Genomic DNA, 125,097 nt, shown 5'->3' with positions numbered 1-125,097 from the left:
TTGTAGAAATTGGAGTATCCCCGTAAAATTTCCCAATATGATAGTATTGGATATAAAACCTCAGATCCCAAAATTTGAATCCGATAGGATAAATAGAACACAAGTTACATTCAATATAAATCGGCTCAAGCGCTGCCTACTACGTCATCATCAAATCAACAGAGCACATGCATACACACACAGACGCAACACCTGTATGTGTATGCGTGCCGTTGTTTGCTTAGGGAATGATGGAAGAAGAAGAAAAAATCGTAGTAAAAAGAGAAATAATGTTTTGTCTGTGGATTGATGAATTGAGTTGCAGGGAAACAAATTTCAAAATGTAAAAAAGTTATTGCCAAGGACTGCAAGGGTATAAAAACTTCGGCATTGCCGAAGTTAGCTTCTGTGATATTTCATTTTAAATTTAGGACACAAATTAACAATTTGTCCCAGTCACTTATTTCGTTTGAAAATATTTTGTTTGATTTTTTTCTAAGTTTAGTTGGTATAGATAGCAATGTAGTGTCCCACTTACTTATTTCGCGCACCTTATATAATATTGAGACTGATCGATATAACTTGCACAATTCAAAAAATTGGCGAAAAACCCCAACAAGTGCATTGCAAAACGGATTCAATATTGGAACCAACCACAAAAATCTGAAAAACATATATTCTCTACATAAAATACACGCATCCCACCTTCTAATAATTTTATTAATCGGTATGTTGCAGATATAGATCGCGGCCATGCAAAGGGTTAAAGTATTCAAAATATCCTCCCTATAGAGTTTTTCAAAATTCGAAATAGTTTAGGAGATATGATGTTTTTCGTGTGGCAAACTTCAAACTTTAAACATGTTTTTCTTAAGAACAATTTTTTTGAACTCGCGGCAATGATACAGAACGTAATTCTGAACTGAATTTAATAAACCAAAGTGCAATCGGCGAAGAATGATCACAATTCTGGTCCCGATCTCATTCAGAATTTTCTAATTTTTTACATTTTTTTTTTAACATGGAATAAAAAAAAGCAAAAACAGGTTTTTATTTCGGAACGGCTGCCATTTTGTCAAAAAAAAAAACCCCGAAATTCGGATTGAGGTGGGGACCAGAATTACATCTAATCTGAATCTAACCCCGGTTTAAATTAAAATTTCAGACGATCCAACAATCCTCGAGTTGCCACAGCATGATGCCTTTGTTTTGGGCTAACCTTGGAGGCCGAGAACTTTTAAACAGCCCTCGTACAAAACAAAATAAAAAAGACAATTTTTTAACTTCAATTTATTGTGAATTAAAAAAACAACAATTAATGATCATTAGTTTTAAAATGGTCCCAATCAAGGATACCCTATTAAAATTTAAGTCATAGTCAGATTAAAAGTGCCGCCGTAGTACACATGTTTTTTATGCAGTGCATGTGTTGTTTTTGGTACAAAATACAATTTATAACCATAATGATCGGGCGTGATGGTTAGTTGATTAGGGCGAAGGCGCCCAAGGGTATGCACATAAAAAAGGTGGAATCTGCAGCTGCAAGTTTTGTCGTTCTGTTTCCGCTTCATGCAGTTGGGATTCCCAACTGCCTTTAGCGTTGAAGATATGGTATAGCTATTAAAACTCTGGATTCGTTAGCAAAGTCTGCTGATGCTGAACTTGGTGGTTCTTGAAATCGTATAGAGACAGCCTGCTCACATTTTGAGCCGCCTATGATTTAAAAGCTTATTGACCTCAAGCTGCCTTAAGGCCAACTTTGATTATTTACCGAAAACTTGATCCGATTCCGAGAACTGTGTGTAGCTCGAGATTTCTCGAAAACTATTAAACCGATTGCCTTGATTTTTTTTTTAAACATTTCACACAACAATATTCAGTTTTCTTTATGGTCGCAAGAGTATTACTTTTTTGGCTCAAATACGAATTTTTAAATTCAAGCGTCCGCCATTTAATTAAAAATCAATATTTCCAATGTTTGTTGTATTTAGTTGCAAAATAATTTTATTATTTTCATTTCAGATAATTTTTGTGGCGTCGGTTTTTCATTCAAGGAGTCTCAAGTATCTAAAAATATCTTTTACAACTTGTATTATTTCTTGATAAATCAAATACTAACATATACTTAATTAAATGTACGCTCAGATAAGTAAACCTCCAATGATTAATATTGAACAGTGGGAAGATCCACGCAGAGGATGCAATAGAAGATGAATCCCAATGGCTAGAAATGTAAATGCATCCTATGATTATATGCACCTCGACACTAATTTGACATTTAATAAGTTTCACTTGTGGAAAATAGTTTTAGAACTCTGAAATTGAAACAATGGACAATGATATGCCGTTACGATTTCAATTGATGTGTATATAGTTTGGTCTGAACAACAAATGAAATGCAAATACAGCAGCCTATCTAAACAAAATTGCAATATGATCATGGTGACAGGAGATATTGAGGAAGGGGGGGCGGGTAGAATGGCAACTAGGGAAGCCGAACAAAAACCACAAATTTTGTATAATTCCGTAAAATGTTTTTGTGTTGTGTCTTTTTCTTTTTTTGTTGGTATAATAGTTGAAGATTCAAAGTAGTCAAAGCAAAAATAAATTGTGCAAATTGTGGCAACTGCACGAAACATTCAAATATATATAAAAATATGTATACATACATATATACATATATAAATATGTATATGCATACATACATATAATGCACAAAATTGGCAAATTATTTGCAATGCAATTTCAATTGAATTCTACTGACAAAGCCATCTCCTCTCTCTCTCTCCTTTTCCGTCTCGCTATGCCGCGCCGGTTCGCATTTCAAATAAATTCGTGGCCAACCATCAAAACTTTCTCTTCCACCCCTCTCATTTAATGGGCAAGCCAATTTATGAGCAAATGTTTTATTTTCCCCCCGCCTCTGGTTCACTTCATTTTTATTTGGTATGCATTGTTGGTTCAATTGGACAAGCTGAATCCTTGACTATTCTAAAATGCAATTAAAGTGCTCCAATTTCAGCTAATTACAAATTAGAAATTTCGTATTGGCAATAAAAAAAAGGGACGTGGAAGGGTGAAGGGGAGAGGGATAGTTGTTCTACTTCATAGGCCCAAACTTGATACGTTTGTATGGTCATCATCGTCATCATTCTTCCACATGTCGTCGGGTCTTTTAACTTGCCTTCATTTTGGTCTTTCCTTTGCTTTGCTTTGGTTTGCTTTGCTCTTCGTTGCATTTGCCCATGGAAAGGCATTAAAGGGGTCATATATATACAAGCTTATTACTTTTCATGCATCTTGCATTTGGAAATTAGTTTAGAATTTCACAAATTATTGTTAGTTGAAGTTTCATTATGGGCCAACTGGGGTATCCTCTCAATGCACACCGCCTATGGGGGGCTGGTTCCATCTATTGACCTTTTACTTGGATAACAATCTAGTTGCCTTAACCAAGAATCAACCATGATACGAACGCATTGGTCAAGCCATTAGATGCCAAAGAAGAGACAAAAAAATCCAGCTACCAAAATCCTATTGAGAGTCATACCTTTTGTGTCACACTCATATTTGTCAACATGCAGAAAGGACATGCTCGCAGACACAAAGATGCCCACACGAACACACCCAAAAGGCCAACACACTGGCGCAGCAGGATGTCAGTTCAATCAGATGTGGTTACAGCATTGATGGAGCACCCAAATCAGGTTTATGAAGTTATCAGACCTCACACTTTATTTCGGCTAAAGAAAACGCGTTGATCTCTGCCATTCACTAATTCAGGAACTGGCGTCAACAAACTCAATAGTGCATTCTCAATAGTTTCATTTAATTTTCAAATTTTTTAAGGTATGAAATAATGGCATGAAATGTTGCACAGGCGACACAACTCTCACAACATTCAAAACGACAATTTTAGCAACTAACAAGACCTAGACTAAGACTAATGTAGACATAATATTTATATGCTCTTACTACATCTACTATCAGTTATCTTTGAAATTCATCTGGTTCTTTGCTTACATTTCTTGGCATTATTTTGTCACCTTTCGTTTCTTTCTTCTTATTCTCAGCTTCCTAGATTCTTCTTCGCTTGCATGTTTTTGTTTGCCACTTGTTTTAAATTTCGACTGTTTGTCTCCATTCTTGTGGGGTGGGGGTGCCTCAACATACATTGCCTTCCCACCAACTCTTTCACATCCCACTAAACCAGCCAGACACAAAAATTATAGCATACTTATGTGGGCGGACTAAAAGTTATTAAAATCAACAGCAATAAATTAGCATGTTTTATGCTTCTATAAATGCGAAACCCAACACCAAAAATGTGCGGATGTGTGAAAATTGAGTCGCACCCCGTCCCCCCGATTGCCCTCACCATCATCAGCTTGCTGTCGCCGACTCCCTTCGGCCCATTCAGTTGATTTCAATTTCTGGCATTGCTACTTGCAGTTTTAGGCCACAAAATACACACAAAAGCACATAAATCAGGGCCAAACGCAAAGACAAGAGTTAGCCAAATACAGAAAAATCCCCCTACCCACCTACACATAAGGGAATTTGACATTTTAGTAGCTAACAACAAAAAGAAACGAAAAAATCTCAACACAAAAGGAGAAAAAAAAAACGCCATAAAGAAATGCAAGAGGAACTGAAATTATCTTTGACCCCTAGTGGAATTAGAAACGAAATGTGTGTGTGTGTGTGTGTGTATGTGTGTGTGTGTGTGTGTGTGTGTGTGTGTGTGTGTGTGTGTGTGTGTGTGTGTGTGTGTGTGTGTGTGTGTGTGTGTGTGTGTGTGTGTGTGTGTGTGTGTGTGTGTGTGTGACTTACCCCTCACACACCTTTGTTAACCGTGACCGGAAGTCCCTCATCCTTCTTTCGCTGTACAATGTGACATTATTTGTTTTAATTGCATAATAAAGCACTTTTAATTAGGTTTTTACATAAGAATCTGCCACACCCATGACTACCATCCATACCAAACTTTATCTCGCCATTCTCCTCTATACTCTAGCTAACTTAGCCACAACGCCCACGCATAAAAACCACAGAAAGTCGTAAAGAGGCAAGCAAGAAAACCCAGAGAAAAAAATCTCATTTAAAAACTGCTAGCACATTAAATAGTTCAAAGTGCAGCGAGGCACGAAAAAAAGGAGGGGAATGGGTATGGATTCTCAGGTTATGGATGAAGGGGGCGGATTCGGTGGTGTAAAACTGTCTATATGCTTGATACCGATGTTGGTCTGGTATTTCAATGGAGAGAAAAGGAACGTAGACGAAATAGAAAAAAAAAACCAAACTTAATCCAAGTCCAGCAAATAAACGCAATGTCAACTTGCGGCTTTTGGCAAAGAATTGGTGGCGAGAGGAGAGAAGAGCGGGGAGACATCGACGACAGGGATAAGCTGAAGACGGGGCAATGTCAGCTAAATGGGTGGAAGAAATATGGTGCTAGGGGTCTGGCCTTCAGCTACTGCTGTTTGTGCTTCAATTATGCCAAAAATGCGCACTGACACGTAAAAATAATGCATACTTCAAGGCGCTCACCAAACAGGGGGCAAAGAAGGAGAGCGACATAGAGAGAGAGAGAGAGAGATGCCATGCTGGATGCTGAAAAGCGAGTTGACAATGCCCACTCATGGGAGGGTATCGGAGGTTACTGAGCAAAACTGTGACGGGCCACCGCCAACCATCACCGCAGCAATGCATATAACATTTTAATTTCCTGCTTATTAGCTAGACCACGCGCCACCAACGGCAGCCGGTACTCCTTGCCAAAACCCTTGCCCCCATGCACACACACACACACACATACACATGTCGTCGCAAACACAAAGTGAACCAGAACCTCAAGAAAGGCCAACAGAGGCGTATATCCAATTTAAATATATCAACCTAAAGGGGACATCTCTTTCTGTTCCTCTCTAGAAAAGTACGTACCCACAATCTTCGTTCGGTTAAACGTAAAAAGTCCATAAGACTTCAAAAAAAATTAAGAAACTTCTTCAATTATGTATAAACTATATATTTCATAGACAGAGTTTGCAAATAATTAATACCAACGACGATTTGGGATCCCCTTTTAGTTAGTGCACTGTCAACTACATAGACTAAGGCACAAACATAACACATACCTAGGACATGTTCATGTCTCTAGTCGAGCCTCGAGATACCCTAGAATTTCGTATCGCTTACTATTTGTTAAGAACAAATACTAAAATTCCAATTAAAGCAAAAGTAACTGGCAGCTCTTCGATCATTCCCTCTTCGTGGTTCGCGCAGGTCTTGTAGGGTATCAAGAGCAAGATGCAATGATAAAGATACAAGAAGAGGCTCGTCCGCTTAGTCGCTCGCTCTCTGGCATTTGCTCCATGTGTATAGGCTGGCAGATGCGTGTGCCTAGCTTTATCCTCCTCCTTCTCTTCACCGTCGTTTCTTTTGGGGTTAGTGGGAACATGGCGCAGGCAGAGAGTTTTTCATTACTTTTTCTGTCCAATGCAGCAAAGGAAAATTGTTGGATGCAACTGCCACTGCAAGTGGAACTGCTTGAACACACAAACGTACACACGTACACACATACACACACACACACACACACACACACACATGGATAACATGGATGTGGTGACCAAGCGGCATTGAAAATTTTGATAATTGAATTTACACGTGAATGATCCCAAATCCTAAAGCCTTATCCCCTCCCACTGGCCACTTGCTTGCCACCGCTTTCCACTTCCCACAACACACTCTAACCACTGAGCAGATTGAAACTGTGCCAGAAGTCCAAAGGCAAAACCAAAATCAAGTAATTATGATCGTAAATTGATTAGGGCCACCAAAGGCAACGAAAGGCCAAAACGAAAGGAAATGGATACACCAGTGGAACAGCAGCAGGAGAAATATGTATGTTCGCGCAAGAGGAGTCGTCCAACAAAATGGACAATGAGGTCACAATGGGGCTAATGGAATTGCCATTATGTAACAACAAACTTGTCTAATGACCAAAATACAAACACTACTAACTGATACACTTTTGTATTAAGTAAAAGAATTGCAACTTTAACTTAAAAAACTTTCATTAGGCCAAGAACACTGTAAACAAAATGAAGTAAGTAAGTCGTCTCGCCGACTTAGGTATACCATACACCAGTAAAGCAAATATTTCAACTTTATTAAACAAATGCATTTTCACATGCTTTTTACAAGCATATCTTAGTATCTCGCTCACTCAATCATACGAGCCCCCTAGCGCCCCCACCAGCCAACGGCCAACTCCGGCCTTATGGAAAAACGTTTATATGCATAACTCGACTGTTTTTTGTCCGATTTTGATCAATGGAATTTTGGTATGGTTGTTTGCTAGATATTAGTATTAAATTTAAGTGTGCCAAATTTGATTGCATAAGGTAAAAAAATACGGGAGATAATCAAGTTTTTCAAATTACGGGGGCGGAAAAGGGCGTGGCAAAATTTGTATACATACAAAATGTGTGCATTTACTAAGCGAATATACATACCAAATATGGTGTCTCTAGCTGGAATAGTTTTTGAGATAAACGCTTTTATTAAATTGCGGGGGCGGAAAGGGGCGTGGCAAAAATTTGAAATAAACTTGATCACTCTACATACTACACGAATCTACATACAAAATTTGGTGGCTCTAGCTCTTATAGTCTCCGAGATCTAGGTGTTCATACGGACAGACGGACAGACAGACGGACAGACAGACGGACATGGCTAGATCGACTATGTTGTTGATCCTGATCAAGAATATATATACTTTGTGGGGTCGGAGATGCTTCTTTCTGCCTGTTACATACATTTTGGCGACTTTAATATACCATTTCACCCTATGGGTGTATGGTATAAAAATAGTAGAAGCCGAAAGATTCAGTCTACTCTGGCAGATACATAAAAGGGAAACTTAAAGAGGGAAATAATTTCCCCAAAAAAGAAACAAACTAGAACTTGTCCTAAGGATAGGCTTAAATCAGATTCAATTTATGGTGGAATAAGTTTTCTCTCTTTTTTTTATGTATAATGTCATTCTCTTTAAGTCCAATGACTAAAAATCTCAGTCGATGTCGACTTTTGAATATTGAAACAATTAGTTATAAGAGACAATAGTGAAAGAGGTTTCTTTAAGTTATACCCAAATCGTCCGAGTTTATGCTAATTTCAAATTGTCATGAATAATTTAGGTAAATTTTAGAAAGTTCCGCTTTATCGCTCTTTCATCACCGCCGGAAAATCAAAAAAAAAAAAGAGTGGGAGAACGGAATGGCTAGAAAATGAGAGATGCGGATGCAAGGGAATGTGGAGAAAAGCCACAAGAAAGATATTCCATTTATTTTGTATGACGACAACTAAAAAATAAAAAGAGAAAGGTAGAAAAAATAAAACGAGAGAACGCAAAAAAAAAAAAAAAAACAAAGCACAAACTTGGCCATTTTCCTTTACCGCAAAAGCGGAAAATCCCTTTTGCTACCGACTATAAAAGCGAAAGCCCCGCCAACATGGCTGGGAGTTAGGTGCATTGCAGACATATACTGCAGTACGCCGTATGCCGTCCCCGCTCCTGTCCTGCCACGGCCTTCTAAACAGAGCACTCTTCTCCGCCTGCCTGTCCTGGATGACTGACTGACTGACTATTCGTTGCTTTTGATGTTGTCAACGCTGAGTTGGCTTCGTCTTGGTTTCGTCAGCGAAATTAATAGTGAAATGAAATCCATCCACCAGCCAGCAGCCCATACCCACCACCTTATCATCCATTCCGTTGGCCTGTTTTATGCAGGCGCTACTGTACCTTTACCTGTTTGATTGTGTCATCAATCTCACATGTTGGCTTGCGGTTTTCATTTACCTCGTTCCTTTAGTTCTTCAAAGATTTTGTATCAAATTAATTTCAAATGATATGAGAACGAAATGGATAGCTCTCTCTCTTTCTAAGCCATGATCTACTTACACGAAATAAAAGAAGTTTTCATTCATTTCTAGAGAAAGATCTCAACATCTCCCTCTCTCTCTGTCTGAATTCAATTTAGTCGTTTTATACAGAATTTTCGAATAAGAAAAAGTTAGGAATCTTTGGTTCAAATTGAAGAAACTAAATTAGTTTCTTAACAAATTGATGCAACTTCAGTACTCTCTGTAAAGTAATTATGAAATAAAAAAGAAAGAGTGTTTGTATTTAAATTAATATGTTATTATAATTCCTTAACTTGGAGATAATGTTCAGCTTCAACCCTGTCGCAAACGTTTACGTTCCTGATAACGTGCCAAAGCCGCATCGAAGACTTCGTCCACCGTGCGTTTGCGCCAAATGAGAGACCGATCAACGACTGGCGGAGATGGTGGCCGAGGCGATGGCAGGGGCACATTTTGAGATGGAGGAGTTGTTTCTTCGTTGGACGATTTAATTGGTTCAATGTCCGTTTTTTCCGCTTTTTTTTCCCTTTCTTTGGGCTTGGGATTTTCCTTTTTATTGTGCCGCTTGGTTTCTTCTTTCTTAGGTTCGCCCTTTTGCTTATCATCTTCCTCATCGCTTGTATCATCTATGCTAAAATCAGAGTCAGCATCAATATTATTGGCCAAATGTGCTTTGCTGCTGGGTGGCTTGATGCCCTCCGTTTGATCTTTGCTAGTCTCCTTGGTAGGACTGTTTGTGGCCTTTGTGGTCTTTGTCGTTTCTTCATCTTCCGAGTTTTGTCTCTTTCTATAGGTACGCTGCTTGATGATAGGCTTATACCCGGCGGCAACTTCCTCTGTGGATGAAGGATCCGTTTTGGGTCCCAATTTCTGCTCATACAAATGACGATAGAAACCATCGAGATCCTTTTGTTTGGTCACATCGCCAATGGCCTCAAGATACTCGTCACGTTGCTCCTGCTCTTGAAGCTGGCGTATGGACTCAAGTTTTTGCCGATACGCTGCCGTCACATATGACTCTTTATCTTTGAACTTTTCGCCTTCCGCCTCTCGTTCTTTCTGCACTTGCCTCTCAATGCGCAGCTCGTTCTCTAGCTTCCGGCGCTCGGCATGCTCCATTAGACGGCCTATGTATTTGGGCTTACGAGGCTCTTGACTTTTGGTCTGTTTGGCCTCCTCACGTTTGTTCTCCATTTCATCGTAAAGTTCATCGTACTGAAATATTGTAGGATCCTCTGCCAAGGCTTTGGCTTGCAAATTGCGCGCCTTGCGACGCTCCATTACACTGGGACCACTCACCACACCGGTCTTGTGGCGCATCGATTTGGGCGCAGAAGCATCGTCCTCGCTGGTTGAATCGCTGCTTTCGTCAAATATAGAGGCCGGAGTGGGTTTAGCAAGAGGAATTGGCTTCTTTTTCTGCTGCCCAGGTATAATCAGGCCATATCTGTTAATGAAAGCAATTGATTGACCTTATTTATGTTTGTTTAATTTAATTTATTTAATCGGCTTACTGTTTGGACATAGTTTTGGTAATTGGGATTTAACAATTTTATAATTTATCAATTATTTCAATTCTGTTGTTAAATATTGTCAATAGAGATGACAATGACGAAATTAATCGATACAGAAAAATGTTTTTCAACACTTAACACATGAATGCGATGAAGCAACCCTGAAAATATCGAAAGCAACTCTGCATGCGGCTGTCAAATGTCAAATGCCGCAACTCTGACTTCCTCTTTCTCTTTTCCGATACGTTCGCGTTCGTGTAAATTTGTGTTTGCAAATCAATCCAAGGTAATCGTCATTTAAATTGAACGATTTCTATGTTAAATTAAAGGAAATAAATGCCTTAATCTATTAAGTTTCGTCAACTATAACGATTTTGTGACAAATCCTGAAAGTTGTGTGGGAAAACTGTATTTTTTTTTTCTGTTCCTTGGTTTTTTTTTCTGTGTGTTTACCAATAACAAAAAGAAATTCCGCAATTACTGGCAATGAGAAGTCATTGAATTTGGCTTAATAATGATAAAATGAAGAAATTTGCTTCTTGCACCCAACATTTTTTTTATGGTTTTTGGTGGCGGCGTCTGAAACAGTTGACGAGGCCCGAATGAGTGGTATCAGCTGTGGTGTTGTTGTCTCTGCTGCTGCGGTTTATGTGTATGTGTGTGTATGTAAAATTGTGGCAAAGAAAACTCGGATTCCCGAAAAAGAGAAGCTATTACCACTGATTAATACCAAAAGCCGGCTAAATTATCTCAGACAAATGCAGCTGCATCAAATCTCTTGCAGTCGTTGTAGTTGTTTACGTCTCACCCATACACACACGCACGTTCATACGCATACGCAGACGCAAACCTGAATAGCCGAATTGAAGTTCGCACGTGTTGATATATTTTTTGTCATTACTTTTCTTATACCTGTGTGTTTTTTTTTATTTCATTTGCAGCCATGGTGCGTATGAACGTATTGGCCGATGCCCTTAAATGCATCAACAATGCCGAAAAGCGCGGCAAGCGCCAAGTGCTGCTCCGCCCATGCTCTAAGGTCATCATCAAGTTCCTGACGGTGATGATGAAGCACGGCTACATTGGTGAATTCGAAATCGTCGATGATCATCGTTCTGGCAAGATCGTGGTTAACCTAACCGGTCGTCTGAACAAGTGCGGCGTCATCTCGCCTCGCTTCGATGTGCCCATTAACGACATTGAGAAGTGGACCAACAATCTGCTGCCCTCTCGTCAGTTTGGCTATGTCGTCCTCACCACATCCGGCGGCATTATGGATCATGAGGAGGCCAGGAGAAAGCATCTTGGTGGCAAAATCCTCGGTTTCTTCTTCTAAATAACAAAATACCGTCAAACCCCCCAGAAAATCCAATATAAAAAGGAAATTGTAGCAGAAGGAGAAGCGGACGTAAACTGTGTGTGGACAGGAACAAATGCGAAACAAAACTGAAGAAGAAACAAGGATGGAATTAAAAAGGAGAAGATGGGAATATGTAGAAAGTTGTTTTATTTCCACATACAGAATAACGTACAAAGATAAACGCGAAATAAAATGATTTAATACATAATAATTTTAAACCTTTTTGTTTTTTTTTTTTATGTAAGTGATAAAAGTTTCAATGAAATCAGTAAAGAAAAACTACCTATCTGAAAACCCCGTATCCACTGTGTGTGCTGTTTAAGTGTCTTCGAATGATAAAGGAACAGGATGAATTGGAAATAATCATGTGATTGTTTAAGTGACTGAGAAAAATACGAGGCTCACCTAAGATTGAAAATGTATTGGGGATAATTTAATTTCAGAGTTCTTGCCACTCGTGTGTCTTTGAACTGACAGTTTATATTCCTGCATACCGACGTGCACTGTATATAGAAACGAATCCAAAGTCCTTAAAATTGCCTTCCGACAAACGAGTGGTCTATGATAAATGGAAATTGGGTATATTGAAATCGAACTCTAGTTTCTGTTTCCCTTCTTCGAGCCTCATATAGCAGACGAATCATCTATTACTTGGAACCAGTCTACTGAATAATAGTCGGAGGATTTTTAGTAAATGTAACTTGTCCATGCTTTTAATAAAAATAATCCAAATCGGATATTATCTTTATGTGCAGTTCTCTGAACTTAGGATCTAATTAAATATTGTTTTTGGTTATCTCTAAAATTGATGGCGTTGTGGTCATCATATTGCGACTGGCCATAGGTGTGGGACCCAATTTGGATCGCTTAGGCAATGTGGCAGCACGTAGATATGGATTGTCTATGTTGGGGTTCTCTAAAATAGCTTTATTGGTTGTGGAGTTGGGTTTGATTTCTAGCTCGGGTTTTTCTTCTTTGGACTTATCACCTTCCAAATCCTCTTGATCGCTGTCACCATCCTCACCGTCTTCTAAAAGAGGAAATCAAATTTGTGAAACACGAAATTAATTCGGAGGAGTTTATTGTTACCTTTACTGGGCACATCCTCCGTACGATTGGCTACTAAATAATGATACTCCAGCTCCTCAAAGTCAAAGACCTGATCTGTTGGATTCAGTGCTGCGGCATAGGGTGGAAAGGAGGGTTTAGATGCAATTACTGGAAAAAGTACAAAAATAGATTAGACGGATTGCCGCGAATACATTGGGATTGTCATACAAGGAAACATATTGTCTTCGGTGGGAAAAAGATTGTTCGTTTCCGTGGTTTTGCATAAAAATTTAGTGAGAGCCTTCTCAATGTCCCGCTTCTGGCACGCTGCTTTCTCTCTAATGGCCTCGTATTCTGTTACCGGCTGCTTGTGGGTCGGAGTCCTTATATAGGCATGTGGATCGGGCATAGCTGGAAAGTAGCTGGGTACATAGTGTGGATGAGATGATTTACTACCCGCCTGCAGCAAGCTCAATTGTCGTTGTTGCATCTGTTGCGGCGGTAGGGGAATGGGAGTGTGCGTTTCACGGCGCAAATGAGGTTCAAGGCTGCTTATGTTGATGCCCATATTGATCAGGGCCAGGCTAACATCGCCTACAGTGGGCAAGGTACGACCACTGAGCTCGCAATAGTTGTGCGCCGAGTTGCCAATCTCAACAATTACTAAAATGGCAAAAAAAAAGGAGATTAATAATTGATTAGTTGAAATAGGATAGAATAGCCCACTTACGGGCCTGTAGCATTTGAGTTAGCGTCTCTAGGCATTGGAGGCTGGCTTGACTGGCTCCTTTATCCTGTAGCAACTGGGAAACGGCTTTGTTTATTATGCGTCGGTGAGCATCGACATTTGGTGTGGTAACCGTCTCTACTTTATCCATTCTTAACTTAAAAAATAAAATCTTTTAATTGTTGAAAACAGTCGGTCGTATATAAATACTAGAGTTGCCAACTGTCAAAATTTTTGTAACTCAAAAACGGTCTGTCAAATCTTTGGTGCTGCCAGATTGATTACATGTTTAGCGGTTTTTCTGTCAAATCACTTGTCAAATTTATCCGATTTGATTAATGAGTTGATTAAAAGCACAATAAGGATTCATTAAATAGAAATTTCTCTATTTTTAGTTCAGTTGTTACATTTTTTCGCCAACAAAATGTTATTTTATTTTTGTTGTTCAAATATCATTATCATTCGTTTTTTCTGGCAGCACTGCTCAAAACAAGAAACAGCTGTTTGCCTTAGCTAAGGCAATTGAGAAAGATTTTTAGCAACATTTCAATTGGTGGCAGTTGAAATAATAACGAGTATAACTATGGCTGCAGCTCGTCGAGATATAGCTCCTTTACTGCAACGCGTGCGTGCCTTTCTATTGGGAGTAAGTACGGGCCACGCTCATTCTGGACTTTAATTATTGTGGGAGTAGCATTATGTAAGCGATTTTAATTTTGGATTTGATATTACAGCGGGAACACACTCTGGCCCTGCGATTCGAGGATGGCGTAGCTGACCGCACACAACCGCAACCAGTGATTCCCGACGGACCATCTCATCTGTACTCGGCCAATTATTATTGCCAGCGGGATGCACGTCGTGAAGTTAATCCACCAATTGATTTGGTTCTGGAACAAAAGCAGCTAGAAGCGGAGGGCACAACTGTGCCCAAAACAAAACTGCCCACACCAGGCCAAGTCTACTCCTGGGATTAAGAGCTCAGACGCGGGAAATTTGTCTAAGTCGTTATCCTTGTAAATGTAAAATAGATTCAATATACCTGCACGAAAACAAAACCCAGATTTTATTTGGGACCCAATGACACTAGAAGGTCTTAGATAATGCTAATATAAAATTTATTTTAAATATTTTTGGTACCTAATAGCTGCCGCTGATATTACATATATATACGTATATTTACAAAAAAAAAAATCAGAAATTAGCCCATTAATAGACTCTCGGTTTAATGCCCACATTTATGCCTGTTGTCGACCGCAAAATGAGGTTCATTAGTGGTTGAACTTCAGGACCCAGGGGCAGTAGCTCAAAGTGCCTCAACATTTTGCTTATGGTGCTTTTCATTTCAAGCATGGCAAACTTTTGGCCAATACAATTACGTGGACCAGCTGAGAAGGGTGTGTAGGCAAAGGGATCGATGTCTCCTTTGTTCTCGATGGCAAAGCGATCGGGATTAAATTTATTCGGTTCCTCAAAGAACTCGGGATCCCGTTGGGCATGATAGGTAAGCAGGATGACGTTTGTATTGGCAGGTATCAGCTTTCCATCTGCAGCAAAATGTACATAAAATTAAATGACAAATCGTCTTCACCAAGTATTGAACCAGTTACTTACTCAACTCAGTATCCTCGGCAACATATCGTCCGATAAGAGGAACTGGCGGAAATAGACGTAAAGATTCTTTGATGGCACACTCCAAATATTTGAGTTGGCCCAAATCTTTCATATCCACAGGCCGGGTCTTGTCATCGCCAATCACTTCACGTATCTCCTGGAAGCAACGCGCCTGAGCCTCCGGGTTGCGCGACAGCAGATACAAAGTGTAGGAAATTCCACTTGTCGTAGTATCATGACCCTCAAACATGAATGTGTCAACCTCTTCTCTGATGTCCGCATTGCTCAATGGCTGGCCATCCACAGAGGCTTGGAGCAGCACATCCAGAAGGGCCATGCGACGTTTCTGGCCAACATCTTCGCCAACGTCGGTGGCCTTGGATTCACTTCGGTCGTATGAGCCGTCGGCAATCGATTTCTGTAATGCCGCACGTCGGTCAGCGATCACACTGTCGGTGAAGTCGTGCATGGTCTGAATGGTTTTGGTGAGAGTGTTATAGAGCTTGGGGTAAAATATTTTCATGGTGGTATCGAAACGTTGGGCGGGGCTCAAAAAACGTTCAGCCAGCATATTGGAGGCCCTGGAATCAACAAAACGCATTAAACTCCAAGAAACTTTATTCTTGAAAACTGCTGTTTACTTACGTTTTTACTGATTGCACATATGGAAAATCTGGCTTACGTTGTGCATGGACTTGGACACCCATCGCCGTTTCGGCTATAATATCCAAGGCACACAGACAGGCAACTGGAAACATATTGATCACTGTCTTGCCATCGGCCTTCTCGTATAGCTGTTCGGCCATTATGGCACTGTTCTGATCAAAAACCTCTACAAATTGCTCCAAAATCTTGAAATGGAATGTTGGCGTTATGATCTTGCGACGCCTGAACCACTTCTTTCCCGTGCTCAATAACAGTCCGGTGCCCAGCCAACTGTGCAACAGATCATAAAGATTGTTCTTTTGTATAACCTTCTGACTGCTCAATATGGCCTCGATCATCCGAGGATCGGCTGTCATAAAGCCCTTTTCGAACAGAATGGTCATACGAATGTTCCTGCCATATTGATTAATCAGTCGTTGTTGAAGATCGAACACAGCTGCGGGAATACGTTAAAGAAGAAGCACAATCACTGATTAGTTAACGGAACGAAAATTTTGAAATTCAAATTTTCTATTGCCTACTTGCAGGCGACTCTTTAAGCAAAGTCAATGCGTTGCCCAAGAAGGGAACTGTGGGTGGGCCAACTATTCCAGCCTTGTTCAACATTTTCGCGTGTCGCCTGTGGTGCAAATGGTCCCACAGCACCAGAAGCATAAGTATTCCAATAAACAAAGCGAAAAACATTTTCAAATTGTGCGTGGGAATCACAAAAAAACAAATTTTTTGACTAGCTGTTCGCTACGACAGCTTTTCACTTACTAATTGCAACTAAACGGTTGGCATCAGCTTTTGTAGGAACAGCAGATCGCTAGAATCGATAGATAAGGTAGAAAATGTTGCGCCAACGAACAGAGTTCAGAACTGAATTCGCATGATATACTAGTACAAAGGTGTCTTGGCCTCTTAGGTCGTGGTTCTAACTGCAGGATCTAATAGTAAACTTAACTAATGTTTCCCGAATTACGCTAAAGTATACTCTAATTTCATTTGGTTTTCAAAGGAAAAAACCCTGAATGACACATTGGCCAAAGTTTACTCTTGAAAAAATATCATGCCATATGGTGAAAAAGTTATAACGGAAGACTTTTCATAAAGCTCTGGATTTATAACAAACAATTTTGGTAAGTGAGTGAACTAAAATGTTTAATCCGTTTTAATGTTAAAGCATTTACAGAGCCCTAGCTTTCAAAGAGGGTTTTAGAGAGACAAAACCCAAAACATACAAACCCTTGGGAATCACTTCTCCAAAGTTATATTCAAATGCCCAGGGTGCTATTTTCGAGCTGAATCCGGAAAAAGGGCTAAGCTCGACCTTGCCATGTGTTGATGCTGTTAAGGAATATATCTTCAGCATTTAGAGGTAAATACATATGTAGAGATTTCAAGATTTTAGCAATGTAATCATGACAATGGAATTCCAAATTGAATTCTCATCATGGTTGGCACTTTTTGCTCCATTTTCCTCACATCAGCATGATAGGGCAAGATATAGCACAATGCTCGCAACGATTTGTTGTTTACAATCTTTATACTTCGGCAGGGGACGAAAAAAATGTTCGATCCATTATTAACGTGGTTAATGGGTCGGCTAAAAGAGTTCGGCGAGGGGGAAGGGTTGTCACAGGCGTACGAATGTCGTCGTAAGGGGACGGAACATTGCCCATTCAAAAAAAATTAACCACACACAAAATACGTTCCCATAGCTTATCAAATTGAGAGATTAGCGGTGGCAACTGTCTGTATATGTATAACCTGTCATATATATATGTATTTACAAATTCAATACAGTCATACATATACATACATATATGTATATATAAATACTTATACTGCTTATATGTATACATATATTAATACTTAGATTGTTAACTACACCATGTGACATAAAGTGAAGCCCAAAAAGTATTTGTCTGGTTAATAACTATAATTTACTAACAATTAGACTAGACCTAGGTCGCTGGGACACAAAAATGTATTTTCTATTCGAATTCATAATTCCTTCACTTTGTAATTACTCGGCATCTGATTTATATTTAAAACAGCTTTGCATCTCAAGACATAATCGCAGTGTAAATTAAAACGTGTAAAATATCGATTTAAGACATTTTGAGTCAAAGGAGCTGATATCAATCCGCTATCTAACATTGTAGATAAATAAACATAACACACACAAAACCGAAAACCAAATTGAAGTTCTTGAAATCGTATTGGTGCAATATTCGAATCATTCGAACGATATGCAATGTATTCACACAATTTTTGTAGAGTTTCAAAAATGTTCCTCATTGCGGAGTATTTTTCAATGAAGTGCTCCATTTTTTGGTTAAAGGAAACAAAAAACTTGATTTATTCAAATTATACCAATAAAATAGCTTATTATTTTAAAACAGATTACAAAAGAACTTTGTCCGCTTTAGTTGAATATTTAAATGTGTTAACAAATGAACATGCAGATTCTTATTTAAATAGTTTACCTTAGGCATGACGAACTGTTTCTCTCCGTTGCTATTGTTTATTTAAGATCTATCTTTATTTGGACAATTATTAAAATTAACAGCATCATCTATGGGAATAACATTGAATTGTACAAGTTGATATAATTTATGGCTTAGCTTAAAAGAAGAAAAATAAATAAGTAAAATTCATTTAATGAGAGATGCGAAAAGGAAGATCCAAATGAACGATTTGTAGCCAGTTTGTTTGAGTGAGCATTCAATAGGACGCAGTGTCTTCCCGCAATTCTTCAGGTGACTTCAGATCCTTCTGGGTATGCCAAAATTGATTTCTAGTAGTTTGTCATTTAGACAGTTTAAAATCCCGTAAATATTGCAATAATTATTTCCAATTTCAGTTGCTGTTTTTTTATAAACTTCTTATAACTTCTAATACATTTTGTTGCACATCGTAGGACTCAATATTCAAAAAGATCGTTAATATACAGGACGAAGGTTTCTCTATTACAAGATGCGTTAATTCTCGAACTAAACCTTCAATATGTGAAGTTTTGTCGCACAGTGTAATTATGCTTTTCATATAGTTTTTGATGTAGGTCAGTAAATATTCGACCATACAATAATTATCTCTCTTCCTCTCCGCTCGATTAATTATGTATGCTCTAGTAAATCATAAAAGTACTTTAACTTTGGTAAAAAGTTTACATTTATGTAATATAGATTTTCGGTTAGATCAATATTGGTTTAGACCTTTATAACACAAATAATAAAATTATGATCAGCAAATTGGATGAACTAATGTAATTTTGGTGACATGGGCTACCTTTTGTACTCTTGCAAAGAGAGTATATCAATTTCCGTCAATAATGTGCAACGCACTGAAGGAAACATCTCCGATCATATAAAGTATATATATTCTTGATCAGCACGACGATCGCTTTAAGCTTTGCATATCTCGGAAGAGATCACTATATTATGTATAAAACTCCCATAGGAAAGATCGGTCGAAAACAGTAACTTTTATCAATAACTTTGCGATTATCATAATAAATCTATATCTTCTAGCTATCTTAGCATCGATCGGTCGAAAAGACAATTTACGTTCCAAGACTTTTAAAGACGCACAAATTTCACTGTTGAATCGTCTAAAAATAGTTCAGTATATCTTGCACGTCCATGGACTGTAAGATGGGCGAAATTTGCTCCTTAAAGTATGCAATAGGCTCGAAAAGTATTCATTATTAATAACTTTTCGTATGCCTTAAAAATTGTGCAGATGCAAAGTTTGCTTTGAGGACTTCTTCTTTATACGAGCAGATGTTATTAAATCATAAAGGATCAAGGATTATGGAGTGCAAAGCATAAACAATTCTACAAAAGCAGAAACCATTATATCGAGTATGACTGAGGTTAGAGAGCGGTTTAAAACAGGACCAGATGAATTTTATGATTTTCGTAATATTCCATTCTGTTAGAAAGGGCAGAAAATGATAATTGGTCTAGTCCTGGCTAAGAACATTTAACATTCTCATTGCAGGGATGACGAAAGCGTATTACATTTTTGCAATAAAAACTTTTGTGGTCTTAAAACAATAGAAAAAGACTGCAAGTCGAGCTAAATGAAATTTATAATTTTTCACTCCATTTATATTTATGGTAGCATTTAGCAATTGGCTAACATTGAAAATTCGTACTGGTAACTGGTCAAACTGGATTTGTTTCAATTCTGTCGTGTCATACGGTCAAGGTGGAGGATGGAAAAATTATGTACTTTCCTAGCTATAAATGCACGTTGTCTGAAAACGCTACTTTAGTTAAGAGTGCATTATTTATTATCTACTTTTTTAAGTGTCTTGAATGAACTTTGCTTGAGGTCTCATTGTTGATATGATACAAGAATTACATAAGTACATTTGCGATTGCTTAAATGCTTCGACTTCAGTGGAATATGTATTAACAGTTAGCCTAGCCTAACGGCTAAGAGAACTCCCATCGATTTCAGTTTCAGTTAGTATTTATTTATAGGACTTGCCACAATACTCGAGATCAATTTTCCAAGTGGATTGAGCTGCTCTCTTTCCATTCTCATTCAGCTGCTTGGTCGGGGAGCAAGATCGAGGTCTCACCCTTGCATTGCTCTCGCATTAGGCGATCATACATATATAAGTATATATATGTAGGTATGTATACACATATATGTAATACTTGTATTAGTATAGTTTAGTAATCAGAGACCACAGCTGCGTTGTGTCTGGCTTTATCTCAGTTCGCTTGTGTCGCATTGTTTGAGTGGACGTAAACAAAAGAAAAGAAAGTAATACAAAATGTTGTCGCTGGCTCTTTTTCTGGTGGTTAGCGCCATCGCCACCCTCTTCCTTTGGGACTACTTGACGCGGAAACGACGTAATGACATGCTCCATTATATGCCGGGTCCACCGGCTCTGCCACTGCTCGGCAATGTCCTGATGTATCGCGGTCTGAAAGCTGAACGTAAGGAATACTTATACTATTATATTATACATTGAAGTCACTGTTTTATGCCCGTTGTAGAGCTCATGGATTTCATCCAGAAGAATCGGGATCTTTATGGGACAATGTATCGAGTTTGGGTACTCAAACAGTTGGCTGTATTCTCAACGGATCCGCGAGACATTGAGATCATATTGAGCAGTCCACAGCATATTACCAAGAACAATCTGTACGAGCTACTGCATTGTTGGCTCGGCACCGGCCTCTTGATGAGCACGGGCAAGAAATGGCACACTCGTCGCAAGATCATTACGCCCGCATTCCATTTCAAGATATTGGAGCAATTTGTGGAGATATTCGATCAACAGAGTTCGATATTGGTCGAACAGTTGAGGAAACATGCCGATGGCGAAACGCCAATCAATGTCTTCCCATTCATTTGTCTCGAGGCCCTGGACATAATAGCGGGTGAGTGAAAGAGATACGAGATTACAATTTGGATTACATTTTTGGTTGGTCGCAGAAACGTCAATGGGTACCCGCATCAATGCCCAAATGAATCCTAATTTGCCCTATGTCCAAGCGGTGACTGAGTGAGTGTGATGAAAAATGTTTGATTATCCCTCCATCTAACTATAGAGTCCATGCATATAGTGTCACCAATATAATGATAACCCGATTTATAAACGCTTGGCAGCGCATCGAATGGTTATATCGTCTTGTCAAGCCGTCGATGGCCAAGAAACAGGATTTGGCCATCCAGACGTTGCACAAATTCACCGACGATATCATTCAAAAGCGTCGTCAGGCGTTAATCAATGGACCCGAAACCAAAACCCAGGAAACCAATGCCGATGATGTTGGTCAGAAGCAGCGGATGGCCCTGCTGGACGTACTGCTCCAGGCCACCGTCAATGGCCAGCCATTGTCCAATGAGGACATTAGAGAAGAGGTCGATACATTTATGTTTGAGGGTCATGATACAACCACCAGTGCCATTTCATTTTGTCTCTATGAGATTTCTCGGGACGCCAGGGTTCAGAAATTGCTACTCGAAGAGATCCAGGATAAACTTTCGCCCGGCAAACCCACAACTCAACGAGATTTGGGTGAACTAAAGTACTTGGAATGCGTGATCAAGGAATCACTGCGCATGCATCCGCCAGTGCCAATGATAGGCCGTTGGTTCCACGAAGATGTGGAAATACGTGAGTGTGGTCTCCAATCTTTTCTCTCTCCTAACTCAATTTTACTCATTGTTCCCTTAGGCGGTAAGCGTATTCCAGCTGGCACCAATTTCACCGTTGGCATCTATTTCTTGATGCGGGATCCCTTATACTTTGATTCGCCAAATGAATTCCGGCCGGAGCGGTTTCTCAATGATCAAACCACAAATCCCTATGCCTATATACCATTCTCGGCGGGTCCCCGCAACTGCATTGGCCAAAAGTTTGCCGTTTTAGAGATGAAGAGCACCATAAGCAAACTCTTGCAGCACTACGAGCTGTTGCCCCTGGGTCCAGATCCACTTCCCTTAATGAATATTGTATTGCGCTCAGTGAATGGTGTACATTTGGGCCTCCGACCGAGAAAGATCGCGATGTAGGAAAACAAAGTCATATAAAGCCATTGCAATAAATCGAAATGCTCTTTGTGTTTGAATGACACGAGATAACGTTGAATCAGCTGCTGTTTGTAATACTCAGCTGCTCCCATTACTCTCTATCCCTCTTTCACTCTCACCCAGCCATTAATTGTTAGTTTGTGGTGTGTGTCGAGAGTTCTAACTGTTTCCCCCAGTGACATTTGAGTGGGGCCAGGGTAAAGTGCTACAGCTGGTCAGCAGACAAATCGATAACAACAACAAACAAACGTTTATGGTATTTTTGAATTAACAAATTCCGCTGACCGTTATATAAGTGGCAATACGAACAACAAAACACACATTTATCAGTTTAATCAACAATATGTACTATATTATAAATACATTTAGCGCATATTGTTTAGTTGATGTACTACAACGATTAGTGAAGGCCCAAACGACAATTTGAACAAAACACAATAAAATTAATACAAGATAATACATACTTATGTGGGTAAGTCCGAAATAGTCTATAGAATGTAGGTTTAATTGTGGAATATGGTGAAATACTAGAAAAATAACTACATACTTTATAATTTAAGATGGAATTCAATATTATATTAGCAGAGAAGCGACTTAATTAGTATCTATTAGTCTAAGGTGTTTTTGAAAAAACTATCTAGCAAATATCATTGAGACTCGATTTATAAAATACATTCTTAATTTGTTTCGAAATTTTTTGGAACATCATTGATCGATTTTTCAGGAGTTATTTCTCTATTCTCTCCAGATCGATCCATTATGATAGCTTTACTGCTGTTTGGCATCTGTGCCATCTGGTTAACTAGATTCCTGCTACGCTTGGTAAGACTGGAGCAACGGCTTCAACGGGACTTAATTGGAAAAGTGCCTTCGGTTTCGCGTGTTCCGCTGATAGGATCCGCCTGGCAATTGCGTAACTTTCAGCCATACAGTGAGTTTCCGCTTCCCGCAGGGCATTTTCAATATTTCAGCCATTTTTTTCCATTTCTTCCGAAATGAAGATCTTCATGAGAAGTTTACGGAGTATGTAAAACGATTTGGGCCCACTTTTATGGCCACGGTTTTTGGCCACTTGATTGTGATAACCGCAAATCGTAGCCACGTAGAGGCATTGCTATTCAGTCAACATCATCTCAGGAAAGGTTCTATCTATGGAGCTTTACGCAAGTGGCTGGGCAATGGCCTTCTCGTGAGTCGTGGCCAGAATTGGCGGGCCATGCGCAAGATAATCACTCCGACCTTGCATTTTGCCATCTTGGAGCAGTTTGTGGACGTGTTCGATAGACAGGCCTTGGTGATGGTGAACAAGCTGCGACCTCTGGCCAATGGCAGAGAGGTGATAAACATATATCCTTACATGGGCCTGGCCGCTCTGGACATCATCACAGAGACGGCGATGGGAGTTCATATCAATGCCCAATTGGATGAGGAATCCGCGGTCGTGCAGGCAGTCAAGGAGTATGCCCCATTGTACAGTAGAGTATGAATAGTCATATATTTTCTCTTCCGGCTAGTGTGACCAACATCCTGGCAACGCGATTCATGCGTCCACACCTGCTGCCACCTTCCCTGTTTCGTTTATGCTGGCCTAGTGGCTATCGGAGACAAGAATCCGGCATCCAGTGTCTGCATAAGTTCACCAATAGTATCATCGAACAGCGCCGACAGCTGTTGCAGGAGAAGACCGTGAATGAGCCCAATGATCGGCGGAGTGTTTTGCTGGACACCCTTTTAAGGGCCACCATGTCGGGCGAATCCCTGACAGACGCTCAAATTCGCGATGAGGTCAACACATTTATATTTGAGGGTCATGACACGACCACCTCGGCTGCCTCCTTTTGCTTATATCTCATCTCCCGCCATGGGGACGTGCAACAGCTTCTCTTCGATGAAATCAAGTCATACTATGGCTCCGATGTGCAACGTCCAATCGTTTATGGAGATTTCCAAAATTTTCCTTATCTGAACTGTGTGGTAAAAGAATCGTTGCGTCTGTATCCACCTATTCCAGCGGTATCTCGCTGCTTGGAACAAGATTTGCCAATCGGTGAGTATCAGTATTATTTTTAAGACTTACACTAAATTGTCGACTTACCAGATAATGGCTGTCGCATTCCGGCTAACACCAATGTGATTGTCCTGCTCTGGCAATTGTTACGCGACGAAAATATCTATCCAGATGCACTTAGCTTCCGCCCCGAGCGTCATTTGTATCAGTCTGAGAATACGTCTTCCGCCTCCTTTATATCCTATATACCATTTAGTGCTGGACCTCGCAACTGCATTGGCCAGCGGTTCGCCTTGTTTGAGGTCAAAACAATTGTAATTCGTATGCTAAGGCATTTTCAGCTGCTGCCGCTGGGTGAGGATGTTAAGCCAACTATTAAAATTGTCCTTCGCTCGCGATTGGGAGTCAATTTTGCACTCAAACCAAGGACGTATTAATAGATTAAATATTGTTTTTTCCCCCCATTTATTATAATGTACGAAATCTGGTGCTTTCTATAGAAGATAGTGCATGTTTTATATTTGGTTTCGGAACAATAAATACATTTGTACAAATATAGGTCACTGCATTAGCTGTTTAAATCAGTCTTTTAGCTATGCAAACTATTCTGAATCTGACTCGGCCCCCTCATTGGACTCAGTTGTCAGACGTTCTTTGACCCTTTCACACAACTCGTTATCTACAATTAGATGGCTTGGTGTTATAAAGTCTCTATTGTTACAGCCTAGTATGGGGCATCGAGTGGATAAATTATCTTTAATAACCGAATTAACTGATTCGCTGTCATAGATATGACCGCAAATGCTATTTTTTACTGGATTGCGCAGCAAACACTTTGACCAAGGATCGTACAGCGAGAAGATATCACCATCAGTGGCCACCATCTCGAGGTCATCGTTGTCTCGTGCACCAGATTCTTCAGGTATGTCATTCATGTTCTCCAACATCTTCTTTGCCTCCTTATAATCGACCATGTTTTTGACTTTGACACGCTTTTTTTCCGCTTCTGTGCGTAATTCAGAGAATTTCTCCTCGAATTCTTCAAGAGTTGCACACGAATTTCTCACCGAATGTAAAGCCTGGTTTTGGGCTTTATTAGTAACCTTTAGTTCTATCAGTTCGGCAACGTTGTTCAAGCGAGTTTTCACACTCTCAGTTAACAATTCATTTAGTTCATGGTCTTCATCTGTCGCGTCAAAAATTTCTAAAAATGTAAACATTGTTTAAACAAAACCGCACAAACTTAATGTTCCATATTTACCATTGTAAACTTCTCTATAAAACTTAGCATTTTCTATTATTGTATGCTTAAGCTGATCAATCTCTATTTCATCGTTCATGGTGGAAACTATTTCGTTTCTAGTTAACAAAACTCACAAATAAATGGCAGCGCCAAAAATTGTACAGGGTTGCGAGGCTACGTTATTAAGAGATAGTGATGGGCAATTATTGGCACACACGAATCTTGCATCTCTAAAATAATGGCAAAAACGATAAATGTTTGATTTTTGTTTTTTTTTTGCTTTTTACCCTATCTAACAAATTTTAAAGGCTTCGGTGTAAATATTAAAATGGGGTTTCTTCGATTCGTCCAGCAAACCCGCTCAACACTTGGTCGAGTAAGTAGGGCATGCTAGATTCTATAAATGCAGGACATTCAAACAATTTCAATCTTCAAAAAATAGTATCTGAGTAGTCCAGCTCCTACTGTGGAAAGGACTTTGAATCTCGTTTTGGGCAACGAATCGTGCGATCTTGATTCGGCTATCTCGGCCTTGACTCTAGCCTTTATCTATAGTCAGCGCCAGCAGCAGAATGACTATGTTCCCGTTTTGAATATACCTAGGATGGAGTATCCCCTCAAGACGGAGGTTGGCTATTTGCTTGATAAATGTGGTATTAATCAGTCCATGTTAGTTTTCCGTGATGATTTGCCTGAGCAACTCGATCAACGGGTCAGAGTTATTCTAGTTGATCATCATATAAGTGAGCTAGCATCCCTTGTAAAGGAGATATACGATCATCGACCGCTGGACAAAGATAATCCGGCATTAAAATCGTTACCAAAAGACGCAATCGTTCACTTGGAGCCTGAATTGGGATCTTGTGCCACGCTCATAGGTGAATGTTACCTGGCAGAAGAGCAGCCTCAGTCCGCGGATGTCTCTCGTTTGCTGCATGCCACCATAGTCCTAGACACAATTAATTTTTCCCCAGCAGCTAAACGTTTCTCCCACAGGGACTTGGTCATGGTACAAAATCTGGAACAAAAATTAAATCAACAAATTGATCGTCAGCTACTTTTTGACGAGCTTAGAGCTGCCCGAGCCGATATTAGTCAACTCAGCTTAGTTCAGGTTCTGCGTAAGGACATGAAAATCGTTCACACTGCACGGCAACAGGTGCCCATGGCTGGCTTACCTTTACTTGCTCGGGACTTTGTGGCTCGAGATGGGGCTGAGGAGGCAGTGCGGGAATTCGGCCGGGGCTCCGATCTCGTGTGTATTTTAGGCATGTATGTGTTACCCGATGATGGTCAGGTGCAGCGCGATGTGGCCCTCATTTCGTTGACACCAGAATCTCAGCTTATCAAAAGGCTGCAACAGACTCTAGTCGAACACGCAAATCCAAAATTAGGTTTGTTTCCGTATGACAACGATATAAAGTTTATGAATGGATGTTTCCTTAGCCAACGGAATGTTCAGGCCACCCGCAAGCATATTCTGCCTGTCGTCCGGCAAGTTCTGCTGGACTGGGAGGAGACTTGCAACTGCTAGATTGCTATACCTATGGATTGGGAAAGGATCTAAATATGTATGAATATATCCGTTGCCAATAGTTAGCATTGGCATTAACAATTAAAAAATTGTCTTTTTTATTTTTCTCACTACTGTACATATAAAAAAAAGAGAAAAATAAAAAAACTTATAACTGTGGTTCCTCCTCCTCCTGGCCATCACCCATTTCATCATCTGCACACTCTAACGTGAGGTCTTCCAGCATCTCGGCTAAATTAATCTGGGGCAAATCATCTGTGGCTTCAGGAGCGGTTTTGTTACTGTCTCTGTAGATATTGACCTGTCCTCTCAGATCCTCATGTTCTTCCAGATCGTCGAGGAACTCATTATAATCATATTTGCTACGCTCATCAGTGGCCTCCGCCGCCAAATGCTTGATCTTCCACACACGCTGGCTAAGACGTGATTGTCTGTCATAATGTTTACGGACTAGAATCACATCCGGAATTATATCAGATGAAAGTTTTTCAAACTCAGGATCATTGATATTGGCCTCGCCGGTATTGTAGCCCATCACAGAGTCGCCAACTTTCAGCAGATGCCCCAGATGGGAGCGCGTATGTATGGTATTCTCGGTGAGACCCAATTCGGAGGCACGGACAACCCAAATATCGCAGAGAGCATGTTTAAATGACACTTGACCTTGGCCCGGATAGGATTTGCGGTCTTTGTCCATGATCACATCGATGTCCATAACAATATACTCCACCAGCTGCTTTGGATTGCAGATGGCCTCAAAAGCCGAGCGGAAATATACCTGAGATGTGATTTCGGCTATTTGGGCGGTGAGTGGGTCAATTAGATGGATGCTGCTCGAGACTCGATTGACTAAGCACAAAGGCGATAGATTCCCCAATTGATGACGAAGTTTCTTGGTCAAGCAAACGGCGCTGTCCTTGGATATGGGAGCTATTTCCACAGACCATGAGTACTTATAGTTATAGTTGTTGCTGTGTATATCATGGGAAATGAGACGCTTTGATGTGGTTACTCTGGCCGGAACCATTGTCTGAAGGAAGTCCACCATACGGCGAGCATGATTCTCATTGGCATAGTAAAAGTCCAGACCACCATGCTCTGGCTTAATGCCTAGTGTATTCTCATGGGCCTTGTGCTTCAGGATTAGCTGTTCCAAGTAGTAAAAGGTCTTTTTGTTTTCTGCACGCTGACGTACTTGCACTAGACACCTCCAGAAATCCTTGGCTTCAGTGCGATGACAATCGTTGCACATTTGATTTTGCACTGTAAACTCCACCACAAAGACCTGTTGCAGCACTGTTCCTCCAGAAATTTGGCCATGAACTGTCAGTTTAACCTTGATACGTTTGGAATGCTGCTCAGTCCAGATAAAGCCGGCGTCTACTAGTTTCACATCCTTAAGCCCTTTAAGTTTTTTTAGGCAAATGGCCAGCAACTCGCGAGACTCGAGCGACGCCTGTATCCATTCGGTGGGCGGCTGTAGATAGCGCTCACAGTTGCGACAGAAGTGGAGGACCGCCTGTTTGGGTATGTTCTCGGTGATATCCACATGGTTGCGCAGACAGGTCACGCACATATTGGCCGGATTCGGTTGGATAGCCACACCGCATTCGCAACAAAGAACTATTGCAGTGCTGGCGGCGGCTGCTGTGGCGCCCAGAGGCGCATAGTCGGCGTGCTCCATTAAGGCGTTTTTGATCTTTGTTAATAAATATGTATGTATTCAACTATTTCACAAGACGCAATTGCAATGATGGTAAACACGTGCAGTGAGTGGTTTAATCAGTGATGATAAAAATGGAGCTATCGAAAATTTCTGACTTATCTAGCAAGGCTGTAAATTTAAGAATTGTTCAAGCCAATTTTCAGTTCCACGTGAAGTATTGATATTTGAAAAATTTTGGTATAATGACTGAAATCAAACGATTTTTTAATTAATTTTTTTTATTTAAAATGATACCAACATTAAAACTCAGTTAAATTGAATAAGAAAACCCTTGCTGTTTTTTGGGTTTTATTCACATTAGCGTTATTTTGGGTAACACAGCTAAAAGAAAGTGTGTACATTATTTATTTAATCGTAATGTTTCGTATTTTCTATCGACTAAATGCTCATCTCTAATAGCTGAACTGTCATATTGGTTGGGCAACAACAAATTGATATTTCTAAATTATTTTTTTCTCGGAGTCGATAAAAATAAGTTGAGAAAGATGCAAAAGAAACCTTTAAATGCTAACACGCTACTGGACAAACTGCATCGTGGAGCTGTATACGCTTGCATTGGTGTCACTCTGTATGGAACTTATATACTAGGAATGCGGTATTACCATTATTACACCGTAATAAGACCGGAGAAGCAGCAAGCGGAACTGAAGCTACTCGATGAGGGTGCCCACGATAAGGCCAAGGAGCTAAAGTACTAAGGATTTACTCAATTCCCTTTTTTTGTGTAATGTTTGTTAAGAGTATAAATAAATAGTTAATTGCAAAATGCTAAGTAGGTGTTGTTGTTGTTGTGTAATAAGCAAATCAAAACAGCTGATTGAGCCGACAGAACAGAGTTAGAGTGGTTGTGAGCGAGACAGTTGAGAAAAAGAGGGAGAAGTTGATGGCGGGAACATTTTGAAATTTGAGATCCTTCAGGGTGATGGCCTTGTAACTTTACCATTCAAATTATTGACCATTAATCAATTTCAGCGGCAACCCAGCGACAATAGCCAATCAATCAATGGAAACGGAAAAAAGGTTACCAAGAATTTGTAATTGTGTATTTGCGATCTCAAATCCAAGATGTTGTCATCGTCATCTTTGATCGGCATCGTGACTGGGTCCCGGTTCAAGGAGAGTTCGGGGGTTGTTGGAACTTTTGCAGGGACTAGGTGGGTTCCGCTTGCTCAACGATACCCAGCTGTCGCGTGCATTAACCTCATCGACGTTGGACTGCATCTGCATTAACATTAATATTTAATGGACTACAACAATGGCAATAACAATGGCGTTACCACCCACTTTTGAGCCCATTCAACAACGATGTTGCCACACTCAGAGCTTAGAGCCATGTCTGCGACTCCGACTCGAGTCTGCCGCCTGGTCCCGTCAACTATGCTAATCAACATAAGAAAAACAAAACAAAAATTTAATGTAATCATATTTGCCACTGCCATTTGGTCAAGGTCGCTTCTTATTGTGGATGTGATTGCTTCAATATCCTGTACTTAATTTGTATATGTACCTAATTGAAGAAGCAATGAAATGTATTCTATTTGTAGAATATATTTACACGTATTTAATAAGTTATTAAAATTAATGTATGTATAATGTTAAATAGTCATAAAAATAAACATAATCAATGTAATATTTCATTTCATTTGCTGTTTAAAAGTTTTTTTATTATTGTTTATTTTGTTTTTGGTCCAATATACCCTTTAATTCTAGAGCATAGCGAAAAATCGTGCAGTTTTTCTTGATATTATTTTGATAAACATGCTGGCAGCTTAATTAAAAATGCCAAAATGCGCTAAATATTCAATTGTTTCTTGGCCCAATGAATTGCTGATCTTTTCCCACGAAATGCCAATATATGTGTATTATGTTATGAATGTTTGTATGTGCATACATATGTATGTACATACGTGAGTATTAGCTAATGTGCAGGACAGACTGTAATCGTATATTCCATAGATGGTATCTCATATCAACAGGTGAAAGTGTTATACTTATGAAACGGTTACTTTGAGTGATTGTGGAACGCATGAGGGAAGTTGTGGATTGCATTGCACATTGCAACCGAAAAAGGGTGAAACCAAAAACAAATTTAAATTTCGTTTTGAAATAATGGGAAAGAATCAAAAGCTACTGGGACAACAGAACGAAGAAGGAATAGAATTAGAAAAACAAATCGTTAGTTGCAACGCCCACACGGCGGATGGATGACCTTTTTGCCTTGCCAACTGCTGAAGCTGTTGCCCTCTTGCTCCAACATAAGCAATATTCGATTTCATACAGGGCCGGATCTAATGGTGTAAATGAAACTAACAAATGATATTTATTCATATAATCAAAACTGACTTACAAAATTATATGTTTGAAGAAATTTTATAAAATTGGATTGGAGTTATTAAAATACCTTCGCGATTTATCAGTTATGATATTATAACAAATGTATCTAATAAAGTTTCTTACCAGATCTTTGAAATATTTTGCAGGCAGATATTTGGGGTTATTTAGGTACTTTATTTAATCTTCAAAGAGCGGCCCTGTATGAGGTTAGTCTGTCCCTGGAATTGCAGTCATCAAGTCGTCATGCATTCAATATCCATTGTTGCTGTTGTTGCTTTGCATAATTGCAAACTGTAGCAAGCCAAGTCCATGTCGAAGTCGTCGTCCGACTGACTATAAAAACTCAGCTCCCGCATAGAGAAGACAACAAATCAAGTTTGTCTCTTAACAGTGTTGAGTTAAAACCAAGTAACGTAGCTTAATATCCTCATTATGAAGTGCCTGGTAAGAGAAGAAGCAGCTGCCAAAGGATAATACCAATTATGAGGAATTTTTGTTTTGTTTTTTTGCAGTGCGTTTTTGTTATTGTGGCCATTTGCTTATTCCACATTTGCTTAGCTGCCGTTGGTGAGCCGTCGCCGGCTGAGGATCAACCTCAATCGCTGTCCTCCGGCGGTGTTATTGGTGATGAAAAGAAGACCGAGAAACGTGGAATTTATGGATTCGGCTATGGTCATCATCATGGAGGTTATGGCTATGGCGGCTATGGTCATGGAGGCTATGGCGATTTCGGTTATGGAAGTCCCTATTATGGCGGTTATGGCTATGTGGCCCATGCCTCACCCTACTATGGTCACCACGGTTTCTATCCGTATCATCATCACGGTCATTATGGCATCTATTAAAATTAGATCAGCCACATCTGTCAAACATTAACATATGTATATACATATTCATTGCCACAATCATGCATATACAAATATATATATATATTTTTTTTTTTTAAATAAATGTCATTTCAATAGCTTCAAAATTGTCCAATTGATAACAGTTCTTTGGAGTTTTCCGATATTTCGATAATTCGATAACCATTAGAAGGAAGGCAAGGTTTAAATTTTTTTATTGAGCCGGCAGCATCGCAAAAGAACAGTTAGACTGAAAGTCAAAAAATAATTCGCCAAAAGTCGAAAAAATGTTAAAACGCGATTTACAATGTATCACGCTTAAACTGGCCGATCTGGAGGAATATGAAGCTGTTCGGCGTCGTAATAAGGCCAAGGTAGCAGAGGCAGCTAATGCTTCCGCCGCCGCTTCTACCTCAACAGGTGCTAAGCCGAAAATCCGGGTATTTCAGTTCAGTGGCAATAGTGAAACTGGTGGAGCATCGACGTCTTCAACAACCGCTGGGACTCCTTCGTCCACCACAGAGACCGAGACTTCGGCTATTCCCGTGACTCAAGAGGATCTGCAACAACGTCTCGCTAGACAAAGCGCCACCAGCGGCGGCGCCATTGGATCCGGCTCCCAATCTGCATCACGTTCTGGCACAGGATCTGGTTCTGGCTCTGGGTATACAGATACCGATTTCAGTGTGGCAGCTGTGGCCGATGATAATGACACGATCGATGAACTAAGCGATGACAATTGGGTTGATGCTGACCAAGAGGATCAAGAGCTTGATCTAGAAACTCAGACAAATACAGATTTTGATGAAGACGAGGGCGCCGTTGGCGGAGCAGAAGCCTAAGAAAATGTTGTCGTTTTCCCTTAATTTTTTTTAGTTTTGGATTAAATGTACATTTTTGTGGCCATAGTTCAGAACATTCAAAAAATCAAAATCAAAATTTCGTTGGGTGTTTTTAATGTAGGTACAACAACAAAATGTCCAGCAGGAAGCATTCCAAAGGGCCTAACAAATTGCAATTGGTCTTCATGTATGATCCAAAGTTGAACTTTCTCAATGAAGCAAGACCTATGTGGGTTGTAGATCAGTGTCCAATATGGGATCGACCAATCGATCATCACAATCGCCACCACCAACCTAATCTCTGAGTCGAACTAGGGTATTACGGACCACCGATGGCAGCTTGATCCAAATAGATGGGCCATCTCAAAGTACTTGTTCCATAGAATCACGCTTGTCACGGGCACAGATTAGTTTGCTGGATCTTCAGCCTAAAAGTCAACCAAAACATACGGTTGTTAAGGAGTTTCAACGTCTTATAAAGGTGAGAAAGACCTTCGCTGGTGAATCTCAAGTGACCCAAGCTGTCAATTGTAGCAATCGCCTTAAAAGATAATAAAAAGGGTATTCAATTGTGTTTGGCCAAACGGCCCATGATGAATGAGTTCACTAACCCACTTTTTCATTGAAAAGTTAATTTTCCTTTTACTGACTTGTTCATTCCGTACTGATCAGTTCCTATGCTCTTGTATAAAGGATATGCTGACGGAAATCGAAAATTTGCAACGATTAAAGCATCCAAAGCATTCAATTATTAAATAAACAAATCAATCGACTTGGTTTTTTCAAAAATCATTGTTTGCTTTAGAACTTTTTTTTGGATAGTAACATTGTTTGAAGTGAGGGACAAAATGAACGATTGAGTCGGTGAACAAGTGAGCACTAAAGGGAGTTGTTCAATTTTGTTCACTCTCTCACAGGCGACCCAACTTTACTGTATACAAAAGGTAATCTAATAAAGTTTGTTTCCTGTTATTCTAGGCTCGAGTTCCAAGGACCTGAGGTGAAAAATTGTGCAGCGGTAAAACTTTCAAAGGTTTCAAAGCTTTCGTAAAAGCTTGGCACATTGCATTGTGGAAGAACAAGAAGGAAGAGGAAAGCTTTGCCCAATCAATCCTCAGGTGGCCGTTGCGCCAATGCGGCGCTGACAGTCGCTGTGTGCGCGCCTGCCTCCTGTTTTATTTATTTTTTTTCGTTTTTTGGTTTTGTACGATTCGAAACCGGAAACAAATACGGCAGAACGACATCCAGCCGGCCTCCACGTGCAGAGTGCGTGCGTGACGCTGTGATGAGCGGGGCTAATTGTCAACATTGTCAGATAGTTTGTTGTTGTTGGTTATCATCGTTACACAAACACCAAATTAGTACAAATTAAAAATACTATTAAATATTAACGTAATTCGGCACTCGGTCGCTTTTTGTGTGGCGTCCGTGACCTCTAGTTTGGCTGACCTAATGATCAACTTATTGCACATTGGGTCAGATCTGCAAAAAACACTTGAAGTAAATCTCAGAGGATTATCAAGCATTGTTAACTCTGAGTTCGGAATTGAGAGATTTCATTTCGAACCACATATATGGGTATTAAAGTAACAAACAATATTGAAAACTACAGCTATGTGAAATTAAGGAAAAGAACAAAGGAAATGTAAGTATACACAATTTTTTACAGTAAATGTGAATCTAGAAATTTAACGGCATTTCCTTTTTGAAATGTGCCCCAGTGTGGCACGTGGTCGTTGCACATCACGTGCCACGTGCCAAAAATAATAAAGGAAAAGTGCAAGGGTAAATTTGATGTGATGCCAAGATAGTTATAAAACAATAAACTGGGTTACACTGCATTCATATAAACACCTATCACACACACACATACACATACAGGTTTCGCATCAGTAAGAAAAGATACAAGTAAAACTGTCACTGTAACAGGCACGAGAAGCGGCACGTGTTTTCATTCTATTGCCCTTTTGTAGAGAAAAAAGGGAACAGCAAACAGAAAGAACAGTAACCAATGCCTTAATATATGTATATATTCACGTTCCTTTTCCCCACGAATTATTCAAAATTCCTTGCTAAGAACATGGTAATAGAAAGGACTTTAACAACATGACGTATACATAATATTATAAAAATCGTATAGAGTATAAAAAGAATTTTTATATTTTAACTGCATACAAACTAAGCCCTGAAATGACACTAATGAAATCTCTTTAAAAATCATGGTAATTAATTTCTTTCATAGACAATTTTCAGTGTAAAAAAAAGGACAGTCAACAGATGAACAAGAGCCCGAGGGACAAGGTCCTTTTCTGCTTGGGCATAAGCCTTTCATTAGTTTTGTTTTCACAATTAGCGCATCGCGGCACACACACACACACACACATATACAGATTTACAGGGTCACACCAACAAAGGCAAATATGTATATGTGTTTGCTTATCGGAAGCTGCTGTTGTCGAACAGGTGGTTGACAACGTACCTTCCCGCTATCGTTTAAGGTTTTTGCAATATTAATGCAGACAAGTGGGCAAGCGGACAAGTGCATGTTAAATAAACACCGAGAACTTAGTCAGGACAAAGATGATGCCAGCCACCCCCCATTCCCCGCTCACTCGACATTCGCCATCATCACTCGTTGTCGTATCGTCCTGCCCTTGGACTGCAACTGGCACTTGGCATTTTGCCTACTTTTAGGCTGCATCAACTCAAGTTACTGCTCTGCATTGCACGTAAATACGATACGGGGGATAGAAAGAAAATTGCCGGTGATTGTTGAATGCCAGTCTTCTGCTTCTTCTTCTTCTCGCTGCGTCTGCTGCTGCTGTTCATGTTGCATGTTCATTTGGAACACGTTTTGTCAGTTAATTTGCATGCAATAACAACTTGCCTGCAAGTGGCAGACAATATCGCATCCAGCCGCGACGTTTGGCTCGGCTTCACTTGATTGACAGACAAACTACAGCAATATGGCTAATCAAATCGATATTATTTCCTTATTATACATATGTATAAGTATTCATACATATGTATATATGCAAGCACATATCTGGCAATCTTTCTTTAAAGAGCACAATTCAGTTTTGTTTTAAAAAAGTTTTTGTGGTTCAGAATCCTTTTTTTAATGCCTATTTTCGCCAATGTTCATTTAAAAATATTGAATATTCGTATATGGTTATCTTCTCATAAAAAATCTTAAATATTCGTTCGATTCAGTGAGTTTGAGCCGACGTAACTTCAAATATTCTACACAAATGAAATAATTTTTTAATCTAAGAAAACAAGTTTCATATTATTTATATCTCTAGATCTCGATAGAATGCGAAAATTGAGTCATGAACTTTAATTTTCCTAACTCTCCGTTATACACAATTTTTTTTACCTTTACTGTGCTCACATAGGTCTGACCATACCCATAGATGTTTAAATGGCAATATACTACCTACAAGAGCAAAAAAAAATTTCACTTTATTTATTGGAGAAATTTTCTACGGTAAAAGCTAAGGAGTTAACGAGATGGACGATGTTTTATCTTGTTTTTAACAGTACACAAGTCTTTTAGTATAGTAATCAACAATATCTCATTCGACGTGAAATAAAAATTGTTTTCATTTATTGTAACATGAAAATAAACAGTTGATAGTTAGGAGAACTAGAAAACGACGTTTAACTTCTTTAAGGAAGAAGTCAGAAAAACAAAACCAAAAGTACATGAAATTAGTATTATTTTATTAATTGATATGAAAAATAGTCGCCTTGAAAATATGAAAAAAATCAGGTAAAATAATGAAAATACATAAAATTCGTCCCCCAATTAAAAGGATACTAATTGTAAGGTCATAAACGTCGATAAAGTTTAACAAAAGTCATGAGCCTCCGAGCTGAAAATGCACTGGTGTTATTTTTATGCTTGTGGGTGTATTTAACCCTAAAAAATATGCAATATATTGTAGCGCTTCGCTCTTCAGTGTCGAAAATGATGATTTCTATAAAAGGCGAAATACCACACACAATATCTTGTTTTTATTGAAATGAAAAGAAACTAGTGTGGCTGATTAGACGGGAACTCAACGATAATGATATTCTGATGATGGCTGATGGCAATAGTGACAACTGGTCAGCTTATCAGCAACGGGTTTTCAGTTCATCGTCTCATCCCTTTACGTAAATAAACGCAAAATTTTGAACATATTGTTAAAGTAAATGATGCCGATCCCACTTCTGGTTCGAGATAGTAAGTTATAAATAGTCGTTGCAGTTTAAAAATAGCAAACACGGGACACTAATCGAAGATTGGTGCAGGGTGTGGAGATCGGGCGAACAGGAGCGCATTTACATTATACGTAAGACATGGGCCACGAGCCAAAGGCTGTATTTCAATTGGCACCACACATATCCAGCACACGATCGCGTGGGCACCTCCGCCGGAATGGCATTTGACACTGGACGCAACAGCTGGTAATAGGCTAAACGCCAGATACCTCGACATACCACAAAAGTGCCATGCGTAAAAGTCATCACCAACAAGGTGGCGCCCAAAATTGAATACGGTGAGCCACGACGAGGGTGAGACGGCGGTGGTGGTTCTTCGTTAGTGTCCGTGATATTCGACACAGACGTCTGGCAACTTACGCTAACTATTAAAACGCCATCACTTCGTGTATGCAGCTCTAGATCAGGATTTTCGAGGACCTCATAGAAACTCGGAGGAGGCCTCTCGTCTTCCAATTGTGGCACTTGTTGTCTCGAGCCCAACCATCCAAATATCTTACTTGACTCTCGGGGTAAACGGCAATAGGCCAAATAATCAGTGGGTATAAGAGCAGCAGCCTCAGTGCCGGCGCCATTAACTATGGGAGTTTCAGGATCGCCAGCGTCTGGACCGTTGAACACGGGAGGCAGCACCGGACACCAATTATTCTCCATGTCCGAGCAAAAGGTACGACACAATTGTCTCATGCGATGTAGCTCCATTATTTAATTATTAACTAACAAATATATCTATATGGGTATAACGGATTGTGGCTGGAACAGAGTCTATAGGGTTTTTGAATGATGAAATATTTTAGAGTTTCTTATTTTGCTTCTCATCGGGGAATTGAGATTGTATAGGAAATTTTCGACTACTGTCTGGATTGGATCTAATGTGAGTTAATTGAAGAAATGGATTCGAGGTGTTGACAGTAAATTCTCAGTTATCTACTTTTTCGTAAACGGATGCCCGTTCTATGACCCAACCGCTCCTGTGTTGGTTCTACCCCAGTAACAGGCTTTAACCCCCGTAGTGTCTCTTATCTCTTGAATTGAGTCGTTGCTGTTGTTGTGTTTTAGAAATGAATCCTCCCCTCCATTCCATCAGCCACACCCACCATCTCTCCCCCTCTCATTCTGCTTTTCGTAAGCTTATCAGTCTTATGTTTTGATTTCGCTTGTCATGGGTTACATCTTCTTCTCGTGGGTTCCTCTTTCTCCCCGCCCTTGTCTCATCCTCCACCTCTACTCCTCTTTGTATCGTATGACCATTAATCATGCCTATTTGTGGCTCTGTTTCGATTGGTCTAGTTGTGTATTTTTAGCATAAAACTAATTTGACTACCATCGAACCCACCTACCTACCTACTTCTTACCTTCTAGTCCGTCCGTCCGTCCGTCCAACCAACACATCAGGCGCTTTACGATTTTTTGTTTGACCAACAAATTATGCGAATGGTGCGAATCGCATTGCCTGATAATGATCATGATCGATGAGGAGGGTTTTCTTTTTTTTGCCTTTTGGGTGTCTTTTGGAATACTCTATTTATTTCTTCTTCCCTGTCTGGAAAACCTCTTTCATTCAACTAAATTAAAAGTGTTTCGACAGTTTAAAACGTTATTTCACCAAAGTCCTCTGCCCTTTCTTTGTTACATTACATACATATATCATTACAGTAGTCTCTCCCCTTACAACAGAATCGAATTCGTATTTTATTGTACTAATTGTAAGCAAAGGACTCAACATAGGGAAGCCTATCACACCACTACCACTAAATACTAAATACTAGGTTCACAAATATTGAGAAAAGTTGACGACCTTTGATAATACTATCCATAAAGAAGGGTTAGGAAATATTAAAAGGACTAATTTCTGATAGAATCTTTATGAGGAGGCCACAAATTTCACTAATTTCGTTTGGTTTGTCTAGGTCGTTATATATATTGACTTAACCCCGATCGAGTTAGGGTAAACTGTTTTATATGTACATACATATAATTATTGATTGCATGTTGTATATATTTTTGAGCATATTTGGAAACGAAAATACAACAAAATTTGTTAATTAAAATTTAACACTAAGCTATAGACATTTCGTATGACTACTGTACTACAAATTCACCGGCTCACCTTCCATCCCCTCGCTAGACCCGAAACCCATGTTATTTGCCTATGGACAAAACGATTTGAAATCAAACAACAGCAAAATGTAAAAAAAGTTATTGATAAGATGGTTTTTTTTTTCTTCTGTGTTTCCAATGCGGATTGTGTCAATCGATCGCGTGCTCCTCACTCTCTCGCCGACGCTCTCTTTCTATCTCTCTCTCGGGGGCTTCTGCTTTTTGTGATAAGAAACGAATGTAGTGAGAGAGGGAGAGAACTAGAGTGCGGGTGAGTTGGTTAGAGAAAGAGGGAGAGTGATCGACCAAGCGAGAGAGAGAGCGCTGCGATATTCCGATGTTATATTCTCACATATTTATTTGATTGTTTTTTTGGTCTTAATTTTGTTTTTATTCCTACGCATTTCAGTTCACATTTTATTTTATTTGGTCGCTTGACGGCGACATAGCCACACATCCCGTTCAGGTCCAGAAATTACCATCGCCATTATAATCGCATTCGTCGTTTTGTCGTCGTTTTCCAGTTACAGTTACAGTTACAGTTACAGTTACAATTGCAGTGACAGCCACAGCTACAGCTACAGTGACAGTGACAGTCACTCCATCAATGGCAACGCCTTAGTGTTAGTAGTAATCTCTGGCCCCAACGGAAAGAGCACCAACAATAATAACTGTAAATGGTGCGTTGCAACGTCTTCTCAGTTTGAATTTGGCGGTTCGACGTCGTGCAACGTGCAAAAAAGTGTCAAGTGTAAAGAGTGACCAAGTGATCAAAGGATAACTCTTTTTTCGTTGATTTTTTTTATTTTGCCCACTGTTTTTGAAATTGTTATCGTTCTATTTGTTTGTGTATTATTAAGTGAAAGGTTAATCAATTAAATAATAGATCAGGTAGGTTTAAAACTTATGTATATAGCCGACTAAATGTACACACTCTCATCTGCCTGCTCCACATTCAGTTATCCATTCACATGTTTTACCACGAAATGCAATTTCTCTAACTTTACCTCTTCGAAAATGAGAAACAAACAAACCAACAACAACAAAAACACAAACGGACACATACGAAACGCATGAGACTATTTATAAGCATTGTCGAAATATATATAAAAAGTTCATACAAAAATACTTAGACAAGATATGTATGTACATATGTATATGTATATATATATACATGAATCCCAAATAGATCTATCCAAAATAGAGTGTGTAGAAAAATTAAACATAAAGTGAAAACAAAGTGGTAATCAAAAAAGAGAGAAACTTAAAACAAGTTTTCTTTTTCAAAATTGGGTATTATGTTGGCGAATAGTTTGAAACTTTATCGATCTTATTTAGAAAATGCGGGTTAGATCTCAGATTTTTGAAAATATTCAATATGGCATGTCCAAGCAACGGTATTTTCTGTGTTCAAAACTGTTTAGTCATTTCTCATAACATTTGCATAGCCTTAAATTGGAACCGAAAATTTGAAAATATTTGGTTAATCGAATGTATTTATATATATTTTCATTTAAAAATCTGATGGGTATAACCTTAGGTATTCAATTTGTCAATGTTCAAGATAAGAAAAGATCAAGGCATAATCAATATTTGTGTTATAGTGTTGGATTGATATTGATCTTAATGCAATCTTATCAAACATATGTGCATATATACTTATACTTCATATGGCAATCGCTATTAATCAGTTATCATTTCTCTCGACTCTCTCTCTTTCTCCCTTTCTGTCTCCTTTTCTCTCTTTCCCACTGGTTGCTCTATCAATGTTAGTGGGTCATCCGCATGGCTAGCCGTGAGGATAAGGTGTACGAGAAGAAAAGGAGTATAAGTAAATTCAAAGGCCAGCAATTTAAATTTATTTATGACCATAATGTATATAAACCTATATCATCAACGAGGCGAGGGCAAAAGGAGTCCCTGAGAAAGCAAAAATAAAATGTGAAAAGACAGCACAAAGAACTTTATAAACTGCGACAATTGTCTTTTCTCTAGCCCCGACAGTTGAGTTGGCCCACAGACAGGCTCTAAGAGAATGAATTTAAATATTATTTAACTTCTTGGCCACGAGGACAAGCCTGAACACGATGGAGGTTGAAACTTGGTTGAGACCAAAGTTTTGGAATTCAATGCCAACAGAGTCGGTAGTTGGGCGGCCCTCTTTCTGTCGCCCTTTGTTGTTATAGGTGTCTCACTCGCACCTACCTGTTTGGCTCCATTCTTGCTGATACGGTTCTTTCTCGGCCTGGTTCAACGACCAAACAATTTGGTAATTAAATACCCAAAGACCGAACAGTAATGCGATTTCTGCTTTACTGCGCAAATACTAACCCATACACCGTCAGATACATATGTACATACATACACGTACATACATATATATACTTGTATTGTTGGCTTATACATACATAAATGCATAGGTCAAGGTCCCTCTACTCATGTATAATTCAATTGCCAGACTCATGATGTTGCCATGATAGTGACGTCAAAATTGCAACCATGATATTTTTTGATTCTAAGACTGCCTGTTGACTGAAAAATACTTTTCCGCCAGGTGTGTTGAGACTCGACCGACCAAATATTGCCACTTTAAAATGGATTTCACTGTAGTACGTACTTTCTCCTACTCATTATACATCATGGTACTACTCGGTGCCAAGTGGGCGGTCTATATTTCATAGTTCGAGTAACAACAGTTTATATTGGATTTTGCTACCCTGGATTCAGTGTTTTCTTTTGTTATGAGTTACTATGAGTCATTGTTAGGGAGCAAAGTAAGTTTATATTGAGTTGAATTTGGAATCTGCTCTCGCTTCTGTATATAAATGTACTCGTCCATTTAAAAGGAAAAACATTTCAGTGGGGCACAATGGAAAAATGCGCAACCAAAACAGAATCAAAATAAACTATTTATAGTCTGATAATGCTTTTTTCGTTAGATAAAGTACAATATCGATAAATAATCAAAACAAAAGAAAAACGTTTCGGAAACAAGAAGAAGGACGAATTGTCCATCAGAGATTGTCAGAATTCTAAAATAGCTAAAGGAAAGCCTAAAACTATGCAAACAAAAATTCAAACCAATTCTGTTTGGCTGTTCTGGCTGAAATCTCGTAAATACTTCTAGAATAATCCAGATCAGTAAACCACTTTGTCAGAAATAGTTTTCAAAGTTAAGACCATCTTTCATTGTCATTACCTTGAATTTGAAGAATGGAATTGACGACTTTTCCCTCGCAAAAATCAGAAGTAAAAGGTTTTGTTTTATTTAAAATACTCGAAATGATTGCGGATGGGGATCAACTGATGTATGTATAATATGCCCTTTGTTTGGCGGTTTGGAAGGTTCGTGCACTCTATCGTTATCTGTTTGCAGGGTATTAATTAAGTCGTGGCTTCGACTTAATGGAATATTTTCTGTATTTTTTGTTTTTGCCCACGCGGGTCTTTATATAAGTATGATTTGGTTTTTTCGATGTCTATTTGTTGTTGTCCTCCATTTTGTTAATTATATAGAATCTCGGTGTCCGACTGAATGTCATGGCCAAAATTCGTTCATTATGTTTCTGCTGCTGCTGCTGGTTCTTCGGCTCTCATATTTTTGTTGTTATTTTTATGAATGTTTGTTTGTTTTTTCTTTTTTTGCTTTTATAATGCCGAATTTGTTGTTTCTTGTGATAAGGCAAAGAAGGCATTTTGCCTTCTACGATGTGATTTTAATTGGTTTTAATTGCACAAAGCTAAATGCCGATTCAACTTACCCAGAGACTAGTGACTCACTAGTGGCTAGAGGGCGTGGCATGTTTGTGGGCGGTAAATCAATTTATGCATAGTTATAGCTATCCATTTCCTGTTGTGACGCCCCCCAGATTTGTTTTACTTGTTGTTTAGTCGCTGCAATTGTTTTGCATCTAATCAATTTTCTTGTCTTTGTTTCAATTATTGGGACAAAGCATGTATTCTCTTCCCTCCCTCTCTCTCTCACACATACTATATCTCTCGGCTATTCTTTGTTGCTATATGCATTATCGTTTCGGTTTGTGTCGCGTCATTATTATCATTAAACGGCATTGTTTAAACTTTTGCTTTTGTTTTTCTTGCATTTCATAAACTAAACATATTGTATGTACATACATACATATATGGACGTTACTAACAGATTATAGAAGACTGAATACAATAATAAACTGATTAACACCTTGGAAACAATTTGAATTAAATTCTAATTCATAAGTTCCTTGACTTATTGCCTAAGGGCAACGACTGTACTAATACCCTATACCTACTAATTGTGATAAATAAACCACTTTACTGATTCACACAATTAAAACATAAAAACAAGTTTATCGAAAAGGTCAGTCAATAAATAAAAATCCTGTAATGAAAGGATTAAATTAATATTGAATTAAGACTAGTTAGTGTTAGTTTCTTACCTGCGCCTCGAATCAGTAAATCACTAGTTAATCTAGTTGGCTAAGCATGGCTTCTAAGCAGACTATTGGAACAGTTCTAGAACAGTTTACTAAATCAGAAACCAGAAAGACCCAATTTACGTGTCTATCTACATATATGTATGTATGTACATACATTGTACATACATATATTGGTATAATGATGATTTTTGTTTTTAATATTCATATTTGTCGCCTACCAGGGGGTACACTGTCTGGGATGAAAGAGAGAGAACGGAGAGGGGGGATTATAGGGCTACGGCATATTATCATCATTCATTAATATTGTTTTCACACTTTATTCGTTGTTTTGATGACACTGACAAGAGACGGAGAGACAAGGCGGGAGGGAGAAAGTAAGAGAGACGGAAATCCCCTTCCCTTTGGTGTAAGTTCACAAAGGTTCCAATTTTGCTGATAGACCTGCCCATAGGGATAGCCAAATCCCGAAAGAGACACTGTAAAATCGCCAAAAAAAAAAAGGAAAAAAAAACAATAATAAAATAATCTAGTTAATGATTTTCTTTAGGTTGGCGCTGTCTGTGTTTATTGACAACATTGATTACTTGACAGGCAGTTCAAGAGGTTTCGAGGCTTCACATGACTCTCTGATAACCGCTTTGCACCGGACATTTGCATACCATTCCCCCCTCCACCACCCCTCTGTTTCACCCTCCCACTTCTTTTTATGTACATATCAATGCAAGAGCACTTATCATTCTCATTCGTCAATGTTATTGGCCCCTGAGCATATGCTAAAGAAATTTTGTTTAATTGAAAAATCGGTCAAAAAGCATCTCAACATCTTATGTATATATGTATGTATGTACGTGAATATATGTATAAACTTGATTTGGTACGACTTAATGTTACCGTGTAGTGAAGGAGAACTCTAATATTTAACACAATTGATTCAGTTAATAAACTTTGGATTGTGTTTTTTTCCATATTGTTATTCATTATTGTATGACTGACTGTATTATTTCAATTCATTATATTGTGTGTTTTTAAATTTCATTTATTATATGTATTTTTTGTTGACAAGTTCAATGTACAGTAATTATTTTATAATATATATATAATGTATGGATGTACGTACAGTCTAGTGATAAGGCCAGTCCAATTGATACCGCATCTCGCATTCTTGCGGTTTCCATCACATTTCATCACGTGTTTTTTGGCACAAATTCTAATTTTGTCTATAAAACTCACATTTCAGCAATTGCCCTGACTATTTTTGTCCGGGTGGAAGGTTCCCCCGAAGCACCCATCACACTTACACACACACACACGTGCACATACAACATGCTGCAGGAATCATCGGGCGTAAGCTAATCAAGAGACCACAAAACCGACAACAACAATCACAACAAAAACAACAACAACAAGAGCAAAAGCAAAAAAATAACGTCAACATATAACCACAGCCATTAAAAACAAAAATTGTTGAACTAACCAACTACAGAGACGAGCTAGAAGAAGAACAAGAGGAGGAGTAGCAGCAACAGCAGCAGCAGCCGCAGTCATGGTTCACGGTCCACCAGCACGGAGAAAATCGCAGAATGGCAACGCCATCAACGGTCCTTGCCAAGTGGAACCGGACCAGACACAGCCCATACCTCCAGATGGCGGTTGGGGTTGGGTAGTGGTTTTTGCGTCCTTCATGATCCACATTGTCAGTAAGTAAAATTCAATTAGCAAAACCACTCACGGTAAATGGCCTCAGACACCTCTAGGACGAGCTAAAGTGGCCCAATTGAAATAGAGTTTGGTCCGACAGTCGGCCACAAGGTGTTAAGAATTTCAGTTAGCCAAATATTTAGGTGGAGGCCGAAAACCGCAAAACTAAACCAACTAACTAACGAACAACTTCACTTCATCTTAAATTATCCTCAGTGGTTGCTTCAGATATCTATATTCTTCTATCTAGAGGGAAGACTTACGAAGAGAAGGATCACAGTAACACTTTCAAAAATTCAAATTATTTTTGTGGTCTGTTTGATAACTTCAAATCGACATTTTGAACCTTTTAATTACTCATCTTGCAAAGAGCGACCGCTTGGTAAAATCAAATTTTGTTGAGTTTACAAAAATCGATATACATACAGTGGTGGTCATGAATTTAAGACGTTTTTGTATTGACTATTAGTTCTGATTTTCTTGGCTCCCAAGTAACTTGAAGAAGAAATTTTTTTTAGCAGGTGCATTTGAGCAAATAATTTACCTTTTCCTCAATATTACAAATAGAACAAATGAAATCTTCAAAGAAGTTGTGTCTATTAATAATACAGCAGCAGGACAATCTAGGGGCCAATCCGATTAGTCTAAAGGTAGCTTTAAGAACGTGTTACGTATCTTTCTTGAAGTATATATAGAAACTTGATATTTGAGCTACTTATCGCCCGGAGCAGATAAAGTATGAAAATTGTCAGGATCGGACCACTATATCATACAGTTATAGAAGAAATATAGATGAAGAAATTGGAGTATCTTTATGAAATATACAATATGATAGTTTTCTATATAAACATCAGATCAGATTCTGCGCGCATACTAAACCAGTATACATACTAAATTTGGTGACTTTAGCTTTTTAAGTTTTCGAGAAAATCAGTTTTGTTTAATTTGCGGGGGCGGAAATGGGCGTGGCAAAATTTTTAAATAGTCAATATCTGCGCGTCTATTAAGCTAGCTTGCATACCAAATTTCATGTCGGTAGCTGTTATAGTTTTTAAGAAAATCTGTTTTATGTGAATTCCGGGGGCGGAAGGGGGCGTGGCTAGAATTCCAATTGACTCTATACATTTACATACCACACGAGTCCACCAAATTTGGTGGCTCTAGCTCTTGTAGTCTCCGAGATCTGCGTGTTCATACAGACGGACGGACGGACGGACGGACGGACTGACGTACAGACGGACATGGCTAGATCGACTCGGTTGTTGATCCTGATCATGAATATATATACTTTATGGGGTCGGAGAAGCTTCCTTCTGTCTGTTACATATAAGGAGAGAAACAACTGAATCTGTCCCAATGTGCAATGGTAAACACCGAAATTTCAAAGTCATTTATTGCGCGAAATTGATTGTACTGTAGATTTTCCAGTTTGATTTTTCTGATTAAGTCAAAAATAAGTAAAATGATTTTCATGCTATTATTAAAAAAAGAAACGATCATAATTTCTTTGGTTGGATTTTGGTGGGCCTAGCAACCAATTTTTCAACCATTTTGGCATCCAGCCACATGGTGGAGCTACAACAAATGTCGTCTGGTGCACGACTGCACTCATAAATCAACAGAACGACGAACCTTGAACGGATTTTGGGCCTATCAATAGGCCATAGCCCATTAGTAGATCATAAATATATATAAACATATTGACGGCACTAATCTTAGCCAATCCCAATAACAAAAATAAACAGAAATTCTTGGCTTGTTGATAGCACTTTTAGTTTGGGAGCTGATTTACTATCTAAAACGTGTGTGCATGTATGTGGGAGTGTGTGTATACGAAGGCGGTGAGGAGCTTAGCCCAATGCGTTTGTGCCAGAATGTATGTAAGAACTATCAATTGATTAATTGGCCCAAAAGTGGACACCCATTTAAGTAATCTTATCGCAACATTTGTAATTGGCCTGCCATCAACCGGCTTTAGGGAGGCAGCTATTATTGTCGCGGAAAAGGTAACTATGCTCGACAATTGAAAGGCTTTGGTCATATACATGTCATGTTCATGACACAGGTAGCCTGATAAAAATCGGAGAGATGGAACAGAAAACAGAAGCTCTGAGAACTCGAAAGAGTCGAAAGAGCACCACCACCAGAGCCACCACAACCTTATGAAATCAACTTCAGTCAAAGTGCTTAATTAATTGCCAGCTAAACTGATTTATGAGGCCTGAAAATGTAAACCAGTTTGGTCAGCTGCAAACCAAATCAATTATGTATTTCCATTCAAAAATATCTAAATGCTTGCATAGTTTTGGGAGCAAAATGTTGATATCAGAGTGAGATTGCGAGGTCTAGATTAGCTCGTCGAGCTCATAAAATCGTTAGCTACAATAGTTACTTTTCCGTGGAAATTTAAAAATGTATTCCAGAAAAGTTATGAATAATTTCTGCTGTATTGTTCCCTTGAATCATATAATCCCTATTATTACATTCTAAGCTCTTTTCGATTCAATGTTGTTTCAGAAACTTTGTTTCCAAAATTTTGATCTAAGAAAGTTGACATTGCAGTGTTCACGAATGACCTACATGCCTACATGAAAACAATCATTGAGAGCCCAAACTGTTCCTCAATAACTAAAATAAAAGAAGGTTGAATCGGTCTATGAAAAAGAAGTAGAAGTAGTGCAACCTGTATCTTATCCGGCCCATAGGTCGGATCTACATGAATGAATCATTAATGAATCAACGTTAAGGAATGATGTCTTTAGCTAGTATAGTCTTTCAGAGAATCTGTTTTATTTAATTTGCGAGTCAGACGAGTCTACATAGATTTGGGTGTCGGACAAACGGACATAGCTAAATCGAATCGACTGTTGATGCTGACCACGAATATATACACTTAATGGGGTCAGAAAAGCTTCCTTCTGCCTGTTACATATGTACATTTAACAAAGCATAAAAACACTTGCTATACAGTCTTTTATTATTGATCAAATATTGATCTTAAAAACTTGTTCAAACATGTATTGGAGCAAGGTGATGATTCTGATGCATCCATCAGACATTCAATTGATTCGGATGAATACTGTAAAATTTATTAGATTAAAAAAATATTGAAACCAATAGAAGACAAAACAGCCATATACGAAGCCATTCAATTCAATTTTTGTATTCAGTTTGTGATTAAGGGTATAAAAACAGATTTCTATCAACCAAATTGAAACCTAAAAGTATGCAAACGATTCGAAAATAGCAAAAAAAAACTTACCTTCTTTCTATAGTGCAAAATGGATTTGTAACTTTCTTTTTAGGTTTTTGATAAAAAACACCATCTTAGCCAACACTTAAAAACAACAGCACCAATCCAATTTTAACACCAATCAGATATTACATATAGTTATACAACTTGTGCCCTATGTTGCACCTTGGAGGGTCAGGAGCTACCACCCCGCCAATATTAATTGTATCTACTGACAATAATCTATAGGACTAACCGTCTTACCATTGTCTGAAGTTGTTAGCGTCTTGCTAATACCTCCAACTAATTGTTTATTTTTATACCATAATTTTGTATGTAGACTCGTGTAGTATGTAGAGTGATCAAGTTTATTTCAAATTTTTGCCACGCCCCTTTCCGCCCCCGCAATTTAAAAAAAGCGTTTATCTCAAAAACTATTCCAGCTAGAGACACAATATTTGGTATGTATATTCGCTTAGTAAATGCACACATTTTGTATGTATAAAAATTTTGCCACGCCCTTTTCCGCCCCCGTAATTTGAAAAACTTGATTATCTCCCGTATTTTTTTTACCTTATGCAATCAAATTTGGCACACTTAAATTTAATACTAATATCTAGCATAATACCAAAGTTGATCAAAATGGGACAAAAAACAGTCGAGTTATTCATATAAACGTTTTTCCATAAGGCCGGAGTTGGCCGTTGGCTGGTGGGGGCGCTAGTGTGCTCGTATGATTGAGTGAGCGAGATACTAAGATATGCTTGTAAAAAGCATGTGAAAATGCATTTGTTTAATAAAGTTGAAATATTTGCTTTACTGGTGTATGGTATACCTAAGTCGGCGAGACGACTTACTTACTTCATTTAATGTCTGTTGAAGAAGCGTTCGACTATTGAATAATAGAGACGTTCTCTCTCGACTTCTAATATGCATAGTTTAATCATGAACTAAGGGTTTGATGAAACTAATAGATATTTTTTTTTGATCTCTCTCAACTCTTTAGCCGATGGCATGACCTATTCATTTGGCATATTTCACAAAGAGTTCTTGGAATACTTCAATGAGGGCAACGGCTATACCGCCTGGATAGCCTCCATGATGGTGGGCGTGACATTTTCATCTGGTAAGTAGATTTATGGGTGAACATTGGTAGCAATCCTAACTGACCTATCTGGCTTATTGCAGGGCCCATCAGTTCGTCATTCGTCAATAGATATGGCTGCCGAGCGGTGACCATTGCCGGTGCTATTTTGGCGTCTTTCTGTATTATAATCAGCATGTTTGCCCAGAATGTTTTCACACTAATCATCACCATCGGCCTGGGCACCGGTTTGGGCTTCGGCCTCATCTATTTGCCAGCCATTGTGAGTGTCACACAGTATTTCGAGGCGAAACGATCCCTGGCCACTGGCATCGCCGTTTGTGGTTCGGGCTTTGGCACTGTTGTCTTCGCTCCCCTGACTGAGGTACTAATATCCAGCTACGGCTGGCGCGGAGCCATGCTGATCATTGGTGGCATAGTTCTCAACTGCATCATCTTGGGTGCCATGTTCCGCCCACTGGAGGCGCCCAGCCAGCCGACAAAGTTGGCGATTATAGATCAGAATACAACGCCCGCCGAGCTAGAGCCACTCAAGGTGACGGTAACGGTAACAGATCAGTATCTGCAATTGCCACCCCGCACAGATGCCGTTGCAGGTGGCGGTAATGGTGGTGGATCAGCCCTTTGCCGGTCGAACAGCGTTGGTCATAACCTACTCAAATCCAATGTGGTAAGCTAGCGACAATTCAATAAGAGGAGACTACAGAAACTAATCAAATGGACTTTCAGAATAACAATACTAATGGGTTGGCCCCATCGAATGGACAGACGCCGACCGTAGTGGTCAAGAGCACCAGCAATGACGATATAATTAGAACCTTTTACAGTCAACAGCAATTGACGCCGCTGAAGGACACACATCGAAGTGCCAGCGGCACCATGTACCGACCCGATGCCCTATATCAGGTGAACCGCTCATACCAATCGAACCACCTAGTTACCTAGATACTTACTAGTGATCTCGATTTCAGGGTTCTCTGCACAACATTCCCGAATATGCCAGCTCGAGGAACGATCTGAATCGTTCAATGTCCGGCTCTGGGGCCATTAAGCGATATGGATCATTGCGGCAAAGCAACCAATTGGCCCACAGTCAGGTAAACGATATAAATGTTCGAATCTTTTTATTTACGCATTACGCAATTAAAATAACATCCAGTTGGAGGTTGCCCGTGGCAATTTACGGGTTATAAAATCATTATACAGCTCCTTAAAGTACAAACGCATCTGGTTCACTAGCTGCATTAGGTCGTCCACCAATGGATTAGAATCTTGCTTGCGGCTCTGCTGGGCTCTCTGTATGTATTCATCGGTCAGGACGACCAAATAAGTGACCACCAAAATTGAGATAATCAACCTTAACAGAAAGGTTATTATACGGCAAGGGCAGAAGAGTCCGAAATAGGCCCGGAAACGTCTGCGGAATCGTTCCTTGCACTGGTTGCAATAGCCGCGAGTCAGCAAATTAACCAGCCAGTTACACATGGCTCCAGGATATTGAAAAAAAAGTATATTTATTTCAATTGATATTTAAAAATTTCTTTAGCAATGAAATGGAAACGTTTCGAAAAGTGCTCACTAAGTACTACACAAAAAATATGGGTATATGGTATACATATACATTTTTGAATTTGATGTCCAGGTGACATTAGACTAAGTGAAGTAGTAGATCCACAGAAATTTGAGCACCTTGTAAACGAGTAGCAGTCGTATGGCCTGATAGAAATACAATTTGCTGCAGTGGCCAGAGAGAAAGGAGGAGATGAGATCAGGTCTGACCAGTAACCGATTGATTGGCGATCACTTACAATCTTAGAATGCGCTTCGATCGCTCCAGGGTACGGGGATCCTCCTTGAGCAGATCGTGGCGAATGCTTTGCAGCATATCCTGGCATTTGACAACCATTAATTCATTCGTAACGGGATATTCATACGTTCCCATTTCAAAGTCCGTGCTGGGAAAAGAGAACTTTATAGCCAGTTGACATCTTAGTTCAAGCCCATAAGTACATACCCTCTATTATAGTCGATCAAGTATTTGACATTCGTTGTACCCGGACTTAGATAGTTGTTGAACATAAAAGGCTTCATCACCTCCAGAGTGAGATAGGCCTTGCGCACTATGCCCAGGACAACGGGCTTACGGCCACAGAGACTCAACAACATATCGACCAGAAGAGCGGGAAGAATTTGCTTGGTGAACACCAAGAACTGATAGAGCCAACGTTTGTCCGTGTAATGGCAACCGGGCAAGAGCAGACTCTTCTGAAAGGGCATCGCTTCCCAAAGGCTCAGATTATCCATTTGCTCGGCCATTTCGGTGAACGTATGCGGAATGTGGGTACGGGAGGAGCACTGAAAGACCAAAAGATCTTTGGGTGGATCCGACTGGTGATACGAATTGTAGGCCGATTGTGTGTAGCAGAGCATTGACTTGATTCCAATATCCTGCGGCGTGATATCCAAATGGATATTCTTGCCCAAATAGACAGTCTTCAAGATGCCAGTACCGACAAGTGAGAACAAGCCCATGGCACCCATCAGTGATGGGGCGAAGCCAGGACTTGGATCATTCACTGCGAATAGAACTGCAAGAAGCAATCAAAATGAACCCGAGGAAGTTCAATTTATCACGTATACTCCTTACCAATCGAGGGGCGATAGACCACCACAGGCAGCTGCTCGCGATAATCATTGATCAGAGATTCGGCCAAATTCTTCGTGAATGTGTAGGTATTGGGGAAGCCTACAATAATTCTGGAATGTACACTTTAACAAATAATACTCCAAACAATGTATGTATGTGAAAAGCTTCACTCACTTGCGTGTGAGGGCATCCAACAAATCATCGTCCTGGATCTTATCCACTAGTCTTAAGCACGTGCGCCAGTCCATGGGGGACGAGTAATGCTGCAAGGGATTAAACATGGCAATTACTCCAATTACTCCGCCACGGAGGTCCATTGAACTAACCTTGGGCTCAACCCGCTCCAAATAGGGATTGCTAAAAAACGTCGACACGTGCATAAACATGCGTAGATTCTTTAAGGTTTGAGCAAACTTGATGGCCTCCAGAGTGCCGCCTACATTTAGGCGCAGGGCCTTCCGCAAGGGCTCATCGAAACGAACTGTGGCCGCACAATGGTACACAAAGGTTACTTCGCTCATTAGCTCCTTGGCTGCCTGATCTAGGCCCAGACCAGGTAATGAGACGTCACCCGATATGGCCACCAATTTGTCCAGCTGCTCAGGGCGCTCTTTCCTCAGCACATGGAATATATGCGCCTTGCGCATCTTCTGAAGTCGCTCCTCGGCGCCCAAGTGATGACGCGTACGCATTAGGACATAGATTCTCCGCACATTACATGATCGAAGCAGTTTCTCGATCAAAGCCTTGCCCACCACACCCGAACCGCCTGTCACAAAAATCTCACTGTTCTCAAAGAACTCTCCCACCGGCATTGACAGGGACATGGTGCTCGGTGCTCGGTGATTGGTGATCGTTGATCAGTGCTGGGTGCTCGCTTGCTCTCTGGTTGACCACGGACAGCAAACTGGGTGCTAAAAGCAAAAAATTCGTTGGTTTTGGCCGCCGACACAGTCTCGAATATTCATTATTATTCAATTGAAACCATTTGATTAACATGAGCGACGAACTAACCTAACTTGTGGGATGGAAATTTTGCGGCCGACCCCCTCAAAAGCCCAGTCGCTTAGTCTAGGGAAAATAAATAAACTAACAATTAGACGCAAACTCATTTGTAATTGTCCATTTCTTCGCTTTCATTTTCTGCGCCCAATCGAATGGAATATTTTGTTTACAACTTGTGTGTTTTTTGCTTTTTGTTTTGTTTTGCTTTCCAGGAGGTTGCCAAATGCTGCGGCTGCATTAGTTGCTCCAATGAAACCCGCGACACTTTCGCCGAAATGATGAACTTCTCCCTGCTGAAGGATGCCGTCTTTGTGATCTTCTCGGTGTCGAATTTCTGCACCAGCATCGGCTTCAACATGCCCTACATCTATGTGGCCGCCTATGCCATGGAATTGGGCATTGGCGATTCAGAGGCCAGTTATCTGATCGGTACCATTGGCGCTGCCAATACCATTGGCCGTATCATTCTAGGCTATGCGGCTGATAAGCCGTGGGTCAATCGGCTGCTAGTCTATAATGTTTGCCTGACGCTCTGCGGCATTTGTAAGTAGCCAGTCGCCCACTTCCACCCTCCCCGTGATTAACTTCATCATCATTGTGATTACAGCCACAGCCATGGTGCCGCTCTGCTATGATTTCAATTCCCTGGCTGTTTATTGTGCTGTCTTTGGATTCACCATTGGAGCATATGTCGGCCTGACATCAGTCATACTGGTGGATCTTCTTGGTATGGATAAGCTGACCAATGCATTTGGTTTGCTATTGCTCTTCCAGGGTGTGGCCAGTTTTATTGGTCCGCCAATTGGCGGTAAGTGTAGACCATATCAGATCGGATTGGATGTTGGCCAAAATGTTCTAATCTTTGATCTTTGATTGATTTCATCCAGGCTCATTGTATGATTTGACCCTCTCCTACACACCGGCGTTCATCATGGCTGGCCTGATGATCGCAGTCAGTGGCCTGGTTATGTTTGCCATTCCGCCATTGCAGCGCTATGAGGAGCGCAAGGCATTTGCCGCCCAGAAACAGAATTCCGAGCAGTTAGCTCTTAGTTAGTACGACCAAATATATGTCAAAGAAAGAGAAATTCATTTTCCAATTCTGTTTGTCTTTGTTGTTATGTTTCCTTTTTTTTCATAGACTTAATTAGCTTTTTAAGATACATCCATATATATATACATATACACATGCATGTATAATATATGTATATAAATATACACAATATATATTTAAAATCAATTGAAAAGCCATGGGCGAAATTCGTCTTAACACACTCTTTGTGGCCAATTTATGGGAGGAACTTGAGCAAATCTTTTAGATTATCAGGATAATAATGGCATGACGATCGAAATTTGTCGAACGTGTCGAAATTTGATGGAAAATGCCATTGAAATCATCGTTAAATTGACTTTAACTGAAATTTTCAAAGTGTATTGAGTTTTTGAGAATTCCAACAAGTTCTGAACCCTTAACAATGGAGGAAATATGTTTAGAATCCGTTTAAGAAATAATCCAATGTGTGTTCTCTTTCAAATATATGCACATGTGTAGGTATATTCTATATAGTATGTAGAATACAATGTTATATATCACATATTTAGTTTAGTCCAAAGAGAATAGTGACATGGCGCTTCTGGCGTCGTCACTTTGCCAAAAATGTGGTCACGTGAAGAAGTGGCACGATCATGAACAGAGAGGGGCAAGATAATTTTCAACTTGTTGGGCACAATCTCTGTAATCTTTAGGTGGCCTCAAAATGATCTTTTCGGTTAGTTAGTGATTTGACATGCACTAAAATCTAACGATCTAAAGTATAATAATACTCATAGTGTTTTTAAAATTTATATATATATGTATATATGTATGTATATGGATACATAAAGAGATATGAACGGGGAAATGAATGCAGTTTTCTGTCCAAAAATATGAACGTTTATGTTGGAGCTAAAAATACTTTTTTGGTTTCGTTCTCATATAAATCTTGAGCTGTTTTCAAAAAGTTTCCCTTTCTTATTTCCGTTCCTAGGTCTATGTCAGTTGTCTCAAATATGTCAGGCCAGAGCAGGACCGCATCTAGAGTAAAAGAGGTTCCCCATGGCTGAGGGAAACCGGCTCTGTTTCGTTTTATTTTTTGATACACCTGGTCGTTGTTCCTCAGAGTCGTATTCGCTTTTTATGGCCCCTCTTTTTCCGCTTGCCCACCCCGAAGTCCGCTCCTGGGCCAGAGAGACCAACTCAGAGGCAGACAGAGAGGGATGGAGACAGATACAGGGAAAAACAAGAAATACAAAACGTTGGTCTTTTTATTTTTTGGTTCAACAATTTGAATTTTATTGAATTTTTAAAGTGATACGAAAAACAAAAAAAAATTAATGAGGAAAACATAAAAAAAACGTCAACAACATGTCTTAGGAAGGCAAAGAAAATGGTTTTCCTATTTCTAATTAAGAGAACATCTCACACTCACACACACACAGACGCACACACACAGGCACACAGATTGACTTTTGAAATGATGCTCTATCCCGCTTTCTCTCACTGTATCTCCTCGGTGATGAGCTTCTTCAGCGTACACTCGCCGGCACCCAACTTATGCAGTATGGCCAGTATCTCCTCCCGATATCGATCCTTGTGGGCCACCTCCTGGTCTGTATATTGTTCTGCGTTGAAGCGTGTCATCCGCCAGATTACATTTAATTTGGCCTCAATTAGCACATAGTTGGAGGACGGACAAAACCGTGGGCAGAGCTCGTTGATGAAATGTATCATATCCTGAACGCTGCTGGAGTTGATCCGATTGTTGATGGTGTTCAGGGCGAAGTCCTGATACCGGGCCATTTTCGCATGCGGAAAGACATTCTCACAGCTCAGGCAACGCCAGTCCGGCTGCATGGTCTTCGTTTGGACGGGTATCACAAGACCCTTGCAGCCCTGCTCCCGGCAGAACAGAGCCGACAGATATGTGCCATTCTCCTAGAGAGGAAAGAGAGTAATAGAGGTTCAAGTTGAATAGTTTGTGTGGATTGGTTCACTGGTTCATCGACCGCCAACGACTGTCTATTGGTGCGGCGATCCGTTGAACTTATTGGAGGTTTTAGTTTGGCTCTAAATATGGGTTTCGGGTTCGGTCATTTGCATATGATTACCCCACGGGAAAACAGACAACTTAAATGACGTACCAAACCTTGTATATATTATATGTATAGACTATAAGGTGTAATGTGTTGGCATACGTATTTCCGCATATCGAGAGGCTAAACAATATGCAAAATCGAAATCAAAAATCAGCAAAGTCATTAAAAGCCTTTCTCTAATTTTCAAGAAAGCATACAGACATACATATGTGTATGGAGATATTATTTATGCTTAACATACATCTATCTATAATCTGTAGTATGTATGTATAATTAATAAAAACTAATGATTGTAAAAGAATATCGCTTAGAGCGATGTTTTAATTGTTATACCATACACCCATAGGGTGAAATGGTATATTAAAGTCGCCAAAATGTATGTAACAGGCAGAAAGAAGCATCTCCGACCCCACAAAGTATATATATTCTTGATCAGGATCAAAAACTGAGTCGATCTAGCCATGTCCGTCCGTCCGTCCGTCTGTCCGTCCTTCCGTATGAACACCTAGATTTTGGAGATTATAAGAGCTAGAGCCACCAAATTTGGTATGCAGTCTCGTGTAGTATGTACGCTTATCGAGTTTGTTTCAAATTTTTGCCACGCCCCCTTCCGCCCCCGGAATTTACATAAAACTGTTTTTCTTAAAAAGTATGGCAGATAGAGACATCAAATTTGGGTTATATACTTCTTTAGTTGGCGCGCAGAAAATAATTGTTCCAACTTTTTGCCACGCCCATTTCCGCCCCATAAACAAAACTGATTTTCTCGAAAACTTAAAAAGCTAAAGTCACCAAATTTAGTATGTATATTGGCTTAGTATGCGCGCAGAATACATATATTTTAATATGTTGCCACGCCCACTTCCGCCTCCATAATTTAGAAAAAACCGATTGGCTCTTGCAATTTGACCATCGCGATCAAATTTGGCAGACTAGTAAATCTTATCTATTTCTATCAAACTACCAAATTTTATTGAAATCGGACTAGAAACATGCAAAATATACGTATGAACGTATTTTGCTACGCGATCCACAAGGGCAGAATTGGCCGTTGGCTAGCGGCGGCGCTAGAGTGCTCGTGTGTTTGTAGAGTGAGCGAGATAGCATATGGTATGAGGGCATGTTAAAGCAATTTAATAGACATACATTTGGTTTTCGAAATTTTAAATATTTGTTTCACCTGGTGTATGGTATACCCAAGTCGGCGAGACGACTTACTTACTTCATTCTATTTCAAATCTAATGAGGTAATTAAGTTGTCCCGCTGGTTTGGTATATCATGCATCAATTAGAACAACTTAAGGCTATCTTTCTCACTCGTACACCGTAACATAGTACAACTAGTGAAAATCGATTCCTATGTTCCTATTTTTCCAAATTTGAAATTGGCCTATTGGGCCATAAATGATTACTACAGTTCAAGTCAGGGATGTTTCTAGGAAAACATTTGGATTTCTAGTCGAAAAATGCCATCCATCAAAGTAGGCATTTATATTGTCGTAAAGATTTATACGTTTGGGATACTACAACATCGATACGATACGAGCCTGAAGATTCAGATTTCAACCTGGACCACCCCTCAGGATTCACCCCTGGTTCTAATATTGCTGGAGAAAATCAGATTTTTAGGTGAACAAAAGTGAGTTTTGAGAAAAAACATTCTGACTGCATATTGCACGAGTCTTTAAAAATAATTGCATGCGTGAAGCTGCAGTTTAAATCAAAATCGGGTTTCATCGAATCGATTTGAAGCAAAACGGGTTTTCTGTTGATCGGTATAAAGGTACATAGTTGATTAATACGTACATATCTTTTCAACTTAGAGCAAAAAAAAAGGACAAAGTTGTTCGTTAGGTGAGCGATTTCTATACATATTCTCAAATTCAAAGATTTTCTTATTGGTTGTTCAATGTTTGTAAAATTTCCAATAACTGCAATAGCAACATGTTTGAATGTTTTGTTCTGCTCATCCCAAAGTTGGAGAACTAAAAATTTTGGGGGGCGGCAATCGGGTTACATTACTTTAAAATAGTTGTTTCTTTCGGCGCTTGGTACGCCAAAGTTTTCATTACAATTTTAAATCATTCCTATGGATCCTACATTACACTATTACCAGAAATGATCCTCTGAATTGAAGACGTGTCTATAATAATCCAAAGTTTCGCAACACGATAGTGAAATTCGTTTATTTTTTTAAGAACCGTTTTCGAGATATTGAAAAGCTAGTTAATTAAAATATTCCACAATATCTCCATAGGCATATCCACAGACATACGTACATACCTACATATGTATAAGTATGTACGTCATATGAAGCCACAGATATTGAATTGGCCTTTAGAATGACTTATGTATGTTATGTGTGAATCATGTGCAAACTTTATAAGCTGCAATTGATCAAAGTCGTTTCAAACATTTTTAAAAAGCTCCAAATTAAAAATAAGTGTTTAAAATTTGTCCTAAGCATTAATGTGAAAGGTGTTATGTTGACGAGTATAATAATAAGAGCATCAATAACGGGTAAGTGGCATAGATATTATAGCCTATAAATGGTAAATTTAAAAAACCTTGTAAAATGTTCGAACTATCAAAGTTCATTTTGTTGATACTTTTTGTGAAAACAATATTTAAATTCTACATTTTGCGTACATTAACACATTCGGTCTAAGAAAACAAATGTTATCACTTACATCAAGTTGACTTAAATGGCAGACTTTGCTGCCTGACTGACTTTTACTTTATCTGTTATCTAGCAATAAGTTTTTTAAAAATCCAGTAAAAATGATCAAATTATTTCAAAGTCTACTCATCCTACCTATGCAAGCTGTGGGACATCAAGGAATTGCTGGATCCGACTGAATACAAACTATAAATTGTGTTACGGTCCGAAATTTCAAACTCCATGCAGGACACGATCTTTTAGATATGTATCTGACATACATATTTATACCATACACCCATAGGGTGAAATGGTATATTAAAGTCGCCAAAATGTATGTAACAGGCAGAAGGAAACTTTTCCGATCCCATAAAGTATATATATTCTTGATCAGGATCAACAGCCGAGTCGATCTAGCCTTGTCCGTCTGTCCGTCCGTCTGTCCTCATGAACACCTAGATCTCAGAGACTATAAAAGCTAGAGCCACCAAATTTGGTATTCAGACTCGTGTAGTATGTAGAGTGATCAAGTTTATTTCAAATTTTTGCCACGCCCCTTTCCGCCCACGCAATTTAAAAAAAGCGTTTATCTTAAAAACTATTCTAGCTAGAGACACAATATTTGGTATATATATTTGCTTAGTAAATGCGCTTATTTTGTTTGTGTAAAGATTTTGCCACGCCCCTTTCCGCCCCCGTATTTTGAAATTATCTCGATTATCTCCCGTAATTTTCTACCCTGTGCAATCAAATTTGGCACACTTAAATTCAATACTAATATCTAGCAAAATATTAAATTTGATCAAAATGGGACAAAAAACAGTCGAGTTATTCATATAAACGTTTTTCCATAAGGCCGGAGTTGGCCGTTGGCTGGTGGGGGCGCTAGTGTGCTCGTATGATTGAGTGAGCGAGATACTAAGATATGCTTGTAAAAAGCATGTGAAAATGCATTTGTTTAATAAATTTGAAATATTTGCTTTACTGGTGTATGGTATACCTAAGTCGGCGAGACGACTTACTTAAGTCATTTTTTCATGTTCTTATTTATCCTTTGGACAAAAAGCTTTATCACGTGGCTTATTTTTTGATTGGAACCCGCCCAAAAATATTAATTAAGTCCCTCTGGATTCATTTAAATGAATTATTGTGAGTGTTGTTTTCTGTAGGCTAAAATGATGGTGCTTTGTGTCAATCTTCATACGAATTCTGGTTTATTCCTAAGGCACAAAATGCCTAAAATGAATGAAAATATCTCATTTCCCATTCATTCTTTTGTTTTGGGTGGATCAAGGGTGGGTAGGGTGTGGAAATTTGCATAAAAGAATTGAAACAACAAAAACCCGTAACAACAATTTTACTCCTACGGCTTGGGCAAACGCATTACACTGCTTAGAGAGAAAAAAAAAACAACAAAACCCTCAAAATTGGTTAATATCAACGAGATTTAGTTTTAAAGAATAGACAGAGGAAAAGAGAGAGTCGAAAGAGAGAGAAGAGAGTTTGGCTTATTAGCAATTGGCTAACGAGACACTAATGAGCTTAGACGCTCTCCTTTTTACTTTCACTTATTTCAGGCAGACAGAATATCATACATACATACATACATAGGTATGTATGTATATATGTATATATATTATCTATTTACGTATAGAGAAATATGTAAACTAATTTAATTAGGCGCATCTTATGGCACGTTGTCTGCCAAATCCCCTCGACGTTGTCATTTGCTAATTCATGGACAGAGGCCCATCATTTAGTTAATCCTGCCGACCATAAAATTTGTCTATTGTATATGTATGTATGTATGTAGATACATAATGGGCGAGCGTTCATGCCAATGTATATAAGTATATATGTATATGTATATATGTAGATGTGTTTGTATGTATAACAAATCAAATTCGAATTAAAATTCATTCAAGATTTCCAATTGAAATTGATGTCTCTATAATGATGCAGACTAAGATGGTTCAAAACTGTCCAAAGAGTTACTCGAATTCAAATCACACTTCCAGTTGGTTGAAAATAATACAAAAATCAGTCAGTTCAAGTCGTCCTTAATTAACTCTTTCAACTAGGAAACTTGTTGCTCTTGTCCGTGTCAGTACACACTATATACATACGTATATATTCGTACATATATAAATTGAAATATCTGATCTGAAGAATAGACTGAGGAATGCAAGCAAAAAGAAAAAAAAAATGAAAGTCGAGAAAAACTTGTCAGGCGGAATGTTTTGTTATTTTTTGAAAGCATTGAAACTATTCGGGCACGACATTTGCTCTACATTTGACAAGACAACCCAGAAAGTGAACTGAACGGACAACAATGAGCATATAGTGTGTAGACCTGGTCGGATATAAATGGGTCCGATTGGGATCTCCTTGCACCCAGTTTACTCACAGTATTGTCATTACACCGAGGGCAATCGCACATGAAATTCTTCGTCATCTTGAGGAATATGCCACGGGTCAGATTGCTCCAAAGGATTTTGGTGTAGGTGGTGGTGATCTCACCACCCTTGGGAATGTCACGGGCTGCCCGCACCACCGCCATTCGTCCGTTGTCAAAGTAGTGACTGGCATTCGGTGTGCACTCATGATTCATGATCGCCGTCAACGGGAATAGGCCGCGCAGCAGCGTCTCGTGGCCATCGACGCGACAGGGCGCCTCGAAGGCATTCGTATTGAGGACCCCGACAATGCGAAACAGTTGATCCATGAACGGCTTATCGGTGGTGGGGAAGTTTCGGAAACATTGCGCCGCCTTAATGATCTCCTGACGGTAGCCGCGCTCGGCATTCGCCTGCATGGCGTCCACCAGAGACCGCTGCTGTTGTCCCAGATGGAAGACTCGCACCGCTGTTAGTATCCGCAGCGACAGTGGGTTGATCTGCTCCGCCCCCGACGGCTCCGCGCCCTCGGGAACTGCATCGATTGGCTGCCAGCGTTGAAAGTGTTGGCACTCCTCGCGATGGGTCTCCGAGTCGGAGCACGGTCCGCACACGGGCAGCGTACAACGATGCGCACAGAGAAATCCCTGGGCCGGCAACAGGCAATGACAGCATACACAGGTATTCAACTGGGCGCCCTTGCGGGCTGTCGGACCTACCACCAAAGCGCGTTCGCGAAATATGAGCTCCCCGCGGGCAATGTCCCGTGTGGCAAATACCCCACGTCCGGCCACCACCGATGCGGCCAGCGTCCAGTTGGGATCGGCCTCGTGCAAATCTCCCAAATGCACATCAATCAGCTTGGCCAATTGCTCTGGTGTGGTGTTGCGATCGGGAGCCATGTGGGCAATCATTGCGGCGGTTGTGTTCATGTTGTTGCTGCTGCTGCTGCCCAGGATCGGGTAGGCAAGCACGAGAGCAACCTACGAACAACCAAAGCAAAAAAATAAAACGACCGACGCGACGTGCGGCAACTTAGCGAGTGATGATGATGATGGGGCAGCAATATGGCTATGATGGCTATAGCCACCGCCTATGGGCTAGGTGACGTCGATGGCAACGACAAACGGCAACGGCAACGGCGGCGCCCTCAGAGAGCATTAAACGCAACTAACAACAACAACAACTACAACAACAACGACAAAAAGACGACAACGAAATATTATTATTTTTTTCCCAAAGACATGACATTCAAACATACACACTCACATACATATATGTACATACGTATGGATGTATACATATATGAACATTAGGGTGGTCCTATTTCTCCAACTAGGAATTTCTCAATGTTTTCGAAAATGTGGCTGGCGTAAAGCCAATTTCGAAAATAATGTTCATATTTTTCATCAAATGATTTTTAATGCTCTCATTCGAAATCGATTTTCTTTTACGCCCCGTGAACTCGAATATCAATAATTTCTTTCTTTGTAATGTATGATTCAAATATCAGAACAAACCGAGTCGGAAATGTTAATTAATGGTTCTAATTAATTCGATTGATTTTACGTCACGATTTCTATTTCCAATGTCTGTTTTAAAACAAGAACATTCTCATTGAAACCTGTTCCCGTGTCCGATTTAATAACCAAATCGTTTTGAAATTGGAAATTAAAATTAAAACATTTCTGAGATAGTTCACAAAAACACAAAGGGCACACAGTGGATGGCAGAGATCCATTTCGATTCCGAATAATTCTCAGAACAGGATTACATCAACTTCCCAACTTGACACAAAACCCGTTAAACCTTCAACCTGTCATCCATTTAAAATGTATCCAAGATTAAGGAATTATCTAGGAGTCCTAATTGACATCTAAAATATTATTACAGTGTATTTGGGGTGCTAAAAAGTCCAGGCGAATGTGCTACCCTACCTACATATACTTCATGTGGTTGAAGGGGTGTTGGTCAGATGGGGGGGGGAAGTGGGATTCGGCAGTGGAGGTTTGCTTCAGCCGGTTGGCTGCAAAGCGGATTTTGCTTTTGACTCTTATTCAATTTTGTGTTTCTCTGTTGCATTCAATTGGATTCGGGTATATGACAGACACACGCATGACAGTTGACAACCATCCACTCCACCTTTTTGGCCCCATTCTTGGCGTTCTCCTTGCGGCTGTTACTTAGATTTGTCATATCAGGGCAATATATGTACATACAAACATATGTATATTATGGCATAGAATGGTGTAGTTGGACTATCAACTGGTTGCCTCTGCTTGCGGGACAGGCCAGAGTTATTGGAACCCAACCTTTTTGTTCGTGCTTTGCTTTTTGGCTAGAGGACCGTAACTGAACTTTCTCGATGATGGGCAGAGCTTATGATTTTAGTCGGGCGTGGCTAGGTCGAGCGTGTGTCTGGCCCATAAATTAAGACATTTACCAAACGGATTGCGTGTCAGGGCGGGGGCTATCCCCCATGGGAACACGTGACCAGAAGTCACGCCGTTTCGTGGCGACTGCCACGCACTGTCACTTGTTTGACTCTGGAGCCCAGGTTGGGGGTCAGGTCGGGAGGGTTGGACAAGCGCCCCACCAATTGCCATGGCAAAATGATAGCGTTTTCTAAATCAGACCCAACCCAAATCTATTTGGGTGCGTTATATAGAAAATTTCACGATTTGTCCCAAGATGAGGGTGGAATTAAGATCAATTTATTTTATATTGGGTTCAAATTTATGATTGCAAAAAGATTTATCTTTCATGAACTTTTCAGTTTAATATTATTTAGAAAACAAAAGAATATTCTTCTGACTTTAGTGTCAAATGAAATAAAAGTAAAATAGAAAATCATTGAGCCATCAAAGTAAAAAATAATTAAGCATGCAAAAAAATAAGAAAATGTGCCACAAAACATACGATTGTGGTTGATATATATATATACATTTATAGATATATATATATATGTATATGTAGATAGATATGTACAAACGAAGTTACATTTTTTGTAACCCTCTCTCCAATATTAAGTTATAAAAATTTAAGTCAATTATATTGTAAGTAGGCATATAAAAGAAAGCACTTTTGGGACTTGGCAACTGAGCCCAGAAGACAATATTCCCAATAGACATCTTATGTGAATATATATATATGTAGGTATATTCGGTTGAGGGGGGGGGGGGGGGGGGGGCATTTAAGCAAACAAATGTGAATCAACGAAAATTTCAAACGATTTCATTCGGAAAGCAGCGGTTTTTGTTTTTTGTGTGCAAAAACGAAAACTAGCAACAACAACAACAAAAATCAGAATTGTGCGTACGTTTGTTTGTACTTGAACCAGTTTGGGCCCTGCCTCCATTGGCTTTCGGCCATTTATTGCTGGCATACGGCCAAAAAGAACAAATAAGTTCACTCAACATTTACCCATTTTGTGTTCTTCGATAGTTTTTTAATGGGTAATCATTTCGGTTTCACTTTCTGTTGCATATGCTAAGGGGGCTGGGGGCAAGTGAGGTTGTTGTTAGATTAGGTGCAAAAGGTGCGGTGGAATTTGAATTTTACTCACATTTATCATTCATTTTTTATATATATTTTACAAATCGACCCTTGACGAAAATCAATTGGCATATTGGTAAATGATTCAAACTTGTTAATCGCACGTCAGGGCCGGATTCGGCATCACGGTTTGTAAATCTGTGAGAAGAACTATACTTGTCTAAATTCTCAAACATTTGTATAATTTTGAGATCTTCTGATATCGCAAATAGCGTATTCCTTTGGTAGAGAATCCGGCCCTAACTTGTGTGACATGTGCTTAGCTCCCATCTCCCTGTTGCCCTACCCCATGTCAACTTACTGTCGGATCCTGACATCGTGGGCATTGGCAAATGAAATGCTTCGTCATGGCCAGAAACAGTTTTCTGGCCAGCGTCGACCACAACAACTTGGCATATGTCATGGTTATTTCAGTTCCCTTGGGTATGCGTTCGGTGGCAGAGACCACAATCGTCTCTCCATCCTCGAAATGATGGGCCGCATTCGGTGTGCAGTGATGATTGAGTAGGCCAGCCAACGGGAAGAGAGCTCGCACCAAAATCTCATTACCACCCACCCGGCTGCGGCTCTCGAAGGCGTTCGTATTGAAGGCACAAATCGTGCGGTAGAAATAATCGAGCATGTCCTGTTCGTGGGGAAAGTGTTCGAAGCAGTCGGCAGCTCTTTGTACCTCCTTCATGTAATAGCGATCTGCATTGGCCTGCATGGCGTATAGTAATTGGCGTTGTTTCTCCGTCAGGAAGAAGCATCGCACGACACTGAGTATCCTCAGGGCTCGTGGTTCGATGCGTTCTGTGTCCTTTGGCTTCCACTTGCGGAACAATTTGCACTCTAATTGATGCCGTTCGGTGGGACGGCAACTGGGGCAAACAGGCAGGCCACAGCCGGACGGGCAAAGGGCCTGGGCATCTGTGTCGCAACCATTGGGCAGGTTATAGCAAATGGTGCAAGTCCGCAAATTGCTCGATCGGTGTGCAGTGGGGCCCACCAGGAGCGTATGCTCTCGGAAGAGTTCTTCGCCCTGTTCGATGTCGCGTATGGCGAAAATTCCGCGACCCGAAATGGGCGAATCGGCCACCTGCCAAGCGGGCGACTGTGGACGTAACGCTCCCAAATTGCTATCGATTAGTTCGGCCAACTCTTGGGTGGAGGCGTTTATAGCCATTTGTGGCGTAGGCATCGATGACAGCATCTCAACGAAGTTCTCTCACGTTCAACGAGCGGGCAACTGATCCGCCAACAATCAGTGAAAAGGAAACGAAACTAACGCTGCGGCAGTGGCCCCACCTCGCACCAATATAAACACACATGTACATACATACATATGTATGTACATATGTATATGAATGTACATAAACTTAATTGCCCAGGGACAGAATTGCGCTACAACAGTCCACAAATTTAAAGGGCACTGTGATGGCCTTTTGAAATTTAACCCCATTCGAACTGAAGAAACTGAAATAATGATTTAAATCGATCGCTAACATTTTAAAAAATAAGCGGAAAGATTCGCATTCTCAATTCCTAAGATCAAGCAAACAAACTAAAATCTTGAAATTGTGAAATTTGTTCTCCAACTTTCACTTGAATTTCGCAGTTTTTCTCTACAACCGGCACTGAGTTTCCATCGGTAGATGTTTTCTATAATTAGTTTTCGTTACTCGGCGATTTCCAGTTATTGCTTTCCGGTGGAGGCGGTTAAAATAAATCATCTCATGTGGTTGCATCACTTCTGACCTAATTTTCGGCTTCTTCTGTTTTTCTAATGCCAGCCTAAAAGCAGGCAACAGAATTTACAAACATTCCTGTAATTCGAGCATTACAAAGATGTGAATACATGAATCAGTCCTTGATGCATCCATTTGTTGTTTTTGTTTTTTATTATTATTTAATATGTGGTAGTTTTTGCGACCTTTATGTTGTTATATAAAAATTTTCCGATTTTCCGGATAACGTAATCAGGACATTATTTAAAAAACATAAATCCACTATTGACAAAACTAAGAATGAAAAAACAAATATATCGGTCACTTATGTACCCAAATTATCGGAAAGACTATCACATTCGGATTGTTATGACAAAGATGGAATAAAAATAGCACATAAACCGGACAATACCCTCAAACATGTATTCAACAAAACAAAATCCAAGATAGAGATGACTAATAGAAGCAATGTGATATACAAAATCCCATGCAATGGACATGGAAATATACCGTGCAATAAGATATACATAGGGACGACAAAATCGAAATTAAAAACTAGGATTTCCCAACACAAATCTGACTTTAAAATGAGGCATTACACAGACACACCAAAAACAGCACTAAGGACACACTGTGCAACTAGTGGCCATGCACCGAATTTCGAAGAGACGACAATATTAGATGAAGAGCGGCACTACAACAAAAGGTTCACCATGGAGATGCTACATATCATCAATACACCGAGCGCCACACGACATAACTTTAAGACTGATACTGACAACTGCGCTCACATATACAGACATTTACTTGACAAGAATTAGTTCGTAACTCCACGTCAAACGGTGCTGACGTGTTAAATAATGTATGTTACAAAAAATTTTGTTAAATGTCACATAATTGTTAAATGTTCTTGTATTTTATTGTAGTTGCCCTGAAGACGGTTGCCGCTGCGCAACCGAAGTATATCGGAAAATAAATAAACTTAAAAACAATGTTTTATTTTTATTTGAAAAAATGACCTAAAGCCTGATCAAAAAATTTTTATATTATTTAATATGTCACACGTAAATACAACATAATCGTTTATTTATGATCAATATCAGCTTCTGTTAGCTAATCGAACTAAGTTAGTGTATAAAATCAAAAAATGAACAATAAAAATGCCGTCAGTTAGTAATAAGTTCTACATCGCTTTTGCATGTGTGGGAGATCTACATATGTACATCGTCATGTATTTATTTATATGGCTAGCAATTATTATTGCCACCCACTCAAGATAGATTCCCTGGAGAATTTCTGGACTCCAGTCGCATTTCATTTTACGGAGGATTTGGTAACTCTCTTGATTCAGTATGTACATTGAAAATATTGCTTTCATTTATTGCACGCTTATATAATTAATTTTACATTTACAAAAACAAAAAGGCAATTCTTCCCATTAAGTCGGCGTACCGACTGTTGGATACTCTGTAACAAGAATTTTAAAAGTAATTGAATTCTATACCCTGATACATAGCATAGCAATCCAAAAAAACAATTTTTTAAGAACAATGCTTAAATATATAAAATCTAATTTTTATGTGTGTTATTATCTACGCAGAATTGAGAGGACGATATCATGTAAGTGTGTACTATATACAGTGTATAAAACATATTCGGTATCCCATATCGATAAAGTCCTCTTAAACATTTTGACTATTAACATCGTCGAGTGTGAATCGACCACCAGAATAAAGCACTATATAAAAATATGTATATATATAGGTCCTTTGATACTGCCATTGACAAAGCCAATAAGTAGATTTTGTCTTGACAAACATCAAATCCATATGCAGGGTAATTCATCACTTTTACCTTACAGGGTACAGGGTATATAAGAGGAAAGACTAAACAAAAAACACAGGGTAACCGAAAAGGAATTGAAGAGAGTTTAAGAAAGCACATAATAAATAATTGCAGGGCGGGACGGGACGATGCAGGTCAGGTTAGGGCTAAGGGGCGGACACTTAATTTGTAGTATTTAGATGGAAGTACAAATGGAACAAATTAGAGCAATACGCGTATTAAATATGATTAAAATAAAATTCATTAAGATTAGTTGTTGTTGGTAGGATGTTGATGTTGGTTGATTTAACATGATGATGACGATGACGATGACGCTGATGAAGGGAACCCCTTAGTACCCATTAGTACTGATACCAGGGCTGGCGGCGCACCCATTGAAGGCGATTGCTTGTCTGATCTGAACGTATTTTGATGCTGGCTCCCTCGGCAGCACGGACTGTCTCCTTGACCTGGCGATCAAAAAGAGAATGTTTAGGCTAATGCGGAAACGGAAAGTATTTGACTGTAATCTTACACTCTGCATCAGATTTTGGGCATTGCCCACCAGCATTTCAGTAGCTTCACGATCCTCATCTGAGCCCTGGGCACCCAGCATGGTTGCTTTGACCGTCGATAAGATCTTCAATTGAGTGCCAATGGTTGGGATACGCTCGCACACCTGCAACAGATTGGTGCGGATGCGACGATCTGTGCACTGGCGAGCCAACTCCTTGGCCAGACGTGTTACATCCTCAGAGGCTTCGGCAATCTTCTTGGCTGTGGCAATCAGTTCGCGCTTGCTGCCGCGCGAGTCCGATAGAACCAATTCACTGAGCCGGGCCATTAAAATGGCCATGCGCTTCGCGGCAGCAATGATCTCATTGTCCTTAGATGACCACTGACGCACCTCTTGATGGAGCCCGCGGGCGGCAATCTAGAAAACAAGAAGTCGAGGACATTTGAATATACACATTACTACACAAGGAGAAAGGGAGACGGAGAACTTACAAGAATGGGTTGATTGGCATGCGGCATGGTACGGAAGACACCCTCATCCTCATCATCGGTTTCTGGTGGCGGCGGACGTGTGGGAGCCAATCCCTCTCTAGGCAATGGAGGACGTGGTGGAGCCCGCTCCGCTGAGGGTAAAAAAAAGAAAAACAACCGGTGTATAAAGTAAACTGACTGGAAATGTTCTGTCACCACTAACCATTTTGTTGGCTAAGATGCAAGGCACTCAATTCTGGAATTGGCGGCGGTGGTGGCAGTGACGTGGGCAGTGGTGGAGCCTGTGGCGGTGCAATGGCTTCACGTACGCCTCTTACATCGCCCAAAAGGCGTTGGAACGAGTTCTTCCATGCGGCAGCAGCAGCCGGGTCGCTTATATTTGTGGCCACCAATTTCGCATCGCCTACCATTGCGGGTAGGGAGCGTTCCAATCGATTGGCCGCCTCAGTCAGGCGATTGATGAAGACAGGATCCTCGGAATTGTCAGCCTCTTGCTTGGCCACCAGCAGGACCCGATTAATCAGGCGAGCTATATTCGAAGTGTTGTCCACCATCTTCTGGGGCTGGCGATTGTGTATGGCTTCCTCGCAGAGCTTGGCATAGACCTGCATTTGCTCCTCGGATGTCTTAATGAAATCGGCGGGATCGGTGGCCTGGTCGCATAGCGTACGCATGCGCAATACGGTATCAGCGTATTGCTGCTTAAGATTCTGCAGATGTTCTTCGGCTGCCTTGCTGGCGGGATAGTTCATCCTAATGCGTCCGGCATTGATCAATTGCGGAGTCAGCGAATCGACCTGAGCGGCAGAGGAGAGTAGGATCTCCGCAATCTTCTTATTTCCACAGGCACCGCCTGCAGCCACCATGCGCGAAGTGCGGGAAGCGCGATCACTAAACGCCTGCAGATTGTTCGATTTCTGATTGAAATTCTGCTCCCGGCCGGGTGTGCCCTCCGGCAAGAGGACTGCCTCAGTGAACTGTTTCAGGGGCGTGCTAACGTCCATGAAATCTTGAACAATCCTCTTGACCAGAGCATCTTGAATGGCCGCCTTCAGTTCGTAGAGCTTTTGTGTCAATTGCTTGGCCGCCTGCTTGGCGGCAGGTCCCGTGCCAGCGGCCTGTCGCTTCAGTCGCTCAACCTCGTCGCACAGCTGCATTATTTCGGCCTTCTGATGACCAGGACACCCCTCGGCTACCTTGCGACCCTCTTCTACAATCAGATTGATTGCCCGCTCGCCCAAGCCGCCATCATTGACTTCGGGATGCTGCAGCCACTTGACCGCCTGCTCCAGGCGACCCTGGATTGTGTGAGCTGTCTGCTGGACACCGGCCTTGTCGACGCCCTGAACAGCTTGACGCACTAGACCTTGGAGTTCGGCAAGACGTTGGCGTATGCCCTGGGCCAGGGATTCAGCCTGTGGGGAGCTGCCCTTACCCTCTTGACGCAGCTCGCCTAGAGCATTGGCCATCGAGGAAATCTCGTCGGCCAATTTGCGTATGGGGTATGAGTCCTGGGGCAGGCAGCGTTCCGAAATTTCGTTGGCATTGTCGATCACCTGGCGCAATGCCTTCTCGCCGACGCCTCCACGCAGAGCATAGGGATTCGATAGCCACTCATTGGCCAGCTCCATCTTATTGTTAATGGCATTCGATAGCTTCTTAAGCACTGTGAGATTGTCTAATTCGCTGGTATCCTCGTCATACGTTGTCAGCTGAAGAACTCGGATAATCTCCTGCAGTTCATCACTCATGCGGCCGGCCAGATAGTTGCGATTCTCAGCCGCCTCCTCGGACCCCTTGCCCTGCTGCTCCACAATATGTATATAGACCTTCATGCTGCATATGAGAATGGGGGCCAGAGTCTTCACCTGCTCCAGACAGCGAACCAGAATCTCGCTATGCACCTGATGGGTTAGCTCCTTCTCGCGAGCCCCAACCTCACGCGACACCTTGCTCAGACAAGGTGACAAATCCTTGAGGAACTGCACCAAATCCTCCATACTATTAATCACCTCTGCCACGGCCAGATAGTCCAGCACTCGCTTGCACTCCTGTATTATCTTGCGAACCTCGCTCTCATCAAAGCAGAGCAACAGCGAGGAGGTGCCCTGCAGTATGCCGCGGCTTCCTTCAATCAGCTTCTTGCGCGCCGGTCCCGAATAGGGATCAGCTCGCAACATATCGGAAGCCTCCTCGAGCAACTGCGAGGCAGTCTCCACGCGATGCAATGCCGTTGGCATGTCCTGGCGCAGCATCTTATCATCGGAACTGTTGATAGTCTCACGGCCCACTTTCACTAAATTGGCCACAGCAGCGGAAACCACCTGTACCGGCCGGCTAAGATCCGGCATGGCGTTGCCATCCTCGGCCTCTTCATGTAGAATGACCAGCCGAGATACCTGTAGATGCGAAACAAATTGGATTATCACTAGCTCTCAGTTATGACTTTCTGAATCGATTTCTATAAAGCTATTCTCATTTATTCTTACAGATGATGGGAAACATGAAGAAAGTTCATTCATGATGAGAGAACATTTCCAATACTAAACTAACTTACCGAATTGGAAACGTTTTCAAGCCGACTCCTTTGTATACCCTATCACACTTACACACACACACAGCCACTCATTGAATTGTTCATCGATTCATTCATAGAATAAATATTGTGCGTGGGCCAATTATTCAAAAAATCAGAGAGCAAATGCCACCTGTTCCACAAGCCAATTTGCCGGTTTCTAATTTTAGACGTGACGGTCGAACCGAAGTAAAGCAACAACCCAAGCGAAACAAAACCAAAGCCAAAGCAAACACCAATCAGACACAACTAATCTTTAATCATTCATTTAAGCTAAACTAAGCTAAATGGACTAAACAATATGACAACAGGGGGAACCAGACTAAAGGCTTACTCCTCTCCACCTCCAACAAATCGTCCAATTAGTGTCAATCCTATATATTCGCCATTGCCAGTTCACTATTTTGAAGGGTAGACCTTGCCACTAATTGTTGATTTGCATCAAATTGTGAGGCCTAAAAGAAAAGGTTATTAAAAAATCTACTGAAAGCTCTCCCCTTGTTTATTTTCGCGACTATCGTTCTTTGGTCATTAGTTGGTTTAATTAATTATGCAATTAGCATCACCTGTATCCATCTATCTCTCCTTCACCTTTATTTATATTTATAATTTCCCCTCTAGCTACCATATCTAATGTATATCTTGTGGATATATGTTTATAATGTATAAGATATAGCCAAGATTTGTATGTATGTACATATAGGACAACGGTGGACAAAAGTATTATCACAACAAATTTGTTTCTCACTTTGAGACTTCCTTACGAACATTTGGCTCAAAAAAGAATATTTTCTTGGCCTAATTCAAAATGTCTATAGTTTAATTTGCTTTCACTCTTCTCGTTTCAAAGACCTGCATTGAAGGCCTTGCGTTTGAGCCTAGTTGTAATACCGTTATTAAACTACATAAAATTAAGGCAAAAGTTAAAATAAAAAAAAAAAATGTTGTCAACAAACTTCTGTCCATCACTGTGTGTATATTCTCTATGGTTGTGCGTTGATTGATGTGATGAATGATCATTATTTCTTGTTTCTATTCATGACTAATCCAATAGCCCCTTATTAACCCCCCACCATTGCCCCATGCCATCGTTTGGGGGATTGCTTTTTTGGCACACTAATTTTCCGACTTTTGCCCACCTACACCTTTTGGTTCATCACCATCAGGCAGCCACCAATGGTTACCACATGTTGCAGCACCTTTGGGGGCTCCGCCTTTTTTCTAACATATCCGCCACCAACCCCCTCTCCCATACCCACCACCCACTCTCACCCCCTTCCCTTGCCGATTTTGCTATGATTTCATTCTCTTGCTCGTAAATGTTTTTATTTTGCTGCTATTTTTGGAACTCGGCCAAAAAGAAAAAAAAAAAGAAAAGCAACAAGGAAAATCTCATCATAGTCTTCAATTTTGGCTGTTGTTGTTGTTGTTGTTTTTATTTATTAAATTAAAATTCTAGTTGTGTCCTCACCGTGTGTAGTATGGCTGGGCTTCAGGTTGGTTTTAGGTTCTTCTCTGATCAACATGGCTATATCTCATTTATTTTTAGCATCGTTAAAAAAAAAAAAAAACAAAATAAAAACGTATCCGAATTCGTTAAGTAACGCGCAACTTGATGGAAAATGAGCACAAACATGGAAAGGTCTGACGGAGAATAGAGAGATATGTACATATGTAGATATGCACGATGATATAGCGCTATATACATATGTATGTACTTCTGGCTAAAGTCAATGTTTTGGTTCTACTTGCAGTTTACCTTTTTCGGCATATAGATGTACGATTTTAAGACTTTGACATTGAAAAAAAAAATTTGCTTTAGATCACAAAAGATAATCCTTCACAGTTACACATATATTGATGCTTACCTGTTGAGCCACAGGATCTAATATGCTCTCAATTGTTTTCGTATGAAAAACAGGCATCTTTTCTTCAGTTAAGAAATTTAAATATATGTAGAGTCGTCGGTTTTAGTTTCAGTGGCAGCTGAAAATAAAAGTGAATATGTAAATATGTGCATAGATAACTTATCTTCAACTGACGAAAGAGTGGAACTAGATAAGCAACAAACAACATCATCCTTTCTTATTTTACCCACAATTTCAATTTGAATTCTAAAGAATTTATTTTGTGTCTCGCCTCAAAGTGTTCATTCGCTTTAACCGCATGACGCATATTCTGTGAGGTCATGCTACTGGCCCTCTCCCCCTCCCTCTCCCACTCTATCAGCCCATCGAAAAAAGAAAACATCAGAGAATCGAACCCCAAGCTAAAGAATTGATGACGCATTAGACGGTGGTATTTTCCGCACCCTTTTTGGCCATGATTTACGAAAAAGAACAAGCTAAACGAAACGGAAGAAAATCACAACAAAATGCCAAATGATTGCCATCGATTGTCAATTGCGACTAAAAGGCGCCCCCTCTTAGACCTTGTTATTAATGTATTTGACCATATCGTCCATTTAATATAGATTTGGTTTCCTCACACAATTTGCCAAATTGCAAACTTTAATATGGCCACTTTACACACACATACAAATACATACATATGCATGTAGATTGATATTTCTTTACATTTTTGGAGCATTTTGCTTTTCCTTTGATTCGTCACCTAAAAATCTATAATAAAAACAAAAACAAAAAAAAAAACAATTGTGTGGGCTTGGGGTTTATTGACTTGCCCCAACGTATTTGGCCATTTATGGTTAACAAAATTGTTGCACAAATACACACACACATAGATTAATATTTCTGTAGAGAGTAAGCAAAGGAGAAGGAGGGCGGAGTAAAGCGACACATAGTCAATGTCAATCGAACAGGTTGATGATGCCAGAGAAGATAGAAACCAATAATTGATAGTGGAAAATTGCCATAAAAAGTCAACCGTTAAAGTCTATGACATATTCACATATTTCAATTTCAATTTTCAGTGTTGAAATAAATAGAAAATAAATCAGTCTCTCGTCACTTTGATGTTTCATTGATGCTCTCTTTTCCGCATGGAAGCTCCACAAATGCATATTCCTCTCTATGACACACACACACATGTACATGAAGATGCATTTATTGCGGTTAATTCCCCCTAATGACTCCTTTTATTTGTTGTTATGGATGAAGGGGGTGTCCATTGCCTTCCCACCCCAAAATGATCGTAAAGGGCGCGCGCAGACTGTTTTATTGATCATCGTATGTATGTATGTGCATATACATATATGTATGTATGCATGTGTGCGCTGATGCGCGCGCGGTTGTATGAACATACATACATACATATGTATATTTGGATGAATGTATGCAAGTTTGTGTGTGTTTATTTAGGGCAATGATGAAATTTTAACATCTTGTGTGAACACACACAGACACAATAATTATTTGATTGTATTCACATGTTCTGCTTATTAATTGTCATTATTTTATATTTTTATGTGACTTTTGCTTCTGTTGCCATTGCTACTTCTTTTCTCTCTCTGTCTTTCATTCACCAACACATTAACACTGGAAGAAAGCAACAATTGGTTTATACACATACACACACACTTTCAAAAAAAAAAAGATCAAATTATGACTTATTAAAAAAAAACACAACAAACTAATATGCAATCAACAAATTATTTACATATACACATATGTTAATATACATTCGTATATAATGTATGTATATATGTACAAGTATATATAAGTTTATTTCATTTCATTTTTACTTTTTAAGTTTTGTTTGTACGCCGTCTTTTGCTTCGTGGTCGTTTGTATTTGCCGTTGTTGTTGTTGTCGATATCGCCACTGCGCCCCAACTTGCTCTTGCTGGCCCGACTGTTCTTTCAATACTAAAAAAAGATTTCCGATGGGGGCCCACACACACACTCGCACAGCCATTCACATTGTCATTGGGTCAGACGCGTAGCCGCTGAGCGCTACAATAGGGGAACCAAAACTATTTAAACAAAATAATAAATTCTAATTCTACGGTCTGCTTTAGGGATTATACGTTACATATATTTACATTTGGCTAAATTCTATGATCAAATTTACGCTCTACAAGTGTTAATGTTCTTCAAAGTTAAAACCCGTCTTGTATAATTTGAAATTTATATCGAAATTAAGTTTTCTAACGAATAATTAAGTTTTACAAAGAAGGCGAGTTATAAGTTGGGAGTGCAATGTCTACATTATTGTGTAATTTATATATTTAAAAACAGGCTTAAGAATAGAAGTGGGGATAATGAGCCCCATGAAGTAATAATCCCCTTTTGGGGGAGGCTATGTGTGGACATATGTACGCGGCTGATCTTCGGTGTTCTTCTTCTGCTTCTAGCTGATATTTTCATTGTCTATCGATAACTCATAACGATTAATATTTAAATTGAAATATTAATTCAAATCTAGTAGATTATTTAGCAAATTTTAAACAATTAAATAATTGAAACAATTTTCATTATCTTGCGTAATCACAAGACATGCAACCAAATGTTACATGCTTGCTTATTATTTATATATAAATATATATATGTATATATGTATGTAGCTACATACATATATGCAACATATTTATGTGCATATGTACATAGGTATGGCAGATATTAAACACATACCCAAACTTATTTCCGTTGACTGATTTTGCTGGTGCTGTTGCCGGGTATCTTCCGTGTACTGTGGGGCAAAAAAAGACAGCGAAAATAAAACTAAAAGCTAAAACGCAACAGAGAAATGGGCATAGAAATTTGCTGATGCACCGCTAAATTTAAGGAGAAGCGGCTTAAATGTGAAAAGAAAAAAAAACTTGGTAAATGCAGTGCAATTACAAGTGGTTAAGTTTGCTGAAGCACCGTCCACCAAGCCACCCACTCATTGATGACACGACGACGGAGGAGTCGCTTTTGCTTAGACCTAGTCCATCGACTGTGGAAATCAAGTCAAATTGTAGGTTTTTAGTTGGAGCGACGCGTGCGCGCATGCGCGGAAGCGAAACAAACTGCCGAGGCAGCCACATTCCAGGCAAAGGCGAATAGAGTGTGGAATGGGAATGGTTATAGTTGCAGTTGCTTATAAAATTGGGCTAACTCTGAACTAGCAATCATAACACTTGGAGCTAGCACAGAAACCGCATCGTTGTTGTAGTCAATTTTTTAAATTTTTTTTCTTCAAGCTACAAATTATGGATATTCGTTGTGAGGTAAGGTTCCTGGGAGCTCTGTAAAGGATATACTAACTACTACATATTTTGTCCCACAGTTGTTGAAGCTATCAATCGTTGTGGCTTTGCTCATACTATTAATTGGTGTGCAGCAAACAAATGCCGGGTAATATCCGTCCATTTCACAAAAGCATTTCTTTTCCCATATCAATCATAATCTGGACTAATACACTTTTCTTTTAGACATCAAAAGAAGAAGAAAATTGTCATCCATGTCCCGGTACACAAGAAGATTGAAAAGCACATACACACAGTGATCAAACATGTGCATCATCATCATACCAACAATCCCATTGTTCTCAAGGAGGAGAAGAAGATTATTCATGAAGAAGTGCGTCCTATTCAAATACATCAAACCAAAGAGCACATTCACCATCATGAGAAGCATGAGCACCAGCATCAGCACCATCACCCAATCCATGAAGTGGAAGTCGAGCCGGAGGAGGAACATATCCATCATCATCATAACTATGAGCACAAGGATCGGGATGACTATATTGGTGCCGGAGGTGGCGGTGGTAGTGATGGTATTAGCAGCGAGGAGCGCTGACTATGCGGGGCATGCGCGGAGGAGTGCACTGATGCCGATGTAGACTGAAACCAAAATCGAAACAAAACCAAAAACACCCACTCGAAAGGTGATTTCCACTTTGTGATTCTTTAGGGCTAATAGGTATGCAAGGGGATTCTATTTTTTTGTTTTTTTTTTTGTATTTTTACATTAGTATAAATAGTTTAATAATGGGCAATGCAAAATAAAAGAAAATTTTTGTTTTAAAGTGAATTATTATTATTGGAACTGAACGTTAACGGTTTTTTTCCTAAGTTTTTTAAACCCGATATTTCAAGCGGATCCTATCACGAATAATAGTATTGCCAGTATTTCGATTTTATGCACTACCAGTACTATTTCATTTTTTTGTCGTGTGGCAGCTCGGTCCATGGCAAAATCGATTCGCGTTTTCCAGCCCTGAGATGTTTAAGTACATAGCTAATTACCGCAAAGTCCTTGGAAACCTTTTTCTATTATTTATTTTTTTTCATTACAACTTTAAAGGTGATAAAATTCCGCCTAATTTCTGAAAATTCCTGCAAATTGTAAATCTATCGATATGAAAAATTGTAATCGATATTGCGCTATCGGTAAGTTTATCGATGGTTATCCAGCTCTACTATATAGTAGTCATAGAAAACACAATTATTATTATTTGCACATACACTAATGACACATTTTACATAAATAAATACTTTAAAGCCAATTTCGAACGACGTGTCTACTGCTGCATCCAAATCTGTCAGCATCGTAATAAGACCAGGGAAGGCAACGACGTCAAGCCGTGTTGTGGGCAACGGCGAGAGTGAAACTTAACGAAAAGCGACACCTGGACACGGGCAAAGGAATTCGAAGTGGAGGGCAAATGGCTGGCTCAGCGCTACGTCGCCTAATGGCGGAATATAAACGTAAGTTGATAAGCCAATTTAAGGAAATCGTGCAAAGTCGAAACTTGTAATGGTATATTGTGATCTTTTCTCTGCTGGCTGCACACACCTGCACAACGAACTGACCTGTAGAGTTAACACTAGATCCACCCGAAGGTATTGTGGCCGGACCCATCAGCGAGGATAATTTCTTTGAATGGGAGGCGCTCATTGCGTAAGTATCTCAATATTCCAAAATTCATTGTCTGCACCATGCTTATACTCTGTACACTCGTGTGCTCTTTGTACTTTGACAGTGGACCCGAAGGCACCTGCTTCGAAGGTGGCGTCTTTCCGGCCCGATTGGTTTTTCCACCCGACTATCCACTGAGTCCGCCAAAAATGAAATTCACTTGTGATATGTTCCACCCCAATATATTTGTCGATGGACGAGTTTGCATATCAATTCTACACGCTCCCGGCGATGATCCCATGGGCTATGAGCTATCGGCCGAACGTTGGAGTCCAGTCCAAAGTGTTGAGAAGATTTTATTAAGTGTGGTTAGCATGTTGGCGGGTAAATGAAGAACCCATTGTATTCATATAACGTTAGTTACATTAACTTTATTTTGTTTGCTAACAATTCTAGAGCCCAACGATGAAAGTGGAGCCAATGTGGATGCAGCCATTATGTGGCGCGAAAGGAGAGAAGAATTCAACATTATTGCGCGGCGTTTGGTACGCAAAACACTCGGATTACCCACATAGAGGAGTTTCCTCCACAACTACTACCAATATTCCCTATGAACCATGCAAAGTAAACACACAGAAAATGAAACAAAAAAACAAGAAAAAACTAAAAAGAGACAAATATAAATCAGTTCCACCACCCTTCTCTCGCCAAGTTAGCTAAAGTGAAGAGACAAAATAATAAAAACTTGGCAATATAATTGGATGTTCCTTGGGCCATTCCTGTTAGCCTTACCATCTTTTAGTATTGTACAATTATCTTAATTTACCGTAACCCTACGTTTCTCCCCTTCCAAATTTCCTCCCAACAAATTTTTGTACCTTCTTTTTGAATTATTCGTTTATTGTGCAATCCTCAGCTGAAATTGAAGATCTTCAGCCCATAATTAGCTACACTGGACTCTTTTTTTTTTGTTTTTTTGTAATTCAACTAAGCTGCGATTATTTTCTATATAGTGTAAACAATTAATTTTGTTGTTGATTTCGCATACTTTAAGGCTTTTGAAAATGTGAAATGGAGCTCAACTCTAATATAATTAAAGATAAAACTACAAGAAAATATTGGAATTTTAGCAATTTATTGCAAAGTGAGACCCAAACAAATGTTTCTTGATGTCTGTACTACAGACTCTGTTTATATGCGTTTATATATGTATGTGTATTTATCATATTTTATGACTAGTCTTATCTTTGTAATTGACTGAACGTTTTGAATTCAAATTCTTGTGACCTAGTCAATTGCAGCAGTACATATGTATGTATATAGGTATAGGCATTAAGTTTGGAGTGTTTACACGATGCAGCAAATTTAACGACATTGGATTCTATTTTTTTAACACCAATTTCATGTTATTTATCTGGTCTATAGGCATATTTAGACTGTGCAGAAATATGGTCTACAATCTATATTTATATGTTTCTTTAAATGCAAATATGAATTCTTTTTGCCAACAAATCAATTATACGCCTAGTGCGTACAATACAGATAAAATCTGTATATATGCTATCATCTAGTCAGCTTACTTGTCTAGGATAAACCCTTGAGGTTTATCAATATTCAAATCGTTATCTAATCGCAAAAACTTCCGTCAACTTGGCATAGTTGTTTTTCGATTTACATTATCTGTATACATTGACATTGATTGAGTGTATATGTATGTTCAATCTTTATAGTGTTGCGTATGTATGTGTGGTTGAGCAATATCCGATTTTTATTATAGCTGCTTCGAGGGGCTATACTGTTGCGACACTTGGAGTTTTTAATTTTTTTACGTCGTCTTATTTGAAATTACACATATTTTATATCTTCTAAAAATTAAGTCTCTTCAAATTTGCTGGCATTTTAAATCATAGACCAAATATCCAATTAGTATAAAATCAACAAATTTATGTTTTTTTTTTTGGCGACTGGTTTAACCAAAATCAGGTTTGGGTCATCAAAGTATTTAAAATTCATTTAAAAAAATTATATTCAAGTACAGACTATATTTTAAATTCTCAAAACTATCCCAAATTTTCAGAGCTTACACTGATATAGTTTTTTAATTTTCTCATTTGGCCTATATGCGATTGAATTTTTAAGGCCGTTGTGTGTGTGTTCACACTAGCTTGTCTTTAGCCATATTGAAATTACTATAAAGAGGTTTTTAGCTAGCAAATAGTAGCAATGCACCCATGGTATAGTTTTTTTTACCAACTGCTTCTATTCAAATTCTGCCCTACTCACTAGTCTATTTTTAAAATATCTATAAAAATGATATCAGTACAGACTATCGTTCAACTGGGGTTAATTAAGTCTAACAAGGCGTTAAGACTGTTTCATTTCAGTTCTCTCATATACAAATCAAATTGCTACTAAAGTTTTTTTGACCTAGTAACTCTGAACTCTTAATTGAATAAGGGGCCCTCTAGGCATGGGTGCAGGTGTGTACATATGTATATAGTTTTGGAATTTTTAATTGCTTTCTCCCTACATACATATATAGTTACAAAGTTCTCACTGATAGTCTAATTTACATACATACATATATGGTCAATCGAGAGCAAAGGAGAGAAGAAGACAGCAAACCGGTTAAATATTTTTAATACTACGCCACTGAACGCCATCATCATCATATTTAAAAATAATGAAATGAACGTATGTAACGAAACACGTAATCACTGATGAAATAATGCATGATAAAATTATTAAAACAAAGAGAGAGTAGGGAGGTGGGTAGGCACAAAGGTGGGAGGTAAACAGTCATTTCACTTTACATAATTGTGAATTTGTGTATAATCATATAAAAATATAGGTATACGGTATTTTTGTATGTATAGATTTGGTTATACACTTGGTATTGTGGAACGAGAGCAAACTTAACAAAAGGCACACACAATAACAATAATAATAAAGATAAAGCTATGGGATAGATAAGGTAAGGTAAAAACAAAGAATTGCAAGAGAAATGAAAGCATTTACTAAAGAATAAAGATGTCCAGGGCCTCGGATAGCTAGTCAACATGGTATTCGGTGCGATGCGGCGATCCTTGTCGCTTTTCTGCAACGAATACATTGCTAATCCCGGCCAGACTTGTCACACCTCGTATGCCCGTACTCCGGAAATAGATAAGTAAATATTGTTCGCCATGGCGCAGATCGACATCATCAGCAAAATCAATGCGCACTTGCTCCTGCTGATTGGCCTCCACTTGGCGACGCAAGCGCTGACGATTTCTATGATGATGGTGACCGCGACGATGCGGCCTTGGGTTATCAAAGTATTCATGTTCATTATTCGAATCTGACGAAGTGGGGGACTCGGCCTGATTGACGTATTCATAGGCCGAATAGTCTGCCAAGCTGGCATAGTCCACCGGAAAAATTCCAATCCAATCGTTAGCACCTTCTTCAAATTCGGCCTGCTTGCGATACTCGACGGTGTTCTCGTCGCCAATGCGCCACACCGATATTGAAGAGAAGGTAACACCTGGTACTCGGCAATTGGGATACAGTTTAATGGTAAAGTCGCTTGTCACTGGCTTATGATCACTAATATTGTATGCCGGATGGGATTTGTATGAACACTGCTCGATGGCCAGCTGCATTTCTGGCTGCCGATTCGATGGCTGAACGGCATACATTATGCGATCCGTCCAGGCCGGCCGACGCTTCAAATCGTACTCGGAGGTCCCTTCCTTAAATTTGAATGTGGGCGGAAACGCGGGAAGACGTTCGTGCATGACCTGGAATGCCTGTTGACTCTTTTCGCGCACCTGATAGAGTTGATCCCGATGAATCAAGTCCTCGTGCTGTTTATCATCCCGCAATGCCTCCCTCACCTCTGATGAGGAATCATTTCCCTCAAGCCGGAAATTGAGATCGCCAAACCAAAAAACATAATCATGATCATAGATTTCTCGATAACGCTTCACATGATAATGATGATGCTCCAATATCTGCTTGTAATCCTCAATTCTCTCATCCAGCTGATGGTCATGGGCAGCCAGATGAGCGACCACAAAGGCTAATCCACATCCATATAGCGTAAAGCGTACACTCACAGCTCCCTTGTTGCCCCAAATGCCGCCGAAGCCAGTGCGCGTAAATTCGGCCTCAATGTCATGTAAATGCTCCACATGCTGGCGACGGACAAACATTGTCAGCAGCAGGCCCTGCATTTGCTCCGTCTTGAAGGCCACATAGTTGTATTGCCGCAATAGTTTCTTCGCCTTATGCGTCCAGGGATCCTCCTTGAAGAGGCCGAGCATCTGTTGCTGTGGCTGTGCATTCACCTCCTGCAATCCTAGTGCATATATGTCTGGCAAGTGCGAAGCGTCCACATTTGCTCCAGCATCATGAATGCCGAGCAACTGACGCAGTGAGATGTTATCCGGGAAACGACTGCCCACATTCCAGGTTACAACATAGACCCGATATGTCTCCAGCTGTTGGCGCTGATTTGAAGCAGCAGCAGCGGGCGCGCTGGTTTCGCTCGTGTTTGCGTCCGTCTTGTTGCTCATTCTACACACACACACACATAAACACACACACTTGTTAGAAGATAAAAAGCTTTACATTTTGTAAATAATGTTACTTACTTAACAAGTTGTTTTTTATGTTTTTTTCTGCGAATAGCCAGCCAGTAGGTGATTTCGCGAACAGCGCCCTCAATGGATGGGTGGCTCAATAGTGGTGGCTTGCAATTGTTTTTGTGGGTGGTAAAGAGGTGTATGGGCGTGAGTATTCATGAAGTCAGTAACGATGGTATGGCGAGTTAATTCTCAGTTTTAAGTCAAAAGAGTCATGACACAATGAAAAGCTTCGGAGTGCATTTTCAAAAGTATCAGTTGTGTTTGCCTATCGATTAAACGTCCATCTCAAATAGCCAAATCGATAACTTTACTATGAGTTAATATCGGCAGCTGGCCACACTTGTAGAATTGTTTTTTTTTCAACGGCCCCAGCCCCACCTTACTAAATCTAGGGTGTGTACAAAGTTTTTGTAATATTTTATTTGTTTACGCTTGTTTATTGTGAGTGCAGCATATCAATTTAGTTAAATTGATAGAGAAGTTGTGGTAGAAGCCAGAAAAATGCGTGAATTGAACAAGCAGCAGTCGCAGGACACCACTGACAACAGCGTGGAGAAGGGCGACTATCCGCGAGCCACAAGTGAGTGACACAGATGAGATCGAATTTACGATGGTTGCAATCTATCATTCCCATTTCAGATGGCGTTGTCTTTGGTGCGATAATCACCTTTGCCAGTTTCTTCGTACTGATGATGTCCTTCTGTTCCCCCTATTGGATTGAGTCGTACGAAGAGACACACAGTAGTTTTAAAAATATGGGTCTCTGGCAATATTGTTTTAAAAGTTTTGTATATCCAAAGTATCAGTTCCCCAAGCAGTTCACCGGATGTCATAATATCTTCTCCCACGTAAGTAAAAGCAGGAATCACATATCGTTGCTCTTTTATTACATCTGTTTTTCTAGGAATACTATGTGATACGTGAATATCTGCTGCCTGGTTGGCTGATGTCCGTTCAGGGTTTTGTCACCATGTCATTCATTATTGTGCTTTGTGTATTGACGCTTCTTTCGCTGACCATCATACGATTACCGCTAAAAGCAGTCCTCCAATATGAGTGGCTCCTGGTGCGCCTTTCATTCCTTGGAACAGCCGTATCGTCGCTTTTCATGTTCCTCGCTGTGTGTATCTTTGGCGGGTGTGCCTATCGTCGCGATTGGCTTATGTATCCGAAGTTCAATGTGCTCGGCTGGTCATTTGCCTTGGCTGTCGTCACGTTTATGCTGCTTGGATTGGCTGCACTTATTTTACATCGTGAGGCTCGGCAGGCTTACGAGGCTCGTGGTGAACAAAAGAATCTGGTTATGCAAATGGAAATGCATGAGCCGGGCTATCAGCCACCACGTCACCATCATAGCCAATCGCGCAGTCTCCAGGGCTATATATAAACACACACAAAATAGTGCACAAAACGCCTAAGCATACGCATCGTAAAATTACACAAAAACATACATATATATATACATATGTATGTACATACACGCATCGAACTTTAATGCATTCCAATCAACAAAAATATTTTCTGAATCTCCGTCCATATGTGTAAAGTACTATTATACGCAATCACTATGTATCTCCTGATGCCGTCCAAGTGCCTTCACAACAAATTTGGTTACCTTAACTCTCGAATCATCTTTTTATACTTACCCACAAGACAAATGTAACCAAAAATCATTTGACACACATATACACACATACGTATGCACATTTAAATGTATATGTAGTAAAAGCAATTAATATTTACATATCTAACGAAAATTTCATATTATTATACGCGACGATCGATTATCGTTTGTATATTTTTTTTATGTATCCGCATTTTATACATTTATTAAAAATCGAATTACAAATACATTTAAACAGTTTACACCATTACAAGAGTTTATTAAGATTTCGCTCAGTGCTAGGATATATGTTTGTATGTAGTTATATGGTAAGTCCATCTGAATCATACAAACAGGATAAAACTTCATTCGTATATTGTGGTTCTTTCTTAGATTCGCTCGTAAACTGCAGTAGATGAAATATATATGTATGTATATTTTTCATTTTCGTTTTCTGCTTTTTGATGGTTAATATGTTTTTTTGTCATTTTTCCTTTGCTCTCCGTTATCTAGTTGCTGTATTTGCTGATAGTGTGCCAGTCTAATTGCCAATTGGTACTCAATGTAGTAGCACCCTTCTATATCATTATTTCTTCTTGTTTTTTGTTTTTTTTTTACTTGCTTTATTAGTATTTTAGTCGGAGCAGTGCATTGGTGGAACTCGGTTGTGATTCAGATTGATTTTGTATTGAAGAAAGAATATTTTGTTGTTTTTTTTTCTCTGGTTTTCCAGCATCTAGTCTTAAAAAAAGAAAATGACGCATAGCATTGCTAATTTTTACCTGTGGCTAGTGGTTTGTGCTCCAATGCGTAAGTTGACAGATATTTGTGGTCCTTGTGAGAATCCTTTGACATGATAAGATTGTTGTATCTGTCTATCAAATAGACGTTGTCTGATTTTTAATGAAACTGCAGCAAAACAGAACGGAAATTGACATAAAACATCATTACTGTTTTTTTTTTTTTAAAGATAAAGTATTCGAGGCCGATGTCAGCATTATATATATGAACAGAAATCTATGTAATGATTTAAACTACTTATGTACAATATAATACATATATATATATATGTACTCCATATATACATATATATTTGGAAGCTTACGGTGATAAGTATTGGGTATTTCCCGTCACATCGCTGATAAAATGTAAAGAACAATTTTGACTTGTTCGTAGAAATATGTATGTAGATAAAGCAGAACACTGCCCAATTTTGATTTTCGATTATGTTGAGAAATGAAACGATACTATCCATTACATATTGTAACCAATAATCAGATCGGTACGAGTTGTGATCCGTATCAGTGCAAGACTTTGACCTCGTTTACATTATGTTGAAATAACAAAGACCGTAAGGACTTAACGAGTTGTTTGGCATCCTTTAAGCTGGAAATCTTTTGTTTAGTTACTCTACAGGATCCTGGGCAGATCCTGCCCACTCCACAGTCGCGTATAATCAATGGCACTGCCGCAACTGTGGCCGAAACAAAGCATTTGGTGTCCATACGTCTGAGGAAGCATGATAAGAATTTCGGGAGTGGTCACATCTGTGGCGGATCCCTAATAGGTCCGAATAAAGTACTCACTGCCGCCCATTGTCTGTACAAGTGAGTTGTTGGTCATCCGACCCGTTCCATCATCTAACAATAGTTTTTCCTATCAGCACTGGACGCAAACGGTATCGTAGGGCCAGCGAATTCATTGTGGTCATGGGCACACTGAATCGGTTCGAGCATGTGAACGGCACCATAGTGTCGGAAGTTAGCTCCATAGCCTACATGAACACCTTCACTCCGGATAGTATGCGCGACGATGTCGGCGTAATGTTTCTAAAGACGGGTTTGCCACCAAATCGCACCCACCTGACTGTGCAGCCCATAGAACTGGCTACGCAGCCAACGGGAGCGGGTCAAATGTGCCAAGTGTCCGGTTGGGGCAGGACCGAGCAGGTAACGGCACGGACAACCGATTCGCTAGACTTTTAATCATTTCCATCGATTCCTTTAGAGCTCGTTATCGACCATACTGATGACAACGAATGTCAGCACCATTCGACACCAGACATGCGGTCTAATATATGGGAGTGGGTTGCTTCCAGGCATGATGTGTGCCGGCCGACTGCAAGGAGGCACTGACTCCTGTCAGGGGGATTCTGGCGGCCCATTGGTGTACGAGGGACGAGTAATTGGGGTGGTATCCTGGGGGTATGGTTGCGCGGAGCCTGGTTTGCCCGGAGTCTATGTGGATGTCCAGTACTATCGGCAGTGGATCGATGAGCGCAGCAAAGCATCCATCCTGGCTGAATCTGGAATTGCCTATTTAATATTGTTTTTCACCGTATGCTTAATGAAATAAATTTCTTTTTCAACAAATTAACATTTATTTACAGAGAACACACACTTAGAAAGACACATTAAAAAAACCAATACATATACATACAACAAAAACTAAAATAATGAGTCAGAAAGAAGCAGGTGAGGTGTTGGCCACTTGCTCATCCTTCCTCTAACAATTGCAGTTGCGTCGATGCGTGGTCGCATCGGCGTCATTGTCACGTTCATGGAGTCGGAGCAATTCCGATCCATAGACCATGTTTGGCAAACATCTTGATTGAGTCATCAGCAAGGATAATTCGCGATTGCTCATGGCGTTCTCGATGCGTTCCATGACACAGCCCACCAGCAGCTCCATAGCCTGCTGCACATTGGCTCCCGTGCAGGCACTCGTCTCGATGTAGGGTAGACGGTAGCGTTGCACCAATGCCTGGACTTGCTCGCGACTGACCACACGCATCTGCAGCAGATCACACTTGTTGCCGCATAGCACCACGTCCGGCTGCTCAGAGTAGGCGTGCATGCGTAGTTGCTCCAGCCAATTGGTTATCTCCAGGAACGACTTTTCGCTGGTCAAATCGAAAATCAGCAGAAATCCCATGGCATCGCGATAGAAAGCGGTAGTTAGCGAACGGAAACGTTCTTGTCCGGCTGTATCCCAGATTTGTAGGTGGATACGATGACGACGTCCACGGGAATTGTATACCTACGGAACAGATAGATGCGTTTCGACTGGCGGTAATTAACTAATCCCTACTCACCAGTCGCTTTTCGCGAAAATCAATGCCAACTGTGGATATGAATTGCGAATGAAACCTTCCATCGGTATACTGATAGAGCAGACAGGTCTTGCCCACTCCTGAATCACCCAGGACCAGGAACTTCAGCAGATAATCGTAGTCAATGTTAGCTATGGCCATCTTATTCTCTCCTATTTCTCAAAAGGGAGTCCCACTGACTTAGTAATGATTTTGGGAAGCAGTCGTCCAAAGAAGAAGCGAAGTCATCCTCCTGATTTTTCTCTTTACGTTTTTGGGGATTGGCTGTAACAAGAACAAAAAAATAAAATGAAGTAAGTCGTCTCGCCGACCTCTGTATACCATGCACCTCGTGAAACAACTGTTTGAAATTCTCAAGACCAAGTATACGTAGCACATGCTATCTCGTTCACTCTCAAGAGTTCTTACACTTAAGGCCCACTTTGTGGAAAATGTTAATAACCTTGGGCCACATTTAATATGCTGACAGATATTGGTAAAAAACAATATCAATTAACCAAATTTTATGGCTCTAGCTCTCAGATATACTTAGTAGCTCTCGCGAGGGCGAAGAGGGCGTGGCTAAAAATTAAAATGAACTTGATCTGCCTGCATACTACCTGAGGCTACATATCATATTTCAAGGCTCTATCTCTTATAGCCCCGAGATGTACTTATTTATACAGACAGTTCGACTCATGCTGATCAAGAATATATAAGTATGGGGTCTGGGTCTGGACAGCTTCAGTCTGCCTGTTACATACATTTTTTCGGCCTTAAATATACCATTTGCCCCTATGGATGCATGGTATAAAGAGGCTCTAAAAGGGATTAAGTCGAAATAGCCCTTTTTAATAAAACATAAAGATTAGATTAGGAGGCTATACCGACTTCACTTTTGACTGTATTGTGAAATCTTGCAGTTTTTTATTTAAGTTTTCCGTATGCACTCCAGTTCCATTTTATTTATACTTTAATTCAATTAAAAGTAATGGCAAGTGATTCAGTTTTAGGAGATGGCCAGGCACTTAACTTGATAGACATCTTCATCTTAATGTCCCTCTCCAATACAATAGACCAGTGCAGACAAGTGAAGACAAGTCAACTTCACTTCCTGCCAATATTTGAAACTCATTAAATCTCGATTTATTGATTTTCTGTCTACTTCCAATTCTATGCCCCTGTGCCAGAGCTTAAGACTCCACCTCAAGCCCCTCCCCTTCACCCATTCTCCGTTCCACCCATCCACTTTGACATGGCCACAAAAACGATGGGGTTGGAGTTGGGGCCCTCCCCCTAACAGGAGCAGCAATATTCTAAAAAGGCATTTCAAGATTTTAGGCGCACATTTTTCGTTTCGCTCGTTTTCTTTTGAAAGTTGGGCAAAGAATTTTCGGGCTATTGTTGGGTTTCCCTTTGTTCCTTGTTGTCGCAAAAATAATTAAACAAATAGCAAATGTTTAAACTGCTCAGTAGGCTCCCTAAAAAGGCGACCACATAATTCTACTGCAAAGGAATTTTTTTGTATGGTTGCTTCTGCCTTCCTACCCATCTTCATCATCATCCTCATCATCACCTCCACCTCCCTAAACAATATAGTAAATAAGTATATCTCTTTCCCTTTTCGAGGCAAAGCGGATTAGAACTGAGTGGAGAGGGGAAACAAGGAGAATGAGGAGACGAGAGCAGATGGAGGAGGCAACCAGAAGGAATTATATTATTGGTGGTGGGGTAGCCAGCTGTTGCTAGACAACCTGACGCCCAGTTTCGAGGCCGGCAAGGTACTGTGCCACAAAATCAATCAACTTAACCAGCTGCTCTCATAGTGGCAATTGATGCCACAAAGTTCTAGTTCGTGTGGCACAATAATGTCACATTACAATTTCATTGAAAATTGCACTAGAGAGCTGTACGAATGCATTCAAAACTTTGCCTACTCTGAGTACTCACTTATCCGAATAGTATTTGTTCAATACTGCTTTCAAATGCAAAGAAGGGAAACCTAATGAATCAATCTGTGAATCATTCGAAAAGTTCAAGTTCTCATTAAATATTTAATATTTCAGATTTCATTCTCTTTCTGCGTTGAGTACTCCCAATATTTTGAGTACTCATAGAATTTTATAAACTTAGAGAACTGTACTATAAAATTTAATTTTGTTATAAATTTATTCTGTTTTAATAATTAACTATGCTTAATAATGGTATTAATGGTTTATTAAAGCTCTCTTAAGAATGATTAGAAATCGGAGATTGAAAAACAAACAAAAATTTACATTCAGGGTTTTGTTTTTTTAATTATTAATTTGGTCAAATACTATATTCATTTGATTCAGGCGAGCATTGAACGAATGAGTAAGTTCGAATCATGTGTGAATATAGAAAAGTTTTATTCCGTTTAAAAAATCCAGATTTTTAAATTACAAAATTTAGTATTTGGTATGAGAATTTAGATCTGAAAAAAGTCCAAACTTATTTGAGGAAACGATTTTTGGGAGATGAACAAACCCCAAACCCACTGTACTCGTCTATGGTTCGACTTCAAAGTCAGACCTTTGTATTCATTCAATTTATTATGAGAATGAGTGTCTCCAATGCCGATTTGAATACATTCAAACATATTATTCGAAAATACTAAAATAGATTCTTTAGATTGTTTTGCCTTTATATTGCTGGTTTTGCTTAAATTGATTGATTTGACTTCACTTGGCGTTAAATAGGTATACTATGCGAATTGGACTCGATGCTTCAAGTTTATGGACCAGTGTCTAATAATTTCTGATGGCACGAAACATGTTGATAATACGCAGAAGTTACATCTGTGTGTGTCCCACTGTCCCACCTGTCTCCTTTTGTCGTTTGCATAGTTTGCAATAATGAATTCTTCGAAACGCCTTCTGGATGCCGATGCCATTTGGCCTGTCTGACTATGCCAGCCTTCGGACGCACTTGACGACATTGGTTAGTCTTATAATTTAATTTCCCATTGGCTTTATACTGTATGTCTACGACGAAGGTTACTCCTCCGTCATTCTCCGTTCTCGGCCAGAACAGCCTGCGGGCATCCATTTGTCTGTTGTTTTTGTTGTTGTTGTCGAGTGGCCTTTATCAATCATAAAAAAGTTGAGACTTATTATATGGCATTCTTGGCCTAGAAAATACATTGTTCAAAATGACAGGTAAAAGGGAAATCAAATTTCATTTGGTAACAGACGTTTAAAAAAACAAATACATTTTGGAGTTGGTATCTCTATTTCTGGCAGAACTAAGAGTAGCATTATATTTAATTTTCCATATGATGGCATCTATGATTTAAATTGAAAATCTGGATTTCCTTAAGCCTCCATATTAAAAAGTACACCTGTGTAGTAGAAAACAAGTTATCCTAAAACATAGAATGACTCTGCAAATGTATGTATTTGTATTCCTATTTCTTTTCAACAATGCTAAGGACGATTGTATTAGGGATTTGGGAGCCCAAGTATTTAAAAATTCAAATATATAAAATAATTGTTAATATAAATGTAGTGGTTTATTGGATACTTCTTTAAAAACTATTAAAATATTTGTTTTTACGGCTTATGTCAAAAACGTTTTCTAACCGATGATTCTTTAAATTGAAATAATTATTATTAGGGGTCCCGGACTAAACTCAAAAATCACACTCTGTACTTACATATATGTATGTATATACATATGTATAGGTATATTATTTAGCAAGCAAGTATAATGAATATGAACATAAAAACAAACTATGTATTTACTTATGTAGGAATCTGCTTATAAAAATAAGCACTCCCCCTCTCTCCTTCTCTCTCGCTTACTCTTTCCCTCTTTCTCTCTCTCACACTCTTCGTCAGAGCCACAGACTCCTTCCCATCTATGTATATCATTGGCTTTGTCGGGCTTTAGCTGATTTAAATTTAAAACATTATTGATTTCAAGGTTTAATTGCTTGTTGGTCGTATATTTTTACACGCCCAAGTCTTGAGTTGGCTTAAAAGTCGTTTACCCAATTGTTTTAGGGGGCATGAGGTGGGCCGGGCCTATTACGTGTGGACTGCAATTAAAACTAAATAAAGTTGCACATAAAATAAAAGTGTTGCAACCACAAGACATTTGCATGAGATGAAAGCACTCTAGTGGCATCAACCCTTTCCCCCCGCCAACCAAGGTGAAGTGACCATGAGAAACGGTAGTGCTGCTGCCGTCGGGGTCGAAGGATAACGAGATGAAGGATGGCGTGGGAAATGGATGGAGTGGAGTGGTTTTTAGGTGAGGGAATTGGACGTGTCTTTGTGTTGCTATGAATATACACCTACAAACATACCTACATACCTACATACAGACATATATAAATATTGTGCAGGAAGTTTGGGACATGTCTGGATGGATGCTTTGATATCGGAACGATTTCCAATTAAATGCAATTTACGCATTATTGAATTTCGTAGATACATATCTCCACATGGAGTCCGTAGCTCACCTGGCAACCACATATGCATCAGTCCCTATGGCCGTGGGTGGTGTGAACAAATTTAACCCACACAACAACGCCTAAAAGGCATTTCCGCCGTTACGCGGTTTCTCCTGCTGACACTTTGAAAATAATTTCGCGCGCTACTTTGTCGCTTGGGCTTGCTGTTGGCTCAGGTGGCGAGGATAAGGGATAAATAAATATCTAATAAATTCGTTTTATGGCACGTACACATATAGACACTCACGCTCACTAACACACACATACACACGCAGTTTGATTAGGATGCTTAAGCTTGGCTAACGGTTATTTTTAGCGCAATTTTTTTGCTTTTGGTTCACAACCAGCAGAAACAAGAACAAAAATCATGAAATCCTTCGAGTTGGATATGACTCGCGCGTTACTGTTAGACGAAAGCAAACCAAGCCAAACCAAGCAATGCCAAGTTCAATGTCAAAGCCTTGTCCCAAATTTGTGGCACGACCTGTTGCGGTGCGTCGCCGTTTACTGACTGATTGTTGCTGATTGTGGCGCGCAGCACACGAAAAGGCACCCAAAGCTTTGCTTTAAATTTGCCAACAGAGATGCCAACTTGCTCGATTCCGCTCAAAGCTAACTCGCCGAGATATCCTTTAAAATAGATAAGATATTCGTTTCTCTATAGATACAGGTGTACATATTTCTGATTGCTTTCTACTATGTATTTATCACTTATTAGTAAAACTCACGAATTTCAATATTTTTAAAGCCCTTTTCCGTATATTTGAAGGAATAATTTTGTGGAACTCATTCAGTTTTTCACTACTTTTCATAAAAATTAATTAATCTTAACGAATTTTTTCAAGTGGATAGCGCTGTTCGTACGAACATTTTGATCTTCGTTTTTGTTTGAGATTAATAGAAATGTTTCTATATTACGCTCTGCTGAAATATTTAGTGTTTTAAAAATTATTTGAAATTATGTAGTAGACAAACCGTTTTATGTTCGGCGAAAAACGAGTCTATCCGTTCTTTAATGAACGAACGTTTTTTTATTCAGTTCTAGAAAACCCCTTTGATAATATTTGTAAATAAAAATAAATATAAAAAAGAGTTATAGAAATATTCTAAATATTTAAAAACAAATTTTTATTATACTTTTTACTCGCGTCTTCTCCTTGATATCGATATCGATAGATAGGCAACTTGATCGCACTCTTTGTTATTTTCTGATTGCAGTTGGAAAGCCACACTACATTCTTTTTTGTTTTTGTTTTATGTTTGAAATTTGAACAAAATTTGCCTTACTGACATGGATAACACAGATATAACCGAATTAAAACCCAAATATGACTGGGATGCTATTGTAGTCGGAGATTATCGTTTGGATCATTCGGAGAACTTCTTTGGTGAGTCTTTGATCTGATCCTTGCCCTCCCTCCTTTACCAAAGGGGGCGCGCTTGGCTTACAGTTATTGTAGATGTAATGACGCGCCATTTTTTCTATCCCTTTTTCCAGCAGCGGCAAACAAAGAGAATCGATCAGTTAATATTGGAACTTATGCCTCAACGCCGCTGACGAAGTTGGGTCTAAGGAATGGCAACTTTTCTTTGAAAGAAATGGAAATTACTTCTTTGGATGAAGTGGAGATTGTGACTGCAAACGAGGATTCAATAACAAACGTTCTTGACGATAAGTTGCAAAAGGAAGAGGGCCAACTAAGAGACTTCAATCAAGTAGAGGTGAAGAATGAGACTATCGATGAGCCATCCGAAAACAAAATTCGGGGGATTGAAGAGGAGAAACTGCAAGGAGTCGTTAAAAATGAACCTCTTATTCACGACGATAAGATGAAAATCGTAGAAAACAAAACTCAGGAAATTCAGGCGAAGGAACTGCAACCGAGTTATACTGAAAGCGAATCATCAACTGGCCCATCACCCAAACCCAAATTAAAGCTTGAATGGAGCATAATGCAGCCTGCCTCTGCGCCCGTCCATGCTGCAGTTGCTCAGCCCAAGGCATATGGGTTTAAGGATGTGTACCAGAGCAAGCGGAACTTGGCCTTGCGTCAGCGTGAGGAAGAGGAGCGTAAGGCTCGGGAATTTCATAGTCGTCCAATGCCCAATTTCAAAATTTTGCACAAACGCTTGGAAGACGTTCAAGTGGTTCATCATATCACAGTACCGAAAACGCCGGAGACACTGAAGACCTGGTATGCCGATGCGGAACGACGAAAGCAAAAGGAACAGCTGCAGCACCAGCAAGAAAAGACCCAACCTCTGCCTAGACATGCCCTACACCAGCAACGTTCACATTCCCAGCCCCAGTCCCAGGTGGACGGTAAAAAAACCCATCATCTTAATGTCAAACCATTCAACTTGCGCAGCGACCAACGAGTTCGGGATCGTCGGGAATATGATGCAGCTGTGCAAGTTGGCGCAGAGCAGAAAAAGAAAGAGGTAAAAAATGGAACGTTAAATTCAAAAATGAGAGGAACTAGTGATATCGATAACGATAAATAAGCTACTTTATAAGTATAGGTGCTTTATCGAACTGGTTCCAGTCACATATTCAGCTCACATCTGTGTTGCCTATGGGTTTCCAGTAAACGAAATTTACTTCTTCAAGCGTGTATTTTTTAGTTAACGTTTTTTCTTTTTTGTTTGTTTGTTTGTTCTTTAACTGTCAATTGAGTATACTGGACTGAATTTGAAATCATTATCATTAGAATAAACGAACATATAAGTGGTGAAAAAAAAACTGGCTCACGGAGTGCATAGTCAAATTAGTTGTTGTTGTTGCTGTCTGATTGCTTAGTGGTGTGAGTGAGTCATGAGCGGTGCGAGCTAGCGGAAGGAAAAAGTCAAAAAATTGAAACACACACACACACATCAATAAAAATTAAGAAACAAAAAAAAAACACAGAAAGCGAAGGTGCAACGAATTGCAGAATAGAAAAATAAACAAGAAAAAGAGTTAAGAAAAGGATTTTCCAACAGCTGCGCCCAAAGAATCACATACACACATTATATATACACAAAGAGAGAAAGAGCAATAGTAAGAGAGTAGTTGTCTGTCGTCACAGTTGAAGTACTCGGGTTTTTCTTTTCTTATTTTTTTTTTTTTTTTTTGTGTGTGTTTTGTATTTTTGTGCTTCTTTTTTTATAATTTGTTTAGTGAGACAGTGAGAAGCAACAAGCAGAAGAAACAACAACAACAATAGGCATAAGCAAAAGAAGCAGTAGCAACAACCACAACAACAAAAGCAACGACTTAGACCGCAACTTTCGCCATTATGGTTGATCGCCTTGTCAACTCGGAAGCCAATAGCCGACGCATTGCGTCGGTGGAGAGCTGTTTCGGAAGCTCCGGTGTTCCATTGGGTGTGTCCGGACGTGTTCTCGTCGGCGAGGGTGTCCTAACTAAGATGTGCCGCAAGCGTCCGAAATCGCGCCAATTCTTTCTCTTCAATGACATCTTGGTCTATGGCAACATTGTGATTGGCAAGAAGAAATACAATAAACAGCACATAATGCCACTCGAAGAGGTCTCACTGGAAACCATTGAGGATAATCAACAATATCGCAATGGCTGGTACATACGGACCACAACGAAATCATTTGTGGTCTATGCCGCCACTAGCACCGAGAAGCAGGAATGGATGGCCCACATCAACAAGTGTGTGGAGGATCTGTTGCGCAAGAGCGGCAAGAAGCCGGTGGAGAATCATGCTGCTGTTTGGGTGCCCGACTCAGATGCCAGCATTTGTATGCATTGCAAAAAGACGCAATTCACTTTTGTCCAGCGGCGTCATCATTGTCGCAACTGTGGAGCAGTTGTGTGTGCCGGTTGCTCAACGAAGAAATTCTTGCTCCCACAACAGAGCACAAAGGCATTACGTGTCTGCGATGGCTGTCACGAGCGTCTTAAGCATACGCCAAGCGGTGATGCTGGTGCCGGTGCCAGTACTGCTGGCAAGGATGACCATAAGCTCAATAACACCATTAGCAGCAGTAGCAGTGGCCCAGCTGGGGATAGCTCCAATGATGATGATACTGATGAAGACACGGCATCGCCAGCACCAGAGGCCCATGATGAGCCTCGTTTCTATGGTGATAATAGTGTGCTCTCGGCATTCGAGGAGTCAGCTGGAGCAGGAGCACAATCAACACCAGCAGCAGCATCATCGTCAATATCAACAAGCAATAGTCCTGATCCTGGTCAAAATCTTTCATCATCAGCAGCTGCAGCAGCAACAACAACAACAGCGTCGGGTCCAAATTGTTAAGACTATCGGATTGGATTGGAATCACTCTCTATACTGGTATATATATCTATATACCTATATACATAAATATAAATTAACCTGAATGATTTGCTTTACTATATAGACATATTATTGTATACGGTAGTTATCGAATTGTAATTGTTAAATTGATAGTCGCAAACAGTTGGAAGTTATTATTAGATAGAACACACCAATCCAATATCAGAAAGTTGCTTACTGTTTTTCAATTTTCGGTATAAATCCCTAGCCCCCTTATCGAGTCCCGTTAGCTTCTTTATCATCCTACTCTCTCATGCCTTCAGTATCGAGTTCTCTTCCATTTTTGGAAGATTAGAGTGGTGTGATTAGAGTTAATTGCTCTATGAAATTTCTATTTGATGTTGCAATCTCCATTAATCAATCATTAAAATTCAGTTTTCTTTTGGTAAATCGGCTATGTTTTACTTCAAGATTAGTTTAGGTTAAAGGTCGAAATATTATGGCGTTAGTTATATAACTTTCAATTCATATTTTTAAAGATATCTTCTTTGTAAAACAATATTCACTATTGCTTTTGTAACTGTCATTCCAAATTAAGACAATTGTCATTTAGTCTCTGATTTCTTGGGAGTTATTTATTTATTTTTTGCGAATTTAATTTTTTATGTAAATACGTATACATACATGTATTTGTATATAATCTTATCATTGCTCATTCGCATTCTCTTGAATGTTATTATTATTGTTGTTGTTGTTAGCAAACAAGTTTTAAGATATTAATTTAATTTTAATATTGTCGGAGAAGAGAGACAACACATACCCACGTCTCCGGGTATTCAGTTTTCCGGCTTGCAATGTTTTTGAGGGGGCTTATCAAGAAATTTTCATGGCGCTGCCTTGTACAACGGGTCTGCTGTTGTATTGCTCCTCCAATGTCATTCGTTCTGAGTCATACACTCTCGACTTCTCATCCCATTACCCATTCCTCAAGATCCAGTCAGACTGTAGCTGACTAACCGCATTTTCATCGCCATAATCATAAATCAACCCTTGGAAGCTCTACTATTCATATTTTCTTGATTAGAGAACATCATCCTCCCTCTTCTTCCTCCTTCTCTGTGTGTGTGTCTGTGCCTGTGCATAATGATCGTAATGGCAATGGGTTGCATCTTGAGGTGATGATTCAATTGAAGCATCCACAAGCTAAAGGGGCAAAACAAAGGTGCAAAGGGAGGGGTTCATCGTTTAATTTGCGTATTTAGATATTGTTCTCTCTTTGTGTGTGTGTGTGTGTTTGAAGTTTAATAGGTAAATAAAGCTAACAAGTGTTTTACGTTATGAAAACGTTTATGGGGAAAGGAAGCTACGAATCATATTGTACGAGTTTTATTAGTAGTTAATTAAAAACTCTCTGTCTCTCAGTCTATTTACTTACCCTATTCGTTTATTCTCTTTACAGCAAGACGAACAACGGAAGCAACGTGAACTGGAGGAAATCAAGGAAATACGCAAAATGACCGAATTCAAAGCGCGTCCAAATCCATTTAAGTAGTTCTTAGTCAAAGATGGCAAACAAAATTACTATACAAACAAAATTGTTGAAGATAAAAAACAAAAACAAAAAAAAAACATACATATATATAAATAAATCAGAAGATGGAGTAAGAGCGAGAACGAGAGAAGTCAAATGATAAAGAGGAGAGAGGAAAAATATATTGTTTCTATTTTATTCCCAATAAACTAAAAAAAAACAAAAATAAAAAAAATGAAACATGAAATTCATTTTATGAGTGTATATTCTTATTCTAAATCAAGCGCTGCTGATATTTGTCTATTCTCTGATACCAACAACAACAAGAAAACATTTTCTATCTAATAATCTGATCAATCAATTCAAGTCTTGTTTACAAGCATTCAGAGAGATATCCAATAATTGTTTTCTTTTTGAATCTACATATGTGGTATGCACATAAATCTATGTATAAATCTATATATTTTTGTAACTTGAAATAAACGGTTTGATCAAAGCGAAATTAGGAATTAAGCATAAACAAAAACTGAAAAAATTAACTTTGGAAAAGATGAATATAAAGATCAATTCATTTTGTATATAAAAAAAAACTAAAACTAAAAAAAAAGAAACGGTAATCATTTCAATTTCGATCCGATAGACAAAGAAAAGAAAGAACAAAAAATATGTAACACAAAAATCATTCTTACCTTCCAACATATAACAAATTTTATGAAATATTTCTATATGTACTTGAATCTAACAATTTCGTATTTTTGTACGTTTATGTTTTTTTTTTTTTGTTTTTTAAAAAGGGTTATTATAAAAATTAATTACAATCATTAACTGTTTTCTATTTGTATAAAGACAAAGCAACAAAAGCGAAAAAAAACCAATAAATAATTTAAATTGAAAAGACAATATTGTTTTTTTAGAGTGGAGTAAAATATAAATCTAAATATATAGAATCGGTGTGTGAATAGCTAGCTTCTATATTTGTGGTTTCATTTAAATGGAGAACTTTATTTATCCATTTAATGTGTCATCATTGATTGATTTCGCCCTCTTTGAGCGATATACAAATGGGATTGATCTATGAGTGATCGGGAGATGTGGATATGGGAATCAGATTTTAATGGGATTGGTTTTCGAAATAGATAAACATTGCTGAAATCACCTTAAACACAAACACAGTTGTTTTATTTTCCATAAAATTATCATCAATTGTAATAGAATTACAATAAGTTGCAGATGAGGAGAATTGTTTCTTCGGTTGGTAAACTGTTTTATGTATTGTATATAAATATATATATAAATTCTTTCAACACCTAGAGAGAACACTATAAAGTGAAGTTGTTCCAAATATTTAATTCCAATTATGCTCTTTTTTACATTTATTTAGATTTGGTTTTTGTCATTTGTCCTTTTTGTATTTCTTTTTAAAAAGGCATTTACGATTGAATAAAACTACTTCAGAAACTGAGTTGTCCCTTATGGCAAAGCAAATGAATATATGTAAATATACATTTATGTACATATATTGCATTTTTTGCCGCATAAACACAATTTCATTTTCTGGTATTATTGTTATACTGTGAGGTGAGGGCGTTGAGTATGGAATTAGTTTAAAATTGGAATGGGACTTCCGATTTACATGGGTATGAAGTGTTGGTTGTGCTAGCCTATCGCTTAAATACTAAATAGCTTCCGAAAGTCATCGTTGGATTTGGGAGCAGTTGCTGGGGGGGCAACTGCTGCATCCGCAGACGTTGATTCGATGGCAGAAGAGACGTTATTTCCATTGCGTGACTGATCACTATCACCATTGGCTGGCGGGCAATCGGCTGGGACTGACTTCTCGGGTTCTACGTCCAATTGCTTGCGACGCTTAGCTTCTTGGCGTACCAATGTCGTTGGTATCAGGCTAGTGGCTACCCGACGCTTGGGAGCAGATTGTAAGGCCGGTGGATTGTTCAGTGGTGGCTTGGGTGGAGGATTCGATATGGCCACATTAATCTAAAAGCAATACATTCATCCATTAATAGCTATCGAAACTGATATCTGTGATAACTCACTTTCTGACCACCAATGGAGAATCCATCACGTTGTGTCACTGCTTTCTGCGCCTCTGAGGGCAATTCATATTCAATGTAGGCAATTCCCTTAAATTGCTTGTTACTATGAAAGAGACAGAGACGGGGAGATGGTGGGTGCGTGAGTGAATAAGAGGGCCAAACATTATTATCCATACTCACAATTTGAAGACAAGTCTTACGTCCTTTATGGTGCCGAATGGCTTAAAAATACCTGTTAACTGTTCCTTAGTGCAATCGGATGGCAAGTTCTTTACGAAAATTTTGTTTGTCTCCATATTTGCTAAAAACAAAAAATAAAGAGTTGACGTTTGGAAAAAACATTCCACTGAAGGATTGCGATTCATTGCCACTCACTCGAATATTTAAAATTAGAGCCGAACTGTGGTTTTGGCTGTTTCGCTTCAGCTGCCACTGGAGAACGTGCTGGTGCTGCTGTTGGTGTCGGTGTCGCTTCTGGGGGAGTTTTTTTCGGTTTTTTGCTTGGATTGACTTGCGGCTGACGCGGCTGCTGTTGCTGTTTCGGACGATGCGCAGGGTATATTTCAGCCCGTGGGCGACGTCGCGACGTGTGCCATTCTGGTTCCGGTGCCTTCTGTGACTGGCATTCGGCAATGGTTTCGTATGTGCCATGGATGCGTTCGTAACGACGATACAGCTCTTGCACCAGGTGGGCATCTTCCATAGCGGGCTGGCCCATAGCCTCCCGCAGAACGACAAGTGCACTTTGTACTCCATTGTACTCACATTCCATTTGAGCATAGCTCATCCAAAGCTGACCTCGATACGAACTGCCGGGATAGCCTGAAAACATTATAGATTAGGGGGGGGACAATTTGATGAGACAATTTTAAATGACATTACCCATTATCTGACGCCAGATTTCAACTGCTTTTGCCGGACTGGCCATTAGGCAGTACTCCACATGAGCCCACAGCTGAAGCATTTCGTAGCTTGTGTCGGCCTGATCACCATACAGATCAGAGAGTATGTCCCAACTGCTTTGAAAGGCTGCACGCACTTGATTTGCCTGTTCCTCTTCGCCGACGTTCTTGGCTCTCAATAGGTAGGCCAGATAATCTAAGTGAAGCTCAACCGTCATGTTCATCTCTGGCTGAATTCGGGCTAAGAGTAACTTTAGTTCGCTCTCTACCTGTGCCGGAGTGTACCCGGATCGCTCCATTAGATTGAGAAATTTGTGATTAGTGCGAATACTGGGATGACATTTGACAGCACGTCGTGCCAAATCCAGGGGACTGGCCTTAAGATATCCCCATGAACATCTTGCAGTTTTTTTTGTGGACACCTGTTCAGATGGATTCTTACTCCCAGCCTCACCATCGGTATTCTCATTTTCAACAAAATGAATGTAGTCCATCCATACGGCATCGACTGTTGGAAACTTGGCTACACAGCGCTCAAAGATTAGCTTGCACAGACCATCTTGTATTCCATCGTTTAGAGGCAACTCATCCGCCTTCTCCACAAAGGGGCTGTGCACCTTGGCCCAGTTCCAATTATTATATTGGGGCTTAAAGGCCTCAATATGTTTAATGAAGCTTTTAATCAGATTAATGATAATCTCCACTTGCTCGGGTGGACTAGCCCAAGTGGGGCAGTGCTTTTGCATTTGCTCGTTTATCTTAGTGGACTCCTCCTCCGTCAGGTTGGCGGCTTTAATTAGGCTGTGTAATTTTTGAATAAAATCAGGACGCTCTAGACCATAATCGGCCAGCAAATTGGCCCAGAGCAAAGGATTCTCTATTTTCTGTAGTTTAACCAATTCGTCCACTATAAATTCAGCCAAAGGGATACCTAAAAAAAGTTAAACCACTATATTTAATATTTCGTTGATGATTTTAATAACTTACTGTAAGATGAGCGCAAGGATTTGGCACATTTATCTTCAAATTGGCGTCGCTCCTCATCAGTTTGAGTCACCACCAGCCATGCCTTTAAGTACTTAATCCAGATGTTGCCGGGTATGACGGCCAACTTTTCAAATTCCACCACCATTAGGTCGATTTTTTCTAAATCATTCAATTTGCTAGGCACAATATTCGAAGCAAGTTAAAATATGTTAAGGAACGTGAACTAAGGCACTTACAACGCGACCTCGCTTAGCTGAACCAAGTGGCGGAATTCCTTATCCGGCTTGGTCATCAAAAACTCAAATGTGTCCTCAAAGTCTTGTTCCTCGGGTGATTCGCCATCCTCATCGGTATCGTCATCAATAATGCCTACATCATCATCGCTGTCTGAATCGCTGTCGGAGGGCCCATTTGAAGAATCCGAGCTTATCTCAATCGTCTGATTGTCGTCTGCATCAGCGGGAATGGGAGCTGATTCCCCGGCTGCGGCTATCTTTAATTGTACCTGCAGAATAGTTTAAGCCGGATCGCGTTATTCTTTTCTGAAACATAAATGCTACCCGTAAACTTACCTCTTCCTCTGATTGATCACAATCCATGTTGACAGTTTTTCTGCACGTAAACTTTAATATTTTGTATTTGATGCAATGGAATCTAACAAACTTCAACTTGCGTTGACTTTCAGATTGTTGAGAGAATGCTCAATTAGTAAGATTCCGGCATCACCGCCCGCTGAGACTTGCCACACTGTGTAAAACAGATGGGTTGCAAAACTATCGAGTGTCCAATTATCGATACTATCGATAGTATGAAATTTAAATTTCCTCTTTTAAAATTTTTAAAATATAATTATGTAAACTTAAATTGTTTCAGGCTTTATTTAAACTTCATGTTAATATAACAAAGCAAAACAAACATAAGAAATATTAAAAATTTAACGTTAAAATTATGTAAATAAAGCACCTAACAAACATATGTTCATGTTAAAAAAAAAGCTTACTAAATGTTCGCTCTGGCTCATTGGAGCTAGCAGAAGCGCAGAGGAATAGGGAAATACGCGATATACCAGTTCGTTGTTTTAAGTGTATTTTATGAGCCAACAAAATAAAAAAATCCAACGCTGATATGACCAACAGACTGCTACTAATTACGAAAATTCGAAAAACAAACTTTTTTTTTAATAAATAACCATAATTTACATTACAAATTACTGGCGCGTTTTCAGTCTTGCGCTGGATTCCTGCGATTTTGAAATTTACAGATTGCTCGAAAATACCAAATAGCTATCGACACTTTGTGAAGCTATCGATATTAGTGACATTGATTGTTTTGCAACCCTATATCCTAGTCTGAACGCACGTGTGCCGCACTTGAATTTTGTTTTCGTTTTGTTGTTTTCCACTATTTTCATTGACTGTGATTGAGGAGAATCTGGGATTTTTAGGATTTTTAATATGGCTACCGTTGAGCCACAAACGAAAAGGAAGCGCATATCCAAGAAAAACAAATCCGCTTGGCGCAAAACCGATATCCAAGATGTGGAACAATTTCTTGAGGATCAGCGACAGGAAGAGCGCATTGGCACGTTCAAAGATAAACTGGACGACGATCTGTTTGTTCTAGATACTTCGACCCAAAAAGTGAAGGCCAGCCTGTTGACGCCTAAACAAAAGAGGAAACTAAATGCCAAGAAGGCAATGCGAACGCATCAAGTTTTTGAGAATACTTCCAAAGTCCAGGACCCCATAGCTAAGCGGTTAGTTAATGAAGATTCGAGAGAGCTTCTCTTCTCTAAATGTCTTTCGATTTATTTCAGAAATAAGGTGAGGCAGAAGCAGAACGGGCGCAACATTGAGTTGGAGGTTTGTAATCCAACCAAGCCGCGTCATCGTCAGGCCAATGCTGATCGTGCACGCTACAATGAAAAATTGGAGGAGCGCCTGGCTGTGAAGCAGGACAGCGATAAGAAACACAAAATCGACAAGGACATTTGGCAGGAGGAAGACTTCCGTGACAAGATACCAGGACTAAAGGATGAAAAGGGATGGATCAGTCGACCACTGGCACTCCATGTAGCTTTTAATTTGCAGGGACACAAGGTGGTTAAGACACATGGCAGCCTGCATCACAAGACCACTAAAGCCAAGTGAGTGGACCCCTACAAGTTTCTATATGCGTATTATTATATTAATAATTTTCCTCAAAAGGAAATTTGTGCCTCCTCATCCGGGCATGAGCTACAATCCCTCACATAAGGCTCATCAGGAGTTGATTGATCAGGTTGTGGATCGTGAGGAGGGCATTATCAAGAAGGAGCAACATCTGAAACGTGTCACCACCAGCATGTTTAGCATTGTCACTCCTGAGGAACGTGACAGGCTACGGCTGAAAGAGATGAGTGAGGGCATTGATGAACCAGAGACGACCGAGAAGGAAAAGAACAAGGCAAATGGTGACGACGATGATGATAATGATGCGGGTCAGAAGCAAAAGACTGTTGATTCGGATGGTGAATATCATACGGTCAACGCTCCCGTTGAAAATAAGAAGAAGAGCAAAAAGGCTCGTCGCAATGAGCTGAAGCAAAAGGAACTCCAGCGACAACATGATGTGAAGAAGAAGCTCAAGCAACAGACAGCAGATCTTATAAGGTGGGCATTGGCTAGTCGAAGTAAAAACCATACTAAATTTCATTCGAATTTGTTTCCTTTCTTGCTTCTATAAAGAATCAAATCCATTCGTGCCGAAATCAATGAGGAAGCAGAGGAGCTGAATGAACTGAAGAAACGTCGCAAGAAGACAGCGGAACGTAAGAAGTTCGAACCGAAGCGTTTGGGTCGTCATAAGTATGAGGAGCCCGATGCGGATGTAAATATGCCGGAGGATTTGGCTGGCAATTTGCGTAATGTGAAAACGGAGAGTAATCTGCTGAAAGATCGCTTCAAGCTGATGCAAAGAAACAACATGCTGGCGCCATCGGTTGCTGTGTCACGTAAGAAGTCCAAGGTTAAGCGTTTCCTGCGTGGTAGTCACAAAGAGCCGGGTGTCAGCTTTCAGGATTTGCGTGATCGTCGCAAAGCCGCTGCCAATGCGGCTAAGGCCAACAATAATACAATTAAGATTTAAAATTCTTACATAAACAAAACTTTATTTTACCTATAACAATTGGTTATATATAATATACATATATAAAACTTAAATCAAGGATTTACCCAATTTGTGTTTCAGTTTTGGATTGTTTTTCTTTTTCTTCTTTACTGGTTCGCTGTTATCCTCGAGGGTGGACGCAATCGGAGCATCCAAACGTTTTGTTCCACTGAGAGAGAAAGAGCAGAGAGTTAGATGGAGATTTCAAATGGCCAACTTCTAGCTAGCTCTTCTTTTACCTCTTGACGGAAAGCAGGCCACTGCCACTGCCGCTGCTGGCTTTACCATTTGTATTCAAAGCCTTGGACCAGTCCTCCTCACTGCCCTTGATTTGATAATCATCCAACTGCTCGGCCTTCAGACGTTTCAGTTCCTTCCGCTGTTGCTTGCTCAATTTTTGGGCCTGTTTATCGAGCTCTTCCTCGAGGGTAACAGTTAACGGCTGCAGATTGTCACCACGTGACAAATCCGCATCCTGAAGCATGCCATCCTCGATGTGCTCCTCGACTACGGATCGGAAACATTGATTGCACTTTTTCATGGCATCAAAAAATTTGGCCAGCAATTGATTGCCGGGCATATTGAGCTCCCCACCCAACTGATCCACAGTCTTGCCTTGAATACCCAGAGCAAGCAATACGCCCTGCTGCACTAGATCCAGCTGCAGCGATTCAATCTTGCCCTGGAAATACAATTGTGCAATGTCGGTGAGTAGATCCAGTATCAAGCGGAACTCGGATTGCTGGCGGGCATAGCTTTCGAGGCGTTGCAGATCGTGTGGCAGAAAGTATACATCCAAAGTGGATTTGTCCAGTGGCCTAGATGTGGTGCCGTCACCTTTGCCGCTATCCACAATTTTATTTTTAAGCAGAGCCAGGCAGAGTTTCGTCTCGAACTCGCGGAATGTTTTGCCCATCAGCTTAAGGGCACGCCGCTTAAAGTCCTGATAATAAAGAACCAACCATGGGGTGGAGCTAAATGTATGCAGCATGATGCAACTATGTTCAGCCGTAAGTTCATTCGATTTCTGACTTAAATAGACGGGCACAAAGCCAGCATTCTTCCAGAATTTCAATAGTTCGGAGGTCAGTCCATACGAGGTGCCGATATAGTCAACTGGCTCAGGTGTGCGTTCGTGCAGACGCTGCAGGAGTGTGGGAATTCGACTGCGTGGGCGTATTTGCTCCTTTAGAAGCGATAGATCCTCTTCCTCAACCTCCTCTATGCCTGGATACAAGAGAGATGAAAATAAGTCAAATTGGAGTTAATTTTTTGTATATATGTATCTATGAAATGTTCACCCTTTGCATGAATTTCGGACGATGGCTTATCCTCCAGATTTGTATGCTTTCCGGCATAGTAGTCTTTCAGCAATTGTATGGCCCTCTTTCCATAGCCCATTCGCTGATAGTTGGGGTGTGTTGCCACGCGGACAATTCGGACGCCAGCGAGCTTTGGGAAATCCCGATCACCGTACTGTTCGGCTATATTCCAGGGTATCAAGTCTCCGGCCGCTTTCTTGCCGCGTCCCAGGGATTCACTGACACTCTGCGTAGAAATTTGGCCCTCCAGAGCGACCTGGATGACAACTAGAATTTCGGGCAATTGATCCATACGCTGAATGGGGCCAAGAAGGCAGAACAGATGATGGGCCGGAGCATCGCTCATCATTTGCAAGTCATTAGGCGTGTTCTTATAGTGCGAAGACACATAAATGGATACCATGCGATGGAGGAAACCCTCGGCTGCTTTGTGATAGGAGAAGAGAGCATCTCTGTCAATATAGTAGAGCTCACAGGCATCGGGTGTCGGACAACCAGAACTAATTGCAGTTACGCCGCCAGCATCCAGGCAGAGCAAGTTTATTAGCCACCTTTCGATATCATCGTTTTCCTGGTATCGAATCGATTCCTCCAATTTCAAGGGTGGCCGAGCATTATTCTCCTTCTGGAGTTGCGAGATCAGTTTCAGACTCAAAGATCGTCCAGTACCTTCGTAGCCATTGATCGTGCTGGCCATAAAGATCAGATACGGACCCAACATCTTTTTTACCAGGGGCAGCGGGATGGCAGCTGCCTCATCGATTAGCAGCAAATCAGCGGCATTTAAGAGATGTGTATCACTGGGCGCTATATACTGTATAGTCTGGCGAGAGTTTCTCGTAATATTAATCCTTATGATGGCCTTTTTGTAGTCAGCATTAGTCGATCTGATAATCGTGTAGTCGGCATGCTCCTGATATTCCAAAGCATCGAATCCCTTCAGCACAAATTCGAATAATGTTATCAAATTCTCGGGATGTGGTGAGGTAACATATACATTCACATAGCCAAAGGCTATGGCAGCCGATATAGCTAAGCCTAAAGCAGCTGATTTCCCACGCCCACGTGCAGCTGTCAATGACATGGGCGGTTTCAGTTGTTTATCCACCAGAGCCTCTATAAATTGGGCCACAGCGTTCGCCTGGTCATAGGTCTTGCAGAGGTTAACTAACGAACCAGCTGGTTGGACATTCAAAAGACTCTCCTTGAGCTCTTTAAGACTGATTGCATTCGCCTTCGATCCTTGACCTATTTCACCTGGCTAAAATTGGAAAGAAGAATTGAACATTTTTATCAAGTATTATTCTTGCGATGGCGATGCTGCGGACTCACATTAACCGGCTCCACATTGATAGTTTTAGAACTCAATGGTAGGACCGTTAGGTCATCATTAACCACCAGGCAGCGTTTGCAATCGGCCAGGGAGAGTATTAAACGTTCATTAAATCGACAGGTCACTGTTTGATGAGCCTCGGTGCGAAATCGTTTGTGCACATCCATACTCATGGTGTAAAGCTGTTTCAGGGATTGCAAAGACTTTAGCAGCAAGATAATTAGACCGCCGCCCTCTACTGTTTCCACTGTGCGGGCCAAGAGATTCGGTGTCAGTGCCTCGAAATCCTGGAGCACGCAAACTCCATAAGTACGTCCGAGAATGGCATGAGTCTCGGAATAATAGCGACCATGTATGGTGGTTGCCACACGAAATGAATCAAACAGATCGGCCTCATTGACGTCCACCTTTCCGGCAGCAATCTTCTTTGCTCGCTTCTTGCCGTGGCTAAAAATAATGAAGAGCGTAAAAATTAAAGTGAAATAATTTAAGATAGCTACTACTCACTTGGAAATGGCCTCGTCCTTGTTCTTGTAGCACCACAGCACAGTGGGGCGAGCCTTTACTGTGGATTTAATCAGTATGTCATACAGAATCGGCACTTGATCGCGGGCTTTGTCTCCAATGATGATGAACATGGTGCGGTGACCCAATTTCACGCCATTTTCTATCATTACGCGTATGCGATTGTCAATTTTCTTTTTCACCATTATTTCAGTTTATTAATATTATTAAACAATAATCAAGTAAAACAAATGCTCTAACGGCGGTATAACTATGGTTTAAAATGCACGTGTGCCCTTGTAAGTGTTGGTAAGCGTTGAAAGTTACCTTATGCACATAATTAAAAACAAAACATAGAAAAAACTAATTTTTCACAAAAAAAAAAAAAACGATAGTTGGTAATATTCTTAAGCTAGTTTTATAGTTAATCTAATAGATTAATAATTTAAATAATTAATTTGTTTTATTTTATTGAACTAGTTCAATTGACTCATTTCGACAATTTTAAAAGTTAGCCAACACTCATCACCTCTTCTAGCACGTTTTGTTTTTGATAAACAAAAAGAAATTGGTTTTTTGTTTTGTTTTTTTTTTTTGTGAGAGAGAACTTGTAGGAGATTTCCAAGATGTCATCATGGAAAAAAGCCTCAAAGAGCAACCAGAAGGTGCATCGTGAGCGCCACCAGCCGGAGTCTCGGCAGCATTTGGGGCTGCTGGAGAAGAAGAAGGATTACAAGAAACGCGCCATAGATGCCCAACGTAAGGAGAAGACTCTCAAGCTGCTGCATAAGCGTGCCCAGAATAAGAACCCCGATGAGTTCTACCATCATATGATAAATTCCAAACTCTCTGACGACGTGCACCATGAGAAGGATGCCAAAGATGAGCATACGCCTGAACAACTGGCTCTTATGCAGACACAGGATCTCAAATATGTAATGATGAAACGCACTGTGGAACGCCGCAAAATCGATCGTCTGAAGGTGTCTATTGTGGATGTGAATGCCGAATCCACTGATAACAAACGATTCACTTTCGATAGAAGAGGGAAACGGAAACAACTGACACTTGGCGAGCGTCTCGCAGGTGCAGAGGACAAGACTCAAGATAAGGCAATCACCTCCTCTTCGAATGACCCGAAGCAACAGCGAAAAAATGAGCTTAAAAAGCGCCTAGAACGAGAGCACGAACTATCCATTGTCCAACAGAAATTGCAGCTTAAGAATATCCTTAAGCAGCCACGTCTCCTCAAGCCCAAGAAAATCAAGCCGGGAACTAAGACAAGTGCGCCAGTCTATCGATTCCGTTACGAGCGTAAAAAGTAAATGAGTTTTTTTTTTCATTTTTAAATTTTATTAAAGATTTTATTTTATTTCCGAATAATTTGAATTGACTTTTTCACTTTCCTGTTCACAAAGTGAGTTGTAATAAGGCCAGCGAATCACTTATCCATAACAAAAGTTTTCGTTTGCTCCAAAGAGATTCAACGCTCTGAATCTACCTTGCTGAAGCATGATGAAGAAGCGTTAATCCACTGATCTAACCAGACATACATATTTCGACTCACAGGGACAGGGAATCGAATAGAGCGAGAAGTTTATCCCAATTTTGTTGCGTGTATCGTGGATCCTTTAATCCGATCTTAATACATTGATGCCAATTGAAGTAGCAACTCATTGAAAGCTTCAACGGCTTCTTGAATATCCTTAAGGTAAAGAAAATGCAAATCAAAATCGAGGGATCTCTAAAATATTTGCAATCTTACCATTTTTAGACGCTTTATGGGGCCAGTGTCCCTGCCTTGATCCGATCCTGATCCGAGGATTAATTCTCATTCTAAGTATATAAAATATCACAGAGTCGGTTAACATTTGTTAATTAACAGAGTAGGAAACTGTTAAAATATTTACGATATTCGCATGTTAGTAAATGCCGCTAGAGATTGCCTTAGCCGAATCACAAACCGCACTGCACAGTGGCGGCAAGTAGCCACGGTGGATTTTTTAGGAACCTAGCAATCTAACGGATTTTTAAAAGCGTTGTTTATCGTTCGCATTTGGCGATTTTATGCACTTAGAAAAAATCAAATCAAATCATCTTTGGCTGCACCGAAGTTCTTCTTCTGATATATCTACTATAAATCCACCAATGTGGTTTGGTTTGAATAAAAGAATTTCTAACACTTGTACTAAAAAGTAATGATGCAAATGTTTGTTCTAGACTGCGCACTGCTGTTCTACTGGATCTGTTGGATCAATAAAAATCGCGATGTAAAAGCAATTTTCAACTTGATTGTTGGTAAAATTCATTCGATTGATGTTTGAACTGACTCTAAAATGCTTATGAATACATGAATTCTCTTGATTGTATTAAGACAAAATTATTTAATTTCGAGCAAAAGGGGAACAAACCGTGATCCGATGGAAGAACCAAATGAATAAACCAGACTCGATTTTTGTCCTACTAATATGCTTGCAAAATATCATTGAAGTTTATATCAGGATTCGGTCAATGCACATTGGGCCAGTTTTTTTTTTTTTTTTGGATTAAAGTCGAAAAGTTGTGTAAATTATATTATTATAGTGCATACACTGGCGACATCGAATTAATAATTCAAAAATGTTGAACGGCAATGATCAACATGTTTGATCAATTGTTTGTTCTGCCAAAATCGCCTAACATTATTACTCAACTTTGGGCTTTTTCTGTAGCAACACCAGGCTCCTAAATCTTTGTCCTTAAAATGAAAAATGAAGGTCAATGTCTACCAAGTATGTTGATATAAAAGTATTTTGAATAAAATCTTCGATGTTCGTAATGTCTTTGCGAAGTCTAATTTTAGAAAAAATCTACTCAATGTGTGTAATGGAGTAAAAAGTAATTTTGATCAAACAGTAATTATTTAAATCTTAAACCTACATTGCGCTTTTTAGCCGGTTATTAGCACTTGTTGTCCAATTTTGCCTATTCTCTTTCGTAATTTAAGCCAAAGTTTACGACAGAAATTCAGTTCTTCTGGAGGGTCAATCAATAAGAGCAATTTTTGATAGCTCAATGAAAAAAAAAAGATTTAAAAAAATTTTTTTTTTTTATTTGCGATCTATCCTAAATGGACCATGAGCAAATATTGTCTAAGGTAATCATGAAATGGAGATTCCACCTCCAAATGATCATGCAAGATCTGAGATTATGTAACACAAATACAAACACAAGATTCACAGTCCCCCCTTATCGCCCTATGCACACTGGTCCAGATGTTGAAAATTTTGGCAAAAACTACAATTTTAATGCTATCGCAGGAATGTTTGTTAGACTGACAAATAATTTTGATTTTTTGTTTTGCTATTGGACCATTAGTTTCTTGTAATTCTTAGAAAAGTGTAACATTTGATCAAATTGCATACTTTTAGGCGCCTTTTAAAAATTGTTCCATAAGTATTATTATTACGATGCATATAATGGATAAAACACGATCTAAAATGAATTAACTTTAACTAAAACTTTTTAGTATAGTCTAAAACGTCTGAAATTTCGGAAAACTACAAGCCAAAACTCTAGCATTTTAGCATGATTTCAATCTGTGTCCCTGAATGAAGTGGATTTTTACAAAATTGTATAATACACAATCGCATAACATACATATATATTGACAAATAAGACTGTGCATAATTTTACTCCACGACAACAAATTTGCACTTGTTATTATAAATTTGAAATATTTGTTTCAATGAATGGTGCATGGTATATGTACCTAAGTCGGCGAAACGACTTACTTACTTCATTTTTGTATTAAGATTTGTTGGCCACGCACTGAGAGGTTATATTATAAGCAGTAGGAAGGTTTTCCGATCCCATTAGGAATATACATATATTCTTAACCAACTACGAGAGTAGCATCGGTCTGTCCGCCTTCCTTTCCTTCATTCTTCCCGTCCGTGATGACCTAGATATATCTTTGAGCCTGTAAGAGCTTGAGCCATCGAGACTTTTTCACTGCTAAAATGCAGCTTTTAAAAGGAATTTTATGTATGTATGTGTATATGTAAGTAGATTTGTTCGTAGAATTTTCAAATAGTTTTTTGCACAAGGTGCATGGTACACAGAAATCGGTGCCATGACTGCCTACCATCATTATATCCTTAAAAAAAGAGTATGTTCATTTTGGTGAGAAGTTTGCACATTTCTTAGAAGAAAGAATCTAAACTCCTCGTAGACCGTCACTAAGATCCTTTGACTATATCATATAGCTCTCACAGGAATGGTCGGTCGAAAAGGTATTTAAATTACACACCTAATAATCTATAATTCAGCCAATTTCGTTAAAAATCTGATCACCATATTATAACATAGTTGCCATATAAAGATACGATAATATAGCATGCTATATCCGCCCTTTTTATGCCGTTGTTATGAGTTTTTAGATATTAAGTTTTTATCCGCTTTTTATCCGTAACGAAAGAGTAACAAAACTTTGCAAGTGTATTTAAACTTCAACTTGCCCGAAATTAGCCCTGTTAAAATTGTCTTAACTATTACAGAATGGTTATAAATGATGTTAAATACGTTTAGTATATGTATTTGTTTTTACATCAATGTAGAATTATCCCGCAAACTAAAATTTGCGGTTTCGTTTGACAACTAAGGAGTTATTTAAGATATTTAAGTGTTAAAATGAAAAACAAAAAATTATTTAATTTTGGATGCCAAAAATATCGAACGTAAAAAGTTCTTAAAGTTTTCCTTTTTAAGTGTTTAAAATTCACATTTTCTTTGTATAAGCAAATTTGGAAGATTGTTGCCACAAAGTGTCCTGAATTTGGGATCACCCTGAGTCCATTGAAAGGGTGCAAGGGAAGCTTCCAAATGGTAAGATTCAGAAAAGATTGGCCCCCACATTATTGTTGTTTAGTAATTTCTTCCAGAAGTATAAATTTTACTGGTGAAAGAGTAGTCGAGTTCGGAATGTATATTTCCTTATATGTATGTATGTATGTAGGTAGATGCTGTATGTAAGGTTGAGCAAGAGCGTGTTCTCCCCCAATCTAAATCCGATGGCAAACGTGTTTTCCTTTAGGTTTTTGTGTCGCATTTCATTTCAAAATTCTCATGTCAAATGCACACGATTAACGCGTGTCGAGGGCGGTGAAGCGGTGAATTAAGATATTTATGTTAACAAAACCATCGAAGAGCATCACAGCCCTCTTTCCGCAAACGCCTACATCCCCCGCCATCCACCCTTCCCGTTCTCCGTCTCTTAGTTCTGGCCAAATCAAGATAACAGAGCCGTCAGACCAAAAATGTTGAAATGCAAGCCGAGAGCAAAAACGGGACAAAAAAAGGAATGCAACCGCCCAAAAGGAAACAGAATACATATATATATATTCTGTATATATATTCTGTATATATAAAACGCCGAAACCTGGTCTTTGACATCTCTCAGGAACACGCGTAAAGTTGTCAGGTTGGGCTTATCACAGCAGCCCAGTCCCAGTCCCTGTCCCTGTGCCTGTGCCTGTCACAGTTCCAGTTGCAGTCTCAGTCTCAGCGCCGAAGGACGAATAGTTGGCCACGTGCAGTCACGTGACCGGGGCAAAAAAATGTTTACACGTGCCCAAAAATGAAGGAAGAGAAAGCTGAAAACTGGAACTGCGAGTACACAGAAATAGGAAATTCTTCATGTCAGCGTCTGTCCATATCATGGAGTCTGGTGCCTGGTGGGGGGCGTACTATTGTTAGTCCACATGGGCGTAGCCTTCAATTCATAAGGAGGTGACAGTAAAAAGATCCTTTCCTCAATGCATCGCCACCATCATCCATCAATCGTAAGAGAAGTGTGACATGAGTGAGAAACAGAAAGTTAGGGTTACTTAAAGGAATTATATTTTGGCTCGATCGTAAGCTTCTTTGGCCCCCCCTTAGCAACGTCCATGCTTTCATGGGAACACTCCTGGGTTTGCGTTCAGCGCGCGAAGTGAACAAGTGAGAGAAATGTCACTTGCAAGCTAATTGTAGGCTTATAACCGAGTTACAATAACTCCAAATTGACAACAATTGGTTCTGCAAATAACATGACGGGAACAGAGGTCCCTTTTCTGAGGATAACCCAAGATACGCATTCACCTGGATAGGGTTAGATCAGTACGGAGTACTGAGTACAAATATGACTGCGTTTCGCATTTTGAAACACTTTTAGAAATCGGCAAAGAAAATGGTGTCCCAAATATCATATGTTGTACGACGTTTTGTGATGGTGCAAAGAACTTCTACTGAGGCCACATATCACGATCCAATGTAACCATAGGCTGAAGTATCCTTCGTCTACGAATCGGACAGTGCACACGCTCACTACCTCACCTTCCTGCCCACTAAGTGGGAATAATCTTACTAAATATAAGCCCCAACATCCTCGCTGCCTGCAGCTCATTAGAGAGCACTTTAGCCCCCCTTAAACTTCTTCGAAACGCCTTCAGTAGGCAACGTTTTACTAACATTTAACTTCATCAAAGATACACATGCAAATTTATAATGTAATAAGTAAACATATTCCCGAGTCGAAGGCCCTACTCAATGCTACTCAATGTTTTGTCATTAGGTTTTGTAATTATTACTAGATATAATCTGTTAAACAATAAAAGTATATATGTACATAGGTATACATATATACTAGTGTTGGGTCGCCTGTGAGTAAGTACAAAAAAATAAACGACTCCCTTTAGTGGGTAAGTAAACGTGTTCCCTATATGCTTTCCTTTTTAACTTACTCACTTGTTCACTGAGTTTGGAAAACTTGAAAACTGTCGTTAATACAAGAACTGATCAAGGACCTCAGAGAACAATAAAGTCAATACAGATTGAACGAATGAGTCGGTGGGTCAAGTGAACAAGTGAGGCAGTGAAACAACTGCACAATTAGGTCAGCGAGTGAGTAGAGAGTCGTAAAAAGTGAGCCAAATCAAGTCGTTTGGCCCAACATTAATATGTGCACTACGCCTGCAAGTCTGGCTACAGTCCAGTCCAGTCCAGTCTCTAAATTAGCGAGCAGAGTCTAAAAATTATCCTAGAAGAATGTAGATTCCCATAACAAACCAAGGAAGCTACACAAAACAGCGTTGGCAGTTGGCTTTGATCGACGTGGATACGGGTGGGGTAATCTGAGGCTGGTAGGAGGTCCTTCACAGGATATGTTTTTATATAGTGCAGTTCTTCATTCTCATTGACATTGAAGAAGTAAAAATAAAGGGCTTTAAAGAGTATGCGCTCTCGGTTGATACAAAAGGGACGAGATTAAATTGATAACAATCGATAGTATTACAATGCATGTCGATAACTCCAGCTTATCAACCCAGATATACGGAGTATTCTATGGCGTATCACGGGAAAATTCCATAATCACACAAACACTATTACCCAATTACTCCATCTTTACTGCAGAAATCGCAGACAATCAAAAAGGTAAATTTACCATTTTTTAAGACTCTCTTTCCGCCTTAAAAACTACATATATGCAACACCAGCAAACAGAACTACTATGCAACTTGCATTACGAATATACTGAATAATCATGAACAACACAAAATGTTATTGCATTGGGTCAGGGACCGAGACAGCAGGTGATGCAGCCAGAAAAGCTAAAAATACTCCCTCTAATAACTAAAACAAATAAATCCCACTCGGATATCATAAACTATATAAAAGAAAACACGAGGACATACAAATAGCAATGGTTTGCCAATAAATTATAAGAATGTTTGCCAAGACCAATCACCTAATCAACACATTCAAATTTACTAGAACTTGACTAGAATACACAAATGTAACCGATAGCTATATCCTAATGAAATGCTCTCCTCCAATATGTACGCACTGTGACCCAACTGTCGACATTTCACATATACTTATTAATTGTCCACTATTCCAACAAGAAAGAATAAAATTCCACAAACCAACAATTAAAGAAATAACCTCATTCCGAAAACTGATAATATGTATAAATGTAAATAATGCCACCTAGCTTAATTTAATTTAATTTTAGTTTCAAGTTTTATGTTAATTGTTGAAAAATAATCATAACATCTACTGTAGAATAGAGAACAATATATTCGAAAGCTTCGAAATTGAATTTTGGGCAGTAAAAAACCTAATATTTTTTAGTGTTTAAACTTGTAATTATCGAACATATTGCCTTTTGTGTTAAGGGTTCTAGTCTGTGGCATTCGTTTGGCCGGAATCCTGGCAAAGGGCTTTTCAAATAAAACTTTGAAGTTTGAAAAGGCTGTGTTTATTTCGTAAGTCCATAATAAATATTTCGACTAATGACTAAGGTTAAAGCGTTTAGTCCAAAGGCTACTCGTTGAACATAAATTTGTATAAATGAAATTAATGTAATTTCTTAATGGTCAGTTTTTGACGATATTTCTGACAATATTGTCAGATCTCAGGTGTTTGATAGCCATTAATATTATCCTGCCTATACTAAACCGGTTGAGATAGTTTATTTATGCTTATTCTGGCAAGGAAATGCTTAAAAGTTTCAGTTGCCTCCTGCATCTTATGTATGCATACTATGTACATACATATGTATGTACATATGTATGTCTGTATGTGTGTATGCATATTGTTATGGTTTCTGGTGGTGCTGATTGTGGCTCATCATAAAAACATATGACACCATTTTGATGAGACGCGCATTTTCGGCACGGCAAATTATGCATAAAATAGATTGCTTGTGTTGACACTTTTCAACACACGAACACGAACCCGGAGAGGCAGCGAGGCATCAAGGCAGCAAGGACCAAAGAATTGGGGTTTCACCTAATCGGACTTGTCATGTGCGCATCACAACAACACAAGTCGTTCGCGTGAGGGTTGGCAAACTACATACATACATACATACCCGGAATATATGTATATATGTATATATATACTACTGCTACCTCCAACCGACAAAGGCCAATTGTCAACAATGGAAGCAAACCCAACAAAAAGTAAAATCAAACCCCTCCCGGTCGAAAAACCGACAACAAAAAATTAGAAATGAAAATGAAAGAAGAAAAACCCGCACAGATTTTTTAACTAGCATCAATTGGGTTTGTAATTTGAAACTTAACTTTTATTTGGTCTAGGGGAGGAAGATCTGTGGCATGCACCCATGAAACGAGGGGAAGGGAAGGGAAGGGAAGGGAAGGTACGGGAAGGTACGGGAAGGGAATTGCATTTGTGGTGGGCTAAACTGTAGGTCAAGGTTCAGAATTCGATTTCTGGTATGCGATAGGAAACTAGTGGTTGAATGAAAATAATTTCACTTTGACCAAAGTCGATAACCAGGGCTCCCTTTTTAGTAAATAGTTATGCAATTAAGAATTCAATAAAGGCACAGATTTTTCCGATTTTCCAATGCCGATTTAGCATCTTAAAGCTACTAAATGGGATCGAAATTGCCTTTTTCCATTCAAACATCATCTAATGTTCGTTTTCAATGTGATTTTAAAATTGTATCCAAAAGAAACCTTGTATCCTTTATATGAAACGTACATCAATATTTCGCAGTTAGTCTTTTGTATATAAGTGTATATATGTAGGTTTGTGAGGTCCTTTGTGGTGTGTTGAAATAATAACACATTTTAAAGCCAACGACAGATAATTCAATCATACATTTTGAATGCTGTACTTACTTAAACTTATGAGTTTAAGTTTGTCGATATTGAACTAATTTTAACCTTTTTGATTTTCACCTTTTGTTATAGCTTGCCTATAGCTTGAAATTGGATTGTTATCTTTGGGTAATATAGTTAAAGTTCCGGAAAACAAGTCGTAAATTGATGCTGACTGGGGAATGAGTAGAGTTATTAGTTGAAGCGAGTTCTTCTCACCTGTGAGTTAAAACATTCCATTTTCCTTCCCATGTATGGTGCCTTGTTAGGAGCAACTCACACCACTTGCTTACAAAACTGCTAAGCACGCGTCAGGAGCCCTACCAACTCGTTAAAAAAGGGGAAACAAATATTAAAGGGTATAGGGTATAAGAAAGAGAACTGAATTCAGAGCAGCCACTGGCATGGCACCGGCACCAGCACAGGGACCGGGACCGGCCATGGTACCGGTTCCATCAAGCTGAGCCATTAATATAAATGCCAACTAGAAAGTCAACAGGCACCGGTTGGATTTTCTAGGAGGGCTTTGCGTTTGGGTTTTCGTCTTCCCTCAGTTGTTGCACTCTGAAGTGCAACCCCTTTTCAGGTCGTTTCTATCAAATGGTTACAAAACGAATGACTGACTGACTCACTGGGTGTGCGAGCGAGTGAGTGAGTGAGGATTGAAGTCGTACAAGTATTTTTTATTGTGCGAGTTAACTTTGAAGTGTCGCCTGGGTCCTGGACCGAATGTCAGTCGGGCGCGCCAGACTAACCCCTAAATTGACCTTTAAAACTCCCAAATGCGCAATTTATCATTTCCACACCCAACCCAAAAAAAAAAAAAACACCAAACCAAAAAAATACGAAAGCGAACGGAAGGGAAGGGAATGTAAGGCAAATCAGCGAGCGAGTAACGGGTATGAGTAGGATTGTGGATAAGGATTCTGACAATGCTCGACGTCCATCAATCGTTTAAAACACACGCACACACACGAATACACATACTCACGCATTGCGAAGACCGACACAACGGCCCGCCGTCCAGGATGTGCGATAGCGACAAATCTGATATCAGATGCGTCCCGAGACGAGGCTTAAGTGCGTGTAAAGCGCGCACACCCACAAAAACCAAACCAAGCCAAACCGTCGACCGTCGACGGTCCAATCTTCCCGCACTCGACCACAATTTAACCACCTCCGTACCAGGCTGCTGCACTGGACTGAACTTCAGCATGGAGTTGGATATGAATGTCAGAAACTTTGGCTACATTTTACCCCATTCAAGCATTCAAAGCGATTCGTTATGCTTTATAAGTTTGTCATTGTGGTTGGAGTGGGGGAAGGGTGTATGGTTGAATGGGGTGAACTCGGGGGGAAATCGCTCTGTGCCTGTTTGTGAGACCCATTTAAGTTAAGCATTTGGGAGAGAATAAACTTTTAGAGTAGGTAATAAGGAAACTTATCGAGAGTTTGCAGGGTCAAAAGAATTCAACACAAATAGATTTCGTCTTCAGTTCTGGTTTCTGTTGTGCTAATAAAATTATACTTCTTTGAAGTAATATGGTTTAAAAAATAGCAAAACAAGCGACCAATCAAATAACACTTAATAATAATATGCCATGATGTTTTGATTTTGCATCACAACTTTTCGACGGCAGATATATGTTATAGTTGTCCGATCCTACCGAATCAAAAATAAAACTTATATTATGCCAATAAAAATCTGAAGCACCAAGAGTCAATCCTATAGCCTTTATATAAGGGATTTCAAATCCATAGAAACAGACAGATAAAGAAGCATGAAAATTTGATTCCGTTTAACTAAGAATACATGTATGTAGCTATGTGCATCTATACCTTATAAGTTTGGTCAGAAATAAAGACGTACATTTGTATGTAGATATATAAAAAGATATTGTCTATCAATCAGGCTTGTTCCGGTTTCCGGTTTCCAATATTTTTGGCGTTATCGAATATTTGACCTGTTCTCGATTCCAAGCCAAATCCTTGACAATTATCTCTTTTAAATATTTTTCTGTTGTTCTTGAATATGTTGCGAAAAATATATGCCATACAGGAATGAATTCAATCCTTTTATTATTTAAAAAGAATTATTCTTAGCAAGCAATCAAAAAATTAAGTGTAAAAATCACGTGAAAGCATTCGAAATGAAATTGACCTCGTTTCCGAATCTTTTCAATCGAAAAGATGTCACTTTTTAAAAATGTAAAAGATGTAAAATATATATTCAAAATTGTGTAAAAAATAAATTCATATGCCGGAACAAGAATCAAATTAGTTTAAAATCCATTCAGAAAAGAATGCTGAGTTATCTTTGACACGATTTTCACTCAAAAACTAATTTTATACCTAAATAAAACTTGGCAACCCTGTAACCTAATAAAGTAAGACGAAACGAACCAAGTTTAAAATAAGTTTCCAAAAATTCGAAAATTTCGGAATTGACAACAGCAAGCTCAAAAATGGTATTGAATTGCTGTCGACTTATGTTTGAAAACGAATCGGAAACGAAAACAGACCTGAATGATACTTTCTAATAACTTGCAAGTTTACCAACACTGGCCTTTAAATCAAAACTGTTTTACATATTTTGAAATAAATAATTGAGAAATTTCTTTGGAGCTGCCTAAGGATGGTAGCTGATTTAGTGTTAAATGATATAGGTATTATGATGATAATCCATATTAATATAATTTCATTATATACAGATTATACAGATAAATATTGAATATTACATACGTACATGTTTAGGGGAAGGTGGTTATTATGAGATATAACAGCACGATTTGGAAAGTGATAGGTGTCCTGAGACATTAGGCTTATCCAATATATAGTATCCAAAACATCTGGGCTTATGTATTTTCTAAACTCGAAAATCAATTTTTGCTTGCCAAGAGAAGGATTCGAGAACATTTGATTTGATCAATGATCTATTTCAATAAATTCATAAAATTCCAAAATTTGTTTGAAATGCCAAAAGGGCGGAACAAAATGGCGATAAAAACATTACATATGCCAGAATCAGACAGATCACAATACTATATCATGAAGCTTTTATACAAACGATGAAATTATCATTCATAATGAAGGTCTTAACCAATCTGAACAACAATCAACATTGTTGGTGATATAGAACGCCTTAATAATAACAAAGTATATAAAATATTAATCCAAATTCTTTTTTACAAAACCGACAAAACGTTGATGCCCCGAGTGCTCATACGAAAAGAAATATGTGTTCCAAGTCGACACATATAGACCATTGAAAAAAGAGGGTCCAACTAGGCACACCCTCCCCTACATATAAAAACGTTGACCATATGTAAATGAATCTAACATAAGAGTAAACTCTTAAAATGAAGAGGCACTAATTGATTATCTGTTCACTGGGCAAGTTTATCAAGTTTGCCATAGGACTTATGGCATTAATCATAGAAAATCGGCCATGTGATGGTAAAAAACACAATTTATAATTCTCTGAACTTTCGCTTGAGTGGCAGTTGCAGTTGCTTTACCTTTGGGAAGCGTTTACTTTCAGTTTCATGTACCTACAATGTGTGCTGGGTTTTTGTCAAGTGGCTAGGGCAAGTTTCGAACAAAGGCTTTGAAGTAGAACATGTGCAAGCATGTAACCCATTTGGTACACCAACTTGCAACAACAATAGCAACAAAAGGTTATCCCAAATCCTTGCCACCCACTCCACCGTCCACCGTACACCGTTTACCCTCTGCTCTGCTCTGCTGTTGGTGCTCTGTCAACCAACCTGTCTGAACACCCTGTTCGCTCTTTTATTTTGTCGGAAAGGAAAGTGTGAACAACATTTTTCATAAATTTAACAAGATGAAAAAGCGTTCTCTCGGGTGTGTGTGTGTGTGTGAGAGAGGGTAAGAGGGTGATAGGGAGACGATGTGGTGAGAGGTGGTGGGTGGGGAATAGGCGGGCATTATTGAAGGTAAAAGAGGAACAATGAAAACAATAGAGCGAACAAGAGCAATAACAATAAACGATAGATATTTACCACAGCAGGGAATTGGAAAACTGGAGAACGTCGAGTGGAACTGAAGGGGGAAACTGGCAGGAACGACCCTCAGGACGAAGACGAAGCGATGCAGAAAAAGTCTCCTGAGGTTAGTCCCTGCCCCTGACCTGATCTGCGTTTGCCTCGCATTCATTTCGACTCTGGCCTCTCTGTCGCTATGCCCGGGAGACAATAACAAACCAATTACAGTTAGATTGGCCGCATATTAAAAATCGAATGAGAAACACATCTGTCGACCTGGTCCGACCAAACCTTCCTCCCTTTTGCCACGTTTACAGTGTTTTTTTTTTTTTTGGCAACTGTTTCAAAAACACAGAAAAAAAAAATACTACAAAAAAAAAGTAGAGGAGGCAAAAACCTGCAGGGAATCCTGGCAAAGAGCTGTGCGCAGGGGGCGATAGGAGGGTGGCAGTGGTGTGTTGAGGGGTAACAGCAGGGCGGCGAAAAACTAAAATAAAATATGATTATGAAATGATTATTACAATTATGCTTGAGCAGCGGCATCGACATCGACATCGGCGTCGGCGTCGGAGTCAACGACGACGAGTGGCAGCGGGGGAGCAGCATCTTCACAGATGTTGTTGCCGTTAACGTAGACCACGCCCCCTCAGACTCCCTTCCACCTACAGCGGTACAAAGCAGCACAAAGGTAGGCAAGGCAAAGGCAGGATAGGGCTGAGAGCGAGCTGGTTAATAATAAGCCAAAAATTAAGGGCGTTCTTTCTTTTCTCGACAAAAAAATCTTCTTTGGACATCACGTCATATTCCCACATACTTTTATATGGCAACACATACATATACATTTGTCTGAGCTTTTGGTGGGGGAGTTGGGGGCGTGTTGTGTGTGCTTTTGTGTCCTTATTATCAAAAGAGGAGGCGTTAAAAATCCTCTTAAAGGTAAACTGTGCATTATTAATGAACATGATGCCCCACGACCCAGTCGGGGGGTATTAACAGCAAAGAGAAAGAAGTTGAAAACACATCGCTGGGAATCGTTTTGGGAATTGGGCTAGATATATATACATACATAAGTATATATAATTCTCAGCATTAAAGCCTCAAATAAACTAAGAAAATCAATATAATGCTTTGCAATAAGAACTATAAGCGAAATAGCTTTAATTCAGATATTAAAACTTTGATAGGGGTTTCAGGAAAATCCAACATAAGAGTTAACTGCTATAACACTGTAAGAGTTTTGGGTTTTACGAATCGAACTTTATCATTTTAACCATATTCCACTATCTAGTATCTTGGAGTCACGAGTCAATTTTAGAGCTGTTCCTTGTCGGAGATTTTGTTTTTTATATCCCAGTTAATACATACATAGGTATCCCTTCCTTAATTTCCTCAATCTCAATACGGCATTATCTCTATAATTAGTTTTTCGTTTTTTCTTTGACAAAGTTTCATAACATATTAAACATGACCGACTCCTAATAATTTGAAATTTTTTACCTATCTAAAGATACCCGAAAAACGATACCCTTTTACTTACGTTAAGATTGTTCTATACCTTTATTTCGAACAGGTACTCAATATTTTTATCCACAAGTTTATGTTTCGTTACAAAACCAATCATATTTGTTCCCTTGCAAAAAGGGCATAGAAGGAAGCATTTCCGACCATATAAAGTATATATATTCTTGATCAGCATGACGATACGTCCGTCCATCCGTCCGTCCGTCTGGATCAACGCAAACTCCTCCTAGACCGTTGGAGCTACAGAGCTGAAATTTTGCATGTAGGCTTGTATATACTGCAGGGGTTGTATATCTCGGATTCAGCCGGATCGGATCGCTATATCGTATAGCTCCAATACAAACGGCAAAGTCATGAACAGTGACGTATTTTCTAAGCTATTGTTGTGAAATTTAATATTGGTGAGTTTATTACACCTATAAACGACTGTGCCAAATTTGATCAACATTGAATGACTATATCAAATAGCTCCCATAGGAACAATCGCTCGAAAACAGTGACTTGGATCAATAACTTCTTCTTCAACTTCTTCAATAATAATGATGGCTATAGTTAAGGAAAGAGTTACCAAAAAAGTTGCAAGGGTATACAATCTTTGACTCGGTCGAAGTTAGCCCCCGCCCTCTAGTTTTTGATTTTAATTGGTGGAAAGGTGGCAATTATGATGATATTTGAATAGCAGTGTACAGTAAAAACACCGACAGGCTAATGCCCTTGGGATCGACAAAATTGTTTGCTCTAGGAAGGAATAAATTAAAATTTCCTTTATTATCAAAAAAAGCGTTTTTCTACAGAAAATAATGGTTATTCATTTGGGAAAACGTTTTTATTTCTTTTACAAAGGTTTTTTAAAATTTGCTTTTGTTTTGAAATCATATCGAATTATATCAAACTGCACACTTCAAGCTATCTGAAAAGTCATTTTATTTTAAACCTATAACACGGAATACAATTTTTTTTGTTTGGAGACATTTGTAAATGAAAAATTTGATTTTTGACCAAAAATTATGCGGATGTAG

General features: G+C 39.5%; 30 protein-coding genes across 35 annotated transcripts; 17 read left to right on the top strand and 13 right to left on the bottom strand.

Annotated features, from left to right (window-relative positions):
* Positions 1–9,165: 9,165 nt before the first annotated feature.
* On the bottom strand, positions 9,166–10,523 carry LOC6653140 (nuclear speckle splicing regulatory protein 1). Its single transcript, XM_002075225.3, has 2 exons — positions 10,425–10,523; positions 9,166–10,357 (listed from the first exon to the last, which is right to left on the bottom strand). Exons 1-2 carry the CDS (start codon positions 10,433–10,435, stop codon positions 9,223–9,225), a joined length of 1,146 nt encoding a protein of 381 aa, XP_002075261.1. The 5' UTR covers positions 10,436–10,523; the 3' UTR covers positions 9,166–9,222.
* Positions 10,524–10,637: 114 nt separating this feature from the next.
* On the top strand, positions 10,638–12,002 carry LOC6653139 (40S ribosomal protein S15Aa). The gene is made up of 2 exons (XM_002075224.4): positions 10,638–10,710; positions 11,366–12,002. The coding sequence occupies exon 2, from the start codon at positions 11,368–11,370 to the stop codon at positions 11,758–11,760; it is 393 nt and encodes a 130-aa protein (XP_002075260.1). The 5' UTR covers positions 10,638–10,710; positions 11,366–11,367; the 3' UTR covers positions 11,761–12,002.
* Positions 12,003–12,468: 466 nt separating this feature from the next.
* LOC6653138 (transcription initiation factor TFIID subunit 8) lies at positions 12,469–13,793 on the bottom strand. The gene is made up of 4 exons (XM_002075223.3): positions 13,565–13,793; positions 13,063–13,497; positions 12,874–13,002; positions 12,469–12,814 (listed from the first exon to the last, which is right to left on the bottom strand). Exons 1-4 carry the CDS (start codon positions 13,710–13,712, stop codon positions 12,561–12,563), a joined length of 966 nt encoding a protein of 321 aa, XP_002075259.1. The 5' UTR covers positions 13,713–13,793; the 3' UTR covers positions 12,469–12,560.
* A 259-nt stretch (positions 13,794–14,052) lies between these two features.
* LOC6653137 (NADH dehydrogenase [ubiquinone] 1 alpha subcomplex subunit 7) lies at positions 14,053–14,619 on the top strand. Its single transcript, XM_002075222.4, has 2 exons — positions 14,053–14,207; positions 14,296–14,619. Exons 1-2 carry the CDS (start codon positions 14,145–14,147, stop codon positions 14,536–14,538), a joined length of 306 nt encoding a protein of 101 aa, XP_002075258.1. The 5' UTR covers positions 14,053–14,144; the 3' UTR covers positions 14,539–14,619.
* Positions 14,620–14,664: 45 nt separating this feature from the next.
* LOC6653136 (probable cytochrome P450 4d14) lies at positions 14,665–16,542 on the bottom strand. Its single transcript, XM_002075221.4, has 4 exons — positions 16,363–16,542; positions 15,821–16,277; positions 15,176–15,756; positions 14,665–15,108 (listed from the first exon to the last, which is right to left on the bottom strand). The coding sequence occupies exons 1-4, from the start codon at positions 16,523–16,525 to the stop codon at positions 14,771–14,773; spliced, it is 1,539 nt and encodes a 512-aa protein (XP_002075257.3). The 5' UTR covers positions 16,526–16,542; the 3' UTR covers positions 14,665–14,770.
* A 3,998-nt stretch (positions 16,543–20,540) lies between these two features.
* LOC6653135 (cytochrome P450 4d2) lies at positions 20,541–22,445 on the top strand. Its single transcript, XM_002075220.4, has 5 exons — positions 20,541–20,784; positions 20,845–21,231; positions 21,287–21,356; positions 21,418–21,971; positions 22,032–22,445. The coding sequence occupies exons 1-5, from the start codon at positions 20,619–20,621 to the stop codon at positions 22,367–22,369; spliced, it is 1,515 nt and encodes a 504-aa protein (XP_002075256.1). The 5' UTR covers positions 20,541–20,618; the 3' UTR covers positions 22,370–22,445.
* Positions 22,446–22,521: 76 nt separating this feature from the next.
* Positions 22,522–30,431, top strand: LOC6653134 (cytochrome P450 4ae1). 2 transcript variants are annotated; one of them, XM_002075219.4, is made up of 5 exons: positions 22,522–22,859; positions 23,136–23,318; positions 23,389–23,845; positions 23,902–24,434; positions 24,486–24,953. In XM_002075219.4, exons 2-5 carry the CDS (start codon positions 23,147–23,149, stop codon positions 24,830–24,832), a joined length of 1,509 nt encoding a protein of 502 aa, XP_002075255.1. In that variant the 5' UTR covers positions 22,522–22,859; positions 23,136–23,146; the 3' UTR covers positions 24,833–24,953. The 2 variants fall into 2 exon arrangements, with proteins under 2 accessions (XP_002075255.1, XP_046867544.1); XM_047011588.1 differs by lacking the exons at positions 22,522–22,859; positions 24,486–24,953 and adding an exon at positions 29,871–30,431 and having other exon boundaries at positions 23,089–23,318.
* On the bottom strand, positions 24,887–25,797 carry LOC6653133 (E3 SUMO-protein ligase MMS21). The gene is made up of 2 exons (XM_002075218.3): positions 25,657–25,797; positions 24,887–25,599 (listed from the first exon to the last, which is right to left on the bottom strand). Exons 1-2 carry the CDS (start codon positions 25,733–25,735, stop codon positions 24,998–25,000), a joined length of 681 nt encoding a protein of 226 aa, XP_002075254.1. The 5' UTR covers positions 25,736–25,797; the 3' UTR covers positions 24,887–24,997.
* Positions 25,906–27,331, top strand: LOC6653132 (exopolyphosphatase PRUNE1). Its single transcript, XM_002075217.4, has 2 exons — positions 25,906–26,014; positions 26,081–27,331. Exons 1-2 carry the CDS (start codon positions 25,967–25,969, stop codon positions 27,170–27,172), a joined length of 1,140 nt encoding a protein of 379 aa, XP_002075253.1. The 5' UTR covers positions 25,906–25,966; the 3' UTR covers positions 27,173–27,331.
* Positions 27,219–28,968, bottom strand: LOC6653031 (60S ribosomal export protein NMD3). Its single transcript, XM_002075216.4, has one exon. It carries the CDS (start codon positions 28,854–28,856, stop codon positions 27,321–27,323), a length of 1,536 nt encoding a protein of 511 aa, XP_002075252.1. The 5' UTR covers positions 28,857–28,968; the 3' UTR covers positions 27,219–27,320.
* On the top strand, positions 29,293–29,664 carry LOC6653030. Its single transcript, XM_002075215.4, has one exon. The coding sequence runs from the start codon at positions 29,384–29,386 to the stop codon at positions 29,594–29,596; it is 213 nt and encodes a 70-aa protein (XP_002075251.1). The 5' UTR covers positions 29,293–29,383; the 3' UTR covers positions 29,597–29,664.
* A 1,045-nt stretch (positions 30,432–31,476) lies between the features above and the next one.
* LOC6653029 (keratin-associated protein 19-2) lies at positions 31,477–32,145 on the top strand. Its single transcript, XM_002075214.4, has 2 exons — positions 31,477–31,676; positions 31,745–32,145. The coding sequence occupies exons 1-2, from the start codon at positions 31,665–31,667 to the stop codon at positions 32,075–32,077; spliced, it is 345 nt and encodes a 114-aa protein (XP_002075250.1). The 5' UTR covers positions 31,477–31,664; the 3' UTR covers positions 32,078–32,145.
* A 74-nt stretch (positions 32,146–32,219) lies between these two features.
* Positions 32,220–33,016, top strand: LOC6653028 (cysteine proteinase 4). Its single transcript, XM_002075213.4, has one exon. The coding sequence runs from the start codon at positions 32,365–32,367 to the stop codon at positions 32,917–32,919; it is 555 nt and encodes a 184-aa protein (XP_002075249.1). The 5' UTR covers positions 32,220–32,364; the 3' UTR covers positions 32,920–33,016.
* A 6,696-nt stretch (positions 33,017–39,712) lies between these two features.
* LOC6653025 (monocarboxylate transporter 4) lies at positions 39,713–54,508 on the top strand. Of its 2 annotated transcripts, none has more exons than XM_047011489.1 (9): positions 39,713–39,968; positions 44,959–45,418; positions 49,658–49,777; positions 49,840–50,426; positions 50,486–50,662; positions 50,728–50,853; positions 53,621–53,951; positions 54,016–54,216; positions 54,296–54,508. In XM_047011489.1, the coding sequence occupies exons 2-9, from the start codon at positions 45,265–45,267 to the stop codon at positions 54,463–54,465; spliced, it is 1,866 nt and encodes a 621-aa protein (XP_046867445.1). In that variant the 5' UTR covers positions 39,713–39,968; positions 44,959–45,264; the 3' UTR covers positions 54,466–54,508. The 2 variants fall into 2 exon arrangements, with proteins under 2 accessions (XP_046867445.1, XP_002075246.1); XM_002075210.4 differs by having other exon boundaries at positions 39,713–40,179.
* On the bottom strand, positions 50,864–53,308 carry LOC6653026 (fatty acyl-CoA reductase 1). 3 transcript variants are annotated; one of them, XM_023181304.2, is made up of 6 exons: positions 52,730–53,307; positions 52,578–52,666; positions 52,404–52,525; positions 51,771–52,344; positions 51,565–51,711; positions 50,864–51,491 (listed from the first exon to the last, which is right to left on the bottom strand). In XM_023181304.2, exons 1-6 carry the CDS (start codon positions 53,228–53,230, stop codon positions 51,410–51,412), a joined length of 1,515 nt encoding a protein of 504 aa, XP_023037072.1. In that variant the 5' UTR covers positions 53,231–53,307; the 3' UTR covers positions 50,864–51,409. The 3 variants fall into 3 exon arrangements, with proteins under 3 accessions (XP_023037072.1, XP_002075247.1, XP_023037073.1); XM_002075211.4 differs by having other exon boundaries at positions 52,404–52,513; positions 52,730–53,306; XM_023181305.2 differs by lacking the exon at positions 50,864–51,491 and having other exon boundaries at positions 51,596–51,725; positions 52,730–53,308.
* Positions 54,509–55,759: 1,251 nt separating the features above from the next.
* On the bottom strand, positions 55,760–62,629 carry LOC6653024 (SET domain-containing protein SmydA-8). The gene is made up of 2 exons (XM_002075209.4): positions 61,610–62,629; positions 55,760–56,382 (listed from the first exon to the last, which is right to left on the bottom strand). The coding sequence occupies exons 1-2, from the start codon at positions 62,528–62,530 to the stop codon at positions 55,945–55,947; spliced, it is 1,359 nt and encodes a 452-aa protein (XP_002075245.2). The 5' UTR covers positions 62,531–62,629; the 3' UTR covers positions 55,760–55,944.
* Positions 62,630–65,361: 2,732 nt separating this feature from the next.
* Positions 65,362–66,366, bottom strand: LOC26530109 (SET domain-containing protein SmydA-8). Its single transcript, XM_015176445.3, has one exon. The coding sequence runs from the start codon at positions 66,343–66,345 to the stop codon at positions 65,446–65,448; it is 900 nt and encodes a 299-aa protein (XP_015031931.2). The 5' UTR covers positions 66,346–66,366; the 3' UTR covers positions 65,362–65,445.
* Positions 66,367–68,205: 1,839 nt separating this feature from the next.
* LOC6653023 (vinculin) lies at positions 68,206–76,097 on the bottom strand. The gene is made up of 6 exons (XM_002075208.4): positions 75,970–76,097; positions 74,135–74,252; positions 69,894–72,090; positions 69,692–69,822; positions 69,219–69,617; positions 68,206–69,153 (listed from the first exon to the last, which is right to left on the bottom strand). The coding sequence occupies exons 2-6, from the start codon at positions 74,189–74,191 to the stop codon at positions 69,046–69,048; spliced, it is 2,892 nt and encodes a 963-aa protein (XP_002075244.1). The 5' UTR covers positions 74,192–74,252; positions 75,970–76,097; the 3' UTR covers positions 68,206–69,045.
* A 955-nt stretch (positions 76,098–77,052) lies between these two features.
* Positions 77,053–78,238, top strand: LOC6653089 (histidine-rich glycoprotein). The gene is made up of 3 exons (XM_047011571.1): positions 77,053–77,185; positions 77,439–77,565; positions 77,643–78,238. The coding sequence occupies exons 1-3, from the start codon at positions 77,053–77,055 to the stop codon at positions 78,007–78,009; spliced, it is 627 nt and encodes a 208-aa protein (XP_046867527.1). The 3' UTR covers positions 78,010–78,238.
* A 386-nt stretch (positions 78,239–78,624) lies between these two features.
* Positions 78,625–80,187, top strand: LOC6653088 (ubiquitin-conjugating enzyme E2 G2). The gene is made up of 4 exons (XM_002075206.4): positions 78,625–78,920; positions 79,032–79,113; positions 79,196–79,455; positions 79,528–80,187. Exons 1-4 carry the CDS (start codon positions 78,878–78,880, stop codon positions 79,644–79,646), a joined length of 504 nt encoding a protein of 167 aa, XP_002075242.1. The 5' UTR covers positions 78,625–78,877; the 3' UTR covers positions 79,647–80,187.
* Positions 80,188–81,925: 1,738 nt separating this feature from the next.
* LOC26529968 (inositol polyphosphate 5-phosphatase K) lies at positions 81,926–83,944 on the bottom strand. The gene is made up of 2 exons (XM_015176444.3): positions 83,709–83,944; positions 81,926–83,631 (listed from the first exon to the last, which is right to left on the bottom strand). The coding sequence occupies exon 2, from the start codon at positions 83,628–83,630 to the stop codon at positions 82,122–82,124; it is 1,509 nt and encodes a 502-aa protein (XP_015031930.1). The 5' UTR covers position 83,631; positions 83,709–83,944; the 3' UTR covers positions 81,926–82,121.
* An 81-nt stretch (positions 83,945–84,025) lies between these two features.
* LOC6653087 lies at positions 84,026–85,555 on the top strand. Its single transcript, XM_002075205.4, has 3 exons — positions 84,026–84,282; positions 84,342–84,550; positions 84,607–85,555. The coding sequence occupies exons 1-3, from the start codon at positions 84,204–84,206 to the stop codon at positions 85,087–85,089; spliced, it is 771 nt and encodes a 256-aa protein (XP_002075241.1). The 5' UTR covers positions 84,026–84,203; the 3' UTR covers positions 85,090–85,555.
* A 315-nt stretch (positions 85,556–85,870) lies between these two features.
* Positions 85,871–87,675, top strand: LOC6653086 (trypsin alpha-3). Its single transcript, XM_023181387.2, has 4 exons — positions 85,871–86,115; positions 86,711–86,912; positions 86,969–87,254; positions 87,313–87,675. The coding sequence occupies exons 1-4, from the start codon at positions 86,061–86,063 to the stop codon at positions 87,658–87,660; spliced, it is 891 nt and encodes a 296-aa protein (XP_023037155.1). The 5' UTR covers positions 85,871–86,060; the 3' UTR covers positions 87,661–87,675.
* Positions 87,668–93,366, bottom strand: LOC6653085 (ras-related protein Rab-27A). The gene is made up of 3 exons (XM_002075203.3): positions 92,883–93,366; positions 88,400–88,681; positions 87,668–88,344 (listed from the first exon to the last, which is right to left on the bottom strand). Exons 2-3 carry the CDS (start codon positions 88,556–88,558, stop codon positions 87,811–87,813), a joined length of 693 nt encoding a protein of 230 aa, XP_002075239.1. The 5' UTR covers positions 88,559–88,681; positions 92,883–93,366; the 3' UTR covers positions 87,668–87,810.
* Positions 93,367–94,088: 722 nt separating this feature from the next.
* Positions 94,089–98,797, top strand: LOC6653084 (inner centromere protein). 2 transcript variants are annotated; one of them, XM_023181338.2, is made up of 3 exons: positions 94,089–94,261; positions 94,375–95,315; positions 98,583–98,797. In XM_023181338.2, exons 1-3 carry the CDS (start codon positions 94,165–94,167, stop codon positions 98,673–98,675), a joined length of 1,131 nt encoding a protein of 376 aa, XP_023037106.1. In that variant the 5' UTR covers positions 94,089–94,164; the 3' UTR covers positions 98,676–98,797. The 2 variants fall into 2 exon arrangements, with proteins under 2 accessions (XP_023037106.1, XP_002075238.2); XM_002075202.4 differs by having other exon boundaries at positions 94,372–95,315.
* LOC6653083 (pleckstrin homology domain-containing family F member 1 homolog) lies at positions 95,580–98,642 on the top strand. Its single transcript, XM_023181339.2, has 2 exons — positions 95,580–97,180; positions 98,583–98,642. The coding sequence occupies exon 1, from the start codon at positions 96,152–96,154 to the stop codon at positions 97,142–97,144; it is 993 nt and encodes a 330-aa protein (XP_023037107.2). The 5' UTR covers positions 95,580–96,151; the 3' UTR covers positions 97,145–97,180; positions 98,583–98,642.
* A 1,184-nt stretch (positions 98,798–99,981) lies between the features above and the next one.
* LOC6653082 (RNA-binding protein 4F) lies at positions 99,982–103,325 on the bottom strand. Its single transcript, XM_002075200.4, has 8 exons — positions 103,170–103,325; positions 102,834–103,102; positions 102,598–102,773; positions 101,591–102,541; positions 101,084–101,530; positions 100,889–101,009; positions 100,709–100,811; positions 99,982–100,649 (listed from the first exon to the last, which is right to left on the bottom strand). The coding sequence occupies exons 1-8, from the start codon at positions 103,194–103,196 to the stop codon at positions 100,323–100,325; spliced, it is 2,421 nt and encodes an 806-aa protein (XP_002075236.1). The 5' UTR covers positions 103,197–103,325; the 3' UTR covers positions 99,982–100,322.
* Positions 103,326–103,922: 597 nt separating this feature from the next.
* Positions 103,923–105,786, top strand: LOC6653081 (ribosome biogenesis protein NOP53). Its single transcript, XM_002075199.3, has 4 exons — positions 103,923–104,353; positions 104,414–104,743; positions 104,805–105,248; positions 105,324–105,786. Exons 1-4 carry the CDS (start codon positions 104,052–104,054, stop codon positions 105,721–105,723), a joined length of 1,476 nt encoding a protein of 491 aa, XP_002075235.1. The 5' UTR covers positions 103,923–104,051; the 3' UTR covers positions 105,724–105,786.
* LOC6653099 (RNA cytidine acetyltransferase) lies at positions 105,758–109,193 on the bottom strand. The gene is made up of 5 exons (XM_002075198.3): positions 108,907–109,193; positions 108,399–108,846; positions 107,046–108,327; positions 105,984–106,971; positions 105,758–105,913 (listed from the first exon to the last, which is right to left on the bottom strand). The coding sequence occupies exons 1-5, from the start codon at positions 109,107–109,109 to the stop codon at positions 105,793–105,795; spliced, it is 3,042 nt and encodes a 1,013-aa protein (XP_002075234.1). The 5' UTR covers positions 109,110–109,193; the 3' UTR covers positions 105,758–105,792.
* A 243-nt stretch (positions 109,194–109,436) lies between these two features.
* On the top strand, positions 109,437–110,259 carry LOC26529194 (probable U3 small nucleolar RNA-associated protein 11). Its single transcript, XM_015176443.3, has one exon. It carries the CDS (start codon positions 109,530–109,532, stop codon positions 110,226–110,228), a length of 699 nt encoding a protein of 232 aa, XP_015031929.1. The 5' UTR covers positions 109,437–109,529; the 3' UTR covers positions 110,229–110,259.
* The last annotated feature ends 14,838 nt before the right edge of the window (positions 110,260–125,097 follow it).

This window comes from Drosophila willistoni (assembly GCF_018902025.1).
Source record: "Drosophila willistoni isolate 14030-0811.24 chromosome XL unlocalized genomic scaffold, UCI_dwil_1.1 Seg142, whole genome shotgun sequence".
Lineage (NCBI taxonomy): Eukaryota > Metazoa > Arthropoda > Insecta > Diptera > Drosophilidae > Drosophila > Drosophila willistoni.
This window is presented reverse-complemented; position numbering and strand designations above follow the sequence as displayed.

Coding starts and splice junctions, on each gene's coding strand:
- LOC6653136 (XM_002075221.4), bottom strand. CDS start 16,525: ATGTTTTTCGCTTTGTTTATTGGAATACTTATGCTTCTGGTGCTGTGG. Junction 15,757..15,820: donor TATGTGCAATCAGTAAAAAC/GTAAGTAAACAG, acceptor TGTTGATTCCAG/GGCCTCCAATATGCTGGCTG. Junction 15,109..15,175: donor TGCCGAGGATACTGAGTTGA/GTAAGTAACTGG, acceptor ATTTTGCTGCAG/ATGGAAAGCTGATACCTGCC.
- LOC6653134 (XM_002075219.4), top strand. CDS start 23,147: ATGATAGCTTTACTGCTGTTTGGCATCTGTGCCATCTGGTTAACTAGA. Junction 23,319..23,388: donor GCGTAACTTTCAGCCATACA/GTGAGTTTCCGC, acceptor TCCGAAATGAAG/ATCTTCATGAGAAGTTTACG. Junction 24,435..24,485: donor GGAACAAGATTTGCCAATCG/GTGAGTATCAGT, acceptor TCGACTTACCAG/ATAATGGCTGTCGCATTCCG.
- LOC6653132 (XM_002075217.4), top strand. CDS start 25,967: ATGGGGTTTCTTCGATTCGTCCAGCAAACCCGCTCAACACTTGGTCGA. Junction 26,015..26,080: donor CCCGCTCAACACTTGGTCGA/GTAAGTAGGGCA, acceptor TTCAAAAAATAG/TATCTGAGTAGTCCAGCTCC.
- LOC6653025 (XM_047011489.1), top strand. CDS start 45,265: ATGGTTCACGGTCCACCAGCACGGAGAAAATCGCAGAATGGCAACGCC. Junction 49,778..49,839: donor GGGCGTGACATTTTCATCTG/GTAAGTAGATTT, acceptor GGCTTATTGCAG/GGCCCATCAGTTCGTCATTC. Junction 50,663..50,727: donor GACCCGATGCCCTATATCAG/GTGAACCGCTCA, acceptor TCTCGATTTCAG/GGTTCTCTGCACAACATTCC.
- LOC6653089 (XM_047011571.1), top strand. CDS start 77,053: ATGCAGTGCAATTACAAGTGGTTAAGTTTGCTGAAGCACCGTCCACCA. Junction 77,186..77,438: donor TGTGGAAATCAAGTCAAATT/GTAGGTTTTTAG, acceptor ATTCGTTGTGAG/GTAAGGTTCCTGGGAGCTCT. Junction 77,566..77,642: donor GTGCAGCAAACAAATGCCGG/GTAATATCCGTC, acceptor CTTTTCTTTTAG/ACATCAAAAGAAGAAGAAAA.
- LOC6653138 (XM_002075223.3), bottom strand. CDS start 13,712: ATGGATAAAGTAGAGACGGTTACCACACCAAATGTCGATGCTCACCGA. Junction 13,498..13,564: donor AACTCAAATGCTACAGGCCC/GTAAGTGGGCTA, acceptor TTGCCATTTTAG/TAATTGTTGAGATTGGCAAC. Junction 13,003..13,062: donor CGAAGACAATATGTTTCCTT/GTATGACAATCC, acceptor TACTTTTTCCAG/TAATTGCATCTAAACCCTCC.
- LOC6653099 (XM_002075198.3), bottom strand. CDS start 109,109: ATGGTGAAAAAGAAAATTGACAATCGCATACGCGTAATGATAGAAAAT. Junction 108,847..108,906: donor AAGGACGAGGCCATTTCCAA/GTGAGTAGTAGC, acceptor CATTATTTTTAG/CCACGGCAAGAAGCGAGCAA. Junction 108,328..108,398: donor TCAATGTGGAGCCGGTTAAT/GTGAGTCCGCAG, acceptor TTCCAATTTTAG/CCAGGTGAAATAGGTCAAGG.
- LOC6653086 (XM_023181387.2), top strand. CDS start 86,061: ATGACGCATAGCATTGCTAATTTTTACCTGTGGCTAGTGGTTTGTGCT. Junction 86,116..86,710: donor AGTGGTTTGTGCTCCAATGC/GTAAGTTGACAG, acceptor TCTTTTGTTTAG/TTACTCTACAGGATCCTGGG. Junction 86,913..86,968: donor GCCGCCCATTGTCTGTACAA/GTGAGTTGTTGG, acceptor TTTTCCTATCAG/CACTGGACGCAAACGGTATC.
- LOC6653087 (XM_002075205.4), top strand. CDS start 84,204: ATGCGTGAATTGAACAAGCAGCAGTCGCAGGACACCACTGACAACAGC. Junction 84,283..84,341: donor CGACTATCCGCGAGCCACAA/GTGAGTGACACA, acceptor TTCCCATTTCAG/ATGGCGTTGTCTTTGGTGCG. Junction 84,551..84,606: donor GTCATAATATCTTCTCCCAC/GTAAGTAAAAGC, acceptor CTGTTTTTCTAG/GAATACTATGTGATACGTGA.
- LOC6653135 (XM_002075220.4), top strand. CDS start 20,619: ATGTTGTCGCTGGCTCTTTTTCTGGTGGTTAGCGCCATCGCCACCCTC. Junction 20,785..20,844: donor TCGCGGTCTGAAAGCTGAAC/GTAAGGAATACT, acceptor TGCCCGTTGTAG/AGCTCATGGATTTCATCCAG. Junction 21,357..21,417: donor TATGTCCAAGCGGTGACTGA/GTGAGTGTGATG, acceptor CCATGCATATAG/TGTCACCAATATAATGATAA.
- LOC6653084 (XM_002075202.4), top strand. CDS start 94,165: ATGGATAACACAGATATAACCGAATTAAAACCCAAATATGACTGGGAT. Junction 94,262..94,371: donor TCATTCGGAGAACTTCTTTG/GTGAGTCTTTGA, acceptor CCCTTTTTCCAG/CAGCGGCAAACAAAGAGAAT. Junction 95,316..98,582: donor CAGAGCAGAAAAAGAAAGAG/GTAAAAAATGGA, acceptor TTCTCTTTACAG/CAAGACGAACAACGGAAGCA.
- LOC6653088 (XM_002075206.4), top strand. CDS start 78,878: ATGGCTGGCTCAGCGCTACGTCGCCTAATGGCGGAATATAAAC. Junction 78,921..79,031: donor CCTAATGGCGGAATATAAAC/GTAAGTTGATAA, acceptor ACTGACCTGTAG/AGTTAACACTAGATCCACCC. Junction 79,456..79,527: donor TGTGGTTAGCATGTTGGCGG/GTAAATGAAGAA, acceptor TAACAATTCTAG/AGCCCAACGATGAAAGTGGA.
- LOC6653028 (XM_002075213.4), top strand. CDS start 32,365: ATGTTAAAACGCGATTTACAATGTATCACGCTTAAACTGGCCGATCTG.
- LOC6653137 (XM_002075222.4), top strand. CDS start 14,145: ATGGCTGCAGCTCGTCGAGATATAGCTCCTTTACTGCAACGCGTGCGT. Junction 14,208..14,295: donor TGCGTGCCTTTCTATTGGGA/GTAAGTACGGGC, acceptor TTGATATTACAG/CGGGAACACACTCTGGCCCT.
- LOC6653082 (XM_002075200.4), bottom strand. CDS start 103,196: ATGGATTGTGATCAATCAGAGGAAGAG. Junction 102,542..102,597: donor ATCCTTGCGCTCATCTTACA/GTAAGTTATTAA, acceptor AACTTTTTTTAG/GTATCCCTTTGGCTGAATTT. Junction 101,531..101,590: donor AATCTGGCGTCAGATAATGG/GTAATGTCATTT, acceptor TAATGTTTTCAG/GCTATCCCGGCAGTTCGTAT.
- LOC26530109 (XM_015176445.3), bottom strand. CDS start 66,345: ATGCTGTCATCGATGCCTACGCCACAAATGGCTATAAACGCCTCCACC.
- LOC6653030 (XM_002075215.4), top strand. CDS start 29,384: ATGCAAAAGAAACCTTTAAATGCTAACACGCTACTGGACAAACTGCAT.
- LOC6653139 (XM_002075224.4), top strand. CDS start 11,368: ATGGTGCGTATGAACGTATTGGCCGATGCCCTTAAATGCATCAACAAT.
- LOC6653083 (XM_023181339.2), top strand. CDS start 96,152: ATGGTTGATCGCCTTGTCAACTCGGAAGCCAATAGCCGACGCATTGCG.
- LOC26529968 (XM_015176444.3), bottom strand. CDS start 83,630: ATGAGCAACAAGACGGACGCAAACACGAGCGAAACCAGCGCGCCCGCT.
- LOC26529194 (XM_015176443.3), top strand. CDS start 109,530: ATGTCATCATGGAAAAAAGCCTCAAAGAGCAACCAGAAGGTGCATCGT.
- LOC6653031 (XM_002075216.4), bottom strand. CDS start 28,856: ATGGAGCACGCCGACTATGCGCCTCTGGGCGCCACAGCAGCCGCCGCC.
- LOC6653026 (XM_023181304.2), bottom strand. CDS start 53,230: ATGTCCCTGTCAATGCCGGTGGGAGAGTTCTTTGAGAACAGTGAGATT. Junction 52,667..52,729: donor TGGAGCGGGTTGAGCCCAAG/GTTAGTTCAATG, acceptor AATCCCTTGCAG/CATTACTCGTCCCCCATGGA. Junction 52,345..52,403: donor GGTCTATCGCCCCTCGATTG/GTAAGGAGTATA, acceptor TGCTTCTTGCAG/TTCTATTCGCAGTGAATGAT.
- LOC6653023 (XM_002075208.4), bottom strand. CDS start 74,191: ATGCCTGTTTTTCATACGAAAACAATTGAGAGCATATTAGATCCTGTG. Junction 72,091..74,134: donor TAGATCCTGTGGCTCAACAG/GTAAGCATCAAT, acceptor TCGCATCTACAG/GTATCTCGGCTGGTCATTCT. Junction 69,823..69,893: donor GCATCTTAGCCAACAAAATG/GTTAGTGGTGAC, acceptor TTTTACCCTCAG/CGGAGCGGGCTCCACCACGT.
- LOC6653081 (XM_002075199.3), top strand. CDS start 104,052: ATGGCTACCGTTGAGCCACAAACGAAAAGGAAGCGCATATCCAAGAAA. Junction 104,354..104,413: donor CAGGACCCCATAGCTAAGCG/GTTAGTTAATGA, acceptor GATTTATTTCAG/AAATAAGGTGAGGCAGAAGC. Junction 105,249..105,323: donor CAGACAGCAGATCTTATAAG/GTGGGCATTGGC, acceptor GCTTCTATAAAG/AATCAAATCCATTCGTGCCG.
- LOC6653133 (XM_002075218.3), bottom strand. CDS start 25,735: ATGAACGATGAAATAGAGATTGATCAGCTTAAGCATACAATAATAGAA. Junction 25,600..25,656: donor TTATAGAGAAGTTTACAATG/GTAAATATGGAA, acceptor TTACATTTTTAG/AAATTTTTGACGCGACAGAT.
- LOC6653085 (XM_002075203.3), bottom strand. CDS start 88,558: ATGGCCATAGCTAACATTGACTACGATTATCTGCTGAAGTTCCTGGTC. Junction 88,345..88,399: donor ATTTTCGCGAAAAGCGACTG/GTGAGTAGGGAT, acceptor TCTGTTCCGTAG/GTATACAATTCCCGTGGACG.
- LOC6653024 (XM_002075209.4), bottom strand. CDS start 62,530: ATGAACACAACCGCCGCAATGATTGCCCACATGGCTCCCGATCGCAAC. Junction 56,383..61,609: donor CTCGGTGTAATGACAATACT/GTGAGTAAACTG, acceptor TTTCCTCTCTAG/GAGAATGGCACATATCTGTC.